This window comes from Schistocerca serialis, chromosome 8 (genome assembly GCF_023864345.2).
Source record: "Schistocerca serialis cubense isolate TAMUIC-IGC-003099 chromosome 8, iqSchSeri2.2, whole genome shotgun sequence".
Taxonomy (NCBI): domain Eukaryota; kingdom Metazoa; phylum Arthropoda; class Insecta; order Orthoptera; family Acrididae; genus Schistocerca; species Schistocerca serialis.
In genome coordinates this window covers 481,811,139-481,955,317 of record NC_064645.1, presented here as the reverse complement: position 1 = coordinate 481,955,317, position 144,179 = coordinate 481,811,139, and the positions used below count along the sequence as shown (strand labels likewise).

The following is a 144,179-nucleotide window of genomic DNA, read 5'->3' as shown; positions in this document are numbered from 1 at the left end:
ATGGTAGTGTGATATTTATCTACACCACAGAACATGTAGAGTGATTCAAACTGTCTACCCTGATCAGTGGTTATGGATGCAGGACACCCGAATCTAGCTTTCCAGGAAGATACGTATGTTTGTGCTACAGAAACCGCCACAATGTCTGCAAGAGGGATTAGCTCCACCCACCATGTAACATAGTTCATAATGGGCAAGATACATCTGAAACCACATACACAACTAATGCCCCAGTGAGTTCTATGCGCACATGTCGGATACGGCCTCTAGAGACGTCAAATCTGGCTAGGAGGGCTGCGAATGTTTGTCAACTTCACTGCGCTGACACGATACACCAATGTGAACCTAGACATGTCAATCTTTTATCACGTCTGGCCACGCAAAGGACTGCATGACAAGCTGTGTAGTAGCCTTAGCGCCCATTTGTGATAGGTTCTGTAAAGCAGATAAAACCTGGCGATGTAAAGCAGCCAGGACAATAGTCTGAGTGATACCCGTAGACGTTTCGCACCATAACAGTCTGACCAAGTTCAGTAGGGTGCAAGAAGCTATCTGTAGGGAAGTGGAAGAGTCCTGACGTAGGGTCTGAATTTCGATATCATTGTCCAGTAAACGAGCCAGTTCGTCGAAATTAATAAGAGACAAAATAGCATTGACATGTGACAGATAATCAGCCACCACATTTTCTGAACCACAGATGTATTGGATGTCTGTTGTGTACTGATAGATGAGATCGGTCTGCCAAAATCTGGGTTGGGGAACATCAGTGGCAGGATTGTGAATAGCATCCATGAGGAAACAATGATGCATGAAGATTGTTATGTTCCTTCCTTCGATGTCTGTGAGGAAATATTCAACCACCTCACACACTGCAAGAAATCCCCTGTCGAAAACCGTCCAGTTACGTTGAGCCATAAATAGTTTTTTTTTTTTAATGGAGTAGCTCAGTTGTGTCACCAAAGTGTTGTCGAAGAACCACACCTATTGCGAAACCACTTGTGTCCACCATAGTAGAGATGCCAGTGTCTGGCATGGGGAGGGCAAGAGTGATGACACGTTCTAGAGCTGTCTTGAGAGCCTCAAAAAATTTCATTATATCGCAAGATCACTGTATCCAGTGATTACCAGAAGTCTGTTTGCCGTCTAATGTGTCAGTAAGAGGGGCTTGGGTAGCTACCACCATTGGCAGATTGCGTCTGTAAAAACTGATGTTCCCCAAAAATCGGCGCAATGCATCGAAAGTCACAGGGAGTGGTGGACCACAAATGAAGTCAATCCAATCTTTTGGAAGATGTATATCCCGACAGGAGATGGTGTCCCCTAGAAAGGTAACGCAGAACGCAGTTGCGTCGAAGTTGTGATTTATCATGATTAATCTTGACTACATTACATGCCAGCAAGTCCTGTACTGTGGTCAGGTGTGGCTCATGTTTTTCATGCGAGATGGAGAAAATGACAATGTTATCTGGGTATGAATAGCAGTAAGAGCAGTTAAAATGAAGTGTGTCGATGAAACGTTGCCAAGTCTGAGCAGCGTTTTTAAGGCCACAAGGTATGTAACAAAATTCGTAAAGGCGAAAAGGGGTGATCAAGGCTGTTTTAGGTATGTTACTCTGTTTCATAGGTATTTGTAAACATGCCTTGCGTCTGTCCAAAACACTATAAAAGCTTGCTCCACTACGTAGTTGGGCGAAGACTTGAATATGTGGGATAGGATAACTGTCTATTATGGTACACACATTAAAACAACGATAGTCACCAAAGTGGCGCACTTTGCTGTACTTTTTGGGGACTAAGTATATGGGGGAAGGCCAGTTACTGTCCGACAGTCGATCATTTCCTGTCCGCAGAAGTTCATCCACTGCAAGGTGTAGTTGAGGGAGGTGGCATGCTTTATGACGTACTGGGGGCCATCTATCGTGACAATTTTATGTCGCCCTATTCGTAATACCGTTCATTTGAACCGACGAGCTAGGCAAGGGCACGTCTCTAGCAGGAGTTGGTAGCACATCAGATTCATTTACCTGAGATGCTGTTGGTGCAGACGCGCCAGAGTCATAAGAGGCGCATCGCTTCTGTCGAGATACAGCGGCGAAGACTGTTGGTGTATAAGGCGCTGTGCATCTGCAAGGGCCTGCTTATCCTTTGAGATGATGCGGTTCAGATCTGTGTTACGAGTGCGGGGGTCGTCGACCACAGAGCACTCGGATTAGAACCGAGCAGCGGAAGTGGCGAGGCAGTTCACCAGAGAAGAGCACTAGGAAGGATACGCGCTGGCGTACTAAGCTCAGTAGCAGACACTGCATTGCGCGAGAGAAGTGGGCGGCGGACTCGAATAATGGTGTATGTCTAATCAGCCAGCTGTAGATTATCCTCACGTGATGACGAGGTAAGAGGAAGAAACCGCAGTTTTAATTCCTGCAGGAGTTTAACTAAGCCCAATGTCCAGAGAAATAAGCCCAGCATGACCACTGTCGTGACCAGAGCTCAGAGATGTCGTCACAGCTGGGGAGGTATTCTGTCACCTAAACTCTCATCGTAAATGATGCTGTGGATTGCATCTCCTGGCATACAGTCCGCAGCTCGTGGTTGTGCGGTAGCGTTCTCGCTTCCCACGCCCAGGTTCCCGGGTTCGATTCCCGGCGGGGTCAGGGATTTTCTCTGCCTCGTGATGACTGGGTGTTGTGTGCTGTCCTTAGGTTAGTTAGGTTTAAGTAGTTCTAAGTTCTAGGGGACTGATGACCATAGATGTTAAGTCCCATAGTGCTCAGAGCCATTTGAACCAATCCTGGCATACAAGACAGACGCTCGATAAGGAGGGCACAAGGAGAAGTGTATTTATTATGCTCGGGTGGGTTTAGCAATAAGTCACTAATAACCGTACAGCACTCATGCAAAGAGTCCACCAAACAAACAAAATGCGTAGTGTGATTCCTTGTATATCCAACAAGTTGTCCACCAAGATAAACAACATCATGGGTTGTCCATTTGTGTCGGCGGCAGCTTCGGAAAATGGCCTGGAAGCAAAGCTTATGGCAGGGTCAGTAGGGTGCGGACCACACAAGGGTTTGGAGAAGTAGCATGCAATGGCATCGATTGTGCAGTGGTGACAGCAGCGATGTTCAGATGGATGTCCTGGTCTATGTGGGAGGAGGCAATACATGACACATGAACCCAAATGAAACCCGACATGGATGCACTGACAACCAACGCGGATGGATTCCTGGAGATTCGAGCGCGAAATCGTGATTGAGTGCCAAGTGGCAGGACGGAACAATAGCTGGTGCGTCGCCCGAGGTCTGTGCAGTGTGGTAGGCCAGGTAGACACAGGAGTATCCTGGCGCTGTTTACTCGAGTGTCCCATTTCCCAGTGCGCAAGTGGGCACATTAAACGGCATAGCGCGATCGATCGGCGTCAAGTGCGTACGACACATGTAATGGCGGGGAGGGGAGCCGTGCATTTGGGCGCCGACACTGTACAGCCGAGTGGTCCGTAGTAGGGTGAGGTAGAAACTCCGGAGAGAGGAAGCCAGAAGTTCGTGCAGAAGAAACTGCACATACTCGTAGAATCCAGTAGTGGGCGTCAGTGTAAGCGTGTGCTGCACCTAGTGCGGCGAGACAAAGGAGGTTCGAGTCATCTGTTCAAGCGGAATAAACACTGGAGAAACGAGCATTCTCGTTGTTATTGGTAGCAGCCGACGTAAAACGTTGCGCTTCACAATCGAAAGTCAGTTCTGCAGTAGTGATGTCCTGCACAGTCGGGAAGGTTTTAGACTGAGTCATTCTTTGAGCTGGCACTCAATCAGTAATAAGTGATGCACAAACTGAAGCGTAATTATGCGACTCAGGGTTACCAATGTGGGAGTTATGTCGACTTTGACTAGTATCCGTGTAGAAGTAACCAGCTATTACGATCAAACACTCTTAACTCGCACACAATAACAAGAAAATTACCCACATCGAGCGTAAAAAATCACTGTCAAAAAATACGTCCAAAGCTCACTGAATCAAAACATAGAGCATAACGTTTTCTGGGGTCATTGTTAGCCGATAGTTGCCCCAAGTCTATAGTTCACTTCGATAAATTCCACCACTGGACTTCAAATCTCTTTCGAATCCTCTTATAAGGTCGCCTTGGCGTTCTTTTAAGTGGGCAACGCTATTCATAACCCAAACGATCGACTCATCTATTGTGATTATTTTTTCTTTACAGATTTTATCTTTCAACCATCCCTATAGGCAAGCATCTAAAGAGGTATGGGCTGGGGACGTTGTTGGCCAAGAAATATGACTGTTTCGATAATTTGTGTTCTGGGGAACGTCACGATTAGATTATCTGTCCTCTGACAACTAGAATTTGCAGACTCACCATCCTGCTGGAAGAATATATCCGTCCTACAGGCCAAAAGAACCTTTTACAACAATCCCAGAAACTCAGTTTTAGGAAAGCATAGGTAACAGGGACCCTTAAGACGATGCAGTAACATAACAGGCCCAAGCAACTTATTTTCATACCACACCACACTTATACAGAGGTGCACTCTCGAAAATGCATATCCACAGAGGCAAGTGGGTTTTCATAGGACCCCACGTGAGTTACTAGAGTTATGGATACTGTCATGTCTGAAAGTGGTTTCTTCAGAAAACAGTATTAATCGGACTGCTCAGCAATTTGAAAGGCCAATGACAGACTTCCAGTCAACAACCTTCATCTCCTTCTCAGAGGTATTGAATCCGCTGTAATTGATAAGGATTGAGGCTGTGAATACTTAATGTCCTCTGTATTTTTTGTGTGGAAAACTATCACTTGTAGAAATGCAGTTTCGAATCCCACACAAGGAGAAAAATCGTATTGCAAATATTCAAATATTTATAATGTACATGATATTTCATAAACGCTGAAAAGATCTTTTCATTCACATTACTTATATGTGAATTAACAGCGCCACAAATCTGAAGAGTTTATTCAGCTTGATTATTACAAATGGTAAGTCTCTCTATCACAAAACTGAAACAAAAGTTTTCGACCACTGCCTGTTTAGGTTGTGTATATTGAAATCTACTCAGACTTCATTTTCTTGTTTATAAACAGAGAGCCCCAAGCAGCAGATTCTCAAATCTACAACACCCATGGATTTACTTATCTTTTTCTTCTTGGTTTGTCCAAGATTGCATGCTCACACTTTATACTATGGTTTGAGGTACAGTGATATTAAAAAATTTATAAATAACAAAAAAACTTTTGTGTTGCTTGTTTAACATTGTGATCAATTATCTGAAGTATTTCTTGACTTCCAAAAGGCATTTGACTCAATACCACACCTACTCTTATTACTGAACGTAAGAATGCACTGTGCATCATGTGAAATTTGTGACCGGATTGAGAATTTCTTGGCAAGGAGCAAGCAGCATGTCATCCTGGATTGTTGGTCGCTGATTTACAACAAACTTCAGGTGTGACTCAGAAAAGGGTGTTGGGATCCTTGTTGTTCAGTTGTGTAATGTCAAAATTGGTTCAAATGGCTCTGAGCACTATGGGACTTAACTTCTGAGGTCATCAGTCCCCTAGAACTTAGAACTACTGAAACCTAACTAACCTAAGGACATCACACACATCCATGCCTGAGGCAGGATTCGAACCTGCGACCGTAGCGGTCGGGCGATGTGTAATGTCCTGGCAGACAATGTCAACACTAAACTCATACTTTTCGCATATGATCGAGTTATTATAATGAAGTACTGTTGAAAAGGCTGGACAAATACTCAGATCTTGAAAAAGTTTGAAAGTAGTGCAAAGATAGATTTTAAACGTTCAAAAAGGTAAAAAATTGTACTTCAGAAAATGAAAAAGTATCAAATGACTATAATATCAATAATTCACAATTACTATCAGTTAGTTCATATGAATACTGAGTGTAACTATTTGAAGGGAAATGAACTGGAACAATCATATAGGCACAGACATAGGCAAAGCAGGTGGCAGACTTTGGTTCATTGTTAAATACTAGGGTACAATCAAAGTAATGTGAAATCTTCTCTTATTAGTCTGTTTCTGAGTAAAATAATATGGAATTGTGGATCCATTTTAACGCAAACACTTTTTATTTACTTTTTTTAAGTTTATTCCCTTAATTAGTTTCTGCCACTGAAGATGGGAGAATTTCGCCAAAACTAGTCTGAGGACAAAAATTAAAAGAAATAATCAAAAACTGTTTGATCCACAATCCCATACTAGGAAAATACAATCAATCTACAAAGGAGACCATGTGAGTCATCCTAGACTACTGCGCAAGTGTGTGGGACTGGGACCCACACTAGTGATGGGAGAATCGACCCGATTGGTCAGTCGATTGTTTTTACATTCAGTCTATTTTTCAGTTGAATGAAAGAACCGAATGAAACTAGTCTCAACGGCCATATGAATGTTTTCACTCACTCACCGTGTTTGAGTGGTTGCATTCAGTGTGAGAAGCGTGAGACAACAGACCGAAACAAGTCTCCATCGATTGAGGCAGTTCTATGAATGTTTTCACTAGGTCACCCTGTTTGAGTGGTTTCACTCACTACGAGACAGCCGACTGAAACAAATCTCCGTCAGTTTCGGCCGATATAAGATGTTTTCACTGACGTATGGGGTTTGAGTGATTTTATTTACATACTTTTTCAGCCTTTTCCGTTACACGTGAAACATGACCAGGGTTGAAAACTTCTTTTTAGAGACAAATGAAGTATCTTATTTCAAGGAGAGGTGTATAAATAGTATATTTCTAAGACTAAAGTACGTTGAAAATGTATGTATTTACTAACTGAAACATGAATTTTCGTGCTTATGGCATTAAATATCAATTTTTGGTTGGTTTCAAAAGTTAAATATTTGGTGCTGCACTCTAAATTTGTATATATAGAAATGAACAGTCACTCTCTAGTTTTTATTAGATCGGTTACTTGTCTGGTTTTTTTTTCAGTTCAAGTTTTGCAATTGGTTTTCAACTGATTTCTCGATAAGCTGCAGACTCGAAACTTTCGACGTAGCTCAGAACTGGATGATACTGTAATATTAACTCACTTTCGAGTCTGGTGTGTGGCGGAGTGTACTTTGTTTTTCGGTCTGCCTACCTCTGCCTGTTCGGTACAAATTTTGAAATTCATTTTAAACTAACTTCACGATAAGCTAAAGACTTGAAACTTTCAATTTAACTCAGAATCGGATGGCAGTACAATATAACCTCGCTTTCTTTTCTGGTGTGTGGCGGAAAGTAGGTACAACTTGTAAGCAGTGGATGACACGGCAATTCGCTTTCCACTCTGGTGCGAAGCAGAGGGTACTTTGCATTTCGGTTGGTCTGACGTTCGGTACAAATTTTGCAACTGATTTTAAACTAATTTCTCCTTAAGCTATAGACTTGAAACTTTCAGCTTAGCTCAGAACTGGATGACAATGCAATATTATCTCGCTTTCTTTTCTGGTGTGTGATAGAGAGTGTGCCACTGTTATTTCCCTGTTCTCTCGTTCCAGTGGCGAATGTTTGGCACTTAAGAACTATTGCTACTAGGCTTCCCAGTCAGCTTGATCCTCTCTAGTTTTTGCATTTCTGTGGTCTTCTCAAGAAATATACCCATAAGGAAGCATTATATTGCTTGACTCATTTGATGAGAAACTGAAGTAAACCTGAAGTTTACCACGTGTCCTGCTTAATCTCATCACAATGTCTGAAATCAGCTGAAAAATTTCACACACACACAAGACTAAAAAGCAGAAAATAACTATTTAAATAGAAAACTTTTTAATATAGCATGGTTTTAAAACGAGCTAATAAATATTAAATAAACTCTCTTGGCTAAATACAGATTACTAACGCCATAGAGATAGTTCTGAAAAATTGTGCTTGTGTCGTTTTAATAGCTATAGCACTATCTGTAAAACTGAAAATGTGGGGTATACGTATGTTGCTGCTGACGTAGTTTCCTGTAAAAAATATTTACCTTCCACACAAATAAAAGGCTGAATATTCAAATGATTTTTCATTTGTGGACATTATAACACATTGCCTGTAAAACGGAATGCTAACTGTCGCTAAAACGAGGCAAGGTTTCCTTCTTCTTCATATTTACTCAAGGGAACCACTGAGGTCACCTTTGAACCCCCATCTATGGCGACAATACGTCCAGATTTCCTCACATTTGTCCTAGTTTGAGGGCTTACTGAGGAATGCTGGAGGGTCCAGGGTAAATTGTTCAGGCTAAACCTGGATCTTTTTTCGTACCTTTGGAAATTCGATTGACTGGAAATAGATTGTAATAAACCTTAGTTAAAATCCATTAAAGGAGGACCTAATTACATATCGTTTCTTTGGTTTAGTCTCTTAAAAACGCACAGGTAAGCATGCTTAGCCACTCTCCTATGTACCTACAGCATGTTCCAAAATTGTCTTTACAACTTTGATCAAGTAAATTTTAGAAATGGAAATACATAGAAAGATCAATTTGTGGCATAGTGTTCCCAAACACCTTTCTTAGTTTCCCATGCTGGTTATTGACTACCCACCCTCCAGCAGTTGGCACAGTGTGTGGAATGCTTTGTGCAGACCAAATGTGACACTCATGTCCTGTGGAACCCCATTACATTTTTTTTTCTTTAGGCAGGACTTGCACAAACTGTGAGCTTTCATTAGAGCAACAATAGCACACTTTAACGAGGACACCCTAGACAGGACGTGAAACTGGAATATCGCTCAGATAACCTGTGTGCTACAGACGACACATGCATTTAAGGTGACAATCTGTGCCTCGTCTCCCTTTTTGTCGTGACAGTCACGATTTTTCTAGGTCCGTCCTGAATCTTTTCAAAAGTAATTCGGGACACCTATTTGTCCATAATTTAACAATTATGAAACGATTTATCGCAAACTGTATGTTCATTTCACCTGTATCAGTGTGCTGTTACTGAAAGGGTACTTTCCCAAATGAGTGCTGTATGGAGCAGTGACAAAATACAATTCTTTGTAGAAAACACGAAACCAGAGTTAGTGACTGGAGTGATTTATTATGAAACTTCAGCTGAATGTTTTCATAAGGCTGCTGAAGAATACAGATATGCCAAAATTTTTTTTAGTATGATAAATACTGTAGTACCTTAGAAGGTACCATTAAAATATAAATTAATGTACTTTAGTAACAATTTAAAGTGATGGTTTGCACATATTATGTTCAATTCAGACTTTTTCGTGATTCCTGAACTTGATTCTAGAAAATGTGGTCACCTTAACACACCGAACCCTGTCAAGCGGCTACTAGAACCTCATGTGTATATGAACAGTATCCCACAAACCACAGTTTTCTATCTATTCCCATTTATGTAATATATGTCATCAAAGTTGTAAAGACAATTTTGGAACACCATGTATCGAGCACTCAAAAGTTGCCGACAATGGGCGATTGCACACACCAGCCGCCTGACAGCTGAATATCTAAAATGTCATTTTCCTTCTACACAATGGGCTGTATAAAGCTGCTTTCATTTACGTTCATTTTCATTACTGTTAATTTGTACTATGTCTAAATATGAACGACCTTTAATGCGCTTTTACTGTGTAATTTATATCTGCTGATCAGTAGAAGGAGTGCACCCACTGTCACTGTTGGCACTGAAATGCAGGCACGGGAATAGTCCCCCTCTCATGTCCCCAATAAAATGAGTAGTTGCATGTACAGCTTCTCCCCGTACAGCTTTTGGAATATGCTTTGCTGACTGAAGCCATGAACGTACCATTTCGCAGATAATCCTGTTTTCACACACAGCAACTCATTTTGCCGTTGGCACAGTCAAAGAATGTTTCAATCCAATTGACTCAGCATATCTTCTCACATCATTATTGTCAAACTCCTTGCCACCATCAGTCTGCAGTTCTTTAATGGTACATTGAGCTTATGTTTTCACCATCTAAATAAATATTGGCAACTTCTCCTTTACCTCATCCTTTTTCCATAAAAGATATGTCACTCTGAAGCTTGAGAAGTCATCTTTAAAAACAAGAAAATATCGATGGCCAGCTAAGATTAATTCACCTGGACAACTTGTGAACCAAAAATTAGCCTATGATGTTTACCTAGCTTACAACCTTCACACAATTCGTTGTCTAACCTTACACTGATATCATGAGTAGTCAAAAATGATTGTACATGTTGTTTGTTCTGGTGCCCAAATTTTTCATACCACAATTGAAGAGTATCAGAAGCTTTCTTTACTACACTGGGCTTGCCTTGCTTAATCACTTGCACTGCCAATCGATAAAGTTCATTCTTGCTTTTAGATAGAGCAATAGCAATTGGAATATTGTCTCTATAAAATGACCATATTTTACCATCATTTTTGATACTTTGATCAATAACTTTTTCTCCGGCCTTTTTAACAGAAAATAAATTACAAGCACCATCTGGATAATACCATACAACTTCAAAATATCGTCTGGTCCACTTTCTTCCATTAAAAGTTTCAACATCAATACGATTACTCCCAAATGCTTTGATATGCACGTTATTTTAGCACTGTCCATTTTCCATGGTACATCAAAAGGAGTTTATAAAACATACCAGTCTTGACGATTTGTAACGTGATGTGTAGCGCCACTATCAATATACCACTCGTCACATTCTGATACATCTACATTTGTAGGTAAATTACATACTTTAGATAAAGTTTCTTCTGGAATTTCTCATGACAACGTTTTCACAGCTGATAACATTGCAGAACCATCAGCACCACTAGGGCGGTCCCTGGAGATATTAACTTTGCTTTTTCATTCAAAACACAAAAATGGTTCAAATGGCTCTGAGAATTATGGGACTTAACTTCTGAGGTTGTCAGTCCCCTAGAACTTAGAAATACTAAAACCTAACTAACCTAAGCACATCACACACATCCTTGCCCGAGGCAGGATTCGAACCTGGGACTATAGATTTAAAACACACTATGTCTGTTTTGCAGCATTTCGAAATGTGTCCAATCTTACCACATGAAAAACATTTCTTCACATCGTGGTTGCTTGAATTTTCCACCTTTTTCACACTACCCAATTTAATTTTTATTCGTTGCTGTGTAGATACATTTCCCTTGGTTCTTGAAAACATTGCAGCAGCTACATATGTTTCTTCTCTGTCTTGAATTCGCAGCTCATAAATCAAACACCTTTTCTGTAGTTTATGCCATGTTTTGTCAGCTTGTGGTAGATCGCGCCAAGTTACGTAATTGTGATCAAATTCTTTTGGCAGTGTCTGAAGCAAACGTGCACACAAATCAGCTTCCTCTACTGGCTTATTTAGCATGGACATCTTTATTTGTATTTCGTCAAATTTTGCTAAATGACATTGCACAGCGCCTGACCATTCCCATTTGATATTGTGAAACTTATGTCGCAACAAGTCGATATTTTCAGCAGGCTGAATATCATAAATCTGGTGTAATTTATCCCAAACATATTTAGCAGTTTCACGTGTAGCTACTCGAAGTAGCGGTTTTGTTTCTACTGACAAAACAAGACATTTCTTCGCTTTTGAATTCGCTTTCGTCCAATCAATTTCGTTACATAATCTTCAATATTTGTATCCGGTTTCACAAAAGATACGCATACAAACAGCGTCACATTCCGAGACACCCTTGTTGAGAATACGCCAGGTAGCCCAACATTCTTTGCCATTTAATTTTTCAACCTGTTGTTTTTCTTCAGTCATGATGTTCTGCCCTTATTTTCTGTTTACTCTTACAAACACGTCGAATAACTTCGTAAACTGTCTGCAAAAATGGTAATCGCGTCGCAAGCCGTCTGCTTGAATTAGTCGATTCTCACCCTATTAAACATGTCTCCGTTATATATCAAATCAATGCTAATCTTAACCAAGCTCCTCTGCTACCATGCTAGGATAAAAAATATATGTATCCAACCACTAAATGATTGCGCAAAGATTTATTAAAGTACCAGAACTTAACATAAGATCAATAACAAATGGTTCAAATAGCTATCAGCACTATAGGATTTAACTGCTGAAGTCATCAGTCCCCTAGAACTTAGAACTACTTAAAACTAACTAACCTAAGGACATTACACACATCCATGCCCGAGGGAGGATTCGAACCTGCGACCGTAGCGGTCGCGCGGTTCCAGACTGTAGCGCCTAGAACCGCTCGGCCACCCCGTCCGGCCATCAGCAACAAAATAACTATATTTTTTTTAAAAAACTTAACAGGTCTCTAATACAAAGAACAAATACATCAAACAATAACTTTGCATCAAAGATACTTGCACACATATAACAGAAACGAATATGAACTTGTAATATTATTTACAATCCTTTAACACGTGCCTATTCAAATACAGAGGTATGTAAACAGGCAAAATATGGCGCTGCGGTCGGCAATGCCTATATCATATAACAAGAGTCTGGTGCAGTTGTTAGATCGGTTACTGCTACTACAATTGCAAGTTATCAAGCTTGAAGTGAATTTGAATGTGGCGTTATAGTTGGCACATGAGCTATGGGACACAGCATCTCCGAGATAGCAGTGAATTGGGGATTTTCCCAGACGACCGTTTCACGAGTGTACTGTGAATATCAGGAATCCGATAAAACATCAAATCTCCGACATCGCTGCCTCCGGAAAAAGATCCTGCAAGAACAGGACCAACAACGATTGAAGAGAGCCGTTCAACGTGACAGAAGTGCAACCCTTCTGGTAACTGCTGCAGATTTGAATGCTGGGCCATCGTCTCATCGTGCGAGCCATTCGACGAAACATCATCGATATGGGCTTTCAGAGCCCAAGGCCCACTCATGTATACTTGATGACTGCATGATTCAAAGCTTTAAGCCTCGCCTGGGCCCATCAACACCGATATTGGACTTTTGATGACTGGAAACACGTTGTCTGCTTGTAACCTCCCCCCTCACTTATCGACCTTAATGACAGTGAAAAATGAAACCGCGTGTACCTAATGGGAATTTTGGAAAAGCAATCGTCACCGAAGTTAACCTGTCGGTAAAGAGGGAGGAAAGGGTTACATCTAAATGGAAGGAAAAATGCAAGTGAAACTGGTGGAAATTAATTTTGAAATAGGGATAAAGTTAATAAAGAAAGTAAATGTGCGGCCGTTACGTTAACAATTAACTAGCGGTAATTAGATATTTGAGATTTGGGGGAAATCACGGTCGCCAGTCCTATGGACAATTACTATAATAACTGAAAAGGAAAGGTAATTACACATATAATTAGCACTAGAAGCGTGGCAACTGAAGGTTGACTCGTGTAGTGTGAAAACTGAAAGTTTGTCAGAAGTAATAAATTTCGCTACACTCTGACTTAATTTAGCAAAAGAATTAATAAAACCGGAAAATCGAAAGATAATTTAGTGACTGAAATTAATAAGAAGCTTTCTTTCTGAAGCACATCGAAATCCAGTAAAATACGGTTAGTCTTGGACTACCTCAACAATCATTTCAAAAGCAACTTGACTCTACGCAATTTAGAAACAAGAGATTTAACTTTGAACTTGAATTAAATGATTCTGAACAATTAACAATAGTAAAATTTAGTACGTACCAAGCTGAGCTGCAGTCACAGGTAAGCTAAAATATGCTAACAAAACTCGCACTCTTAATTTGTGCTCGTGTAACCTAAATATTGTAGCCAGCTACTGAACTTTGAAATTAAAGCAGTGAAATCTAATTATATTATTTTAATGCTGGCGTTTGAATTTCAACGACACTCGGGTTCATTTCGGAAAAGGAAGGGACCCTGCTTGGCAATGCAATCGGGACAATGAGCAACAAAGGTTCATGCTAAGTTGCTGTAATTTTGCGAGGCAAATGGAACAATTTGAAAAGCTGAGGTCTGCCATACAGTTCTGAAACTTTACGTGCTTTTAGTCTTCCTTGTTGGTTGATTGAAGGTTTGAAGCCGTCGATCGAGGAGGTGGCGACAGTCACTCATTGTCGGCCGTCGCTGTTGCAGAAGCTGGATGTTGGCGCGCCTTCTTCTCGACACGGTCACCAGGCGAAACGGGCTCTTGATGTGCGCCAGCTAATGCTTCCCGTCCGCGACACCATGTCAGAAACTATCATCGCGAGTCGAGCGCAATTACATGCTGCCAAACCCCGAAAGCGCGGCAACTCGCGGGAGCGTCACACAACACCTGCTCCACTCGCTACTCCCGCCAGACTCCGACTGCCCGCGCTCCACGCGGCAGAGTTAACACTACCAAAGATCCTACACACTTTGATTCTTCACACGACCCATCGATGTAATCGTTCGATAGCAGTTTTCCCTAGGCAAGACCCAGCGTAAAAATACAAATAATATTTACGAAACAAACCAATTATACATCGACATGAGTGCATAAATATATATATACAAACAGTAAAACAATTACAATATATAAAGAGACAGAAATGTCATATCTTGAGGTAACAAAACAAGGAAAAAAAATAATAGTACAATAGATGGAAATAGGAGGATATGCATTTCCGGCGTTACACTTGCCCCACATTGTCTGAGGATGTTCGTGTAACGTAAACAGACTCAGAAAATGTCCCAAAAAAGAAACAGCGGAAATGCATATGCTCAAAACATCAACAAAATTTAGCATTCGTCTAATTAACCATAAATCAATTTTTTAGACCGTAATAATTGAGTGGAGACACTCCTAATCTTATTCCACTCTGTCATCTTGATCAAAATAAAACAGGTTGACAACATATTAAAATTCATAGAAAATATAGAAAATGGTTTAGCTATTCCAAAATCATTAAAATTCGTAACACTATGAGAAATGGAATACTATTTGCAAAATTAATTAGATTGCATGGTCATAAAACCAGGTAGATCAAAATACGCAAATAAATAATTAAATAGACTACACATTTTATATAAACTTTTCATAATTAATATTCTCGTCACGAGAATCTACTTAACGCTAAACAAGAAAATAATATTCAGTAGATTGAAAAAAACATAAGTATTGACAACAGAATTCTTTCACATCAGCTGTCCGGGAAGAAAAACTATTCCGCCTTTCGTACTCGCAAGTACAAAGAATGCCGACAGCGGCACAAGAGCCGACAGCGGCACCGCCTCGCCAGTATTGTTGCGCCCGCCTGTGCGGCACGCTTGATCTCTCTCGCCCTTGTAACGGCATTTCCAGAACGTCCGTTTCACTGAATTCTTTCGGTAAAACTCACTCCCGAGTAATCTCAAGGAGTCCATAAACACTATCACAGTGGATAACTCAACACTGTCCATCATCACACGCGTGTACTAGCCTGAAACTTAAAACAGCATCTAAGTACATCGGCAATGACTAGTAAATCACATATTTATGAAATCTTACAGCTATTTACAAAATCATATTTACATTTCTTAATCTACTGTGACTCAGCTGAAAACTTAAACTAGCAGCTTGGATTTTTCAGTTGATTAGATCATGATTAAATTGATTAAAATTAAATTGATTAATCAAAATTAATTACTTATTAATTACAACTTCTTTAATGACCTTGGTCAGTCAAAAGCATGGCAATCTAGCAAATCGTTAAATCTTACACTCTATTTTACATACTGTATAAATTACCCATTGTGTGGTATTAATCGATCCTAGGTTGGTACAATTTCAAGTCTACAATATTCCGTAAGCATTTGTGTGAGGTATACCAATGACTTTATATGGTCCATTATAAACAAACTTAAATTTAGAGATTTCATGGTCTACCTCGCTCGATTTCTCATGAGCTTTTACAAGTACTAAGTCTCCGATTGCAAACTTAGCAAAACGCGCTTTAGCGTCATGACGACGTATGCGAGCATCAGCTTTTAGCTTCATTACTTCTCGCAAACGATCTTTTTTCACACCAATACTAATGTCAATCCGTGGAGGGAATTTGATTACCTCTTCCACTAAACTTTTACTTCTGTCATCCAACAGGATTTCCTCTGGAGAAAATCCCGTAGATTCATGTCTCAAGGTATTCATAATTCTCTCAAATACTGCTACATATTTGCCCCATGCCCTATGGTTGTGATGGCAATAGGTACGGCAAAGTCGGCCTAGCTCGCGCATATACCTCTCAGCGGGATTCCCAGCCGGACAATAAGCTGAAATATGGATCACCTCGACCCCACTACTTTCCATGCCTTCATTCCACAACTTAGAAGTAAATTGTGTCCCATTGTCTGATAGAATCGCCTTGGGCTTGCCAATATGAACAAAATAATCGTTCACAAGCTTGCTATAGACCGCTTTGGCTGTAGCTTTCCTAATCGGGTATAGTTTGATGAACTTGGAAAAAGCTTCTAGCACTACTAAAATGGAGGCAAAGTTTCCTGATGACTTGGGCAAAGGTCCGTACAAGTCCACGCACAGTAACTCAAAGGTGTCGTTAGGCCTTATACTTTGCATAGGACCACGACTCGTACAGTTGGTAACCTTCACCTTCTGACATAAATCGCAAGTTTTCACTCTGTCAGTAACTCGTTTTAACATGTTGTTGAAATGCACTACTTCACTCAGCTTTTCCGTACATTTCTTTGGTCCACAGTGACCATACGCCAAATGGTAGTAGTCTATTATTTCCGTGACGTATTTGCTGGGCCAGCATACCCGCCAAATATTACTATCTTCACCCTTACGTATGTACAAGATATGATCGTATATCTTGTAATACTTCCTTAATTTCTCTCCTTCTGGACTGTTTTCATCATATTTAAACAACCATCCTCGTTCTGATGACGACGTAGATTCTTACAAATGTTCATTATTAATTTACGTCCCTCAACTTCTTTAAAATAGTACAATTTGACCACTCCATCTCCCTCATCTTTCAATAGACCTTGATTAGACTCGGGCAACCGCGACAGCGCGTCCGCTACGCAATTGTCGGTCCCTTTTACGTAACAGATGTCATAGTTAAATTGCTGTAAATACAGCGACCACCTAGTCAGTCTTTCGTGAAGTAGTTTACAATCCTTCAGATAAGTGAGCGCCTTATGGTCCGTATGAATAATCACCTTACGGTCCCATAGGTAACCCTTGAACTTCTTGAATCCCCACACGATAGCGAGACACTCTTTCTCAGAAATCGTGTAGTTTCGCTCACTTTTTGATAAAGTTCGACTCGCGAACGCTATCGTCCGGTGTTCCTTATCCTCTCCTTTACCAACTTCTTGGAACAGTTCTACCCCCACCCCGTAATTCGACGAATCCGTTCCCAGATGGAAGGGTAGCGATAAATCAGGATGAAATAGTATGTTAGATCTTAACAACTCGTCTTTTAATCTCTCGAAAGCGGTCTGACACCCGTCAGTCCACACAAACGGAACATTTTTGCGTAAGAGGTTATTCAAATTTTCATCATTAAACACTTGTCCTTTTACAAATTTACGGTAAAATCCTGTGAGCCCTAGAAAACTTTTTAACTGTTTCCTAGACTTGGGTGGAGGACAATTCCTTATTGCCTCTAGTTTCTCTGGGTCTTTCGTAATACCAGCAGTGGAAATTACATGCCCTAAAAATTTCAGTTCCTGCTTCACAAATTCGCATTTCTTTAGCTTTAGAGTCATTCCGCCACGGCGCAATGCTCTAAAAACTTCATCTAACAGGTCACAATGGTCATGCCAAGTGGCATTGGCCAACAATAGGTCGTCAACATATACAGTTAATCTTGAACTCAAAGCCGGTCCTAGCACTTTATCTAGGGCCCTGATGAATACGGACACAGATATATTAAGTCCAAACGGCAGTACTCTATACTGATAACACCTGCCCGCAAACAAGAAGGCGGTGTATGGCCTAGATTCTTCTTCGAGTTCTATTTGCCAGTAACTAGCTGTTAGATCGAGGCTAGTCATGAACTTAATGTCATGAAAACGTTGCAAAATCTCCTCCATACTCTCTGGTCTGTCTGTTTCACGTTGAACGACCCTATTCAACGTGCGTGCGTCAATCACAATACGCACACTACCATCCCGTTTTGCTACAATGACCAAACCGTTATTGTATGGACTTGTACTTCTTTCAATCACTCCCCATTCGATCATCTTATCTATCTCCCGTTGCACTGCTTCCTTTTTGGACATCGGTATAGCATACGGTCTCACGAAGAATGGTTCGTGCGGAATTACATGCAACTTGCATTTATATCCTTCCACAAGACCCGGTTTGTCTGAAAACACACTCTTATTCCTCATTATTACTTCATACAGGCCTCGTCTTTGTTCGTGTGTTACGTTTGACACACCGTCTACAATACTTTCCAATTCACTTTCTACACTATTGTCAATGCCGAGATTCCTCACATTACAGTAGTTCAAATTCATACCTACGTCAATACCATTCGGCCAGTTAACAATGTGTATAGGCTGGTATTGCCTATGCACACCGTCTCCTGCCTCGTCAAAACTAACTACTATTGTTTTATCTTGGGACGTACATGTCAACGTTTTGCTTTCGCAGTTAATCACTGCACGGTACTTTAACAGCCAATCTAACCCGATAATTACTTCCGTAGTTAAGTCTGGCACGACGACAAACTCTTGTTCAAATCGTGCCCCACATATCTCGAAGTTGACAAAAATCTGTTTTGTGACCGGTTTACTGGCCTTCCCAGTAGCACCGATAATTTTCACTCCTGTTACTGGCATAACTACGATGCCAGGTCTGTCTTTCAGTAACTCAAATATTTTCCCAGATACAGCACTCAATTCTGCACCGGTGTCAATCAACACGTTTAGTTGTAGGTCGTGCATATTAACAGACACTACTATCTGTCTACACTTGTCCTCGACTGTTTCTTTATTTTCCCACAGTAAATCCTCGTCTATATCCAGGTCATTCCAGAAAAAACCATCCGGCTTTGATCCTAAATGCAGTTTATCTGGCGGCTTTTTCAGCCTCTGTTCACATACAGTTTTTATTTCAACACGTTTGTCCTGAGGCTTAGTCTGTAGCGTCGCCTCCAATACCGAAACCTTTTCCTGTAACTCGTCAACTAGTGAGTGTAGCTTTGCTATCAATTCACTAATTGTCACCTTCGTTGATTCCTCTTTAATCAGATTGATCTCATCTGCCAATCTACCTGGAGACATGTGCCCAGTAGTATCTGCAATTACTTCCTCTGGATCTGCGCAACCCACACTGCTATCGTCTGACCGTATAACGTCAGCTCTAACCTCATACACACTGTAATCTACGTGGTTTTCTACCAATCGTGTCCGGCTATCACTAAAATTTTCGTAATCTTTCTCCTTAATACTCTCGCAATGTTTAAACTGGATGTTCGCGTCGGATGGGTCGGCTACTTCTACCATTACAACTTTCGGTAAAGTCTGCCGGTTAGGGCCAGAACTTTCCGTTACTACTTCAACATTCAACTCCTGCGGGACGAAACACGACGAATCTTGCTCGTGCTCCCCATTAACATCAACTATTTCTGGTAAAGTCTGCCGGTTAGGGCCAGAACTTTCCAACACTTTACAAATACTATCTTCCTGTGGGACGAGACGCGGCAAATTCTGCCCGCGCTCTCCATAAATACTTCTCCCGTACAGGCCCCTATAATCTCTTAGTTCGTCGTATAAGCGACCGAACTGCCTTAACCAGAACTCATCCCTCTCTGCATCCCCTCGCTCGATGACGGACGTTTTATCCGACATCTGATCTTCTCTCAACAATTGCGAATCATTCTTAAACTCAATCTCCAGTTCCGCTGTGGGTATTACAGCTGGCACCTTATAATCGATTTCCGGAACACTACTTAAATCGTTCTCACAGACAGTGAATGTACCTTCTACTGCCGTGTATACAGCTGATCTACTACTTGTGGGCGCACTCCTTTCTCTTAACACTGGCACACTCTCCCGCCGTTGATTATTCCATACGGAATTTTCATAACGACGACACCTGAGTTTTCTACTGTTATTGGGCCGCCAAAATTTCTCCACGCCCGGTCGGCCCCTCACCGGCGCGGCTAATGGTTTTCCTGTCTCGTCCCAGCAGATACAGTCCCCGGATGCTGCTGAGGCGGCTGATCACACCCTCTGGCGTTATTACTATTCTGTGAAGCCCGTATCACGTTAGTATGATACTGGTTTCCGTCATTCCTGTTATTATTTGCATTGTACCGATTGTTATTACGGTCCGAACCATTATTGTTATTGCTGCCATGGATGCGGTATGCATTATTCCCGTGGTTATCGTTGTTGTGGTTGCTGTGGTACCCGTTGTTGTTACCACGGCCTCTGCCACTGTCGCGATTATTGCGCCAATTGTCCTCGTCCTCCACTCTTTCCAGGAAATCATTGATTGTCCTGTAATTGCTTCCTACGTATCGTTTTGTATCATCTGGAAGCTTCTTGTAGAGTTCCCAGACTATTTCGGATTCCGAGCGGCGGTCACGCAAATATTCCAACTTGCGGATCCAGCCCTCACAAAACTCCTTCATCGAACCGCGCGAATTCGCATCGAAAGGCCTCGATACGACAAATTCGCGCCAGACACTTTGCTGTTTTTGCTCTGACCAGTATTCAGCCAGAAACAAATTTTTAAATTCGTCAAAAGTCAGGTTCGTAATGTTGAGGTTTAAGCCCCAACGCTTGGCATCACCAGCCAACACATCAATAATCGCATTAATTTTTCTCTCATTAGTCCATGATCTGGGTAAAACTCTTCCACAATTCTTAATGAAATCCGTCGCGTGTATACCGCCTTTTTTGAAGGGGTCGAACCGCTCCTCTTTCGTCAACAATTCCGAACTATGTGCATAGATTGGCACATAGCTCTGTTTTTCGTCAAGCTTCTTTTCTAATTCCGACACTCTCGCAATTACTTGGCAAGTGGTTGTCGCAAGCGTTTCTACTTCCCTTTTTTTCTCTTCGCAGGTATTAGCCTGCTTCGTCACTTTGGTATCTACTTCGGATACTAAAGCCTTTAAAGTTTCCACCTTCTTTTGATCCTCTTTTTTCACTAATTGAATTTGTTCCGTCACCTTATTCTCGATGATCGGAGCAACTGATTCTCCTACACTTTTCTCGATTCTGCTAATTTCAGAATTAAAACGAGTATTTATGCTCGCAATTTCCGCCTGAACGCCTATCATTTCCTGTTTAAGATTACCGATTTCGGTATTAATTACAGCAATATCTTCTTTGATTTTATCAACTTTTGTGTTAACAACTCCAACATTGTTGTTAACAACGTTAATAGCTTTGTTCTGATTGTCTAGCATCCGTTCAAATTTTTCAGACTGAGCTTCTTGCTTGACCGATTGACTCTTGATTTCGTTAATCAAAACGTTTAATAAATCAGTTAAATTCCCGGAAACTACCGGTTTTACTTCCGTAGCGGCTTCCTCTTTAATTGTCCCCCCGTATTCGTCATCAAGGGATTCAGATTTGATTTTCACTTCTGATTCCGAAACATTTTCTAAAGTTTGGAATTCCATTTCTGCTCTTTGTTGCGTTTCGCCGGTCGCGTCTTTCATGCTAGCCGCCTGCCCCTGAACAATGGGTACCGCGGTGCGCGTTTCCCACTGTTCGACCGATTGTTCCGTATCCAAGTCTACCAAATTTTGGCAATTGTTGCCTTCACTCATTTTAATAATTTTCAATATAACTGCCAAATCTCAACTCTAATTAGGATTCCTCACACGAATATTCTCGCTGACGTATCGACCATTTCGTAACCAGTACTTTGTTACGAGATTTGCACAATGCAAAATTCGTGTCCAGAACAACCTCAAATTTGAAGATTGTCCTGTCACCAGGTCGCCACGTGTAACCTCCCCCCTCACTTATCGACCTTAATGACAGTGAAAAATGAAACCGCGTGTACCTAATGGGAATTTTGGAAAAGCAATCGTCACCGAAGTTAACCTGTCGGTAAAGAGGGAGGAAAGGGTTACATCTAAATGGAAGGAAAAATGCAAGTGAAACTGGTGGAAATTAATTTTGAAATAGGGATAAAGTTAATAAAGAAAGTAAATGTGCGGCCGTTACATTAACAATTAACTAGCGGTAATTAGATATTTGAGATTTGGGGGAAATCACGGTCGCCAGTCCTATGGACAATTACTATAATAACTGAAAAGGAAAGGTAATTACACATATAATTAGCACTAGAAGCGTGGCAACTGAAGGTTGACTCGTGTAGTGTGAAAACTGAAAGTTTGTCAGAAGTAATAAATTTCGCTACACTCTGACTTAATTTAGCAAAAGAATTAATAAAACCGGAAAATCGAAAGATAATTTAGTGACTGAAATTAATAAGAAGCTTTCTTTCTGAAGCACATCGAAATCCAGTAAAATACGGTTAGTCTTGGACTACCTCAACAATCATTTCAAAAGCAACTTGACTCTACGCAATTTAGAAACAAGAGATTTAACTTTGAACTTGAATTAAATGATTCTGAACAATTAACAATAGTAAAATTTAGTACGTACCAAGCTGAGCTGCAGTCACAGGTAAGCTAAAATATGCTAACAAAACTCGCACTCTTAATTTGTGCTCGTGTAACCTAAATATTGTAGCCAGCTACTGAACTTTGAAATTAAAGCAGTGAAATCTAATTATATTATTTTAATGCTGGCGTTTGAATTTCAACGACACTCGGGTTCATTTCGGAAAAGGAAGGGACCCTGCTTGGCAATGCAATCGAGACAATGAGCAACAAAGGTTCATGCTAAGTTGCTGTAATTTTGCGAGGCAAATGGAACAATTTGAAAAGCTGAGGTCTGCCATACAGTTCTGAAACTTTACGTGCTTTTAGTCTTCCTTGTTGGTTGATTGAAGGTTTGAAGCCGTCGATCGAGGAGGTGGCGACAGTCACTCATTGTCGGCCGTCGCTGTTGCAGAAGCTGGATGTTGGCGCGCCTTCTTCTCGACACGGTCACCAGGCGAAACGGGCTCTTGATGTGCGCCAGCTAATGCTTCCCGTCCGCGACACCATGTCAGAAACTATCATCGCGAGTCGAGCGCAATTACATGCTGCCAAACCCCGAAAGCGCGGCAACTCGCGGGAGCGTCACACAACACCTGCTCCACTCGCTACTCCCGCCAGACTCCGACTGCCCGCGCTCCACGCGGCAGAGTTAACACTACCAAAGATCCTACACACTTTGATTCTTCACACGACCCATCGATGTAATCGTTCGATAGCAGTTTTCCCTAGGCAAGACCCAGCGTAAAAATACAAATAATATTTACGAAACAAACCAATTATACATCGACATGAGTGCATAAATATATATATACAAACAGTAAAACAATTACAATATATAAAGAGACAGAAATGTCATATCTTGAGGTAACAAAACAAGGAAAAAAAATAATAGTACAATAGATGGAAATAGGAGGATATGCATTTCCGGCGTTACATGCTCGGATGAGTCTCGTTTCAAATTGTACGGAGCAGATGGGCGTGTACGGGTATGGATACAACCTTATGAATCCATGGACCCTACATGTCAGCTGGGGCCTGTTCAAGTTGGTGTAGGCACTGTAATGGTTGGGGTGTGTGAAGTAGGAGTGATATGGAGCCCTTGGTATGTCTAGGTATGACTCTGACAGTTGACATGCACGTCTGATCACCTGCTTCCATTCATGTCCATTGTGCATTCCGACAGACTTGGGCAATTCCAGTAGGACAATGCGACACCCCACAAGTCCAAAATTGCTAAAGAGTGGCTCCAGGAACACTCTTCTGATTTTAACACTTCCGCTGGCCACCAAACTTCCCAGACATGAACATTATTTAGCTTGAATGAGATTTTCACTCTGCAGCGGAGTGTGCGCTGATATGAAACTTCCTGGCAGATTAAAACTGTGTACTGGACCAGGACTCGAACTCGGGACCTACGCCTTTCACGGTCAAGTCCTCTACCACTTGCCCGTGAAAGGCATAGGTCTTGAGTTCGAGTCTCGGTCCGGTACACAGTTTTAATCTGCCAGGAATTTTCACATCAGCGCACACTCCGCTGCAGAGTGAGAATATCATTCTGGAAACATCCCCCAGGCTGTGGCTAAGCCATGTCTCCGTAATATCCTTTCTTTCAGGAGTGCTGGTTCTGCAAGGTCTGCAGGAGAGCTTCTGTTAATTTTGGAAGGTAGGAGACGAGGTACTGGCAGAAGTAAAGCTGTGAGAACGGGGCGTGAGTCGTGCTTGGGTAGCTCAGTTGGTAGAGCACTCGCCCACGAAAGGCATAGGTCCCGAGTTCGAGTCTCGATCCGGTACACAGTTTTAATCTGCCAGGAAGTTTCATTATTGAGCTTATCTGAGATGCCTTGCAACATGCTGTTCAAAACTGATCTCCACCCCCTCTTACTCTTACGGATTTATGAACAGCCCTGTGGGATTCATAGTGTCGATTCTCTCCAGCACTACTTCAGATATTAGTCGAGTCCATGCCAAGTCGTGCTGAGGCACTCCTGCATGCTCGTGGGGGGCCTACCCTATATTAGGCATGTGCACCACTTTCTTTGGCTCTTCGGTGTAGGAGGGAGAGACTGATATATGGCTTAGGCCTACTTTAGCGGTGGGTTCCAGAAACATTACACCACGATATTTCGCGGATTACAATGAACACACTGGTGTATCTGAATGGGTTACACTTTAAAACAAGCATGGAAAAATTCACACAAATGCGTCGAAAAAGCCGTAATATCCGGGCTTGATAATGGCCTAAGGCCGAAATTGCAATAGTGTGTAATGGCTCTGAGCACTATGGGACTTAACATCTATGGTCATCAGTCCCCTAATAGTGTGTAATAAAAGCGTATAACAGTCACTAGCGTAAAGACGATGTCCTACAAAACGAGCTGATCTTCTTTGAACTTTTTCAATGTCCTCTTCCTATGTGTCTGATGCAGGTCCTACACTGTACAGCAGTACTCTAGAAGAGAATGGACAAGCATAGTGTAATAGTGTAAGCAGTCTCTTTAGTAGACATGTTAAATTTTCTAGGCATTCTTCCAATAAACCAGTCTCTGGTTTGTTTTCCTCTATGTGATTGTTCCAGTTTAAGTTATTTGTAATTATAATTCCTAAGTATTTAGCTCAGTTTAAAGTCTTCAGATTTGTGTCATTTATCGTGTACTTTTATTTTAGCGGAATTACTTTTAGTACTCTTGTGTATGAATTCACACTTTCCATTATTTACAGTCAACTGCTAGTTTCTGCACGATACAGATAACTTATCTCTCAAATCGAATGGAGATTATGCTGAAAAATAGGGTTTTATAGCCAAAAGCGTGGGGGATCGTATATTGTGTTGGACTCCTGAATAAAACCAACCTGCTTTGAGAAACAAAGTGTTGCAGCGCTTACTGAATGCTCCTCGTATGTGTAATTCATATACAGAAAACTTGCAGATGTAACTGTTACAATTTAACAAACTTAATAACATAAAAGAACAAAATAATTCACTAGTTGTCTACCAGAGTACTTCGCCTTTAAAAGGATCTGATCTGTGTAGATAATTACTGCAAAATTTGGTGATCTACAGTGGAATAGTAGGTGTTGAGCCAAATACTGTTGTTAATAATGGTTAGTGCAGTGGTATTCACATTTTCATGTTTGATAGTGTAGCCAAAAAAAGTGCATTTATTGCATCCAGTAATATAGTGCAATGGTTCATTAAAATGACTTCTCGTTGTTTTGAATAACAGAATGTAGGGTATGTTTCATTTCGTGCAGCTCCTTTTGCAAAATTTGGTAATGTACAGTAGTATGGAAGATAGGGGTAGATTAAGAGTCATCTACCACTAATGGTGATAAAGTAATTAGTGGAATAGGTATCGGTGTTTTAATGTCATTATTGCAGCCAACAATATAGCAGAGTGGCTCATTAAAATGATTTCACACAGGTTCATGGACAGCTGTAGAAATCTTTCCAGGGATTGGCGGAAGGCTCTAAAATTGCCATTTTTCATGGAAATGAGTGACACAGCATGTCTTTTTTAGGTGCCACAAAAAATCTTATTCCAGGCAACTGATGGTTATCCACTCTATATAGAAATAAAAATGCTGTTATACCCATTTCTGGGAGTGTGGGATTCTCCCCTCTTGCAGACGCGTATGCATAGCTTTGCATCCAACATTGTTTATTGCTTTAGAAACTAAGGAGAAGGAGACTTCACAGACATAATAAGCAATAAATAAATTATTGATGATACAAGATTGCAGGGATACATGTGGTTGTAATCGTTGGCAGTAGTTTCGTCAAAATGAACTCACTAGTGCGAGGGTCTCATGCTAGTGGGGCAGCTCAGATGGATGATATTGTCATTTGCAAAAGACTCTGTCTGCCTACCTGCAAACCCTATCAGGTATTCTTGAAAAACAACTACTCTCACGCAGCTCTGTTGAAAAATATGGGGTGGAAACTACCTACATAAAAGGAAATTTCTCCAAATTAGATTAGATTAGTACTTGTTCCATAGATCATGAATACGACACTTCGTAATGATGTGGAACGAGTCAGGTTAATAAAAGGTGTCTATACAAGATATTACATTAGAAAAAATATCACATGACACTCAATAATTTTTTTTTTAAATTTACCCCTTCTGAGCTAAAGTTAGATTTAACCTTGAGTAAGTGAAGATCATCCTTTCTCCTAGTGTTGTAGCCATGTACACTGCTATTACTTTTGAATTCGTTTGGATTGTTAATAACTAATTTCATAAGTGAATATATATGTATTGTGAGGCTACCGTGAAGATTTCTAGCTCTTTAAATAAGTGTCTGCAGGATGATCTCGGATGAGCTCCAGCAATTATTCTGATTACACGCTTTTGTGCAAGGAACACTCTTTTACTCAATGGTGAGTTACCTCAGAATATGAAGGCAGAGAATGAAAATAGGCATGGTAAGCTAATTTACTCAGATGTATATCACCAAAATTTGCAATGTGAAATACATTTTTCATACATTTAAACTGATTACTTCCTGTACAGAAGCATTCAGTTCTCGCTATGTAGTAATACATCAAAGTCTTGCCCTTACCATTTATGGTTCTATCATAATTCACACTTGATGGAAGTTTATATCAATGGAAGAGTCGTATTTACAGTCACATCAGCAAAATTCATTTTAAAAGTTCTTCCGAAGTGGGAGCTTTTTAAATGATAAAGTTCCTGAATATGGAAAAGACTACGAGTTAATACAATATGAAATTATGTGAGAAACAGGTAAATGTTTGAAGTGCTTCAGCCATGGGAGAAAAGTGAGAGCCCCTATTCTAGTAGATTCCGTCAAAGTCTAATACTGTCATCTAGCAAGATGAAGAATCTGTTAGTACACATGTAAAACTTGGTTTCTGTGGTAGAGTGCAGAGTAATGCTGTGATAGCATCCTTGAACCACGAAGAGCCCCGTCAGATTGAATAGCATTATTATAATTAACACATGTACCAGTGCAAGAAAATGGTAACTAGGTTTTGATAGTCTTCTGTATTCTTGGCTGCATATGCGATCTTCTGTCATGTGACTACTTTCTTACAGTAGAATCATTTCTTTTTACATTTGTAGCAGATCAAGCCACTGGGTGCATGCCAACAGGTGCTCCAGGTTTGCAAGGTCGGCAGTTAAGCAGTTTACAAAATGTTTTAGCTTGTCACAGAAGACGTGAAATGACTGGTATAATCTCTCTCTAAGTAGAGGCTAGTCCACAATTACATGTAACTGCACTGGGGGAAGCTCCACAGCAGGGCAAAGGTGACTTTACATGTACAGTTCTGCAATCTCTGGAGACACTTGCTGTGCAGCTTACTACAGTGCTGGTTGCAACAGTGTGAGGTATGAGGGGCCCTCCCCTGAAGCATGAAGTGGTATCTGAGTAGAATGCTGTGATCCTCCATGAGGCAGCAGCTCCAAGCACAAAGATGGGTAGCAGGAGGGCTGGAAGAGCTCGCTTGTGTGTGTGGCGATGACCTGCGATTTGGAGGCATTGAAGGACAGGTGCTGCTCGATAGCCCAGTCGCTTGCTCATCGATTGCAGTTTGGAGCCAGTGCCTGACATACCTCGCACTCTCACTACTTGAGTAGAATACAGTGTTGCCTTTATAAAGAACATTGTCGACTCACTTCACCGATGGTAGGTCACTGGCATACATTGTGTAGAGGAGTAGATCTGGAACATGCCCTTGTGGGGCACTAACCAGGATGAAGCACATTGAAAGTTTGGATCCTATGCAGAAATGTGGAAGGTACATCAATAAAAGTAGGAGCACTGCAGTTGGATGTGTGACACATGTACCCTACATACAAGCAGTTTACACAGGGTGCCCTTGTGCTATATGGAATCAGAGTGTAGGCCTGTGAGACGTCGAGGAACACCAGTCCTAGATGTTTCTACATTCTGTGCCCTCTATAATATCCTCCACAAGATGTGACAATTGGTGGTTGGTCGAACAGCCTCTCCTCAGGCCACTCTGTTCATCAGGGAGCAGTTGTTCAGTTACAAGTGCTGCAACAGTCAACAAAGTTAAAGGTGCTTGAATATTTTGGACACTGCTGGCAACAGACTTATGGGTCCATAGATTGATGGCTGCCTTGCGTCCTTTCCAGATTTTGGCAATGACTGTTGCATGCTTCAAAGCCTATGGGAACTGTCCAGACATCAGCCAGAAAGAGGTACAACTTTCAGTTGGCAGCAAAGATGTGGAGGGAACAGCTGCCATAAATGCACCAGTGGCTGCTCCCATGCAGAGCAAACATGGTCCACTGAATCGATCATAGTGCTCCTATTTGGATCACTGCTATGGCTTAACACATTGATGTCCCCATGCCTGACGCTGTGTTCCCTTTGGCTGGCACAGCAGACCACACTCATGCCCAACATAACTTTTGGGACCATCTTAATAGGTAGTTATATCAAATGATGGCGTGTGGCAAAGGGGCACCCTTATCTGACCACTAGTGTATTGGGTTTTGGGTTGAAGTGGGTGTTTAACAAACGACCTATAGAAATCCAAGAAAAACAGACTGGGACTCACCTAGGAAAGATTTAAACTTCTATCTCAATAAAAAAATTCAGTGCATTTGGAGGAAATGACAGATGAAGTGACGTCTGCCATCATGCTCGCCTGCTTAGGAAACTGTCCAGTCGCCAGGAACTGCACAAACAGGGAAGTACTTGGCAGCACAGTAATCTTGAATTCCAAAGAGAGTTGGTAAGAAGACAGTTCAACTTTGTAAGAGAAAAAAGGACAATGGGCAAAATATCAGGATGCTCTTGCCAAAAAAAAAAAAAAAAAAAAAAAAAAAAAAAAAGAAAAAAAAACCTCTTGCTGTGAACCAAGTGAAACAGTCATCCTGAAGATATTCTGTGAGAAGATGGAAGGTGGAGCTGTCAGCCCAGACTTCACAAAATCCTCACAAGAATGCCATCAAATCCAGGTTGTGACGAAGCAAGCTGGGATCACTTTACTCTTCTCTTGTTTTTTCGTCTGCCTCCTTAAATTCATTTTTTCTATTTTGACTAATTACCACTAACATACATGAGTGTAAAAGAGCAAGGTTGGCCCTCAGTCTTAAGAAATACAGCACCAGGTCTAATTTTGTGCTTAGTTTTCTGTATTTCATCAATTTTCTAATTTATTTTGACTATTTCTAGTTAATATCTTTTGTTATAGGGCGAAACCAGTAATTGTTTCATGACTTAAGATTCTATTGTTGACTTACAAACAAATATAAATTCTTTATTAATTATAAACATTTGGAAGAACTACTACTATGGTTCTTTAAGTATTTGTTTGGCTCTATTCAAAAACATATTAACAAAGCCAGCCCTTAATTAATTCCAGTATAATTACCAGATTTGTCAAAGTAATGTTTGCATAACTATATCTGTTAATTTCATTATTTAAACAAATAATTTGGCCTAAGCTTTGATATGGAAGGAACTGTTAAAGAGGAGGAAATTTGTTGATCTATTCAGTTACCTGAATGAGTTATGTTTTAATTGTAATTTCTGTAAACTTAAATATCGCACAATGTATAGTTTCGGTACCTATTATTGTTAGGATATATAAAGGCCCGATTTTTGATCCTGATACTGTCAGTCCACGGCTGATTTTCAGACAAGAAACCTGTATTGGTTAGGTCAACAACAATGCATCAACTTAACTGTGAAATAAGTGTAACACAAATAGGCCATGTGTTAAAATAATAACAGTGCCTGTTCAATAGTGCCACATGTACCATGTTATTCTGCAAGAACTGTATGATTAGGTTTCTACTGCTCATAGATGTTCAACACTAAACTATTGTAGCAGTATGGTGATGTTTGCCTGCAAACTATTGATGAGCCTTATCAAAAGTTAACCAATAGCGATCTGGCCTTATTAACTGTGTAATATTGGGGGGGCTGAACAGTGAAAGTAAAGAACTGTGAACTGCAACTGCCGGCTACATCATTTACAGTAGTCAGTGCTGAACTTCCACCGCCCATTTGTCAGCCAGTGTAACAACATAGGATGTCGACACCGAGGACTATCAATGAAGAAATAAAGCAGGCGAATGTCACAAGGTGGCAAACTAAGGGAGGAGGATGGTGTGTATACAAGGACTATGCATCATGAGAAGCGGTACGTGTCCATCAAGACTCGCTTCCCTAAATGTGCTCTGACAGGATACAGACCAAAATTCAGTCCCTGTGAGGCACTGGTTTACAGTAACTAATGATACACCTGGGAATCTGCCAGAGAATGTACTGACTTCAAGAAAATCCAGTGGATGGTGAGAACGTGTCAACCATTCAAGTCAGCCCAAGTGGAACTTTTTCAGACTCTTTTGCAACAAGCAGGAGTAGGATTATTCAGCCTCCTATGTAGACTGTTTAGAGTCAATTTTGCAGCAGAAGTCGTTCCTAATGATTGGAGGACAGTGAATGTTGTTTCCATTCTAAAGCCAGCGTGAACCGATCGTAGCAAGGCAAAGGATGCAAGACGAGTATATCCTCATTTCTTTTAAAGACATCAGAAAAACTGGTTAGTGTGCACATTAAGGAAAGGTTATTAAATGAGGTTCCTCTACATGAAAACCAACACCAACACCAACATCAACCAAGGAAATCAAGTGGAACAGCATTTCATCAGCTTGTCGGGAACACAGAATCACATGATGTATACGACCCGGAGCAATCGGAGAGATCCGGGAAAAACCCGGGAATTTTTTCATCCATGAGAAAATCGGAATAACCCGGGAATTTTTTACAATCCTGGGAATTTTCCATTGGTTTAGTTTTCAGTAAAATTTTCGTAATTTTGGCTGGTACGAGCTAATACTCTAACAAGGGATATTACTGTATGCCCGTACTGCAGAATAATACTACAGCAATAAGACATGAACGAGAGAAAAAAGAGAAAATAAAACTTAAGTTACAAAGAAAATGTGACATATACAACAACAAAACACAGTACTCATACAAGCGTCTGCCAACAGCAAAATGTGTCAAAGGCTTTAGGAAGACTATGCAATGCTTCAGAACAAGAAATTGGCTACGATGAGCACGATGACACAACTGTTTACATTAGATTCGTTTGAGCAGTTGCGAGTGGGCTCATGCGCATGCGCAGTTGAGTCACGTATGATTAGTACCTTCTCACGCTTCTGGCTACAGAAGTGTGGTTGTTAGCTGTATAAGCAGCAGCATCAAGCAGCCAGATGATACACGGAAAAATTTTACTGGCGCGCACAAACCACCAGATTCACTCATTCGCAACAGGCCCAGATCTAGGGGGCGGAAGAGGGGAGGGGGAAACCGGAGTGTCTGCCCCGGGCGGCAATTTCAGCGCGGGGGGGGGGGCGCCAAATTCATATTCTTGACGAAAAAAAACTTGTATCACAAAGCGACTAACATCCAGCACACGTTGGTCTATCGATTTTTCATATGATTTTGAAACACATGCCTGTTGGTTTTTGAACATTTTTGGACACATTCTGAATTGATTTCTGAATTAATCGTAAGCTGATTTTTGAAGGCGTGCATAGTGTACATGTCGTGTCTGCCAGGGGAATCCCTGTCGCATCTAGAAGTAAACTTCCCTGCAGACAAAAGTGGACGGGGCCATTTCAGCTCAGCGGAAAAAAGCTGAGCGGGTGAATGCCAGTGTCTGTCTGTCTGGTTTACTGGGTTCGCAAATGATCAGCATTGTTATATTTACTAGTGAAAGCCATAGATTGAGACTAACAGAGTGGACATAAACGACTAACAGGAATAACAGGTAAGAAAGATTACCTGTTATCTTCTTGGTGTATCCAAGAAAATGAAATTTTGATAGAAAGTTTTTGGCCTGATCTGTACACTAGTAAGGGCCAGATGTACAGTCCCCGACCAGCAGGCCTTAAGTTCTATTCTGGGAGTAGCGCGGAAAACGCATTGTGCGAACACGTAATAAAGCTTAACCGGAGAATAAACGCGGGATAACTAAACTGGTGATTGTAGCAGGGTTAGTGAAGTTAACCAGAGAGTAAGTTTTGACATAGGAAGGAATAGTTACAGAATTACTGATGACAAGATTGTTTGTTAGAACGACGAAGGAGAAGATGAGAAGCTGGAGCCTATGAATGAAATGTGAAACTATTTACTAACATAAAGCTTTTTGCTTGTAGTAGGCCTAATAGCCATTTGATAGTGGTTCTTCGTGAATTATATTCTGTTATGGTGTAAAAACGACCTTTTGATCTAAAACAGTCTCGTTTATTTCGGGTGTATTACAATTGCTGCAATCTAGCAGACAGTGACAAAATACACGTAATCAGCTCCAAAAACAACACCAGTCTTGGTTACTATTTGTATTAACAGCTTTTTCAGTATTCGACAACGACATTTCTTTTTTTTATATACCAAACTTCGATGAGGTGATGATTCTTTTCTCAGAAAGGAAAGCACGCCATGTAAAGCCATAGCATGATAAGAGAGAGAAAAAAACGCTAGGACTTAAGGACTGAAGAAATGTGTACTGTGTCTTGTGTCTTGTCTCTTGTCTTTACTGGTTTTATGTATCCTATATTTAATTTTATGTCACACAAAACAGCAAGTTGTTAGCTAATAGGCAATAAAGACTGCAAATTTTCTGAAGAGTTCTTGTTCTCCTGGTTACAAATAATCCCATCCAGAATTAATTGCGAGTTTTATTTAAAAACAAAATGAAAAACAAAAGGGGCAGGATGTCACACCAGCTGACTGGGAGAAGGTGAAATACCACAGGACGTCTTAATGTCCACTGTCCTGAATATAGTTTGATGGCATCCATTACAAAATATACACGCTTGAATTCGACAGAGCGAAACTCAGTGACGTGCGATAGAAGAATGCTATGTGAAATGTCGTGACACTGCTCTTTGGCACACTAAAGACCAAATAACATGTCGCACATTTCCCCGAAGACACATGTTTTATGTCTCAGATTCTGCAGAATGATAAGCGCTACAAAACGAACAATTTTTGAAAAGTCGATTTAATTTTTAGCGTCCTACCTCAAACGCTGGAGGAAGGGGCGAGGGGCGGGGGGTTCCATTATCTAATATTGCCCCAGTTCGGAAATATCGTAGATCCGTGACAGTGGACTCTGTTGTGGGGAGGAGGGTAGTGACAAGTGTTTACGTTTAGTGATTTTGCTGTTTCCTCTTCGTTTATTGCTAACTTCAAATGAAAACAAAACGAATTTATGTGGACGAGAGCTATCGAGTGAATTAAAATACAGAATTTATGTGGACAAGAGCTATCGAGTGAATTAAAATACATTCACATAATTACGGAAGGCTAAAATAAGTTATTAGTTTCAGATTTTGTTTTATTTCCACATTCCCAACAGTCAAGCATTAATCGCATTGCAGAACAATGAAGTTATTTTTGCCGGTTTGCTAAAGAAATTTGGCTTTTATTACTCTTCTCCGCTGAGGCAATCTATTTATTAAAAACGAAGTGTTTAATTCCACATTACTGGCTGCTTTCAACTGTTCGCTGCATTTGAAGTGCACTTTATCTTTTAGCACGTATGGCATTATCCCAAAACAAAGAACAAAAAACGAGATAATATGGTACTGGTACTACTAGAAAATTTACATCCGAATGTGCACTTTAAGCCGAATTATGCGTTTTAGTATGGTTCACGAAATTCCGATGCTCCTGGGGTATCCTCTGATGTCTTTGTTTCTTTTATGAGGTAATGCAAGATCCTTTAATGCTTTACACATACGATCATACGGGCTACCTGCTTCATAGTAGCTGCGCAAGTGCGGTGACGCCTATTGTGTGGCACACTCTGGCAACTGATGAAACGAACTTAGTTCTAACAGGTCGCCGGAAATATTGAGAATGGTGGTTTGAAAAGCGTTACTTTCAAAGTAAATTTCCTTTTACACAAGATGAACTATGTGCGAGAATGTATGATGAATTTCTGAAATCACAGAGCTTTTTACTCTCGTTTAAAAATCAACTCTGTAAGGATGATCATTTGAAGAATTTCTAGCCCAGATGATCAGATATTTACGTCGTTATTAAAAATTTTACTGGCGCATTTGTGTGATGTATCTTAAAGTGTACCGCAAGATAACACGCACAAAAAAGATCAACATTATATATGAAAGCTTAAATTCTCTTGCAGCCGATTAATCTTCGAGACCAATATTACATGTGAAAGCTTTGCTTTTCTTGTAACAACACTATGTATATTAATTTAAACCATTAACTTTTCCTAGTTGAGTGGTCGTGCTAATTAACAGTGATGTTGCTATTGGCTGACTACATCACGTGTCAATGTAGCCTCAGGTTTTTGTAGAACAAATAGTACTCATGGGGGCTCGTGTATACTTGTAAATAACTCTGTAGAGTATAAAGTAAAAGACGATTCCAATTTTCGAAATGATGAAGGAATATTTGAAAATTACACAATTGAATTAGAAACACAAAATATTATTTTTGTTTCTATATATAGAATCCAAGGTGTAGAGATACCAAAACTATTTTTATCAAAATTAAAAATCTTTTACATAAAGTCATCAATGAGAAAAATAAAAAGGTATTACTAGCAGCTGATTTCAATATAAATTTATTACATCAAACAAATGACACAATAAAGTTAAGGACTTGATCCAGAAATTTGGTTTCAAGGTAAACTTCATGGAAATCACAAGAGAAAACGAAAATACAGGAAGTTGTATTGATGACATTTTAACAAATTATTAATTTGATGATGCAAAGAAGTTATGTGTGGAATTAGGACTCTCGGACCACTAAAAATACTTATTAGCAAAAGACATTTTACTGCTGAAAATTTAAAACAGTTCTGCTCTAAATTAGAAGAGGTGGAGTGGCAAGTTGAAGATGATACTCTAATCTCTGTACAATTTAACAGGTTTCTAGAAAGTTTCTTACATGTATTTAATGAGGTATTTCCACTTGGAGTATTCCACACAAAGCTGTCAAATAAGCTAAATTGGATCACCACTGGAATAAAAATATCCAGTTGGAAGAAAAGACAACCGCACAAGGAGTTCAAATACAACAAAGACCCTGTTCTCATAAATTATGTCAAACAGTATAAAGGCTTAATTAAAAGGGTACTGAAAGCTGCAAAAGAAATGGTAAATAATAAATACATCTTGGCTCATGAAAACAAATCAAAGGCAGTCTGGTCTGTCATAAAGTCAGAACTGAGGATGAGAACTGACAACAAAGTTATCTCCAAAATTAAGGTGGGAAATAAAACTATAACAAATCCTGCTCTGATATCAGAATCTTTTAACAATGTTTTATAAATGTATCAAAACCAGTTGCAGATGTAAATGGTTATACCAAGAAAGTACAATTAGGTCAGAAGGTGGAAGAATGCTTTAACCAATTTTAAAAAATTTCAGCCAAAGATGTAGAGAACACTACACTACAGCTCAAAAACAAAAATTCCGTAGGGTGGGATGGCATACCTACTAAAGTAGGCCTAGTTAAATCAGTTGCCAGGATAACAGTTCACCCTCTTTGCTCAATAAGCAATAAATCACTCGAAGAAGGCCCCTTTCCAGATGCCCTGAAGCACGCAGAGGTAAACCCTTTGTCCAAAAAAGGCTCAAGAGAAGATATGGGGAACTACCGCCCAATCTCTAATCTCCCAATTTTCTCAAAAAGATTTCAAAAGTGGCAGTAATGCAAATCAAAAAATTTATAGAAAAATCAAACATATAATCAATACAGCTTTCGTAAATGCAAAAACAAGATAGATGCCATAAATGGATTTGTGAAAAAAATTTGTTCTGCCTTAGACAAGTCTAGCAAAGTTGCAGGATTTGATTGTGTAAACCATCAATTGCTCCTGTATAAAATGGAAAAATGTGGAATTGGAGGCCGTGTTTTAGAGTGGTTCAGGTCATACCTCACAAAGAGAAAACAAAGAGTAGTTATATCATCAAGCAAGGGAAATTTCTTCTCTGAATGGATGATTATTTTACAAGGCATTCCACAAGGCTCAATTCTGGTTCCAATTTTATTCTTTCTTTACATAAATGACTTGCCACTAAACATATATTCATACTCCGTTTTATTTGCTCATGATACGCCTGCCCTCATCGAAAGCAATCACTCATAAAAAATTCCCTCAACTGCCACAAATCTACTATACAGTTTAGAAAACTGGTACCAACTAAATGGGTTATAACTGAATATTAGGAAAACACATTTGCTACAGTTTAAAACTAAAAACTCTAAGATAAATGAAATTCATATTACCTGCAAAAACCAGGAACTGATAGAATCAGATTGTGTTAAAATTTTAGGAATACATTTGGACCAAAATTTATCCTTGTCTTCACATACAGAATACTTAGCAAATAAGTTAAACAGCCTGACCTTTGCTATGAAGATTTTGTCATATTCAACTAGTATGGAGATAATAAAAGTAGTTTATCACAGCTGTTTTGAAGCTGTGATAAGGTATGGCATTATCTTTTGGGGTAATACAAGCAAAATCATTAGAATATTAAAATTACAAAAATCAATTTTTAGAAATGTGTGAACATCTACATTTATACTCCGCAAGCCACCCAACAGTGTGAAATGGAGGGCACTTTACATGCCAATGTCATTACCTCCCTTTCCTGTTTCACTCACGTATGGTTCGCGGGAAGAACGACTACCGGAAAGCCTCCTTGCGCGCTCGAATCTCTCTAATTTTACATCCGTGATCTCCTCGGGAGGTATAAGCAGGGGGAAGCAATATATTCAATACCTCATCGAGAAATATACCCTCTCGAAACCTGTACAGCAAGCTACACCGCGATGAAGAGCGCCTCTCTTGCAGAGTCTGCCACTTGAGTTTGCTAAACATCTCCATAACACTATCATGCTTACCAATTAACCCTGTGACGAAACGCCCCGCTCTTCTTTGGATCTTCTCTATCTCCTCTGTCAACCCGACCTGGTACGGATCCCACACTGATGAGCAATACTCAAGTATAGGTCGAACGAGTGTTTTGTAAGCCACCTCCTTTGTTGATGGACTACATTTTTTAAGGACTCTCTCAATGAATCTCAACCTGGCACCTGCCTTACCAACAATTAATTTTATATGATGATTCCCCTTCAAATCGTTCCATACGCATACTCTCAGATATTTTACAGAAGTAACTGCTACCAGTGTTTTTTCCGCTATCATATAATCATACAATAAAGGATCCTTCTTTCTATGTATTCGCAATACATTACATTTGTCAATGTTAAGGGTCAGTTGCCACTCCCTGCACCAAGTGCCTATCCGCTGCAGATCTTCCTGCATTTCGCTGTAATTTTCTAATGCTGCAACTTCTCTGTATACTACAGCATCATCCGCAAAAAGCCGCATGGAACTTCCGACACTATCTACTAGGTAATTTATATATATTGTGAAAAGCAATGGTCCCATAACACTCCCCTGTGGCACACCAGAGGTTACTTTAACGTCTGTAGACGTCTTTCCATTGAGAACAACATGCTGTGTTCTGTTTGCTCAAAACTCTTCAATCCAGCCAGACAGCGGGTCTGATATTCCATAGGCTCTTACTTTGTTTATCAGGCGACAGTGCGGAACTGTATCAAACGCCTTCCGGAAGTCAGGGAAAATGGCATCTACCTGGGAGCCTGTATCTAATATTTTCCGAGTCTCATGAACAAATAAAGCGAGTTGGGTCTCACACGACCGCTGTTTCCGGAATCCATGTTGATTCCTACAGAGTAGATTCTGGGTTTCTAAAAATGACACGATATGCGAGCGAAAAACATCTTCTAAAATTCTACAACAGATCGATGTCAGAGATATAAGCCTATAGTTTTGCGCATTTGCTCGACGACCCTTCTTGAAAACTGGGACTGCCTGTGCTCTTTTCCAATCATTTGGAAACTTCCGTTCCTCTAGAGATTTGCCGTACACGGCTGTTAGTAGGGGGGCAAGTTCTTTCGCGTTATCTGGATAGAATCGAATTGGTATTCCGTCAGGCCCAGTGGACTGTCCTCTGTTGAGTGATTTCGGTTGCTTTTCTATTCCATGGACACTTATTTCGATGTCAGCCATTTTTTCGTTCGTGCGAGGATTTAGAGAAGGAACTGCAGTGCGGTCTTCCCCTGTGAAACAGCTTTGGAAAAAGGTGTTTAGTATTTCAGCTTTACGCATGTCATCCTCTGTTTCAATGCCATCATCCCAGAGCATCTGGATATGCTGTTTCGATCCACTTACTGATTTAACGTAAGACCAGAACTTCCTATGATTTTCTGTCAAGTTGGTACATAGAATTTTACTTTCGAATGCACTGAGCGCTTCACGCATAGCCCTCCTTACGCTACCTTTGACATTGTTTAGCTTCTGTTTGAGAGGTTTTGGCTGCGTTTAAACTTGCAGTGAAGCTCTCTTTGCTTTCGTCGCAATTCGCAGTAGTTTCCTAACTTTGTTGTCGAACGACAATGGGTTTTTCCCGGCCGTCACAGTTTTACTCGGCACGTACCTGTCTAAAGACCAAAAGAATCTTGTCGCCCACTGTTAAGAAATCTAAAAATATTAAGTGCCCCCTGTTTGTACATCTATGAACTGATCATTTTTGTATACAGTAACCCTTCATTATCCACAGACGACAATTTTAAGCATCAATACAGCACTAGGAATAAGACAAACTTCATGCTTCCTACTCACAGGTTAAAGTTATATGTACAAACCCCAGGATATATGGGCACGGAAATCTACAGCATGCTAAAAAAGGAATAAATAAACAGCATGGAGCTAGGGCAACTGAAACCAAAGCTGCAGAAGTTATTAGTGGAGAAATGTTATTACTCCGTAGAAGAATTTATGAATGCTGATGTGGAAGTCTGAGCAAGGAAACATCACCTGTAAATTAAGCATAAGTGTTAAGTTTGGTGTCACGTAAATGATTGTAAAAATATATTCACTACGTAAACGCTGTTGTTATATATTACCTTGTAATACATGTAAACTGTTGTGTTGATATATTGTTTTTGTAATACTGTATATACAAATTGTAATTAAAATGTAATGTTGACGAGTCCCCAGTACATCAGATCTGTGATTTGACTTTGTATGTTATGGGATAATAAAAATTCTGATTCTGATTCTCTGAATATCCGCCGTCATCGGCTGGCGAGATCACGTGACATGAGTGAGCTATGACTGGCTTACAAAAGTGCACGGCAATCTCGATTTCAATGCTTCGCAAAGTAATACCCAGTGTTTGGGGGAATTTGAATTTATACTTTCGTAATACGAAAATATGCAACGTATTTTTATTCCTTGTTTGATCTGCCAGATACATTTTACAAAGAACAGATAAGATTGATATTAATCACAATAAACGTTTGGAACTTAAAATGTGGAAACAAATTATATCAGTTATTACATTACACCTAGCGATGGCCGAGCGCCTCTGTGCCTCCCGGCCTAGCCAGATATGCAAGAAGAAGAAGAAGCGTATGCAGCGTACATGTTGCTGTACATCACAGATCTTTCCAAAACCTGTTTTTTTCCCCCATTTATGAGACCGTAACGATTCAATGGATTGATAAGTTTTACAGTTCCAAGGAAAAGTATACTGTCACTTAACACGGGAAAAGTGTAATTTAACCCGAGAGAAAGTATTTTTAACCGGGAAATCCGGGAATTTTTTTCCTCTTCCGCGTATACAACCTGTTTTCAGGAAATTAACCTCTACATATTCCGGTATATTGAGGGGGTTTCTGTTAGTACGACCTTCAAATTCACAGTTAAAGGTGCTGAAGTACATGACATATGTAGGTGGATTAAACATACATACTGAAAGGAATACCCGAACAAATTAAAATATATTGAGATTTTTAAAATGCTGGTACAATTGATTGAGAGCCAAATTTGCAGTCTTAGCTGTTTCAATGTAGTTGCTGGTTTTGTATCATGCAGGTATGTCCTCAGCTTTATTTCTGCATAAAAAAATAATACAATACTGTATAAGAGCCATATTACTGACTTACAAAGTTCCAAATTCATAATACTAAGAATTCTTTTAAAAATTATTTAAAATCTTGGCTTGCGAATTAATACCTAGGACATTGCCACTATCATAAAAATGCTGACAAAGTCTAATGTCCCATGTTATCTTCATGGCCTAACACATATTCAAAGACGCAATGAGGAGCAGTAACTGAATAATCAGGTCTTAATACTATGTAGAATGAATGCTCATTCCAACGCACTTGTATAGCATCACTTTCCAGTAAGTGCTGTGTTTAGATCCTGTTTGCTTTGTGTTATTTAGGATAGGAAGAGATTTGACCTCATGTAGACTTTCATTTTAGGAACACACCTACCATTCTGGCGATATGTATGTGTTGTCAAAATGGAAGCAGGAGACAGATGTATTCCGCTGTCATCTCAAAATTCAGTTTCTGAACAGCCTAGATGGTTTCACATTTCCATATGTAAGTGAGGCACTATTGTTTTAATTATTCTTTCATTTGGGTCTACTTGTAACCCCTGTTGGAGCTTCTGCACTATACTTTTGTAGCACCTTTATTTTAGGGACATCAAGAACTCTCCAAACAAAAATATCAGTAACAACATGATTTATTAAATTTAACTGATGCAATGACAAATTGTAGTCAGTGCTCCTCATTGCACCTTGGAGTATGCATTAGGCCATTTAGATAACTGAATTGACGAAAGTAATGGGATACTTCCTAATATCATGACAGACCTCCTTTTTCCTGGCATAGAGCAGCAGCTCAACATGGTATGAACTCAACAAGTCATTGGAAGTCCCCTACAGAAATGTTGAGCCATGGTGTCTCTATAGCTGTCCATAATTCAGAAGTGGTGTTGGTGCAGGATTTTGCACATGAACTGACCTCACAATTATGTCCTGTAAATTTTCAATGGGATTCATGTCGGTAGATCTGGGTGGCAAAGTCATTCACTCAAATTGTCCAAAGTGTTCTTTGGATCAATCGCAAACAATTATGGCTCGATGACATGGCACATCATTCCAGACTTGGAATCATCACAGACTGGCATTCTGCCCTGTTGAAAACATTTAAACCACTCATATCGCGCGCGCGCACACGCACGCACGCACACACACACACACACACACACACACACACACACACACACACAGTGATCTTCAAGCTCCTCCATTGCACTAATCCGACAAGCAGACTGTACATGTGCTTACTTTAGTGGCTATGGTTTGCTTGCTATTTGTCCAAGTGACACAATGCAAATGGCAGTTTGTTGTCTAAACCTGTCACTACGTGCACTCAGTAGCCACAGCATGCTCTCTCTGCTGGTTGGTTATTTCAAAAGTTAAGTTTCTTTTTTAACACGCCTCATACTGTCGTCCACACTCCTGGTCTTTAAAATAGCAACACCAAGAAGGAAAGGAGAAGAGCTCATTAGAAAATTGCACTAATTGTGCATATACAGTCCTGTAGGAGGAGCGGATGATTGAATTTGTAGATGATTTGGAGAGGAAGGGCGTGGTGGTGTAGACTGCGTGTGAAACTAACCTAGCTGGGCCTCACACTGAAATGAGCTCAAATGGTGGATACTTGCAAAACATTCCACTCTGCTTCACCTCTGTGTCAGACTTCATCAATCATAGTGGCTGCAAATTGTTAAATGCCAGTTCTTTTTGACAATCTCTGACTGTGTTTGCAATGGGTGAGATCTGGAGAATGTGCTGGTACTCCTGCATGTTTGACATGTCACCGCCAAGGACGCTTGTGTGTTACCTCTACCATGCATCTATTGCTGCCACCAGTACCCTTTGCCCACTTACGTGGGCCTGGGTAGACCAAATGACAACTTTACGGGTAAATGCCATGTAGTTTGAACCGGCCATCATCATGGCCCCGAAGAACCTCGGACACTAGTTATTCCCACGGTGCGCATGGCCTGACACCTCAAACGACTTGCCCTGCCGTTTACCCGCGTGGTATTGTGGTAGGTCAGGACAGCACAGGCAACATACCGTGAAGGTGGTTACGTATATAGAACACATCAGAAGTGTAATGGCAGCTGTTCCTATTATCAGGTACACAAACCAGTGTGTTCAAATTCTGTACGCAATACTATTACTCCAGGTGCTGGCCCCATATGACAATGACTATTACTGCACTTTGTCAATGTTTGTTCTCCTCTGAGCCTCCACATCTACAGCCACACACTGCAAACCACCGTGAAGTGTACGCCCCATTGTGCAATTTATTAGGGGTTCTTCCTGTTTATTTAAATACACGTCTAGTTCCATACGACCAAAATGAGGGACAAATCTCCAAGATCATGGAAGGCATCAGTACATGAGATTAAAACATACAGGTAATATAAGATAAAATAAAATGTTTATGAACCCAAAAGAGTTAAGCCATAAGTTTAAGTAAACACAATCAACAATATAACATAAGAATCAGCTTCCTTGAAAAGGAACTCATCATTTTTGAATTCTTGTGGTAGCTTATTGCCAGCCGCAGTACGTGATCGCTATGGTCGCAGGTTTGAATCCTGCCTCGGGCATGGATGTGATTGATGTCCTTAGGTTAGTTAGGTTTAAGTAGTTCTAAGTTCTAGGGGACTGATGACCTCCGATATTAAGTCCCATAGTGCTCAGAGCCATTTGAACCATTTTGTAGCTTATTGAAAATGGATGCAGCAGTATACTGCACATATTTCTGCATACGAGTTAACAAAGTCTTGAGAGAGAGAGAGAGAGAGAGAGAGAGAGAGAGAGAGAGAGAGAGAAATGTCAAAATACCCAGACTGTTCCATTCACGTATGGAGACCGGGAAGAATGATTGCTTGAATGCCTCTGTGCATGCAGTAATTATTCTAATCTTATCCTCATGATTCCTACATGAGCGATATTTAGAGGGTCACAGCACATTCCTAGAGTCACCATTTAATTTTTGAAGTTGTGTTAGTGGACTTTCTCGGGATAGTTTACGTCTGTCTTTAACAGTCCTCCAGTTCAGTTCCTTCAGTATCTCTCTGACACTCTTCAATGCATCAAACAGACCTGTGACCATTTATGCTACCTTGCTCTGTATATGTTCAATATCTCCTGTTAGTCCTATTTGATATGGGTCCCACGCACTTGATCAGTATTCTAGAACCAGTCGCATGAGTGATCTGTAAGCAATCGTCTTTGTAGACTGATTGCACTTCCCCAGTATTCTACCAATAAACAGAAGTCTACCACCTAATTTACCCACAAATGATAATGATGTATACGAAGATGATATTTGGTTTGTGGGGCACTCAACTGTGTGGTTATCTTTACTCAGTCCAATCCTGCAACTTTCATGAATGATGAAGGAATGAGGAGGACAACACAAACACGCAGTCCCGAAGCAGAGAAAATCGCCAACCTGGCCGGGAATCGAATCCGGGGTCCCATGATCCAGAGGCAGCAATGGTGACCACTAGACCACAAGCTGCAGACACCCACGTGTGAGCCTATGTTGTCATTGCATTTCATATCCCTACAAAGGGTTACATCCCAGTCTTTGTATGTTGGCCAATTCCAACAGTGACTCATTGATACTATAGTCACAGGATACTACTTTTTTTTTTTTGTTTTGTGAAGTGCAAAATTTTACAGTTCTGACCATTTAGAGCAAGTTGCCAACCTCTGCATCATGTTGAAATTTTATCAAGATCTGACTAAATATTTATGCAGCTTCTTTCAGACTTCTTTATAGATAACTGCTTCATCTGTGAAAATTCTGAGGCTATTATTAATGTTGTCTGCAAGGTGGTTAATATACAACATGAACAGTAAGGGCCCTAACACACTTCCCTAGGGCACACCTAAAGTTACTGCTACATGTGACAATGACACTTCATCTAAGAAAACATAGGGATATATACATTGTGACATTGTATGAAGATCCCGGAGGCATGTATGAAGAACCCAGAGCCATCTGAAAAGGCTACATGCTACCACACCTGCATCCAGTGTTGTGACTGGGCATGCACCTTTCTCTACTGCTGCATCGAGAGAAGCCACAACAGTGGTTGCCACACTGGCAATCTGTGGTGCTCCGGATGCCGCCACACTGCTCATGATGATGCATTTTTTTTACTGCTTACGCATCCATTTCCTGATTCAAATTATATGGCGAGACTGAATGATACTGCACAGCTGAATAAACGTGTTTCCTAATTTGAAACTAATTCAATGAATGTGAATTCCTTGACGTCAGCTGAACCAAGTACGGATCAACCACCCAATAGTAACATGAAAATTCGTGTCGGACCAGGACTCAAAACCAGACTTCCCACTTATCATGAGCAGTCACCTTAACCAGTTGCACTTTCCGTGCACACTCTCCAGACTGACCCAGACTTCCACATGTCACACTGTCTACATCCTTATATCATAGTCAACAGAATTCATTACCTAGTGCTCACAACATTACCTCGATTCCCATAACGGGGAGAATGAGACAACAAGGAATTGAGACCTAGGCTTATACTACTTTCATATGTGCCGGTACAGCTGTGGATCATCAATAGTGTGTGTTCTTTCAGGTACACATGTAAAAATGTGTCTTCTCAAATTCTAGTTGCATGAGGCCACTGAGATCCTACAGGGTGGTGATTAAGGTCCTCTTCAACTTATCACTTCCATATCCTTATTACAATCACAGTGACCTGACCAACAAAAGTAGCAATATTGTGGAATGGTTAACTGCACTGTCAATAGGCCATGATCCTGCCGCTGGCAGATAATATGTGCTGGTGGACTTGTCACATAAGGTCTAGCACATCTTTTCACAACAAATATACAGATGCATTACTTTGTGTGGTTGCACTGAAAAACTGATCATTTGCATAACAAAGCATGTAGTAAACTCCATGCCAGTTTGTTATTTGTTACATATAGTTTTCATAGCATTGCAGTTATGTTTGTCAGTAGTGTCTGAAATCAACACACACTGCAACAAAACAGAATTTACAGAACTGTTAAGGATGTCAGCTTGGTATAGCAGTTCAATCACAATTTCCAGTGGTAAGATTGTTTTCAGTGGTAAAATGTAGAAGTCTTTATGTCCACCCAACAACTCATAAGTACTGGTTTCCTACCAAAGCAAAACAAAGCCACAGTTGCTTTAAATGTTAACTGCAATTCATTTATGATGAAAACTACTCTCCACTGAGCAACATCCAACGTGAACATTGTCATAGCTACAGCAAGCGCTTCTCTCGAGGTCAGTGACAAGCAGTACACATCCTCATAGACCCTGCTGTATAGTATTGGTTCAAAAAAAAATGTTGGTTGGGGGGGGGGGGGCTGCAGATGGCTTACAGTCACATTCCTATTTACTGAAATGTGTAGAAGTGACTAGCAGACATTGGATTGTGTTGTTGACGTGGTTATCCTCAGCTGATCCTTCTGGATGTCGAACAGCTCGTGACAAATTATTGTATTAGTCTGTGAGCAATACAAGGATGAATATTTAAGCACCTATAATTCTGCCCTGCCTCTAATCTGTCAAAAGCTCATCAGAATAGTTTGTCCAATAAATGTCTCAACATCATTCACCCAAACAGGCTACTGTAGCTGCCTTCTTTCCTCATCACACCAACTACTGTCCCACTGTCAAAAATGCAGGTGTGTCCTACGTACAGATGACCCAGTTTGATTCTAACACCTCAAGTCTGCGACTGGTGGTTTCATAGTGCACTAATGTAACTTACTCGGCATTAATGTAAATTGCTTTTTATAGATATTTATGTTTTTTCAGTTTCCTCTCATTTACAGACATCAGTTTCCTTTGGCTACACTAATTTCAAAGAAGACAAGAGGAATAAATATTTAAATAAGTTGCAGTATAATGTTGTGAGTACTCATACTCAGCCTTGTACATTTTCCACTGACTGGTAGTAGGATCAGTTGAAAAAATGTTATTTGGGTACTCAACTGAAACATCATAAAACAGAAGATTGCCAAACATGATTTGCTGTATTTCATCAATGTAAAGAGAGTCTAGCCTTCATAGCTAGCTAGTGTTACTTCTGGCTACAACAACACATTAAAATATTTATATTTATTTGGTTTTATAATGTGAATGACATTTAACAATTTTTTTCCTCTCGTATTCTGCAGTATAATTCTTTCAAGCATATTCAATCAACATACATAGCTTATTACTGCCTTGAACATTAAGATGATAGAACATTAATAAACCATTTTCACAATATTAAATGAACAATGCATCTCCTGCTTGCTTTTCAATCATCTGTACATGATACAATTTTAATCTCTCATTATCATTTAATTCATAAACTTTCAATACTATGCAAACAGGCAACATCTTGAAGTCAACTACTGTTTCAAGCATGTTCTGTAGATCATCAGCTCCTTCATCTGCAAACTAAACCACCTTCTGAACTTTGCCTTGTTACTCAAACATAACAATTTGCACTTATAAAGTCCACTGCAAAATCCACTGCAGTTGGTTCACAAACTGTGTTGTAATAATCAAACTTAACTTCAAAAAATTAAATATGTACAAAGATTAGTAACTGTGCTACACATGCTACACAATTACATCAGTTTGTATTGATCAATTATTTACAAATATACATAGAAATTGCACTAACAGTGATCAGGTTAATATAATTATCAAAGGCAATAAAACCAAAACCAATACTGATACTTATTTCACACCTGAGTAATTTAATTTCTTCCTCATTGCTGAAGAGATATGAAGCAATAGGAACCAAAAAATATTTTAAAATGTGAATAACTATAAATAATTTACCCTGAGCTGTCCGCTACAAACAAACATTATAATGTAAACTCGTGTCATAACATGCATTCACAATGTATGTGGGTAATGACACAGCAAGCAGGTTGCAAATGTAAATAGGAGTGAAGCAATATAAATTTAAATGGAATGGAATACAGTACGGTGGAACATCCACAGAAATTAATCCAACAGGGGGCAAAATTCTAAAATTGCTACTGTCTGAAATTCAACAATCGAAATTATAACATCGTATGATTACATCGAAAGTAACTGATCATTTATTAAGTATAGACAGAAAATATTAACAAAAAATTATTATAGGCCAGTGGTGTTATGTTGATACTGAAATTATAAAATCTGAAATATAAAAATTCAGAATAATTGAGAAGATACCGCTGGATATCAACAAAAATAACCAACAAAAAGTGTTAATTTTCCATGAAGTGAAGAAACATGGAATTTTTAAAAAACACTTATTCAACTTTAATGACATCTACAGCACTATTTGCTTATGAAACTTGAGATCTGTTCATGTTTAAGGATTTGCTGCATTACTCCATGCTTTCTATTTCTAATGTTAATTTGCACAACCCCTTCACCTTGCAGACGCCTACACAGTACTGATAACCACAGTTAAGTACATGTTGCATGAATAGTAAAATTGTAGGAAATTCTGTAACATGTAGCAGAAAAATGCAAGAAACCACACAATTTGTCCAACTAATGTTTCACCTGTCATCACACGTTACACACGATAATGCACAGAAGTTTCAACACTACAGAAAAGTAATTACAGTCCATACAAGAAGAAATAAAATTATAAAAATAAATGCAAAATAGTGAAAAACGGCAGAGAAATAAGATTTTTTAACAGATATGTGCACCCTATACACATTTCTAGATCAGGAGTAGCAGTGCCTAAGAATGCTTTTTGCACCTTTTACCCATATGTATACAATATGAAAAAATATTCCTATCATCCCATTTACGTTCCATCATGGAGCAAAGGTTCCCCTGACACTTCCTTAACAAGGTTAGGATGTGACAAGGTTACCTGTTTCCATCCAGCAGTTCCAATTACATGTTTCAGATGTGCGTCTATAAATCTGAGAGTACGCTCCTTGAGGGAAGCTGCGCCGTGGCGATCAGCGAGAATGAGCAGTCCTGCAGCATTTTCTGTGGTAAGCCCCGCACCGAGTTCATTTTCGCACATGGCTTTCAAACCAGGGAGCTGGTACTTATCAGCAGCAGCTAACAGACAGTCTGCTGCTCCTTCTAAGTTCGGCGTGTGCCCAGTATACATGTAGCGCACTACTTCCCGCAAGACGTCATAGTCGACATCTGTTATGTCTACACGATTGCAGTTGGTCTCTTCCATATTGTGATTGAACATAGCTGAGAAAACTGGACTACGTGCAGCTAATATAGCTTTGTGGGCCAGAAGGTGACGACCATCTAATGTCCAGAGCCAGACGTCGCCAAATCTGGCAGAATCTAGTAGAGCCCCAAGATCCTCACGTAGACTGCACTCCGGCACAGGTACTGTCCAGTCTGCTACGACTCCTCCGCTACAACGGATTGTCAGCGTATCGTCTGACAGCAGATCGAAAGGAGAATCTAACAAGCTGCTCCGATCGACATATTCGTCGTAGCCTTGCCAGTAACCGGGTCTGAACAAGACAGCCCAACTTGTTGACTTCACAAAATGTTCTTTCTCACTGCTATCCAGTAAACTAAATCTGTATTTGGCATATACTGATGACTGGTGACATGACACGAGGGTGAGATGAAGGGAGAGGCTTTTTCTGAACTCCTTGTATGACCCATAAGGATACAAAAGCAACTGCCATTTAACTGAACAATCGTCACCAGCACAGAATATGGATGACTCTAGAGCCTCTCCTGGTTGCTTTCCACAGTGTGTTATATTGCGTATCTTCCATGTGTACTCAAATTTCCTCACATTAACAACAGTTTCGTGGAATATTTTTGTAAATGGTTCAGATGTCTTTGTGAGTGGCATGTAGACCAGTACACTATACAAGTTGTGGAACCCTTAACAAAACAAAAACAGAAAAATTAATTATTATTACTATTAAAATCAACATATTTAATTATGTTCTAAGAAAATTACAAAATAAGAAGTCAAATATCATTATAAAAACATTAATTTCTTTGAGAATGAGAGGGAGAACAGATTTTGCTGAATTTAGCAGTGCACATACTCACACTGCATAATACTAACAAAGTAACACTGTTGCGATCTGTTTGCTTTTAACACAGTCTAATACTCATTTAGCAGACAAAATTGTAAGTAACAATTATCTAGAGGAAAGAATTGAACAACGTTTAAAGAAACAAATTCATTCTCAAGGAGAGCATGGGAACATCTTGCACATTCACTGCCAGATCTTGTAATAAACAACAAGACTGACAACACAGCAGTAACAGGCCTGTAATTATGGTATAATGCACATGAAATTCATACCATTTGAAGTATCTGACAAATCACCAGATTACGCAAATTTGTCCTTGTATCCAATGCTCAAAGATATTTCATCAAAATATGAAGCAGGGAATCAGGAAGATACACGCATGATGTACACATTTCTTTTATCTGTGGGATGCAAATCCTTACACAAGCCTGGTGAACTCAAGTTGTCTTTGTTTTTGTATATACAGCTTTAGTCCACTAAGAAATGGCAAGAAAATGGAATCATAGTTAATAAAGGCATAGGTAAGTCACTCCCACCAAACCAATGCCTGTTTCTCACAATTCCCAACTCTTATCTCTAGTAACTTGATTTCCAGCAAAATATCAAATTACTTTTTTAATAAGATTTTGCTGACTACCGTTGTGCCCTTATCATATTGATGTCAGGCTGCTTGCAGTCTGTGGTCGGTGCATCCCTCGGCCGAGGTAACCTAATTATACGAGAAACTTTCCCTTATGGTCAAATTCAGTTTTCTCTACTACCTTTGGGTCAGTACAGAGCTCTGTCTTAAACAGAAATTTCACTGGGGATTCTAAACTATGGCAAAGATGAAGAATGGTTGAGGTTAAATTACTGAAGGATAACAATACTACACAGCTGTGTAATATAGCTCAGATTTTTAGTGCATCTGAAATTAAGGGGAACCTGCAAAGAAATAAACTGACTTTACTTACAAACCTGTCTAGTCAATAAATCTGGATTAAAGATAACTTAAAAAGACTGGGTACCCAGTTAGGCACTAATGACCAATCAAAAATCATTCCACAGTATACTCTGGAACAGAATGCTGGCAATAATGAAAAAGAAAATATCCTGAATACATTGTGTATCACAGGGTTATGTTCCCAAATGAGTTTAGTGCTGTAACAACGTGGTTCAACAGAAATAAAGTGATCATATATGAACAGACTTTTCAAGTATTATATAAAAGTTTCTGAACAGATGCTGCAGTTCCTTTCAAAAATGTTGATGTTGTGAACTAAAACTCTCATAAGCAAGTAGATCTACCGTCATATCAGCGTAAGTGTCTCCAGATTTTTAAATAATAGAACTGCACCAGCTTCTCAAATTAATTCTGTGAATGACTCACATATTGGCTAAAATTATTGTTTTTTGCCTCAACTGGGCTGCACTGCCAATAGATATTACCTTATTTGGCATTCATGATTGAAAGTAGCCAAACAAATTTCATTGTATCATTAGCGGTGATGGAACAATATTATAATTGCAAATGTAACTGCATTTCCCATCTGTAGTTTATTATCAATACGTGCATTCTAAAAAACCTTAGCAACTAACTTCAGTCACGGAAATTCAGAGTCGTCTGGTTTACTGAAGGTGCCACTAGGCAACAAAGTTTAACAACAGTCTGAACTGCAATATGTACAAGAAACTGAATGGTGGCTCATACATGGCAGATATATAGCAAACAGATTCCTATACTTCTTTTGAAATTGTGCAGTGCAGATCCAGAAAGTATCATAACAGGAATTAGCTGCATTACTTTCAGATTCAAATTAAAGGGGGCACACACACACACACACACACACACACACACACACACACACACACACACACACACACACACACAAAATGAGATGCTGCACCTTCCTAATTCTCTACTGCAAACATGACCAAAGTTTCATGTTATATACTAAGTGTTACCACATTTGAAATTACTTCTTTCTGTTGTCTCTGGTGGTTTACACCATGAACCACAAAATGTTCTCACATGGAATACTCAGTACAAAAAATAAATCAATGCAATTCACAACAATGCTGTGGCAGCTGAATTACAGTATTTGTTTGTGTGCACAGTCACAAACTCACTCTCAAGTTTTCTGATCATGCCTTAGGGAGGCAAGAAGCAAAGAAAAATGGGACAGATGACATGCTTTGTAAAAGTATCAGTTTTTAAATCTGTGCTTGTATCAACCTGTAAGCAGTAGGGGAATAAATCAGCAGTCGGCTGCTATGTAGAAATTATAGTAGAAGACACATGTTGGAGTAAAAGATGCATGAAGTCTCTAAAACATGGGCCTTGGATACATATATATACACACACACACAGAGGGATTAAATAAAAACAACATACTGCTTCTGTATACATTCCATTTCAGCATGGAAATCACTATCTACACGGTTTGATGACATCGTATTTTCTATCATGCCTGGCAGTTACCAATAATTGTAGTGACTTGTTGGATCACTATGCTGAAGAACCTGTTTGTTGTTATCTCTGCAGTCCGGAACCGCGGGGCTGCTATGGTCGCAGGTTCGAATCCTGCCTTGGGCATGGATGTGTGTGATGTCCTTAGCTTAGTTAGGTTTAAGTAGTTCTAAGTTCTAGGGGACTGATGACCTAAGATGTTAAGTCCCATAGTGCTCAGAGCCATTTGAACCATTTTGTTATCTCTTATTTAAGTGTAGGAATGTGGAGCTACATCAATATTACTTTGGAAGTCTTTTTATGGAGTGTGACAGGGTAGTTTTGTTGTCATTATCATTCCTCCAAGTCCATGCTTTCCTGTTCCATTCAGGAATGGGGTACAGGATAGAGGACTGTTGGTGAGACACTGCATGTGATAAAATTTCGGATTTTTCCATCAGGGTTATTCTTTGAGATGGATGCACCAAGAAGCAATACGTTTCTTAACTCTGCTTGAAATTTAGGTTCTCAGAATTTAAAAGTATAACTCTTTCTGATTCACAACACCTCTTGTAGTGCAGCCACTTAAGTTTGAAGAGCAACTAAACAATGTCATGTTTACCAAACAAACCTCCTTGGTCTCCCTCTACAATTTTTACCCTCCACACTGCCCTTCAGTACTAAATTGGTGATCCCTTGATGCCTCAGAACATGTTCTACCAACCAATCCCTTCTTCTAGTCAAGTTGTGCCATAAACTTCTCTTCTCCCCAATCCTATTCAATACCTCCTCATTAGTTACGTGATCTACCCACCTGATCTTCAACATTCTTCTGTAGCACCACATTTCAAAAGCTTCTATTCTCTTCTTATCCAAACTATTTATTGTCCATGTTTCACTTCCATACATGGCTACACTCCATACAAATACTTTCAGAAACGACTTCCTGACACTTAAATCTATAGTCGATGTTAACAAATTTCTCTTCTTCAGAAACGCTTTCCTTGCCATTGCCAGTCTACATTTTATATCCTCTCTATTTTGACCATCTTCAGGTATTTTGCTCCCCAAATAGCAAAACTCCTTTACTACTTTAAGTGTCTCATTTCCTAATCTAATTCCCACAGCATCACCTGATTTAATTCGACTACATTCCATTATCGTCGTTTTGCTTTTGTTGATGTTCATCTTATATCCTCCTTTCAAGACACTGTCCATTCCGTTCAACTGCTCTTCCAGTTTCTTTGCTGTCTCTGACAGAATTACAATTCATTGGTGAACCTCAAAGTTTTTATTTCTTCTCCATGGATTTTAATTCCTACTCTGAATTTTTCTTTTGTTTCCTTTACTGCTTGCTCAATATACAGATTAAATAACATCGGGGATATGCTACAACCCTGTCTCACTCCCTTCCCAACCATTGCTACCCTTTCATGCCTCTGGGCTATTAATCCCAATGGCTGAAACACTGGCAAACAATATTCATGAACTGGTCGAACGAGGGTTTTGTACACTACCTCTTTTGTGATTGAATTATGTTTCCTTAGGGTTATTCCATAAAATCTCAGCCTATATCTACATTTCCAATAAAAAGTTCTAATTACTCGAGACAAATACTCTTACACATTTTACTGTTGTTATGGTTTCCAGTGAATTAAAAAAGAAATTGCTCTTCCTAGCTATTTATGTTCAATAAGACATACATATTTATGTTATGGGTTAACTGCCACTCACTACAGGTTTCAGTCCTCTGTAGGTCTTCCTAATTTCACTACAATTTTCTGGTGTTTCAGCTTTTTAATAAACAGCACTAAAATTCCATTACGGAGGGCATAATGAATTTCATCTGCCAGGAATCAAGGTTCAAAGCAGTTCCAATATTCTGTTAGCTTGTACAAGTGTGCCAAAAAGGAGTTCACAGCTTTGGAATGAAACAGAAATTTACTGAAATAACTTACAAAATCAGTAGATGTGCCATCTTGTAGCAAACAACTTCAAGTTTCACATTAAAGTGTCAAGTGTAATTTTGGTTCAATGTGACTACCATTTGTGATGCAGCAAACATCCCACCAGTAATAAATTTCAACCTACACTTGGTGCGGCAAATCAAGTGTAACGTGCACTGGCACTGTAGATTCAATTTTTCAGGTCAGCTAAACTGTTAGGTAGCGGAGGAACACACATACAATCTTTAATGAAACCCCAGAGAAAGAAATCCACTGGTGTCAAGTCCGAGGAGCGAAGTGGCCATGCGATTGGCCCTTCACAGCCAGCAATTATCCAAAAAACCTCAAACTTCCATGAGGAAATGAGGTGGTGCGCTGTCCTGCTTGTCGTAAATTATCCTATGTCTGTTATCTTCACTGATCTGTGGGAACAAGAAGTTTTCAAGAATATCCAGATACAATACCAGTAACAGTTTTCTCCAAGAAGAAGAAGAAAGGTTCATACACTTTCAAGTTGCTAAGAGCACAAAACACATTGACTCTGAAGCTGTCAAGAAGATGTTCTGAGGTTGCAAGTGGTTTTTTGTTGTCCCATGTACCAGTCATGGCTGTTCACCATGCTACCAACAGTAATTTATCAGAGGAGGCAAGAGAGGCCAGGCCTCCTCAATTTTCTGTTGTGGTGGTGTTGGTGTTGGTGGTAGCATCAGCAATAATTATTTATACAATACACCTTCATGGACCTTTGTCAGTGAGTGTGAAAGACATTGGCTCGTGTTATTCCTTCTAAACCACCAGCACTACAGAACAAGTCAAAGTGCGAAAGCTTAGACCTAACCCAAGCAGAGGCATGAGGCATATAGCAAGGCAGCCAGGTATATGCCTGGCCTCTGGCAACACCCAGTTGCCATGGTAACCATGTTGTCACTACTAGGAAGAGAAGAGGGGTAACAAGCTGTCATGGCAGTGTTGCCATGCACTTCCACAGCACGAGAGGCCAGTGGTTGTGGTGCCATCTCCCTAGGTTGCTCTTATGTTACAGTTGGAGTCACGGACATTTGTGGTCGAGTTTATGCTAGTTCTATGCACCTATGTCACGCGTTCTCCAACAATCAATGAGTGTTCAGTAGTGTTCCAAGCACTCTTGTGAATGCTGTATGTAATGCGAGCATTATCTGCAGTCATAGCAAGTTATTTAGTGAATTTTTATTCCACTGTATTAGAGTTGTCATGCCTGATGGTGGTGGTGAGTGACAAATTCTACACAATAAAGCAATAGACATAATTTGCAGGGTACATGCTTTCATCAGGCACAAGCATGTGTATGTCTGCCCCGCAACTGTCACTTGGAACTGGCAACAATGCAATCCCTGTCCTCGTCTCAAGCTGCATGAACTGCCATCGTTCATGAATCGGACTACAATTGTCCCGATTGTAGTGAACATGGTTGGAGTCTAGTCTTGTACAGGTACTGATGTAACAATTTCAAGTGAAGACTTCATTACTTACTTTCAGTAGCTTTTGTTTTCAAGGAGGTGCAAAACTGAAAGACATTAAATTTTGAAGAAAGGATATCCAGCACTGACATTACATTCAGAAAGATAAGTTCAAAACATGTGCATTCTGAAGTTCTTGGTATGAGCAGCACAAGTGGTTATGTGTGAGCCCTACGATAGGGAAAGTATTCTACTCGCCATGTTAGCTGTTAAGCACAAGAAAAACTGTATGGACTGCTGAGGATTTTGACAATCTGTTTACAGATTTAGCACATTACACTTCTTCTAAAGATTATTTACATACCTTTATTTCACATAAAGAACTATTTAGTACTTTGGAGCTACTTAATTAACACGACAAACTGAAGAAACACAACAATGAAGTGAAAGCGGAGACATCTTGAAAATTCTTACTGATATCACAAGTCTTTTGCGGGAGCTGGAACTAGCTTTCAGGTGTCATGATTATTAGAAGATTCCCTGGATCTCGGAAATTTCAGAGCCATTTTTAAACTTGTGCTAAGCAGAGACAAATATTTGAAAGCAAACTGGAAGAAAATGTGCTATTTTTGAAGACTTTCAAAGGCTATACAGAACGAAGCGATTAAATTTATAAGTGAGCAGATTTGCGAGTATATACATTCAACTTTGAACAGAACCTCATTTTACACCTGCACTGTGTACAAAACAACAGACGCTTCAGACAAGTCACATTGCTTTATTGTTGTGATCCAAATGGACTCTTGTTAGAGACATTCAAGAATATTTTTTTGTTTTCGTGATGTTGGCCAAGCTAGAACTGCTGCTGCTTCATTCAATGTTCTGTGAGGCAAGCTTCGGAATTATGATACGGCGGCCAAAACCTATGCTCATGCTTCTGTTCTGGCAAGAGAATTAAATCGCCTGCAAACTAAGATCCGCGATATTGTTTCCCCCCCCCTCCCCACACACACACACACACACACACACACACACACACACACACACACACACACAAGCTCTCCTCAACTCACTGTTTTGCATATCATTTAAATTTAGCTTTCCAGCACAGCTGTTCTTGTATAAAACCATTAAGGATTTTTTTTTGTCCACACTTCAGGTTATTCCTGCTTCCTTCCAACAGTACTTTAATGGACAGGAATTCTTCACAATACTGTTGGTAAACATATTCACTCCAGCAGTCAAACAAGATAGAACTGTAATGCCACAATAATATCTGTAATTCATGAAACTGTCCAGGTCTAATCAAGATTTTAAATCCAACAACCAGCAGTCCAGATTCTACTGCAATGACTAAAGAGAAGCCTGTGGTTTTAACCCTCTGTTTTTTAAAGACTGAACTGCCTTTCAACATTCTTCAGAAAAAAAAACTATGTGTACTATTGCAACAATGCTGTCTCAGAACACATAGCTTACATAAAAAAAGTTAAGAAATGAAAATAAATTTATCAACTTTTTAAATTCCATGAAAGGAGGAGGAGGAGGATGTTAGTGTTTAACATCCCGTCGACAACAAGGTCATTAGAGACGGAGCGCAAGCTCGGGTTAGGGAAGGAAATCGGCCGTGCCCTTTCAAAGGAACCATTCCGGCATTTGCCTGAAACGATATAGGGAAATCATGGAAAACCTAAATCAGGATGATTGGAGACGGGATTGAACCGTCGTCTTCCCGAATGCGAGCCCAGTGTGCTAACCACTGCGCCACCTCGCTCGGTTTAAATTTCATGAAACTCTCTACTAATTTGCAAGGTGAAGCTTAAATGAACAGTACTGAAATGATGGATGAATACAATGGCAATCCATTGATGTCAAAATACAAACAGTAGTACTTCAAGGTATTGGATAATACAATGCAACTGGAAACAAGATTCTCACATTGTAATAAACTGCTCTTCCTTATATTACGTGATACCACTCAGTTCGCCAGTTGTGGTCGACGTTTACCTGTAGACAGTGTGGATTCATTATTACATAACGTATGATGTATCCTTCCGTCACTCACAGTTGCGTGTAGAATTAGAGACTGTGTTTTCTTCCCAGCATAAAGTAACATTTCACTCTGTCAGTTTTGGAGACATTATCAGATGAATGATTGAGAATGAAATGGACCAGATTATTCTAGAAATTTTCAAACTATTTTGTTTAAGTGCTACCATTCCTGCAGCAAGTGCCTAAATTGGAATACTTGAAAGCCAAGACATATGGTATGACAATGTCGTCAAAAGATTCGAGAAGCAGAAGGATCATCGAGTTAACTTCATCTTACAAGTAATGAAACTCAAAAACCCAATCTAACAGTTCATTTGTAAATATAAGCGAGTGGTGGTGATATTATTGATATTAGTATTAGTAGTAATAGTAGTAGTAGTAGTAGTAGTAGTAGTAGTAACAGTAGCAATAGCAATAGCAGTAGTAGTAGCAGTCGTCTGTGTCATCTTGGTGGTGGTGGTGGTGGTGGTCGTCGTCGTCGTCGTCGTCGTCGTCTTTAGGAATGCTCCCCAAAATTTAGTCCCATTATCTGCCACTCTGTGCCACTAATATGAAATGCAGACTCATCATTCAAAATTACTGCGTTCAGGAATGTCTCCTCGTCCTCTATCCAATGCAACATTTCCACACACAATTCCCCCACAAGCCATCTTATCTGCATCACTAATGTGATGTGCCATTGAGAATCGCTATGATTTCAAGTGTAAAACAACTACATAGTAGTTTCCAAACAGTCTTTTATGGAATGCCAGCCTCGTGACACACACATTGCGTTGATTTTTGTGTGCATGCAAGGCTCTCCCTAACCTGTTTGACAACCATAAACACACAGATGAGCTGGTATTTATCATGTCACAGTGAACAACAGTCTCAGGAAAGGTCTCGAGCTAAGAGTAAATTTTAGACCTGCTTGGGGTCTCGTTAGTGCATTCAGTGCAAAATTTACACCAAACAGTTGTTGCAGAGTCCATTTCATGAAACTAAAACACAGAGTGAGCACACACTGCACCAGTGAAAGTACCCATTTTAACTGTGCAGTACACTGGCACTCTCTGTGGTGGAATGGGGTAATGATACTCTGCGCGAATCAAACTTGAGGTTGTTTGCTAGCATATCTATAGATTCTCAAGTTGCCTCAATAAACTTCTATATCAGTCCAAATTCCTTTTTGACTTATACTGTATTTTGTTCACTACTGAATGTTATGGACATATAGGAACGTAGTATCGACTTAGATGTCTTCATATACAGCATTCTGGACCTTGTGTATGAACAGAACAAGCTGATTTTTGTGAGACTGCTGTCTGTGGAATTCGTGTTGATCCCTACAGCAGATATTTTCAATCTCTAAAAAGGTCCTTATGGACCAACATGAGAGATGTCAATTTCACAACAGGCTGTGCAGCAACCTGATGACCCTTTCTTAAAATTGAAATGATCAACATGGGACGCTTCATTGCTCCAGTGGCCTCTAATAAACCGTTTGCTAGATGAGGAACAAGTTGTTCTGCACAATCTATACCATGTCATAAGGTCCTGCCTTTTCTCTTGTTGGGCAATTTTGAATTTCAAAATCATCTATCTCACTGTCACTTGTGACGACTAAAAGAAGAAACTGTGCTATGATCTACAGTAGTGAAACAGTCTTCTCTCTGTCACATTCTATTTTGATGCCAATACGATCATAGAGTTTTGTGAAGATGATTTCGAGTTGTTTACAGACTTTATCGAAGAGCAAAAATTCTTAGAATTTTTTGTCACATTGTTCAGCAAAATTTTAGTTTTGAATTTCTTGCACACCCCTCACATTTCTCTCCTTATACTCATTTCAGCTTCATTCAGCTTGGGTTTGTCAAAAATCTTTCACTCCACTTGAATCTCTCATTACTTTTGTAGCAATTGTATAACATCTGTTTAACCCCAGTGGGATCTTCCCATTTCTCATAATCTTGCTCGGCACATGAACATCCAAAGCAAAGTACACAGTGTGCGAAAGATCATTGAGCTGTGTGATGGCATGTATGAATTTTATCCATTGATACTCAACATTATGGTCCTGAAAGATTAATTTCTGGTGTTGATTTCTCTAATAATTTGCCTTCTGTTTCCTGTAACATCTGTTAAGCAAAAATACTTCCTACCATTCTTTATATCATCTCCAGTAACTGATGCTATAACAGCCCTATGGTCATTTATTTCCTTCTCTACAGAAACTGGATTGTAAAGTTAAGGTTTGTTAGCTACTCAGGTATCTAGTACTTCATCCACATAACTCTACTGTAATTGCTCAAAGTAATACTCGTAAAAGATATTGAGAATAGTCTCAGACAAATCCCTATCACTGACAGATGTTTTAATCATGCGACTCTTCAATTCTATCACAGCTAGATTGAAAGCACCCTGCACTAACATAGAATGATCAGGAAATTACTCAATATTATCCAGGTTTTCTCTGAAGTGTTCTGCCATTACAGCTCCTCAAATGTGGTCTTTAAAAGCATCTGATTGCTTTATTTGATGTTTAATTACAAGTAAACTATTTTGCATTCTGTCATTCTGTATCTGCAACAACATGACTAGATAATACCAGTGCCCCCCCTCCCCTCCCCCCCGCTTCTTTAAAGAAATGAAATCCCATGTATAAAACAGATTCAAACATCCGATTACTTTAAAAATGAGTTAATGTGTTAAATATATGACTTCAAGCATTTAAAAACTTTATGGTTGAAGACACAAAACCCTAATAATGCTGGTTTTATTAGTTGTGTATTATTTATCCACAAACTACTGAAAAATCACAACCAAACAAATGATAACCTATTTAATTTTGCAAGCACATTCAGTAATAAATGTGGATACTCTCTGCCAAATGCACTGTAAATAGTGTTAGCAGTAAAGAAGTAATAAATTGAAATGTCATGCCTGATGCTGATGTTTTGCTACAAGGGAAAGTAAAGATGTATTAAGTGACAAATGTTTTTCCTTTATTTTGTAGGTGGTGTCAGTAAGGAAGTTGCCAATTGCTTTCATTCTCAAATACTTGATGAAAATGGGAAATTTTTGCACTATGAGTTACATTGTCTCAGGGCTTAAACACAGTTTCTAACTTCAATACTTGCCTTATTATGTTAAACCTTTAATTCATTATTATACCTCTTCATGAGTAGATTATCACCACATTTTAAATGGCCAATAATGATATGAAATACTGAAAATCAAGTTTTTGTTGAACCTGGAAGCATTCAGACAGGCAACATGCAACTGGGACTGGGAGGCTTACGTAGCAGTCTACTAATACAGATTAATTTCTTTAAAGCAATAAATACACCGCCATCAATGGAATCCAGCCTACACTTGCAATATATATTCCAATAAAAACCTGTGTTTTTTTTTCTGTTCATTTCTTGTTCTGGCCAGCTTTCTTTTTATGGTGATGGAATGACAACTCTTTTGTACCTAATATCCGAGTACGTGAAAGGGGTTGAGTGATATCCACAACATGTTCTGGCATGGCTCTGAAAGTCTTCAAACTTTCCAGGAGGCTTCACACTTGAACTTTCCAAGTGACTCAGTGTTATGGCTTACACAGCAAATGTATAGGAATGATTAAAAGTACCAACAGCACATGCAGTTGTCATTACTATCAACAACACCACAGCACATTGTTAAACACAAAAACAAAATGAGACAGAAGAAAAACAATATTTTAAACAAATAATTAGTGTTTATTAGTAAGACAATTTACAAATACAATTACAAATATTATGTAAAGTTAATACATTTGAATAGCATGTAGAATTCAGAAAGCAAATGTTTGTTTAACATTTGTTAGGACAATTTCAAGCTGTTATACAGGTAGTAAAAAATTAGAATTTCATCCATAAAATGATTATTCATGGAAAGAATTTAGATAGTATGACAAGTTCAAGATTTCATACAAAGAAACCTTCCTCATTCATTCATACTCATACATTAAACAGAATGCTCAGATGACAAAATTTCGTTGGACAGAGGAGGCTAAATAGCAAGATCCTGTTACTAACTTCATGAAAAGGGGAAGGCCTCACCTTTATCCTTCAGTTAGCCAAGCAACTTATCCACTTCACTAAGTTTGGCTCCAGGCTAACCTGCCAATCCCAAAGATTTACTTTTTTAGAAAAGAAGAAGAGTTGAAGACAGGAAACTGCAGCACTGAGGACACTACAGCCTTTTATTCAGCCGACACTATCCGATTCATTATTTGAATGTCACAAATACTGGATTTTCAACTAATAGCTATTCCATATGTCACTTTTGCTAGTCCAGTTTAATCAGACTGGTGGAGAACCATAATGACAACTGTACAGTGTTATGCAACATTGTTTATGAAGGTCCTTGCATAATGTCCAATCAAGTAAAAGTACAACTGTTATTAATCCAAAGGTTGGTTTGAAAATCAGCATTGTACACACAGTCCCCATTGGAGATGGTGTAACCTTGCCTCTCTCTCACATGTGAACTGATTTCTCCAGGCTGTTATGGGGCAACTTACAATTTACACTTTTATTAGGCACTATTTTAAAATTTTGAGACAAATTATTCTAGTATTTTTCCTTCAAGTAAATACAGTTTCCCAATCGTGATAGTAAGTATTTATATAATGTCATAGGATACTGCTCATAAGCCATTACATCCTTCCTATCTAAAACATTCCTTTATTGTTGTTTATTTAATGTAAACATATCTGTATATATTTTATGAATCTAACTGATAGATACTACATACAAGTTTTCCCTCATTATTGATGACACTAGCAAAAAGCATGCCATCGCATAGCTCCGATCTCTTGCTCTGTGACACCTGGTGATACAGTACCAAGATAAAAAGATAGGAGCTGCTAACTGTCCACAGATGGATGACAGATCAGTACATGCAGATCAAATGTGTTATCACAACTCAGTGTTCGTGCAATGGCTGTAGGAAATCAGTGTTCTTGAGAGTTACATTTTCAAAGGGTTGATGCGAAAATTGGCATTTCTAGAGGTAAATTGAGTTAAGTGGCAGAGAAAGCTTAGGACTGTTTAGAAAACAAGCTCAAGAAAAACATACCTATTCAGCCACTGATCATTTCCATTTTAAATACCAGAATAAATCAATTGTTTCTCCCAATCTACAGTTTTGCAGGCATCCCCCTGCTTAACACTAAGATTCTCTTATACAAGACAGAAGCCAGACGAGGAATATTTTAGGGAATTGGTTTAAAAACTTTATTCCAAAGGCCGAATCGGTTCTTTACAAGTTTTCACCCAGAGTAACTTCGGCTGTGCCCTTGGCACCCGAGTTACCACCTCTCAGAGCCGAGGCAGTTCTGTCCACGTAAATCTGCTTACAAGCGACACCTTCAGCCTCTGCTGAATTTGATGGCGAATTCATGCCATGGGTTTAGCCAACAGCGAGCTTGGGAGACAGCAGAGCCTCTGGCTCTGTGCACATGACCAACCACTAAATCTCTAATTACTTGTGGGTTGAATTAATGTGATAAGGAAAATGACATGCGCAGCTAGCTGCTGCTGTGTCACTTAAAAAACAAAAGGTGGTAGTTTGTACATGAGAAATGCATAAACTATTGCTTTTGTTAGGTGGAAACATTTGCAGTCCAGTACAGCAGAAAGATTGTGAGGCTGTTTTTACCAGATCTCATAACCCCTGCTATTATAAGCTACAGCTTTGCATACAGATTTCCATGACAATGCATGCCTAATAAGACCTGAAAGTACCACAAATCCAAAACAAATAAATATCCACAATTTTTGTGCAACAGATCATAATTAGTACACTGAATGTTGCAATGTGGTCTCCTACATAAGACGACCCCTGCTGAAAGATTGCAGCTCTGTTGTGAATGCATATGGCTCTGAATTGGTGAAATGACAAATGTCAGTTTCTTTAAACTAGATTATGATTTCTCCAGTAACTTTATTATCATGGTTTACATGCAGAATTTTTTAGTGTCAACATGTTTTGTAAACAGTTTTTGAACGTTTTTGATCAGTATGTGGATTTGTTAGATTATATCACGTTCAGTTTTCATTCTACAGACAAAAAATGAGAGGATTCCCCAATTGTGGAACATGTCGCACAAAAAAAAAAAGAACATTTGCGTATAATAACCACTTCCATGATCATTTCTCAAGAGATTATCAAGAATTTGGAATACATTACAAGTACACTGAAACTGCTAATATTTACAGAATTAACATACTGTCAGAATGAAACATAGTTATGCACTTTTAATAAATTTATCATATACATAATACCTAATCTTGACCGTTGTGACCACATGCTGTTAAAACTGAAATCTTAGACATTTTTACTGAAGCTGGTCTAACAGTCTCTGTTAAGATATTCGTCTACAGAGTAGAAGGAGTTGCTTACTAAAAGTCTTTCAAACTCTGTTGAAACTGTGGTTTATCTGAAACCAAGTATTTAATGGTTGCTGGTAATTTATTGAAAATGTGTGTTACTGAATATTGGACCCTTTTTAGACCAAGGTAAGTGATTTTAGATCTTTGTGTAAGTTGTTCTTACTCTAGTAATGAAACAATGTATTGAACTATTGGTTGGAAACAGAGACATTATTTACAACAAATTTCATTGTGGAATAAATATACGTAGAAGCTGTGGTTAGAATACGCAGTTCCTTGAAGAGGTTTCTACAAGATGTTCTTGAATTTACACCTCAAATGGGTCTTATTACACACTTCTGCACTCTTAAAAACTTTTACTTGGTTTGATAAGTTACTCCAGAATATGATCCCATGTGACATAACAGAATGAAAGTAAGCAAACTAAGCAAGTTTTTTATATTTATATCTTCCACATCTGATACCATTTGCATTGCAAATACAGACTTGTTTAGGCAGTTCAGCAATTCTGTGGTATGCCCTTCCCAATTGGATTATCGAGTTGTAATCCCAGAAATTTAACACTGTCAACTATCTGTTGTTGTTGTTGTCTTCAGTCCTGAGACTGGTTTGATGCAGCTCTCCATGCTACTCTATCCTGTGCAAGCTGCTTCATCTCCCAGTACGTACTGCAGCCTACATCCTTGTGAATCTGTTTAGTGTATTCATCTCTTGGTTTCCCTCTATGATTTTTCCCCTCCACGCTGCCCTCCAATACTAAATTGGTGATCCCTTGATGCCTCAGAACATGTCCTACCAACAGATCCCTTCTTCTAGCCAAGGTGTGCCACAAACTTCTCTTCTCCCCAATCCTATTCAATACCCCCTCATTAGTTATGTGATCTACCCATCTAATCTTCAGCATTCTTCTGTAGCACCACATTTCAAAAGCTTCTATTCTCTTCTTGTCCAAACTACTTATTGTCCATGTTTCACTTCCATACATGGCTACACTCCATACAAATACTCTCAGAAACGACTTCCTGACACTTTAATCTATACTCAATGTTAACAAATTTCTCTTCTTCAGAAATGCTTTCCTTGCCATTGCGTCTACATTTTATATCCTCTCTACTTTGACCATCATCAGTTATTTTGCTCCCCAAATAACAAAACTCCTTTACCACTTTAAGTGTCTCATTTCCTAATCTAATTCCCTCAGCATCACCCGACTTAATTCGACTACATTCCATTATCCTCGTTTTGCTTTTGTTGATGTTCATCTTATATCCTCCTTTCAAGACACTGTCCATTCCGTTCAACTGCTCTTCCAAGTCCTTTGCTGTCTCTGACAGAATTACAATGTCATCGGCGAACCTCAAAATTTTTATTTCTTCTCCATGGATTTTAATACTTACTCCAAAGTTTTCTTTTGTTTCCTTTACTGCATGCTCAATATACAGATTGAATAACATCGGGGCGAGGCTACAACCCTGTCTCACTCCCTTCCCAACCACTGCTTCCCTTCTATCTGTATGTTTTCATATGTTATACACATGGTGTAAGAAAGTCTCTTACACATTCTGAACTGTATATAATGGGTCTTTTCAAAGTGAATTAGTTTTAAACCATGTATTAATGTCAGTAAAGGTACGATTAGTAGCCATTTTTAAATCTGTACTTAACTTGCTGTTCATTGCAACGTTTATATCACCCGCAAACAAAACAAACTTAAAATCTGGCGGTGTAACGGACAAGAGGTCATTAATGTATGCACCAAAAAGCATCTAACCCTAGGAACACCACATGTAATTGATTCCCAATCAGATGAAGACTGACTGTTTACTCCACAGGTATTTCGCAATGACACCAGTTTTCTCTAGTTAGGTGAGACTAACCATTTTGCAGCACTGCCAGTGACACCATAATATTCTAATTTACTTAAGGACATGCTGTGATTCACACAGTCAAAGGCTTTTGACAGGTCACAGAAAATGCTAGTGGCCTCTAATTTTTTTTATCTAATGGAAGTATATACTCACTGTACATTTAAATAGCCTTCTCTACATAAGAACCTTTACATAAGCCACACTACAACTTGGGCAATACATTATTTGCTGTCAGATGCTTAAGAAGACCTATGACCACAACCTCTTAAAATATTTTTCAAAATGACAGCAAAAGTGAAAATGGTGGATAGTTTTGCAGTATTTCTTTATCCCCCTTCTTGTAAAGATGCTTAACTTCAGCATATTTGAGCTAGTATGGAAATGATCAACTGATACAACATAGATTACACAAATAACTTAAGACAGAAATCAACTCTCATTAATACATTGATTCACATCACTAGAATACTTTGATTTTAAGGATTTTTATGATGGATGCTACTTCTTTGGGAGAAGTGTGTCATTTCCATTTTACTGAAGTTATTTGCATATTCCATTGCACTGTTTGCTGAACCTGATAACCCCAAGCTAGCTATCTGTTCCTCTTCCTTTCTGGCCCCACATGTCTATGTCTTAACTATATCCCATGTAGTTTTTATTATCGTGTCTGATTTAATTAACTTTTTCTCATGATAAAGCTGCTTAGATTCCTGAATTACTTGCTTCAATGTTTTGCAATATTCTTTGTAGTGCATTACAATGCTCAATATCAGAACTGTTCTTAGACAGATAATTTCCTTTTTGTCCCACATGATACCATTATTTCTTGTGTAATATGTGGTTTATTTTTTTTTTACTTTTGTTTGATTTGAGTTACATTTAGGGGAAACCAATTTTCCAATGAGGAAGTAACTTTATTAACGAATGCTTTGCATTTTCCATTTGAGTCATAAGTATTGTGAACATCTATCCAATTCATGTCTTTGAGCAATCTCCTAAAATTCACAATTTTTGACCCTCCTGTTCTCAGATTTAATAGATTTTATAGCATGACAAGTTTCAACATTTAACACACAATGTTGCATGTCATAATCAGGTAGCCCACTTATTATTGGTTTTGTTATATGACCTTTTTCCTTAGTATTATCTACAAAGATATTATCAAAAGTAGTCAGAGCATTTACATATGCTATTTGCAAAGATCACAGTAGGAATTAAACTGAATGACTGTGTTACTGATTGCAATAATTGTTCACTGATAGATCTTTTCAATAAATCCACATTAAAACCACCAACCATCACTATTTCCTTGTCTGTTACTGTGACATGGGACAACAGAGCTTCCAGATTTTTTATGAAGAGGTTAGTTTCCTGAAGGTGCTCTGTATAGACTTATTACAAAGGACTTATTGTGAAATACTACTACTGTTGCACACACTTCTAAGTGCTCCTCTGAGCAACAATTTTTATTATCAATGTTCTTGAAATCAAAACGATTTATGAGAAATGCAGCAACTCCTCCTTTCTCCATATTGGTTTACTCTTTCTGCAGCACTGTACAACTTGGTCGTTTTCACTTGTGCACCTTGCATTACGCTTCAACCCAGGATATTCATGAGCTTTCAAATTTGTGTTATAGACTGGTAAACTATTATATAAAATGAACCAAAAGACCCTTGCACTTTGCTACTTTGGTGGATCAGATCATCACTGTTCTATTATGGCAAAAGTCAACTGCAACCAGTTAAGGAAATGTCACCAAAGGACAAGGAGCTTCTATGAAATAGGTCTGGAATGATTTTACTGAAGATCATATCATAATGCCCCGTTGATGACAAAATTTCAATTCCTGCAGAAGACTTGCTGCAACCCATTTGGTAAAGAAAAATGTGTACTCAAGAAGACTTTGATACCAGTAACCATTGCAACATCTGATAGGTTGAAGTTACCGCCTAATGAAGTTTTTAAATCAGGTCAGAAAATCTGTACCGCATATAGACATGAAGCGGCCCAAAGAGAATCACCCCATCAGGAGGGGCAAGAATCACCATCCACTGAAGACACTTGCTTTATTACTAATACTTCATTATCATCACTTGGAGAGTCACAATTAAGGCTTCAACAGATCAGCAAAAGGGATTCACTGAGATACACAAACCGCAAAGTTCTGAAAGCCCAAGGCAACGTTACTAAGGTAATTGTCACAGCTGCCGGTGACAGCCAAGAAGATATTGCTCAAATACAAATGGAAGAGTGCCAAAAAAATGTAAAGATATGAACATATTAATTGAAGAACTTAAGAGTAAGCTTCAGACTTCAAGCAATTGCAGCAAAGTTCAAATTTTGACCACAGTCCCAAACAGATGGACTATTGAAAAAACAGCTAAAGAATTTGCTTTTTCAACTAAAATGGTGAAGGAAGCTAGGAAACTAAAAATGGAAGGTGTGATTTTGACAACATCTGCAAACCAAAATGGGATAAAGCTCAATGATGATGTAAAAAAAGTCCTCACTTTTTTTTTAAGATGATGGGTTTTTTCGTTTATGCCCAGGCAAAAAGGATTGTATTGCAGTAAGAAAAAAATGAGGAAAAGAATGTTCATTGCTTTTTGTAAGCAATGTTGGGAATCAACTGAGCATCTCAAAATTTTGTGAGCTCAGGCCAAAATGCTGTACTACAGTCGACACTTCTGATCACATTCAGTAAGTATACGTACATTTCATTAAAATGTCAAATTAATGTTAGCTTCGGCAATATCTATCCAAGATTACTACAAGAATTTGAAGAAAAAAACTGTATGCAGTTTGGAATCAAAAGACTGTATGCTGTAACGTTGTGAGGAATGTCCAGGAAAAATGCAATCAGAGGCTTTTCTTGAAGACATTTATCAGATACATGTTAGAGAACTGTTTAAGATTTCATGGAGGCACTAATTTTGAAAATTACTGATTTGAGCAGCCACCACTGTGTCAAAATAAAGAATTTTATAGTTTGAGCAGCTAAAAGAAAATCTTGCAGAAAATGGATTAATTGTGCTGATTGATTCTGCTGAGAGTTATTGAGTAGTAGTAGTAGTAGTAGTAGTAGTAGTAGTAGTAGTAGTTGTTGTTGTTGTTGTTCAAGATACTGTGCAAGGACTTCATTGGGAGAATAGTCAAGCCACACCACATCCATTTGTTGTCTATTTGCTGTGGCAAAGAATGTCAGAGTATTAGCATTTGTATGATCAGCGACTGTCTCCATCATGATACTATTGCTGTCCATGCCTTTCAACTAAAGTTAATAGCATATTTGAAGACAAAGATGAAAAATGTTAAGAACATTTATTACTTTAGTGATCGTTTAGCTGCTCAATATAAGAATTTCAAAAATTTCATGAATTTATGTCTGCATGAACAGGATTTTGGCATCCCTGCCGAATGGAATTTTTTTTGGAACAAGACATAGTAAAACACCTTGTGATGGCAGTGGGAGAACAGCAGAACGACTAGCAGCCCATGCCAGTCTACAGAGGTCCTTAGATAATCAGATATTGACTCCATATGATTTGTTCAAATTATGTGATGATAATATTCCAGGCATAAAGTTTTTTACGCACCAAAGGAAGAAATTGAAACATTTCCCTCCCAGGGGACACCACCTTATTGTAGGCATTTTCAGTGCCGGGCGGGAGGGTTTGCGTGCTTTGATGAGGTCAAGAGCTATGCCAGCAGTGGGAAGTATGGAGTTGGGTTTAGGGTCCCCAAGGATACGTGTAGATCTGTTATTGCTTTTATCCCACATCATGAAAAAATATGTACTCTGCGACCTTTGTGAACGTATATGCGCCAGTGGAAGAATTAGATGAAGATACTGTGCAAATCTTCTATGATCAACTACAGGTGGTTTGTGACAATACCCAGATAGACTTCAAAATAGTTCTTGGCAACTATAATGCAAAACTGGGAAAGGAAAAGGCATTCAGAAATGTGTGTGGTAAAGAAAGCCTGCATGACAAAATTAATAATAATGGTACGAGGGTTGCCCAGTTTGCTTCTGCAAACAAGTTGAAGGCAGTAAGTACCTGTTTTCCAAGGTAAAATATCTGCAAAGGGATGTGGAAAATACCATGAACAAATGCAGCAAACCAAATATACCATATATTGATGTCAAAGGGGTGGGCATCAGATATGGAAAATGCGTGCACTTTCCGAGAAGCTAATTCTGACTCTGACCATTATTTAGTAGAAGCCAAAATGTGACAAGTTTGCCATGGCTGCCAAAGGAAGTAGTACCAGTGTAAAGAAATGGAATATAGAACAACTGAAAGATAGGTCTACTGTTCAGAAGTACCAGAACACACTGAGACAGGAATTACAAACAAAAGATGGTGGAGATGATATACACAAAGAATGGAACTCTATTAAAGATGGCATTAGGACAACAGCACATGAAATACTGGGGGAAACAAGGAGTTTTAGGAATGAAGGCATATGATGATGAATGTATGCAGGCAGTGGAACAGAAAAAGGAAGAAAGGCTTGCAATGGAATACTAGATCAAATCGGGCATTATATAATGAAAAGAGAACACAGGTAGCATGCAGGAGAAAAAAAAAGGTGAAGCCATGAAGAGAAAGATAGAGATGGAAGAGCACCAACAAAAGAATGAAAGCAGAAAATTCTACAGCAAAATTAAAGAAGGAACTCAAGAATACAGATCGAAAGTAACAACTTGCAAGGACAAAGAGGGAAACTTGCTGGCAGATAAATAGGATGTTCTGGATAGATGGAGAGAATACTTCAGGGGAATTTTGGAGGGCAATCCACCAGGGATTAACAGCCACTCTATTATACTGCAGATCCAGAGATAGAGGAACCAACATTAGAGGAAGTACAGAAGATAGTGCATTGCCTAAAAAATTGCAAAGCACCAGCAACTGATGAAATAACTGCACAACTGCTAAAAAAAATGGGAGAACTGATCTTCATAAGTGGCTCCACAAACTTATTATGTTGATATGGAATCAGGAAAGAATCCCAGAAGAATGGAGCTTAGGTTTAATTCAACCAGTACACACGAAAGGAGACAAGACCTTCTGTTCAAATTGCCGAGGATTAACATTGCTGAATGTAACCTATTAAGATCTTCTCAACTATTATCTATAACAGATTAGCACTATATGCAGAAAAGATTCTGTGGGGAGTATCAATGTAGATTTTGGTTTAACAGGCCAACAACAGAAGAGATATTTGTGTTGAGGCATATACATGGAAAGGCATATGAGTATAACACTGAGCTTCATAACATCTACGCAGACTTCAAGCACGCCTTTGATAGTCTCAATAGAGCACAAATGCTAAATGATTTGCTGCTGCTTAGTATATCATCGAAGTATGTCTCACTTATTCAAGCAACAATGGCTGGTTCCAAGGAGTGGATGGAGAACTGAGCAACTCGTTTAGCATTAGTAAATGAGTCAGACAAGGGGACGCACACTCTACAATGCTTTTCAATCTGACTCTAAGCAGCCATGCAGAAGCTTCAGATATCTGCTTACATAGGCATAAAGTCAATTCAGACATGCGCATATGCTGATGTAGCAATTTTTAGTAGAAGAAGGGTGTTACTAGAAGGAACAATATGTGAGCTTAAAGAAGCCACAGAACCTAGAGGCCTTTCTATAAATGAAACAAAGGCTAAGTACATGAATTTCACCAGGAAGAAAATAATAACTTGGATAGATTGTCAGCAGACAATTCGGAACATGTGCAGAACTTTGACTATTTGGGCTCTAATATTAACAACATAAATTCCATGTCAACTAAAAATAAAACTGCACATCCTAAGTGGTAATAGATGCTTCCACACATTTAAGAAATTGTTGGCCTCTACGTTATTAAAGAGACAGCTGAAGCTGGAACGATATAAGGTCATGTTCAGGGCAACTGTAACCAATGGATGTGAAACATGAATGCTAACAAGTGTTCATGAGCAGCAGCTCAGGATATTTGAACATAGAGTTCTGCGCATGATCTATCAAGCAGTTCAGGATGATAATGGTTTCCGGAGATCTCTGACGAATACTGAGTCAGGCCGCCAAATACAAGGAGCTGACATAGTAAGAATTATAAAAGTAGAAGAATAGCCTGGCTTGGACATGTCCATAGGATGAATATTGGAAGAACAACTAAAAAGAATTTGAATGGAGGCCAATCGGAAGAGGACAGAGAGGAATGCCGTGAAAACAGTCTTAAATTAATGATTTTCGCTCTTTCCAGCAACTGGCAAACCTTGTTTGTTGATCAGATTGAAATTTTTGAATTTCTTCATTTGCCACATAAAAAATTTAATGCCTAGAATACTACTGCTTCTCATGGTGTTACAACCCTGTGGGAGTTTTAGCCTCATCAAAACGTTTCCTCCAGTCTGCCCTCTCCATCATGTTTCTCCACCGTCCTCTGACACTCCGAAATTTTATATCTTCTTCCACATAATCTACCCACTCACAGAAGAGAGAGGGTCCACTAACAGTGGACAGAACCAGTCAGAGGAGACAAACTATAAAACGAGGAAGTTAAAACACACACAGTAGAAGGCTTAGTAGGATAGACCAAATCTAAAAAATGGAAAAACAGAAGGGTAAAAGAGTGGTCTTCCCAAGGGGTAGTGGTCATGTGTCCTGAACTGAGAAAGCGTGATGGGATCCAGGAATAAAGCAAAACTTTACATCTGAAAATAAAAATCACTTTCACAGAGGAAACTGAGGACAAGTTCAACCACCCATGAATTGTCTGCTACTATTAAAATTAAGGAATTTGGAATATTACACTTAGTGATAAGGGCCAAAAGAAGGGGACATTCCACCAATATATGGGATAGTCAGTCAGTCTGGCTCCACAACCAGACTGTGCGGATAGCTCATTATGCAAAAGGAAACAATAGGTGAACCTAGTATGTCCAATGCGTAGATGGCATAAGACAGTGAACACCTTCCAAGAGGACTGGAAGCAAGAGCACCAAACTGCAGTAGTCTCCTCGACTGCATGGAGTTTATCACTGAGAGCAGTAGTGCACCAGATGTCATTTCACTTTTGGGCAAAGAGAGATTTGGTGTAAATCCGCGTATCCGCAGCTGGAATCATGAAAAGGGGGGGTTAAGTATCTGTTTCTCCAGCCTAATGGTTAGACAATTCATTCCCTGGGATGCCCATGACTGGGTACCCAAAGAAAGATACCTCAGCAGGCAGCACAGCCAAGATTAGGCAGGAGGTCATGGATAGCAGAGGCCACGGGGTGACGAGAGTAGCATTGGCTGACGGCCTGCAGGCTGCTCAATGAGTCGGTACACATTAAGAAACTGTGGAGGAAGGCCTGAATAACAAAATGGAGGGCTCTTAACGGTTAGCAGCTCTGGCATGAACACACTACATGATTCCACCAATAAATGGTGTGAAAGTGTATCTTGCCTTATCTATGGTCTTAGAACCATCAGAGTAGAAGATGGTAGCATCCTGAAACTCTTCAAGGATGGAATGTACAAGACACCAGAAGACCATAGGGGTGGTACAGATCTTAGGACCCTGCAATAGGTTGGTCCTAATCCGTAGTCTAGGCACCATCCAGGAGGGGGCGGGGGGGGGGGCGGCGAGGGGGGTAAGTGGGGGTAGGGGAGGGGGAGGAAATACACAGGGTGCATTTCAGAGAGTGAAGATGGAGATCCTGACGAGGGGGATGTGAGATGCATTCCAACTGGCAACCCCAAAAGTGCCCAGTTATACGAGGGAGACGTTCCTAGTTTGCAAAGAGGACAGGATACATGGGATGGTCACAGAAACAGCAAATGGTAATTGTGTAAGAAACCAGGAATTGGCTCCAACATATTTGTAGAGAGGAAATCCCTGCTTCTGTGAGGAGACTCAATGGGACTACTGCGAAAGCCACCAACAGCCCGACGCACCCCACAATGGTGAACAGGGTAATGTATTTTCAGAATGAAAGGAGCCACTGAACCATAAACCTCACTACCATAATCTAGTTTGGACAAGACCAGAACATGGTAAAGATGAAAAGTAGTGTGGTATGCGCCCCAAGGTGTGTGGGCCCAGAGGTAGAGAGCATTAAGCTTCTGTGTGCACGTAGTCTTCAGGCGGCAAATATGGGGCAGCTGTATCAGCTTTTTATCAAAACTAAGGCCCAAGAAACAGGTCTATTCTACAGCATCTAGGAGCTGGTCACCTATATAAAGCTCTGGATTGGGGTGTACTGGCGGCCCATGTTGAGGCCCGTCGAATAGCACCTTGGAGCCGGTGCTCAGAAGATGCTACCAAAGGGAGCTGCACCAGATGCAAAAATCGTCAACATACAACGCTGGGGTAACCAGAGACCCAACAGAGGTTACAAGCCCATTGATGGCTATGAGGAAGAGTGTGACACTTAATAAAGAACCCTGTGGTATACTGTTCTCCTGAATCTGAGGGCTGCTGAGTGAAGTGCCAAAATCCAGAAGAACCAGTGGGTTGAACCTCATGGATAAAAATCTGAAGGGGGGCTGTGAATGTCCCAATCATTGAAGATAACTGAAATGTGATGGCACCAAGTCATGTTGTATGCGTTATGTAGGTCAAAGAATACTGCGACAAGGTGTCGGTGGTCAGTAAAATCCTGTCAGGTTGCTATTTCCAATCTGAGTAATTGGTCAGTTGGAGATCATCCTTCCCAGAAGCTGCACTGATACAGGGATAAAAGGCCCCGAGATTTAAGTACCCAACATATTCGGAAGCTAACCATCTCTTCAAGCACTTTATAAAGCTGTCGATAGACGTTGGGTTCTTCCCAGGCTTAAGGACAGGGATAATTATACTGCCTTGCCGCTGCGAGAGGAAGGCACTTATGAGCCAAATGCGGTTGAAGACCCTGAGTAGATGTTGCCTCTGGATAACGTCCAAGTGTTAGATCATTTGGCTGTGGATGGAATCAGGGCCTCAATCCGTGGCATGTGAAGAGACAACAGCCTGCAAGAATTTGCAATCAGTGAAGGATTCACTATAGGGTTCAGCTCTGTGGGGAATAAAGAAGGGGGCTCTGTTCAACTCGGCATTTATGCTGGAGAAAGGCAGCAGGATAGGAAGAAGACGCCAATGCTGTCACAACGTGTGTTGGGAGGTGTTCTGCAAGGACCAGTGGATCCGTAGACAGAGCACCTTTGAGGATAAGACCCTGGACAGTTGACTGTTGCTGGCAGCCCAGAGGGCTATGGAGCCTGGACCAAACCTGTGAAGAAGAGGCATAAATCCCCAGGGACGAAAAACAGCACTCCCAGCATTCATTTTTACTCTGCTTAATAACAGTAACTGGCCTTAGCACGGAGACACTTAAAAGCGAGGAGGTTGGTCTTTGATGGTTGATATTTAAATAGCTGCAGCGCCTGTCAGCAATCCTGGATAGCGATTGCTAAGCCCTTGGTCCACCATGGTATCGGTCGACAAGGTGAACCGGTGGATACGGGGACAGCAGTGCCAGCAGCATCAAGAATAGTGACACAGATGCCCTGCATGACCACAACAATGCAATTAGAGAGACGTATCGAGTGCACAGCAAACGTATATAAATGCCAACTGGCCCTGCAGAATGCCCAACATGGGGGCACGTTTGACTGGTGGCAGCAGGGGAACAATAGAATCACAGGAAAGTGATCACTGTCACGAAGTTCATCGTAATGTGACCAATGTAGGGAAGCTACGAGAGCAGGGGAGAAGATCGTAAGATTGACAGTGGTACAGGTACCATGAGCAGCACTGAAGTCTGTAGTAAGTTAGTCAAATAAAAAACCCCTACCTGTCGAAGGGGCATTCCCCCACAGGGGGTGGTGTGCATTGAAGTCCCCAAGGAGGAGATATGGGGACAGGAGTTGCTGTACTAAGATATACAGTTCGACATAAGGAAGTGGCACACCTGCAGGGAGGTAGAAATTGCAAACGGTAATTACCAGAGTTGTTTCCACTCTAACCACTATTGCTTCCAGGTTCGTATGAGGGGGAATCCAGTAACTAATGACAATGGAGCGAACCAAAGTGCAGACCCCCTCAAGACGCTATCCCACGGCCAGTATGGCTCTGGCAGAATGTCCGATAACCACGAAGTGTTGGAAAGTAGTCATCATGGAAGTGCGTTCTTGAAGAGCAAGAGAGAATGCAGAATAGGAGGAAACAAGGCATTGTATCTCCGTTAGGTGACGATAATATCCATTGCATTCCACTGGATTATCGCGTGGCAAGAGTCCAGGTTAGACATAAAGAAGCCAAGGGGAGTCGTGTCACTTGGTCAGTGGTTGTCACCAACAAGGATGGGGTGACATCCATATACAAGATGTCAGACTTGGGTTGCGAAGGGAGAGATGGCACCTCTGGGGGCACCAGGGGGCATTGTCCTGGGACTTATGTTTCTTCTTTTTCTTCTTCTTCTTCTTCTTCTTCTCCTCTTTTGGTGGGGGAGAAGGGCAGGGCACAGAGAGAGTACAGTATTTTGCACAATCCAGAACCATAAGAGAGCAGGTGACCTTGGGGTGCACAGATGATGCATCTCATAGCCAAGTTGTGATGGTAGGCTTCAGACATGAAAGACACCAGGAAGTAGGGTCCCATGGCGGAGCCCCATCATCGGCAGGTGCCAAAGAAGGGCAGCACTTCTTCGGCTGAGCAGCTCCTGGAGGGGAGAGTGTGGGATCTGCAGGGGAGGGGGAGGGGAGAAGGGGACGGGAGGCAAAAGTTGGCTTGGCAGCCTCAGCATAAGATAGGTGATCCAAAGACTTGTAATCTTGGATCTTCTTTTCTCTCTTGTAAGCCGGGCAATCTGGCGAGCAAATAGAATGGTGGTCATGAGAATTGACATACACAGGTGGCGGAACACAGAGGCTTCCCTCATGGAGTGGGTGTCCACAGTCACCACAAAGAGGGTCCATCATACGGCAGGAAGAGACATAAGTCCAAAACGCAAGCACTGTAAGCACCTTTTGGGCCATGGGACATAATGGTTCGCTTCACATCACACCTGTAGTGCACAGCCTTGACCTTCTCTGGGAGGGTATCCCCCTCGAAAGCTCTATTTACACCGTGTCATTCCAGATTAGCCTGGAGTTCCTCATCAGTTTCCAGGATGAGTTCCCTATGAAAAATCACTCCCTGGACCATATTCAGATGCTGGTGAGGGGTAACAGGCACTGAGTCATTGCCAAGGCTACCACAAGCACGAAAAGCTGCAGACTAGCGGCAGAAGGAGCTTTGATCAACAGGGAGAACAACTGCATCTTACTGAGAGACTCCACTTCACCAAACGTGTCCTCAATATTCTCCACCATAAACAATGGCTTTGTGGCGACGAATGTGTCTCCATCTGTCCTAGTACAGATGAGGTAGCAGGGAAAGTGTTTCATCCCAAGACGGCAAGCCTGGCCCTTCTCACAAGATGTAGCCACAGAAGGGAAGGCTGTCAGGTCATATGAAGCAGCATTCAATGATCATTCACCATTCAAACAGAGGGCCATTTGAGAGTGGCCAGATTTTTGCAGCTTGATATCATTCATGCGCCAAGCATCTGCCCTGATACCACCCACTCTGATCAGGGGCTCTCCCCATTGGTGCCACCCAGCCATAGCAAGGGCTGCCTGGCATGGTGGTCGTTGCCGGGAGTTCAGATGCTCCACGAACACAAGCAATCACTCCTTGGCATACATGAGGAGGGAACAGCTCAGGTATCAGTAGTGTGACCCCTGTGTTGTCAGAGGACTCAGGCAGATGGGTGCAAATGGGTACATTACAGCCCCACCACACGGACTGGCTACATGTGCCGGTGACCTAGTGTGGTGCAGGGGGGCTAAGGAGGGGAAGGAAGGGGAAGAGGAATCCATGCAGTAGACACCAGGGAGTGAGTTCTTCCCCAAATGGCTCACACTGGCCCTAAACACCAAAAAGAAGAATAGGCATGAGGAACAAAATTAGAAGCAATACTGGGTTCTAGATGGATAGCCAGGTCAACATAATTCGAAACATCGAGAGAGGGGAAGAGGAAAGGGGGGAGGGGAGGCAATGGGGAACATGACAATTCTTGGTGGGTTAGAAATGTGCGTTAAGTTTTTAAGCAACAAGATGTCCTCGTCAGCTTTATTGAACCACATGGTTCTGCCCGTTTCTTCCACTGGCCAACTGCTGCAGACACCTGCTGGATTCCTGAGCAACATACAACCTCTGACAAAATTCGGTGGATAGTCCTGTAAAATTAACTACAGTTACCTTATGGTTCTTTGAAATAATCACCTCCCGTAACTATGCACTGCTGAGGTCTGCGATACGTGTCCTCTAAACTTTGCACAAAGTGTTCCTTTGGGATGGTGTTCAAAAGCTGCTTCATGTTTCATTGGATGTCAGGAATATCATCAAATCTCTTTTTCAAAGCGAATTTGAGTCAAGGGAATAGGAAGAAGTCTGAAGGACAGATCTGGCAAGTAGTGAGTATGGTGGATGTACAAGTTACACCACCCACTTTTTTTCCAGGAACTGTTTGACGATATTGGCTGTGTATGGATGAGCTTTGTCGCGAACAAAAAACCAGGAACCTTGTTGTGTGTCCTGGGGTCATACACTGCATAGACATTGTATTAGCGTTGTTCTGATGCGTGATTTTTTGAGTTGGTTGGGTTGATTGGCAGAGGAGACCAGACAGTGAGGTCATCGGTCTCATCGGATTTGGGAAGGATGGGGAAGGAGATCGGCTATGCCCTTTCAAAGGAACCATCCCAGCATTTGCCTGGAGCGATTTAGGGAAATCACAGAAAACCTAAACCAGAATGGCCGCACGCGTGATTGAACCGTTGTCCTCCCAAATGCGTGCTTTTTTTGCTCTGACCTTTTTCCCACGAGGTGTTATTGGATAATGCCATTCCATGCTTCGCAGTTTCGTTTCAGGGTCATACTGGAAACACCAGGTTTCACTCTCAGTGACAATACAGTTCAAGAAATTGGGTGTTGCATCCACCATTTCGACAAAATCCTGGGAAGCCTCTATATATGTCTGCTTCTGATCATCAGTCAAGTGATGTAGCACAAGATGACAACAATTTCCCTCTTCCCTAACTCCTGGGCAAGGATTTGTCACATGGATTCATAGTTCATCCGCTATCATGCGCACAGTTAATCAAGGGTCATTCGTGATTAATGTCCTCACTTTCTCAATGTTTTCATCACTGACAGCAGTCACTGGTTGTCCACTATGCGGACTGTCAGAATCACTTTCCTGGCCTCCTCAAAAACAGGCAAACCACTCGTACACACACTTCATGGACAGTGCTTGATCCCCGTAAACACGTACCAGCATTGCATACATTTCTTTTGGTGGCTTGCCAAGCTTAAAACAAAACCTTAATTTGGTCCTTTGCTCATTCATTGTCCTGTTCTCAGTTCAGAACCAATGCACTAACCAAGCAATTGGCCCAACAGGTCTAACACAAAACACACACGATGCTCAACTAAACTATGTTGGGGGCAAGTTGTCACCACCGGCCTCTATGCAGGTGCAGCATTGTAGGTCACCAGTGTTGCCCAATCGACTCTTCGGACTTCATTCACTGAACTCTATTGTCAGAGGTTGTATTTTCAAGACTTTAGAAGCACCATCAACATCATCAATCTGGCCTTGACAAACTTTTAGAACTGTTCAATCAAAAATGGAATTTACTTCTTAGTATTCTTGCTTTGCAAATTTGCTGTGTAGTGTACTATACTTGTTTTTATGGCATGTGTTAAATTAATGTTTGAAACTGATTTACTTACTTGAATAAAAAAATAATTATCAGTAGTATTATGAAACTTAATGAGAAAATATTTTACTTTCCAATCTTCTATAGGTGCTAAAATAATAATGCAAGATCCAGAAATTAAACAATATAGCTTTGAAAGCTTAAAGCAAGCTCTTGCCAGCTGTTGCAAGGAAAAAAAAGGACTGAGCAAGAGACAGTCGAGATACTTTATACTTAAACACCCCCCCCCCCCCCCCCCCCGAAAAATACCCAAAAATTGACATGTAGAAAATTTTGGCAAACTTTGCGGATGCATATCTTTTCATCTAGAGATCCAATGTTATTAAATTTGATCCATATATAGATATCATAGGTTGGAATAACACACTGAAGTTTTGATGCGATTGATTCACATGAAAAGTAGCAATGGCCGGTCACAATTGTGTGACAAATTTTTTAGCCACTTTAGAGGCTTGTATTTATATGTAGGTGTGGCTAAACCCCTAATTTTTGCCACAGTGAGATTCAGCACAGAAAGCTGTTTATGTATATTAAAGCAGATAACCAGACATTTGCAATAACTTTCAAAAAAGCTTGGCAAATTTGCATGTTTGTAAATGATGTGAAGGTGGGTAGCCTCTCTTTAAAAGCCCCTAAAAATTCAGCCACTGAAGATAATGAACTGGAATATGGTACACAACCATCAAAGACTATATAGAAACTTCACACAAAATTTCCTTAGATGTGGAAATGGATGACTGGAACGACTCTAATCTGAAAGACAACAATTCTTTAGTGCTAAGTGTTATAGCCTTCACAAAAAGGGTAACTGCAGTGAGGAGAGATAATAGGTGGTGGGGCTACACATGTCAATTACAAATACCACTTCTCACCTCTCTCCTCCTCAACACCTACTTGTAAGCAGATGCTGCAGTACTGCGCATGCTGTAAGAGACAACTAAATGTTCCCCAGCCTGCTCTCTGCTGAACTTAACACAGGGCTCTCAATAACTTCACCATACAGATCACTCAAACATTTAGCCTTTGTGAGGGCTTCAATGCATACAATGTCCTACAGTGTTACACCACCACTTTCTGACCCCCCCCCCCCCAGGTATAGTTGTTAAAGAACACATGGAGAGAACTGTTGTGTCTTCCTAACACTGGTCAAAGCAATTTTTTCAGCACTGCAATGTGACATTCTCTTTCATTGATCTCTATGCACGGTCTGTCACCACTCGCACCACTCCATGGGGAGTGTTCGACAAAACACACACTAGCACAAAAGGGAGTGTGCTCTGGATTCAATTTTTAACAACAACACCTGATGGATCTAGGCAGAGGGGCAATATCAGCTGCTCTGTGATTTGCCTATCTGTGTACTCTATCTTCATTTGCTAAACTAACAGTGTTTAAGACGCACAGGTACACGCAATTTTGAGAACAATGGAGCAGTCGAGATGTAATGAAGCTAAAAAATTCCTTATCTGCTCCAATTCCCTCATTCCACTTCATGCTAGTAAGTACCTACACCCATGAAGAGAAATCCATATAGATCATCCTTGACCCACAACATATAGCAAATGAGGCAAAAGAACATACTGGCACAGCAGACAAGGGATACGAGGAAAGCAACCTTTACTTTCACATAACATGTTGTAATTGGTGGGCAGCAGAGTCAATATACTGAATCATGCAACAAGTTAGTGTGCTAAGAACTGTGACATTGATGAAGCTACATTACTTTTCCCTCATCTATAACAATTCAGAATGAGCTTCGCAACTGCAAATCTCAAAAAATGTAAACTCTGTTCTCTAATACAGTTCTTAGTAGTGTAAAATCTTTAACCTATTGGCATTCATTACAATATGTTTGTGGTATATGAACTGAATGAGACTAACAAATGTGTTGTGCATCAATGGTGTCATTTACATCAGTGTGAAATGCACAGATTTTTGTGAGAGATCATGGTCAAAGAGTAACTGCACCATAAGTTCTGCATGCTTCAGTTTTCAAAATTCCTTTTTAAATATCACAAAACTAAACACGTGCCTTTTCCAGTGTTTCTTAGGCTGATGTGTAGACAAAACAGTGGTCTTTGGTGAGCATCATAATCACATGAAACACACCAAATACAGCATGGCAAGCTCTGTTTACTAGTGTGACTACCAGTTTTGTAGGCACTAAACAGTTCTTGTTTGTGAATTTCATGGAACGTATAATGACAAATTCTAACATCTAGTGAGACACAAATTAAACTGAGAATAGTCATTCAAAATACATTACATACTCTCTTGGCCAGCACCATCATGTTTTTGTACTACAATGCTCAGACATGCACAAGCATTGTTGCATCAGGTCAAATGCGACATTTCTGAACACCCAGCCTACAAGCCATACTTGCCTCTAAGTGATTTCCACCTCCAATTTCAGGCATCAGAATTTTATACAGAAGGAATTTTGTCAACTTGTTAAAAGATATGGCAGACACGTAAATCTGAACAGCGATTATGTAGAGAACAAATACAAAGTTGTAATTTCACAAGTTTTCTACTAAACTTTCTTTAACTATGCCAGTATTTTATTTATAGCATAAAGCAAGTTACCTTCTGGACAGCCTGTGTGTGATGGGCACTATGGCATGTGGAAATTAGGAGCAACAAATTAGCATATGCAGTTGTCTAGGAGGCCTGCACATAACTGCTCTGGCACAATGAGAAGTCCCCATACATTCTGTAACCTCTACGTGGAAGACCAGGACTGCACATTATTTGGAGGAGTGGACGGAAGAAAGGGACAAACAAACTATACAACCATGGCATAGCTTCCTTCCAAGGTGAAACGAAATCATCCTCACTTGTCTCCAGTTTAGTCACTGGTATTTGACACCCAGATTTTTCTTCCAACGAGAGGATTCAGCAATGGATGGCATTTGGTACTGCTATCTGAATAGTACATTTTATGTGTGAACAAACAGTTCACATATTAGAGGGCACTTCACAGTTCAACTACAGACATGCCCTGTACTTTAAATTATGACACACCTAGTCTGATGTATTTACTAAATTTATTAATTTTCCCAGATTTCTCACAAAATATTGGAACAAAGTTCATAGACTCAATCTCAAGTTTACATAACCAACCAAGCCTTTCTGTTTATAATTCCTTTACAATTATCTCGTTTTATTTACCTCAACACTTTCCCCACATCAAAAATAGTAATTTTGGTTGTGTACCTGATCTCACATGCACGATTACAAAATATGGCCGAACATCTAGCAGCATGTTCTAGTTAAGTGGCCAATAAAATAATGGTACTTGTCTACACTACAGTTAAACATCAATTTTAAAACAATTAGGAGTCTTCTTGGCCTCCATTAATTTTCAATCTTGGCCCTAATTAATTAGTGAGGAGTAAAATTCGACCCGCTTTGCAATGTCACATTTAAACTTGCCACACTGACTTCGGAGTCAATTACATGGTTGACATAGGTGTCTTCTCTGACTCTAGAGCTATACAATCATAATTCATGTGCCAAGGTTGCATAAAACTGAAGTGCAGGCCTTGTCTCAGCCGCCTGTCCTACTATTGACAGACATTTCAGGCTCTGAATATCCCAACTACCAGATTTTTTATGCATTACAATCACACACATTTCTGATCTAAGAAGAGATTCAAGGTCCTCACAAACCTTATAAAACAAATACAAATGTCCCCAGGTGCAAAATTTGACAAGAATAAATCCAATGTGCGCAAATTGTCTTTCGCAATGAAAAGCCGAAAACGACACTTTTCTCCCACTGTTCCTACAATTTCTGGGAAATAAAGAGTGTCAACTGGCATGACTGGAGGGGAAAAAAAAGATGTCATCCACAATGAGGGAGTAATGGATTGGACTGTTTATTGAAATAGCAAACAGAATTACAACAAAAATACTTGGCTGAGAAACAATATTTCTCTGCAGTAATATGTCTGAAACCCAATTCCCAATTCTGTACCTACAAAAGAACTAAGATGTGAATGATTAACAGAAAATGCCACCAGTCCTGTCAAAAATCCAACAGTGAAGCTATCACAGACATTGTATGTTCAAGTTGTAACATAAGCTGTTGCAATGTTGAAATACACCCATTCAACATGTCTCTTCTGTAGAAGTGACTGGTATTGCAGTCTCCAGGTGGGTCAGATTATCAAGAACTGAACAGTGCCAACTCTGAAGGCAGCTAGTAAGTCTGCCACTTTCAAGAACTCCAACAAGACAATTGTTAATCGTTCACTCGACAGCCTTGTCTAAGCAGCTTGCAAAGTATAACTACGGTAACTAAAATTAGAAAGAAATATGTCATGCTTGAAGGTGCAACATCACAATGGTTTCTCACCAGGCATCGAGGTAACTTTCCAGTAACCTTACACAAATCAAATTTTATTAAAAAGACTGGGAATGATCTCTTTCTATTCTACACTACACATATGGGGATTCTAAATCTCTTATGAAGGAGAGAGCCAGCCACCCACCCACCCACCCTCCCCCCCCCCCTTACCCCTCCTCACGTTCTCTTTGTAATGCTGGAAATGTGGGATCTATTGTATCATGGGCCACCACAAAAATAATATCCCATTTAGGGGTAAAATCACCAGGAGTTAAATGTTCTTCCTATCAGTATAAGAAATCCCACTCCCTTAGAAACATCTGGGTCATTCCATGTCAAGTGTCCCAGTTTAGAAGACGATCCCAGCTCGACCATCTTCAATTTTGAAGAAATTTGTACAGGATGTACCTGAGGACCCTACATGAATGCAAAGTTTCAGGCTCACCTGTAACTTGGTTGAGGTGCTAGAGCCATTTTCGTGAAGACCACTTTTACAGAGACCAAAAAGTCGTGAAGAAATCGTCAAGTTTGGCATTCCATTGTTCCTAATGTAAAAGAGCTAGAATCTGGCTTCTGGTTATAGTGGTACAATGTTGTGTGCTCTACACACAAATGTCGCAAGTAGCATTCAGAAAGCAATGCATTTGGCATAGTCTCAGTTCAAAGTGGGCAACAAATCATGTCACGAGAAATTTTTCCCTACAGTTTAATGAGGCATATGTAGTGGAGAAAGTGTGCTATGGACCTGGTCTTTTGCCAAACTACTGTCTGTCTGGGTGTTTAACATATCACAAATTTTGGCCTGGCTTGTTTAATTACTGTGCTACCATCCTGTAAATTTGCTAAAAAACATGAATGTATCAAAATATACCCATGTTCAAAGTCATGTATCTCAAAATGGACACCTACCACATTACATTCATTAACACCATTCAACAGAGCACATTTCATTCTATTAGAAAAACTTATTTTCATTTTGGTGTCTCTTTGGGTAAGGTGCAAAAAATTCGGCTAAACTATTGACTTTTTTTAGTAATTCAGAAAATCCTTGTATTGGTCCATGGTGGCTATGCCACTACCAATATCAAGACTGGTAACCCGATCGCCAAGGCACTACGGCCAATAGCCATGCAAGGTCAGCCATGGGTGGGTTTCTTTACCGCAGGTTCCCAAACCTGAAAGTGGGTGTCTAGCAGGTTCCCAAGCCAGAATGTGAATATCCAGCAGGTTCCCAAGCCTTTTTTTGGTCTCTGTGGTTTCCAAGCCGTAATACAGAATTCTTCAGTTGTTAAATACTGTAAATTTTTTGCCGATGTCCATAACTATTGCTTCTGGCAAACTGTATTGCCGCCCCATCACTGAAGCAGCTGGGACTGGTATGACTGCAATTATCTGTTGTTCTGGGATCCAGCATACGTCTCTTCTAGTAGGACAATGAAATGATTGAGCAGCTCCATGAGGATGCATGAAATTAATCAAGGCATCTTTTTCTTCACATGAAACTTCACAGATATTTCCTATACACCATTTTCCATCATAAACGCAAGCAACACACTGGCCAGGCTGTAGTTCATTAATGGCAACATGTTTAGTAGCAACTTAAGCATGTCGGTTAACATTTGCTATAAAGGACAATGTATCATTTGATACTATGTGATTCTTAAGTTGCTTCTCATCTATTGGCACAAAATGTTGATGGTCTCTTGTATCAGACACTGAACATCCATCCTCAAAACGTTTCTCTTGATCAATTTTTGCATCTTCAATAATTTCTTTTTTAATATAAATAAATTCAGTGCCATGAACATTTTTTTTGCAATATTCAAACAGATCAGTTGGTGTTAAGATTTGGCTGTCAACTGGACATTGAAGGCTAGCTCTTGCTGCTAAACGTTTAACTGTGCCGCCAATTCCATCACATGGTGATTTCCCATGGCTTATTCCGAAAAAATTCCATTGTGCAGCAATGCCAAAATCTTTTTGATGATGGCAAAGATTTAGAAAGCTATTAAAATTTTTGTACTGTGCTGCAGAACCATCGCTAAAATAATGAATATGCTTAATTTCTTTAAAAATGCACTTAAGGGATTTGATCAAGTACGTGGTTCCCATGAACCATGGACCTTGCCGTTTGTGGGGAGGCTTGCGTGCCTCAGCGATACAGATGGCCGTACCGTAGGTGCAGCCACAACGGAGGGGTATCTGTTGAGAGGCCAGACAAACGTGTGGTTCCTGAAGATGGGCAGCAGCCTTTTCAGTAGTTGCAGGGGCAACAGTCTGGATGATTGACTGATCTGGCCTTGAAACATTAACCAAAACGGCCATGCTGTGCTGGTACTGCGAACGGCTGAAAGCAAGGGGAAACTACGGCCGTAATTTTTCCCGAGGGCATGCAGCTTTACTGTATGGATAAATGATGATGGCGTCCTCTTGGGTAAAATATTCCGGAGGTAAAATAGTCCCCTATTCGGATCTCCGGGCAGGGACTACTCAAGAGGACGTCGTTATCAGGAAAAAGAAAACTGGCATTCTACAGATCGGAGCGTGGAACGTCAGATCCCTTAACCGGGCATGTAGATTAGAAAATTTAAAAAGGGAAATGGATAGGTTAAAGTTAGATATAGTGGGAATTAGCGAAGTTCGGTGGCAGGAAGACTTTTGGTCAGGTGAATACAGGGTTATAAACACAAAATCAAATAGGGGTAATGCAGGAGTAGGTTTAATAATGAATAAAAAAATAGGTTTGCGGGTAAGCTACTACAAACAGCATAGTGAACGCATTATTGTGGCCAAGATAGACACGAAGCCCACACCTACTACAGAAGTAGAAGCTTATATGCCAACTAGCTCTGCAGATGAAGAAATTGAAGAAATGTATGATGAGAGAAAAGAAATTATTAAGGTAGTGAAGGGAGACGAAAATTTAATAGTCATGGATGATTGGAATTCGAGAGAAGGAAAAGGGAGAGAAGGAAACATAGTAGGTGAATATGGATTGGGGCTAAGAAATGAAAGAGGAAGCCGCCTGGTAGAGTTCTGCACAGAGCATAACTTAATAATAGCTAACACTTGGTTCAAGAATCATGAAAGAAGGTTGTATACATGGAAGAATCCTGGAGATACTAGAAGGTATCAGATAGATTATATAATGGTAAGACAGAGATTTAGGAACCAGGTTTTAAATTGTAATACATTTCCAGGGGCAGATGTGGACTCTGACCACAATCTATTGGTTATGAACTGTAGATTAAAACTGAGGAAACTGCAAAAAGGTGGGAATTTAAGGAGATGGGACCTGGATAAACTGAAAGAACCAGAGGTTGTACAGGGTTTCAGGGAGAGCATAAGGGAACAACTGACAGGAATGGGGGAAATAAATACAGTAGAAGAAGAATGGGTAGCTCTGAGGAATGAAATAGTGAAGGAAGCAGAGGATCAAATAGATAAAAAGACGAGGGCTGGAATAAATCCTTGGATAACAGAAGAGATACTGAAATTAATTGATGAAAGGAGAAAATATAAAAATGCAGTAAATGAAGCAGGCAAAAAGGAATACAAACGTCTCAAAAATGAGATCGACAGGAAGTGCAAAATGGCTAAGCAGGGATGGCTAGAGGACAAATGTAAGGATGGAGAGGCTTATCTCACTAGGGGTAACATAGATACTGCCTACAGGAAAATTAAAGAGACCTTTGGAGAAAAGAGAACCACTTGTATGAATATCAAGAGCTCAAATGGAAACCCAGTTCTAAGTAAAGATGGGAAAGTAGAAAGGTGGAAGGAGTATATAGAGGGTCTATACAAGGGCGATGTACTTGAGGACAATATTATGGAAATGGAAGAGGATGTAGATAAAGATGAAATGGGAGATACGATACGGCGTGAAGAGTTTGACAGAGCACTGAAAGACCTGAGTCAAATAAGGCCCCGGGAGTAGACAACATTCCATTAGAACTACTGACGGCCTTGGGAGAGCCAGTGCTGACAAAACTCTACCATCTGGTGAGCAAGATGTATGAGACAGGCAAAATACCCTCAGACTTCAAGAAGAATATAATAATTCCAATTCCAAACAAAGCAGGTGTTGACAGATGTGAAAATTGCCGAACTATCCGTTTAATAAGTCACAGCTGCAAAATACTAACGTGAATTCTTTACAGACGAATGGAAAAACTGGTAGAAGCCGACCTTGGGGAAGATCAGTTTGAATTCCGTAGAAATGTTGGAACACGTGAGGCAATTTTTTTTTTTTTTTTTTGTGGGGTTTAAGGGCGCTCAACTGCTGAGGTCATTAGCGCCCAGTCACTGTTGTTAGAGCACATGGAATCTAGTATAACTCAAGGGGAAGGGGGGGACACCAGAAGGATCTTACAAGGATGCAGATAAAATAAGTAAAAAGGTTAAATGTCTTTGGACAAGCCAGTTAAAGTTATAAAACGCAGAATATGAGCAGCTGCTCGAGCGTCATCAGCTAAAACATCTGGTAAAGTAGATGGCAGGGACAGGACAACACGAAATTGACTAAAACGGGGACACGACAATAAAACATGGCACACTGTTAATGCCTGACCACAAGGGCACTGCGGGGCTGGGTCACCGGAGAGCAGGTAGCGGTGGCTAAACCGGCAATGCCCAATCCGCAACCTGGTCAGAAGGACCTCCTCTCGCCGAGATGGTCGGGAGGAGGTTGTCCAACCAGTTGGGAGCGGTTTGACTGCCCGGAGCTTGTTTCCTTGGAGGGATGACCAAGCATCCCACCACAACGACACAAGCCTCTTACACACATCCCCACGAACGTCAGATGACGGGACACAATGGGAGGCTGGCCGAGGCAGGAGGACTGCAGCCTTGGCTGCAGCATCCGCAGCCTAATTCCCAGGCACTCCTACATGTCCGGGAACCCACAGAAAGCCGACAGGAGAACCATTATCAGCGAAAGAATGGAGGGACTGCTGTATCCGTTGAATCAAGGGATGGACCGGATAGGGAGCTCCAAGGCTCTGAAGAGCACTGAGTGAATCAGAGCAGAGTACGTACGATGAATGGCGGTGGCGGCGGGCATACTGAACGGCCTGATGGAGAGCAAAAAGCTCGGCCGTAAAGCTCGAACATTGGTCGAGGAGCCGGTATTTAAAGGTGGCGGCCCCGACGACAAAGGCACAGCCGACACCATCGTCAGTTTTGGAGCCATCGGTGTAAATAAAGGTGTGACTGGCAAGTCGAGCACGAAGTTCGACGAACCGTGAGCAATACACTGCAGCCGGAGTACCCTCCTTCGGGAGTGAGATGAGGTCAAGATAAATATGAACCGGAGCCTGGAGCCAAGGTGGTGTCGGGCTCCCACCCTCTCTGAAGGTGGTAGGGAGGGCAAAATCCAATTGTCGAAGCAGGCGACGGAAGCGGACTCCGGGGGGCAGCAGGGCAGAGACATACAACCCGTACTGACGGTCGAGAGAATCGGCGAAGAAGGACTGGTAAGCGGGGTGGTCGGGCATAGACAACAACCGGCAGGCATACCGACACAGCAGTACGTCGCGCCGGTAGGTCAATGGTAACTCGGCAGCTTCAGCATAAAGACTCTCGACAGAACTAGTGTAGAAGGCTCCAGTCGCAAGACGTATGCCCCGATGGTGGATGGAGTTGAGCCGGCTTAAGAGGGATGGCCGAGCGGACGAGTAGACGAAGCTCCCATAATCCAGCTTCGATCGGACTATGGACCAATACAAGCGAAGCAGGACAGTGCGATCCGCTCCCCAAGATGAACCGCTAAGAACTCTGAGGACATTAAGGGAACGTGTACAACGGGCCGCCAAATAAGAGAGATGTGGAGACCAACACAGTTTCCTGTCCAACGTGAGCCCTAGAAACTTAGTTGTTTCCATGAATGGGAGAACAACGGGACTGAGATGTAAGGATGGCGGAAGGAACGCTTTATATCGCCAAAAGTTGATACAAACCGTCTTCTCTTCAGAGAACCGGAAGCCATTTGCCACGCTCCATGAGTAGAGGCTGTCTAGACAACGCTGAAGGCAGCGCTCCAGGAGGCATGTGCTCTGGGCACTGCAGTAGATCGCGAAGTCATCGACAAAGAGAGAGCCTGAGACATTAGGTGGAATGCAATCCATAATTGGATTGATTGCGATGGCAAAAAGGGCTACGCTCAAGACGGAGCCCTGATGCACTCCGTTCTCCTGGAGGAAGACGTCGGACAATACGGAACCCACACGTACCCTAAACTTTCGATCCGTTAAAAAGGAATCAATAAAAAGGGCAGGCGACCGCGTAGGCCCCTCCCGTGCATAGTGTGGAGGATACCTCCTCTCCAACAGGTATCATAAGCCTTCTCCAAGTCTAAGAACACGGCTACCGTTTGGCGCCTTCGCAAAAAGTTGTTCATGATGAATGTCGACAAGGTCACAAGGTGGTCAACAGCGGAGCGGCGGCGACGAAAGCCGCATTGGACATTAGTAAGTAGCCGTCGAGATTCAAGAATCCAGACTAACCGAGCATTAACCATGCGCTCCATCACCTTACAGACACAGCTTGTAAGAGAAATGGGGCGGTAACTAGAAGGAAGGTGTCTATCCTTCCCGGGTTTGGGTATAGGAACAACGACGGCATCACGCCAACACATGGGGACCTGACCTTCGGTCCAGGCGCGATTGTAGGTATGAAGAAGGAAGCTTTTGCCCGCCGGAGAAAGGTGTGCCAGCATCTGAACGTGAATGGCATCTGGCCCCGGAGCAGAGGACAGGGACAGTGCAAGCGCACGTTCGAGTTCCCGCATAGTAAAGGGGGCATTGTAAGTTTCCAGATTCAGCGAGTGGAAGGAAGGTCGCCGAGCCTCTTCTGCCTCTTTCCTGGGAAGGAAGGCAGGGTAGTAATGGGCGGAGCTTGAAACCTCCGCGAAAAAGCGGCCAAAGGCGTTGGAGACAGCCATAGGATCAACAAGGACCTCATTACCTGAGGTCAGGCCAGATACCGAGGAGTGTGCCTTAATGCCCGACAGCCGGCGCAGGCCACCTCAAACGACGGAAGACGGAGTAAAACTGTTAAAGGAGCTGGTGAAAGAGGCCCAACAAGCTTTCTTGCGTTCTTTGATGACTCTACGGCATTGCGCTCGGAGTCTTTTGTATTCAATACAATTCGCCAACGTAGGATGGCGGCGAAAGGTGAGTAAAGCACGTCGTCGAGCACGGATAGCGTCCCTACAAGCCTCGTTCCACCAGGGGACGGAAGAAGAGGTAGTACGAGGAATGGAACGTTCGGCAGCATTGATGATAACAGCCGTGAGGTATTCGACCTGACTGTCACAACTGGGAAAATCGTGGTCCGGAAAGGTCGCCAGGGAGGAGTAAAGTCCCCAGTCAGCTTTCGGTATGTTCCAGCTCGAAGGACGTGGGGATGGGGTGTGGTGCAGGAGACGAACGACACAGGGGAAGTGGTCGCTCGAATAGGTGTCAGAAAGGACATACCACTCGAACCGACGGGCAAGAGTGGTAGAACAGATCGAGAGGTCCAAGTGGGAGTAGGTATGAGTAGAGTCCGAGAGGAAAGTCGGGGCGCCGGTATTGAGGCAGACAAGATGGAGATGGTTTAAGACATCTGCCAAGAGTGAGCCTCTTTGACAGGATGCAGGAGAGCCCCAAAGGGGATGATGGGCATTGAAGTCGCCAAACAATAAAAACGGCGGGGGAAGCTGAACGATCAGGTGCATCATGTCAGCCCAACTAACAGCAGATGACGGTGGAGTGTAGATGGTACAAACTGAAAAAGTAAAAGCAGAAAGAGTAATGCGGACAGCTATTGCTTGGAGTGGGGTGGTCAATGGGATGGGATGGTAATAGACATCGTCCCGAACGAGCAACATGACCCCACGAGCTGGGATACCGTGAACAGGGGTGAGGTCCTACCGCTCCGAGGTATAGTGGGTAAAGGCAATACGGTCAGTCGGGCGCAACTTGGTTTCCTGGAGACCAAGGACGAGTGGACAGTGCAGGCGGAGGAGCAGTTGTAATTCCTCCCGATTAGATCAAATACCTCTTATGTTCCAATGAAACAACGCCATCGCTAGTCAAAAAGTTGGGGGAACGAGACGGGGAAGAGCTGGCCACCTCGACGGCCGCGGAGGGCCAGGTTGCGACGGAACAACGCTACAACCGACGGGAGGCGGATCCGGTTCCATCGACTCGTTGCCAGCTGCGGCCGCTGTCCCTGGTTGTGTAGGAGGGGCAGCATCATTTGCCGACAAGAGGCCAGCTGAGCGCCTGGCAGCAGAGCGTCCCGGCGAAACTGAGGACGGCCGGGAGCAGCAACTCACGGATGGAGCGTCAGACGAAACGCGCCGGGGTGGAGAGGGGGATAGAGACTTCTTCTTTGAGGCCTTCTTGAAAGGCCGAGGAGGCACAGGCATGGTGGGCTGGACCCGAAGAAGGTCCTCACGCGCGGGGTCCGTTTTGGAACGCCGGACCTCGGAAGCTGGGGTCCGGAACGTTTCCCCGATGGACGCCTGAGAAGAGGATCGCTTCTGAGGTGGCGGGGGGAGAGGAGGAGGAGGAGGAAGGGTGGCCCCTGGGGCAGAGGGGGCGGGGGCCACGGGGGAGGAGGATTTGGAAGGGAGGGATTTGGGAGGCGGAGGCAGAGCCCCCTGATGGGCGGAGGAGGCGGAGGGGGGACAGGATAGCGGTGAGGATACCGCGGAAGGAGTGGACACAACTGAGGCAAACGAAGTGGTCAACGGCACGGGATGGAGGCAGTCATACTTCTTCCTGGCCTCAGAATAAGAGAGCCGATCCAAAGTTTTGAGTTCCTGTATCTTCTTCTCCTTCTGATATGCGGGGCAGTCTGAGGATCTAGGCGAGTGGAGGCCAGGGCAATTAATGCACCGAGGTGGTGGGGTGCATGTATGTTCCTCACGAAGAGGACATCCGCAATCGCCACAAAGGGGCTCAGCCTCACACCGTGACGACATGTGCCCAAAGCGCAGACACCGAAAACAGCGCATAGGAGGCGGGACGTAAGGTCGCACGTCGCACCGGTAGCACATCACCTTTACCTTCTCCGGGAGAACGTCCCCCTCGAAGGCGAGGATAAAGGCCCCGGTGTCGATGCGACAGTCTTTGGGGCCGCGCTGGACTCGCCGGACGAAATGCACGCCGCGGCGCTCCAGGTTGGCCCTGAGCTCCTCATCAGATTGTAGCAGGAGGTCACGATGAAAAATAACCCCCTGTGTCCGATTTAGTGCCAGATGCGGGACAATGGAGACTGGGATGTCCCCTAGGCGGTCGCACGCCTGGAGCGCTGCCGACTGTGTGGCAGAGGTGGTCTTGATAAGAACGGACCCTGAACGCATCTTGCTGAGAGCCTCAATTTCCCCGAAGATGTCCTCAATGTGCTGAACAAAGAACATGGGCTTGGAGGTGGCGGAGGTCCCCCCCATCGGTTCGAGAACAGACCAAGTAGCGGGGGAAGTACTTCGCCCCAAGCCGGCGGGCCTGTCCCTCCTCCCAGGGAGTGGCCAAGGGGGAAAGGGCAGGAGAACCAGAACTAGAAACGGTACCTTTTCTTTTGAAATACTCGGCCGCAGAGCGACCTGATACGTGTTGACGTTTCATCTGCGAAACGTCCGCCCCAATACCACCCACTCCGACCAGGGGCTCTCCCCACGGGCGCCACCCAGCCTCAGCAAGGACCACCTGGAAGGATGACCGTTGCCGGGAGTCCTGATGCCCCAAGGAGACGGGCATCTACTCCTTGGCCGACGTGGGGAGGGTGCAGCTCAGGTATCGGCAGTACGATCCCTGTGTTGTCAGGGGGCTACAACCTAGAGGGTACATGACGACCCCACCACAACGGGCTGGCTACCGTGCTGGATTTCTGGTGCCATGGAAAGTCCATCATGATCGCTGGTGCAGATGGGGACGCACTATGGGCGTAACTTGTACAACCCATCAGGCGTTTAGGCCCAATTTGAGGAATAGCAGGCATGGTTACAACGCCGGTACAATGCTGAGTGCCAAGGTCTTAGTGCACTTAGGACCAGTGGTACACCACGTAAGGTGTCCTTCCCCAAAAGGCTCGTACTTCTGTAGAATTTTGAAAAATGGAGGTCAAACCCCAAGGGGGACCATCACATGGAAGGCCGAAACGGTTGAAACTTCTTTTAGTCGCCTCTTACGACAGGCAGGAATACCTCGGGCCTATTCTTACCCCGGACCCGCAGGGGGTACGTGAGGCAATACAGACCTTACGACTTATCTCAGAAGAAAGATTAAGGAAAAGCAAACCTACGTTTCTAGCATTTGTAGACTTAGAGAAAGCTTTTGACAATGTTGACTGGAATACTCTCTTTCAAATTCTGAAGGTGGCAGGGGTAAAATACAGGAGGCGAAAGGCTATTTACAATTTGTACAGAAACCAGATGACAGTTATAAGAGTCGAGGGGCATGAAAGGTAGGCAGTGGTTGGGAAGGGAATGACACAGGGTTGTAGCCTCTCCCTGATGTTATTCAATCTGTATATTGAGCAAGCAGTAAAGGAAACAAAAGAAAAATTCGGAGTAGGTATTAAAATTCATGGAGAAGAAGTAAAAACTTTGAGGTTCGCCAATGACATTGTAATTCTGTCAGAGACAGCAAAGGACTTGGAAGAGCAGTTGAACGGAATGGACAGTGTCTTGAAAGGAGGATATAAGATGATCATCAACAAAAGCAAAACGAGGATAACGGAATGTAGTCAAATTAAATCGGGTGATGCTGAGAGAATTAGATTAGGAAATGAGACACAAAGTGGTAAAGGAGTTTTGCTATTTAGGGAGCAAAATAACTGATGATGGTCGAAGTAGAGAGAATATAAAATGTAGACTGGCAATGGCAAAGAAAGCGTTTCTGAAGAAGAGAAATTTGTTAACATCGAGTATTGATTTAAGTGTCAGGAAGTCGTTTCTGAAAGTATTTGTATGGAGTGTAGCACTGTATGGAAGTGAAACGTGGACAATAAATAGTTTGGACAAGAAGAGAATAGAAGCTTTCGAAATGTGGTGCTACAGAAGAATGCTGAAGATTAGATGGGTAGATTACATAACTAATGATGAAGTATTGAATAGAATTGGGGAGAAGAGGAGTTCGTGGCACAACTTGACGAAAAGAAGGGACCGGTTAGTAGGACATGTTCCGAGGCATCAAGGGATCACAAATTTAGCATTGGAGGGCAGCGTGGACGGTAAAAATCGTAGAGGGAGACCAAGAGATGAATACACTAAGCAGATTCAGAAGGATGTGGGTTGCAGTAAGTACTGGGTGATGAAGCTTGCATAGGATAGGGTAGAATGGACAGCTGCTCAAACCAGTCTCAGGACTGAAGACCACAACAACAACATGTGAAAAACACATGCACTGCGTCCTGTCGGTGGCAATCACTGATTATGCAGTAGCTGACACTCTTTAGGTCTTCATTACCTTTGTATTAAATGACAAACGGACTTTGTAATCTCCTTTTATAGGGCTATGTGGCAACATTAGTTTCACATTGTGATGTATTGTGCAGACACAAACTGAATGTGAACCAGCTGTGCCTACAGTCACACACCACTTTGGCCTTAATCCACAAAATTTGGAAAATCCAATTTCCAGTCCATTTTTATTGCAGTACATAAAAAATATTTAAGTTGCTCAGTAAAATAAGTATTTCTGTTTTTTAACCTCTTCTCCATCTATCCGAACAGTAATAGTCCTTTTTCCTGGACAAATCCGACTAAACTCTTCATCATAAAAATGTTCTATGACTCTTGCCTTCACATCCTCCGAAAGCTTCTTCCCACATTTACCTTTGGGCTGTGCCAATATTCCCTGTTCAGCTTTTAACTTTCTAGCCTTCCTTACCAATCTTTCTGAAACACAAAATTCTTCCATAGGCTTTTTGATAGACCACCTTTAGGGAACTCAGATCAAAATTTGAATTTTCTTGTTATTATTTGATATATGTAATTTTTCTTTCAATTCTTGGATCAGCTCATTGTAATGTGAACAAGTCAAGCATTGCTTGCTTGTGGATCATTGCTCCAATTCACTGGGATGAAGTCCTCCAAATTCTGCAATTTTCTTAATAATTGCACCTTCAACTTTATGTATTTTGCACTTTGCATATCCTTTTGTATCCCTTGCACCAATTTGTTGAAATTTTAATGGTGATATTCCAACAGATGTTAAGCTTGTATTCAAATTGTGACCAACATTAGTGTCACCATCTTCATCTGACTGATATGTTACGTCCATTTGTGAATATTTCAGTGTATCAAATTATTTTCTACAGGAAGGGCACATTTTTTGTGTCTGGTTTAATATCAGACATGGTTATCCTTTTTAGTAGGTCAGCTGTTTCTATGTTGATTGAGAGCAAGCTTTTCCGTGGAATGTGGTTTTTCTTACCAAATGGGTTGCAGCATGATCTTTGCAAAAATTCAAATCTTTTTACTAGTAAAGCTTCATGATGGAAGCATAGTTGAGTATTTTCAGTGCAGTGTAAACCAGACTGTCTAGTAAGTAATTCTTGTTGTTCTAAGGAAAGTTGTCTTACAGCTTTCAGTCCTTTTAAGGCACTGTATGTCATTAAATGGCATGGGGAATCAACATTTCCAAAACTGCATACATTAACTTGATCTTGTTCTTTCATTTTAGCAAACAACTTGATATGCTTCAGACACTAAAATCAAATTGTCAAGCCCTAAATAAAGAAAAGAAATAAAATTAATACGCATTCAGTTTCCCAGAAATTATGTAGCAGGCTCTAGTACTGTTAAATGGTTAAATTTAGCAATGAACCTGTCACAAACGAGTTTATAATCACCAAATAAGCAGCAAAATGAATATTTAAACAATGAAGACATAATCAACAAAAATCCAAATTTTAGGCGACATTTTTGTACATTACCCAAAGAGACACCAAAATGACAATAAGATTTCTAACAGAATGAAATGTGCTCTGTTGAATGGTGTTAATAAATGTAACGTGGGACATGTCATGGGTATATTTTGATACATTCATGTTTTTTAGCAAATTTACAGGATGGTAGCACAGTAATTAAACAAGCCAGGCCAAAATTTGCGATATGTTAAACACCCAGACAGACAGTAGTTTGGCAAAAGACCAGGTCCATAGCACACTTTCTCCACTACATATGCCTCAAACTGTGGGGAAAAATTTCTCGCGACATGATTTGTTGCCCACTTTGAACTGAGACTATGCCAAATGCATTGCTTTCTGAATGCTACTTGCAACATTTGTGTGTAGAGCACACAACATTGTACCACTATAACCAGAAGCCAGATTCTAGCTCTTTTACATTAGGAACAATGGAATGCCAAACTTGACGATTTCTTCACGACTTTTTGGTCTCTGTAAAAGTGGTCTTCACGAAAATGGCTCTAGCACCTCAACCAAGTTACAGGTGAGCCTGAAACTTTGCATTCATGTAGGGTCCTCAGGTACATCCTGTACAAATTTCTTCAAAATTGAAGATGGTCGAGCTGGGAGCCCTAGGACACTCCATGTGGAATGACCCATCTTTCCAATTCACTCCCTTGTATTATTGTTACAGTAGAATGATTCATTGAATTCAAGAACTTCTTGTCCTATGGATTTTTTCTCATGATACATAGAATTATGCAAGGTTTCCTGTTCATGGTCTAAATTGAGATTCACAGAGCTGTCTGCCTATCACTGATTACAGAGTGGTGTTCCTCCTAAGGTGATCATATAATTTTGATATGAATGCTTCTTCATTGGACTGGCAGGTGTCACATCCTGGGTAATGTTGTACAAACTCATTAAGCAATATGAAAAAAAGGTGGTGGGCAGGACATCATTACATTTTTGTATTGTATCTTAAAGACTTTATTGTTCATCCAGAGCTGGTGTAATGTAATGCACTTAAACAGACAAAATATCCAATCTAATAAGACTATGGGATTGGTGATCAGTTACTGGAACCATGTACAGTCTTCAAGTTTTTATAATTACCTTTCCAGAACACTAAGATAAAATGACCGGATAAATGTAGCTGTGAGGAACACAGATGGCAGGCTGTTTTATTGATAGAATTCAGAGGAAGTAAAATTCACCCACAAAAGAGGTTGTGTTTGGGAAACTAGCACTGTTCTTTTGCCCAGAATCCTTAACAAGATGAATTAATAAAGGAGATAAAGGAATAGATTCAAAGGATAGCTGCACAGTTAGTCACAACTGTGTTCAGTCAGTGCAAGAGCAGCACAGGTCTGCTCACCAAACTACAGTGTGAGCCACTAAACAATAGTTTAGTAACATCCCAGAGAACACTAATTGTACAACTTTTGAGCCCATGTTCCAAAATGTGCCAATAAAAAACACTTTTCCCAACATTGATCTCAGATCTCTCAGTGATTAGGTTAGTACTTGTTCCATAGATCATGAATACGACACTTCATAATGATGTGGAACATGTCAGGTTAATAAAAGGTGTCTATACAAGATATTAAATTACACAAAATATTACATGACACTTAATATTTTAATTTTTTTAATTTAATTTTATTTTTTTTTTGGAGGGGGGGGGGGGGGGGTATTACCCACTTACTATATCCAAAAATTCATCTAATGAGTAGAAGGAGTTGCCATTCAGAAATTCTTTTAATTTCCTTTTAAATGCTATATGGCTATCAGACGTTTGATGCTATTAGGTGTGTGACCAGAGACTTTTGTGGCAGCATAATTGATCCCCTTCCGAGTCAGAGTTAGATTTAACAACACTGAGTAGTGAAGATCATCCTTTCTCCTAGTGTTGTAGCCATGTACACTGCTATTACTTTTGAATTCATTCGGATTGTTAACAACAAATTTCATAGGTGAATATATATTTACTGTGAGGCTACAGTGAAAATCCCTAGCTCTTTAAAGAAGTGTCTGCAGGATGATCTTGGATGAGCTCCAGCAATTATTCTGATTACACGCTTTTGTGCAATGAACACTCTTTTACTCAATGATGAGTTACCCCACAATATGATGCCATACGAAAGCAGAGAATGAAAATAGGCGTGGTACGCTAATTTACTGAGATTTATATCGCCAAAATTTGTAATGACCCTAATAGCATAAGTAGCTGAACGCAAACGTTTCAGCAGATCTTCAGTGTGTTTTTTCCAGTTCAACCCCTCATCAATGCATACACACAGAAATCTTGAATATTCTACCTCAGCTACAGATTTTTGATCGAAGTGTATATTTATTAATGGTGTCATTCAATTTACTGTGTGGAACTGTATATACTGTGTTTTGTCAAAGTTTAATGAAAGCCCATTTGCAGAGAATCACTTAATGATTTTCTGAAAAATATCGTTTACAATTTCATCAGTTAATTCTTGTCTGTTGGGTGTGATAGCTATACTTGTATCATCGACAAAAAGTACCAGCTTTGCATCTTCGTGAATATAGATTGGCAAGTCATTAATATATATTAAGAACAGCAGAGGACCCAAGACCGAACCCTGCGGCACCCCATTCTTGATTGTTCCCCAGTATGAGAAATCACCAGTTTCTTGCATATTATGTGAACTGCTTATTTCAACTTTCTGCACTCTTCCAGTTAGGTATGATTCAAACCATTTGAGTGCTGTCCCATTCATACCACAGTACTTGAACTTATCTACAAGTATTCCATGATTTACACAATCAAAAGCCTTTGAGAGATCACAAAAAAATCCCAACAGGTGACTTCCAGTTACTAAGAGCATAAATATATTTCATTAGTGAAAGTATATATGGCATTTTCCGTTGAAAAACCCTTCTGGAAACCAAACTGACATTTTGTTAAAACTTTATTTTTACAAAGGTGTGGAGCTACTCTACAATACATTACTTTTTCAAGAATTTTGGATAAGGCAGTCAGAAGAGAGATTGGGTGGAAGTTGTTGACATCAGACGTATCCCCTTTTTTATGCAGTGGTTTAACAATGGTATACTTCTGTCTATCTGGGAAAATATCCTGCTTCAGAGAGTATTACATGTGACTAAAAATCCCACTTATCTCTTGGGAACAAGCTTTTATTATCCTGCTGGAAATGCCATCAATTCCATGTGAGCTTTAATTCTTTAGTGTTTATTATCTTCCTAATTTCAGAAGGAAAGGTGGGTGGAATTTCAATTGTATCAAATTGTGTGGGCGAGGCCTCTTCCATTAACTGCCTTGCTTTTTCTAATCAACATTTAGAGACTATTTTCTCTACAACAATTAAAAAATGATTATTCAAAATGTTTTCGACTTCCGACTTGTTGTTTGTCAAGTTTCCATTCGCTTTGATGGTAATGCCATCATGCTGTACTCTTGGCTGCCCTGTCTTCCTTGTAATAATATTCCAAATTGTTTTGATTTTGTTATCAGAGGTATTAATCTCAGACATGATGCACATGCTTCTGGACTTTTTAATAACCTTTCTTAATGTAGCACAGTAGTTTTTATAATATTTGGCTGTTTCTGGGTCATTACTCTTTCTTGTTGTTAGATACAGTTCCCTTTTGTGGTTACAAGATATTTTTATTCCTTTAGTAAGCCAAGGTTTTTTTGCATGGTTTCTTATAATCAGATTTAGCTACTTTCTTGGGCAAACAGTTTTCAAATTCTCTTACAAGTGTATCATGAAATAAGTTATATTTTAAATTAGCATTGGGTTCCTTGTACTCCTCATCCCAGTCTAACTGCTGAAGATTGTCCCTGAAATTTCTAATTGTTGAGTCATTAATTGAACACACAACTTTGAAGGGTAGTTTTGAATTACTGAATGGAGCTATGTCATATACTGTAACTAGCTGAGCACCATGATCAGAAAGGCCATTCTCAACAGGACAAGCATTTATGTTTTTAAACTTATCTTGGTCTATAAAAGTGTTATCTATCGATGTGCTGCTGTCCTTTACTACCAGAGTAGGAAAATCAATGACAGATGTGAAATTGAAAGAACCGAGCAAGACTTCCGGGTCATTCTTCCTATTACACTCTTTCAGTGAATCAACACTGAAGTCCCCACAAATAATAATTTCCTTTCCTCTATCTGACAGATAGCACAACAAGGCATCCAAGTTTTCCAGGAATAAATGAAAGTTTCCTGTAGGGGACCTATATAATATTACAATTATAAAAGATCCCTCCTTCAGTTTAAGTTGTCAGGCACATGCTTCTATATATTGCTCTAGACAAAACTTTTTTGTGTCTAAGCTTTTTACACAGTGATAACTTGACATATATGGCAACTCCTCCTATCACCTTATTCTTTCTACTCATATGTGCAGCTAGTTTATAACCACTGATATTTACCTTTTCCATATCAGACAATGTAATGCTCAGACAGGCATAGTATATCTATCACATTATCAGATTCAATGTCATCTAAACAAACCAGGAGCTCATCTACTTTATTCTTCAATCCCGGAATATTTTGGTCAAAAATGGTAACATTATTTTTACTTTACTTTTGTGAGAATCTACTTTTTTCTTTAATCCACCAATATTTTGGTTAAATATGGTAACATTATTATTTACTTTACTGTTGTAAGAATCTTGTGAGTTTTGGACCTCTTTAGCACCTACCTTCCTACCTGAACTTCTCATTGGACACTGATATTAGTCTAAAAAAGAGGGACATCCATGAGTACTAGTGTCGCCCGCCCCCCGCCCCCTTATGGATTTCGCTAACAACCCTGCCAGTTTACCCTTCCCTTTCCTATTGAGGTGTAGGCCATCCCTTGTGAATTACCCCTCTCAACAGCCTCGACAGGAACCAATCCAATGGATGGCAGAGTGGCCGCCCTACGCAGCTGATCCAACTCCATACTTACCCTCCTGACAGAGCAGTTCAACTGGGGCTGATCATGCTGCACAAAAGCAGGCACCAGGTCAACATTGGTATGGGTTGTTGTAGAGGCTATTTTCACCAGGTCACACTCAATACTGTAGCCTTGATCCCTATCAATACTGTTTCCCACTCAACCCACTATCATCACATAATCCTGCTTTGAGAAACCCTTGCACAAGGAACCTATATCCTTTACCACATGGCTAAGACATGCACTTAGCTTAAAAAAGGTTGTGACCTTTGATGTTAAAATCTCAGAATTCATCCTGACAAACTGAAAATCTTTCTCCCCGTGTACTATCTGTGAATGAAAGCAGATATTGGGAAAATTATACTGCAGTGATCATAAAGCGGTTACTGCATCGATGATTTCGGCCGTAAATAGAAATATTAAAAAAGGTAGGAAGATTTATCTGTTTAGCAAAAGTGACAAAAAGCAGATTACAGAGTACCTGATGGCTCAACACAAAAGTTTTGTCTCAAGTACAGATAGTGTTGAGGATCAGCGGACAAAGTTCAAAACCATCGTACAATATGCGTTAGATGAGTATGTGCCAAGCAAGATCGTAAGAGATGGAAAAGAGCCACCGTGGTACAACAACCAAGTTAGAAAACTGCTGCGGAAGCAAAGGGAACTTCACAGCAAACATAAATACAGCCAAAGCCTTGCAGGCAAACAAAAATTACGCGAAGCGAAATGTAGTGTGAGGAGGGCTATGGGAGAGGCGTTCAATGAATTCGAAACTAATGTTCTATGTACTGACTTGGCAGAAAATCCTAAGAAATTTTGGTCTTATGTCAAAGCGGTAGGTGGATCAAAACAAAATGTCCAGGCACTCTGACCAAAATGGTACTGAAACAGAGGATGACAAACTAAAGGCCGAAATACTAAATGTCTTTTTCCAAAGCTGTTTCACAGAGGAAGACTGCCCTGTAGTTCCTTCTCTAGATTGTCGCACAGATGACAAAATGGTAGATATCGAAATAGACGACAGAAGGATAGAGAAACAATTAAAATCGCTCAAAAGAGGAAAGGCCGCTGGACCTGATGGGATACCAGTTCGATTTCACACAGAGTATGCGAAGGAACTTGGCCCCCTTCTTGCAGCGGTGTACCGTAGGTCTCTAGAAGAGCGTAGCGTTCCAAAGGATTGGAAAAGGGCACAGGTCATCCCCCTTTTCAAGAAGGGACGCCGAACAGATGTGCAGAACTATAGACCTATATCTCTAACGTCGATCAGTTGTAGAATTTTGGAACACATTATGTTCGAGTATAATGACTTTTCTGGAGACTACAAATCTACTCTGTAGGAATCAGCATGGGTTTCGAAAAAGACGGTCATGTGAAACCCAGCTTGCGCTATTAGTCCACGAGACTCAGAGGGCCATAGACACGGGTTCACAGGTAGATGCCGTGTTTCTTGACTTCCGCAAGGCGTTCGATCCCATTCCCCGCAGTCGTTTAATGAACAAAGTAAGAGCATAAGGACTATCAGACCAATTGTGTGATTGGATTGAAGAGTTCCTAGATAACAGAACGCAGCATGTCCTTCTCAATGGAGAGAAGTCTTCCGAAGTAAGAGTGACTTCAGGTGTGCCGCAGGGGAGTGTCATAGGACCGTTGCTATTCACAATATACATAAATGACCTTGTGGATGACATCGGAAGTTCACTGAGGCTTTTTGCAGATGATGCTGTGGTGTATCAAGAGGTTGTGACAAAGGAAAATTGTACTGAAATGCAGGAGGACCTGCAGTAAATTGATGCATGGTGCAGGGAATGGCAATTGAATCTCAATGTAGACAAGTGTAATGTGCTGCGAATACACAGAAAGAAAGATCCCTTATCATTTAGCTACAAAATAGCAGGTCAGCAACTGGAAGCAGTTAATTCCATAATTATCTGGGAGTACGCATTAGGAGTGATTTAAAATGGAATGATCATATAAAGTTGATCGTCGGTAAATCAGATGCCAGACAGATTCATTGGAAGAATCCTAAGGAAATGCAATCCAAAAACGAAGGAAGTAGGTTACAGTACACTTGTTCGCCCACTGCTTGAATACTGCTCATCAGTGTGGGATCCGTACCAGATAGGGTTGATAGAAGAGATAGAGAAGATCCAACGGAGAGCAGCGCGCTTCGTTACAGGATCATTTAGTAATCGCGAAAGCGTTACGGAGATGATAGATAAACTCCAGTGGAAGACTCTGCAGGAGAGACGCTCAGTAGCTCAGTACAGGCTTTTGTTAAAGTTTCAAGAACATACCTTCACCGAAGAGTCAAGCAGTATATATTTCTCCCTCCTACGTATATCCCGCGAAGAGACCATGAGGATAAAAGCAGAGAGATTAGAGCCCACACAGAAGCATACCGACAATCCTCCTTTCCACGAATACGAAACTGGAATAGAAGGGAGAACCGATAGAGGTACTCAGGGTACCCTCCGCCACACACCGTCAGGTGGCTTGCAGAGTATGGATGTAGATGTACTCTACACACACCCCACTACAGTGACCAGCAAAGTACATATATCAATTATTCAGATGAGCAACATTGTGTACATACTGTTTCTAAAGATTGAACCTCCAACTGTTCCATCTTGTTTTTTCAGTCTCAATTTCGACGAGCAGCTCGGCCACAAAATTTTAGCACTGGTAGCCTTTGTCTTGTGAGCAACACACTCAACCTGAGGTTCTCATCCACGAGAAATGGAGCATTTCAGAAGTGAGGAGTTATGAGATATGGGCATAATTGGCGAATTAATCAGTTAGTTATGGCACAATAATGGCAATCTTACAGTATTTTGAAGATTGCTCTTAATTATCACATCCAGTATACAATCTACATCTACATTTATACTCCTCCTCCCTCAGTCTTTCCCCTCATGTCTGCATATACACATTAAAAAAACAAAACAGCAGAAGTGAGCTATCAGAACACACAAGCATATCCTGATCAAATGTTTAACACTCACTGTGGCAAACTTATAGAAACAGAAGTAATCAAAGCCTACATGTGTACTACAGTGCCACCGGTGTTGGTTTCATACTGTAAAGTTTCCTAATAAATGTACTTCCAGAAAAGTGGAGTTGTGAGTGAACTGTCATATAAGCCTATGCTTTGCAGCAGTTGCTGGAAGAAAAAAATCACATACTGGCAAATTCAATCCATTTCCATCAGTGCTATAAAGGTGTTTACAATTTTCCCCTGCTCATGACAATTTGATTACGCTGTAGCTGCAGAGCTAATCACTGTCACTAGCAGTAATATCTATTATGCTGAAAAGGATGATGCTCTGGTAAAATTACAAGAGACGTTAAAAAATGAATTATTCAGACTGTTGTATATTTGGTGTTACATCAGAAATGCCATAAGTTATAAATTAGGTAAACGCATTAATCAAGTCTCAAAACTATGTTATCCAATGATTACTGGATGGGCTGTTTAGGATAGACTGGTGGTATTCAATACCATACCTATAGAAATAGTTACAAATCATAAATAATTCTCCTCGCGAGTCAACATCAAGCTAATACAAGGCGTAAACGTAACTACTACTCTGAATTGAAGAGAACTTCGTAAGATAGGACGACATGGAGGGCGAGATAAGTTTTCAGCCAGTATGAGGATGACAACTAGATAATATTACTTGTAAAATATATATATATATATATATATATATATATATATATAATTAATTGCAACTACGACGTAGCATCATTAGATACACCATAAGAATATTTTCGGTGGTCAGTAATAAGTATTTCGCTAGGAGGTTTTATGCATTTCTATTTCCCACTGAAACGCGAACACTTAACAAGAGCAATAATTACTAGACATTGAAAAAGTTTCTTTCCTTTCCAGCTCGTATCAAGCAACTTGTCATTTCTTAACATGACTACAACGCGTTCCATCAACTTGACTTCATCAGAAAACATGTCATTACGCGTCACATAGAGCTAGACAACCATTTCAGTAAACCTGCACATAAATTTCCTCCTATTCACGAAAGCGCAACTTAATACATGCAAAACAATAACGATCCCATCTTGGTAACTTCCTCATTAAATTCACGGCGAAACAATTACTACAATGGAAAAGACAAAAGCCGTATTACATTGTTTAACAATTAGCAACTAGGGAAGCATCGTACAACAGACATTACCAATAACGTTCAAAAGTTGAATGAACGTGGGTCTATCTGAAGTAGTGACATGTGCTACATGACAACCCATCAACAAGAAACAACACTTCGCGGCGAACTGTCACCCATATGACATAAGAAAACAACTGAAGATAAACCACTTCTGAACACTGACGGTCCTATATTGTAATAATCTGCACATAATCTCAGCTTTATTTTTAGTTTTCCTCCGAGAAACATAAAGTTTCAGTTTCTCGCACTTACCTAACTTTCACAAAATGTTAAAACTATTACTTGATTTTTTCAAACTGAAAAAAAAACAACTGAGCAACGAGAAAACGGCAAGTACAGTGCTTTTAAAGCTTTGAAGTTACTTAACGTAAGTCACAGATTTAATTATTAAATTGCAGTTTCAACACACCTCCCATAATCTAAAACATAGCCGCAACACTAGTGCTCAATTTTGTTACACTATGCGACAGCAGCGCTCCAAGCGGCCAGCAAGCTACGCTTCTGAATATGATATCGGATGTGTGTGTTCATAGTATCGTTTATATTGATCCATAATATAGTTTTTACAATTGGGGTAGTATGTAGTGCCATAAAAATCTGCAGTAACTATAAAATGATACCGCTTTCTTTAGTTTCCTAAGGATCCTGGGAAGTGCGAAACAGTACAGTGCAGAAAAGTTTATTTACGATTCTCTTGTAAGCTACGTATTTAATGAAGAACCACGTTTTTTTAAGAACAAAAAATAACTAGCAAACAGTAGAAGACCTGATCTTTTGCAGAAACACGTCGTATATTTACTTAACAACATGAAATTTTTTTCACTGGACTTACAATTAAATCTGTGAATATGGAGCATAGAAAATTGTATGGAATGCAAGACCTATGTTTTTTATCGTGTCAAATAAACCATCACAGCTCTAGCGGTATAGAAAACCACATAGATGTAGTAATAAAACGTCAAAGTAATAAAACTGTTTTCCAACACGGAAGTAACCAATTCCAATATTGATGCTGCATCTGAGTCATAAATAGCCAAAATCTTCAACACATTCGCTTTTGAAGCAAAAGCACTTACATTTAAAAAAATATTCAAGCACTGAGAAAATCGAATGAAACATAAGAATGTACGAATCGGTAAGACTACATACAAAATGGTTACCGCAACAAGAAAAATGCCTGTCGAAATAAGAATAGACAAGAAGAAATACATGTTCCTTATGCATGAAGTATGTTTTTATTCAATTGACTTCAACTGCATAAGCTGCAGTTATACACATATTCGAAAGTATTTCCTTATGAATAAGTTTTAGCTTATGGCACTGACTTAGTAAGATTCGGCTGATTATACATTTATTTCACTATCAATTATGTCTATCGATAATTTACTAGTGCTTCGAGTGCAAAATTGTAATAACTACTATTTTAATTAAGTAGAAACATAATCAGAAACAAATGTTAATTTTACAGATGCTTTCTCGCCATTGCGATTTTCAAATTGAAGTGAGCTATAGCCATGGTGTGAAACATCTCAGATAGAGAGTTCCCTACGATTTCCACTCCAGTGCATACGCCACTGTGAAATGTGTTACGTCGTCGACGAATGTGAGCTCATACTTCTGAGCTATAGTCATGATGTGAATCATCTCAGATAGCGAGTTCCCTCCGATTTCGACTCCAGTGCATATGCCACTGTGAAATGTGTTAAGTCGTCGACGAATGTGAGCACATACTTCTTTTCATCGAACGATTTCTGTGAAACTGACCCCCCACAGGTCACTGTGGATCAACTCAAGGGGTCTGTTGTCATGTTTCCTAGTGTGACTGTATGTGACAGCTGTGATTATTTTGCTTTGGCACAATAGCGCATCGTTTCGTGGACATTGTTGAAGTGAGCAGTTCCATACCATCAACTTGTGGCTGAAGGTGTTTAATGCTACCATAACTCAAATGCCCTAATCTGCTGTGCCACAGTTTCACTTTACAGCTGACAAGACTTTATGCTGCAAAAAATTTAAAACATATGGCTGAGGATCATTCCTATTCGCAATTTCATTTTTTAATTAAAACTTGAGCTTTTCCAAACGTGATACTAAAACCATTCATTTCCAATTTTTTAACAGCAGATCATATTTAAGATCATGTGCAGAAAAAACATCTTTAATCGTTATCTGAAATTGCTTTCCTATGTGTTATGGATGTGTCGAAAGTGCGTTCGTGGGTGTGACAGTTTAATGAAGGCAGAACATCGTGTGACAACAAACCGAAACAACCTCGGGCTCACACAAGTCGGTCTGACGACATGATCGAAAAAGTGGAGATAATTGTTTTGGGGGATCGCCGAATGACTGTTGAACAGATCGCCTCCAGAGTTGGCATTTCTGTGGGTTCTGTGCACACAGTCCTGCATGACGACCTGAAAATGCGAAAAGTGTCATCCAGGTGGGTGCCACGAATGCTGACGGACGACCACATGGCTACCCGTGTGGCATGTTGCCAAGCAATGTTGACAGGCAATAACAGCATGAATGGGACTTTCTTTTCGTCGGTTGTGACAATGGATGAGACGTGGATGCCATTTTTCAATCCAGAAACAAAGAGTCAGTCAGCTCAATGGAAGCACACAGATTCACCGCCACCAAAAAAATTCCGAGTAACCGCCCGTGCTGAAAAAATGATGGTGTCCATGTTCTGGGACAGTGAGGGCGTAATCCTTACCCATTGCGTTCCAAAGGGCACTACGGTAACAGGTGCATCCTACGAAAATGTTTTGTAGAACGAATTCCTTCCTGCACTGCAACAAAAACTCCCGGGAAGGGCTGCACGTGTGCTGTTTCACCAAGACAACGCACCCGCACATCGAGCTAACGTTACGCAACAGTTTCTTCGTGATAACAACTTTGAAGTGATTCCTCATGCTCCCTACTCACCTGACCTGGCTCCTAGTGTCTTTCGGCTTTTTCCAACAATGAAAGACACTCTCCATGGCCGCACATTCACCAGACGTGCTGCTATTGTCTCAGCGATTTTCCAGTGGTCAAAACAGACTCCTAAAGAAGCCTTCGCTGCTGCCATGGAATCATGGCGTCACCGTTGTGAAAAATGTGTACGTCTGCAGGGCGATTACGTCGAGAAGTACAGCCAGTTTCATCGATTTCGGGTGAGTAGTTAACTAGAAAAAAAATCGGAGGCCTTAGAACTTGAATGTACCTCGTACTTCTTTGGTAACTTAACTCTGCAGTTAGCCCTTTCGTGACCAGGCGTTCCACAGTGATGACTAGTAAAGTTGAATAAGTTCCCCAAAGTGCCTTGCTGATCTCTTGTTGCAATGGCGTCTGATGAACGTTTTTTGTGATACTGTTGAATCTGAAAAGCTGTAGGAGGCGTTTACCATCATTTTTATTTTTCCTGACGATTCTCTTCCGCTCGACTATTCATCTAGTAGCCTATTTTTCACTAAGCTCAACGTCAAGTCTTTCATTGAGACTTGAGAGCGTTTCGATTGCATTGAAAGTAGATGGCACATGGTTTCAATCTGTTCGATAGTAGCTCCAGTCAAATGTAAATCTCGAATCAGTTTAACAAACTTTAAAAAGTGATTAACCAGTATATCACCAGTTTCATTAAATTTTATGGTTAACAATTGTTTTGCCAGAAAAGTTGACTACCAGTTCTTTTTCTCTCTGCACAGAGATATTCGTAAATAAAAAGAGGTTACCTTATCTTTAGCACGTTCACAGTAAAATATGAGACTTACATTTCCGATCTTGTTTAGTCAACTCAGCCAATCGCGTTTCCTTTGCGACACGCTGCGTATCCCCCATTCCACCCACAAATTCCACATTTGTGAGATAATTCACTCGCACAAATGTTAAAAGTTCCAGTTCCTCGAGAAAAGTTTCCATCTTGAATGTGCAGTTGTTGAAATTCGTTCCATCACTTTAAGGAACACCATGTTTTTCGATTTCAGTTGCCATCTTGAAAAAAGTTTAGGTGAGAGTCCACTCATAAGAAGATATTTTATTACAGTTCCATTTTAAAACAAACATAGGACCATAACCTGATAAATTTTCAGTTTCCCACAATTAAATAACAATAATAAAATGTTAAAACTGTTAGTTGATTTTATTAAACAAAAAAATAATTGAAAGAACTGAGCAGCGAAAACACAGCAACTAGCATGCTCTTAAATCTCAGTAGTTGCTTAACGTAAGCCACATATACAATCATTAAATTACAATTTTAATAAAGGGGACTCTCAGAAAGATATAGGATTTGTACAGTCATTAGTACAATGAAAAGAAATAGCTCAACATGTACCTGAAACTTTTATGTGGCAGGCAGTTGGTTGTGGTCTTGATGAAGGAAACACCCTGGAGTTTACCTGAAATAATTTAGCAAAACAATGGAAAAACTAAATCAGGATGACTAGATAGAGCAAACTGCATCCTCTCAAATATGAAGTCAGTGCCTTATCAACAGCAGTGCCCAGCAACAGCAACATGCAGATCACTACTTTGCTTCCTATTGAATAATGTTCTTTGATTTACTGGCGTTTTAATCCAGAAAACTTTTAGTTTTGCAATTCATCGCTATCCACACTAAAGACAGCTCCACATGCAACAATCTGTCAGTACAAATAATGCCTGCACACACGACATCTGCGCAGAACGATCGTCATCTGAGGGAGGACAGACGGTTTGTGCAGATATGAGATGTGCCTCAGTCTGCTCGGTATGTACGAGGCAGTAAATGAGTGAAAACATGGAAGTTGTAATTGGGGGTCTGAGAAAATTTGTGCAAATCTGTGGGAACGTATGGTTTCTCCCCAGTCAAATCACAGCATGTGGACAGGAGAGCGCCACAAATTTGGAGCGCAATATATGTCTCAGTAAGCTATTTGTTCAGTTTATCTCTTTGCTTGTATAGCAAATAAAATAGTTGATATGTGCCAGTGATTTAGGGAGTTCATTGCTGAATTTGTTGAAATACTAGCGAACCCTGCAATGTTTCAAAATTGGTAAATATGTATCAGCATCCTATGTACATCCTAATCACTTTGAAGTAAAATGATTTTTCGAGATTTTTGCTAACAATTGATTCCTACATGCATTAAGCAAATATCTACATGTAACACTTATTTAAATAATGCCAGTGACTGTGCAAATGTTTATTAGAGCACTGTGTAAAAATTTCAACTAAATTGGTCAAGAGATTTTCGAGATTTTCTGTCCAAAAGTTTATTAGACTATCTTTAAAAATAGGAAATAAATCGGCCAAGGACTTTCTGAGAGTTTTGCTATCAATGCTTTCCCTTTATGTCTACATTTAAATATTATATATATTACAGAAATATGTAGCCTATGTCCATCTAAATGTATACTGCAGTATACATTTAGTATGTTTAGAGAATTTTGCTGACCACATTTCCCCTTTATGTATTATATATACACATATTTGTATATTATGGATATTTTTAAAACATGCAACATCAGTCTGTCCATATTTTTATTAGAGCTTCATGTAAAAATTTTAAATAAACTGGTAAAGAAACTTTTCGATATTTTTGCTAACATATCCCTTTTATGTATTAGATATATATTTATGTATCATATATACTGAAGAAATATATCAGCTATGTCCACCCAAAAGTACATTACAGTATCATACAGATAATTTAACTAAACTGGTCAGCAGTTTTAGAGATTTATAGTAACATCATTTCCTCTTTATGTACTATACATGTTTATATGCCTTATATTGAAAAATATGTGGCCTATGTCCATCCAAAAGTACATTGCAGCCTTACATAAAAGATTGAACTAAATGACTCAGCACTCTTTGAGATTTATGTTAACATCATTTGTAGCCTATGTCCATCTTGATGTATATCAGAGTATTATGTAAACATTTGAATTAAATTGGTCAAAAACGTTTCCATGCTTTTGCTAACCAACATTTCCTCTTTATGTGTTATGCATATATTTATATATTATACACATTTTAAAAATATGCAGCCTCAGTCTCTCCAAATTTTTATTAGAACATATTTATATATTATGGATATTTTGAAAACATGCTGCATTAGTCCGTCCTTATTTTTATTATAGCTTCATGTAAAAATTTCAAATATGCTAGTCAAGAAATTTTAGAGATTTTTATCAACTGTATTTCCCCTTTCTGTATTACATATATACTTATTGAAGAAATATGTAGCCCCAAAAGTGTATTACAGCATCATGTAAAATAATGAGCTAAATTGGTCAGATTTATATTAAGATCATTTCCTCTTTATGTATTATATCAATATTTTTCATACCTTATGTATTGAAAAACTGGTAGCCTATGTTGTCAGAGCATTTCATCATAGTATTGTGCAAAAAACTGAAGCAAATAAGTCAGGAACTTTTGTATATTTTGCTAATTACCTTTCCCCTTATGCTGTATATATTTATATACCAAATATATAGAGAAATGTAGCCTATGTATGTGTGAATATTTATTACAGTATTGTATGAAAATCTGAAGTAAATAAGTCAAGAACTTTTGTTGATATCTGTATGTTTATTTGAATATCATGTGAACTGTTGAAGTAATTTTCTTCGAACTTAACGAGATTTTTGTTACAGTTTATCCGTTTCATGTAGTGATATATACTGATGTACCATATATATTTAAAAATATGTAACCTATATCAGTCTGAACGTTTATGAGAGGAGGCTGCACTGCAGCTGCATGAGGAAGGTGTAGAGTAGAAGTTAAGGATCACAAGGAGTCGATGCATGTTGTGGAAACTTTCTGGAAACGGAAAGTTTTTCACCATCTCCATGCATTACAGTGTTGGCTTAATGCAAGATGCATTTAGTGTATGCCCTAAGAATGTCATCTCCATTTGTCAAAGCTGCAACTATGTTTTGTTAATGATGGCACTGCCTTGTCATAGCACACATACAACTTATTATAAGTGGCTTGAATATTAACTGTGGATGTTGGAAGAGATGAGTATGTCATTGAGATCATATAGCAGTATGGAAATTGAAGGAGTAACCCATCGATAAAACGCTGTCACATTTGTGTCGCACTCTTGAGCCATATGACGTAAAGACATAGTCGGATTTGATTGGTTGGTTTAATGATTAAAGGGACTAAATGTAAAGGTGTCATAAGTCCCTCCGACCTGGAATAGACAGGTCAACAAAACTACACACCAACGAAGATCATAGTGCACTAAACCCAAAGAAAAGAAACCCCAAGTTCTATTGAAGGACAACAAAGCCTAAAGAAAGGAATAAGGAAGGGGATAATGAAGAAAGACAGGCGAGGTTCCTGGCACAGGGAGCAGCCAGATGCCTCCAAAAGCAGAAAGTGCGATGGGGGGCATACCACCTGCCACTTACCAGATGCACCCCACCCAAGAATACCCAAGAAAGTCTAGTGACACAGACAGCATGAGAGATGCATGGGAAAACAGAGTGAGGACAATGAGTCAAACAGAAAACTCTAGAAGGGGGAAGAAGCTCAAAAGAGCGGATAGGATGAAGGGTGGGTAGCAGACCACCAAACCCAGACAGCCGCTGCCTGTTCAGGGCAGAGGAGGCAACAGAGTGTCCTGTCAACCCTCCAATGGGCCAACAAGGCTGAGGCACCCACCCTTAAAGACAGTGGTAAAAAGCCACCTTCACAAATTAACAACAAAACCAGCTCAGTCACTGAGGCATCGGCCGCTAACATCAGGGGTAACGAGTCAAGAAGATTAGGAGTCCACAGCAGGACAGCTATGTTAGGTCAGTCCAGCAAAATATGGAACATCATCAAATAGGCACCACAGCGACAGTGGGGCAGATCCTTGCGATTGAGGTGATGACCATGAATCAATCAAGTATGGTTGATGCAGAGCTGGCAAAGAAGAAAGGAGTCCTTGCACGATGACCACGTGGAGGACCCAAATAAATTCGTGGTCATCTTTATTGCCCGTATTTGTTTAGCAAAGTCTGAATATACCACTTCAAATTCTAGATCCTTAGCCGGCCGTGGTGGTCTCGCGGTTAAGGCGCTCAGTCTGGAACCGCACGACTGTTACGGTCACAGGTTCGAATCCTGCCTCGGGCATGGATGTGTGTGATGTCCTTAGGTTAGTTAGGCTTAAGTAGTTCTAAGTTCTAGGGGACTAATGACCACAGATGTTAAGTCCCACAGTGCTCAGAGCCATTTTTTTCTAGATCCTTAGAAGCTGACAACATAACATCAATAGAAGGTCCAATTCGGGAATACAGATCTCGAGAGATGGCTTGCTGGTAGCCAGTTTGGCCTTGCTGTCTGATAATTCCTTCACTAGGACCCCAACATGACCCAGTATCCAGACAGAGACCACAGAGTTTCCCTGTTCTTCAAGGCCAAAAAAGGTATCCTGGTTGGTCAGGACCAAGGGATGGCGAGAGTAACATTGCACAAGAGTTTGTAAACTGCTCAAAGAATCGCTACATATGAGGAAGACTCATTGTTCCAGGAACAGAAATGCTCGCCGGCCGAAGTGGCCATGCGGTTCTAGGCGCTGCAGTCTGGAACCGCGAGACCGCTACAGTTGCAGGTTAGAATCCTGCCTCGGGCATGGATGTGTGTGATGTCCTTAGGTTGGTTAGGTTTAACTAGTTCTAAGTTCTAGGGGACTAATGACCTCAGAAGTTGAGTCCCATAGTGCTCAGAGCAATTTGAACCATTTGAACAGAAGTGCTCAAGAACATAAGAGATGGCTACCAATTCCGCAAACATTCTGCAAGAAGCAGAGTTTATTACATCCCACATGATCGTTATCAAAGAGAGTGTGACCAGCAACCATTGCACCACCAGTATGGACTGCTTCTGAACCCCAAAAGGCGCCAAGAATGGAGAAGAATCGGCAGTGGAAGTCTCAAGATAAGTTGAGTCATTCAGACCTTGTGATAGGTTAAGACAGAACTGTGGACGATAGGTTTACCATGGAGGTGTATGTGAGCTGGCAAGGGGAAGATATGGTGGAGGAGAAAGCTGGAAGTTAGAAAAAAAAGGAACAGGCTACAGATGGCGATCATGACCCCAGACCTGAGCCATTATTGTGGGAGGTAGATCTTTGTATCTGGAAAAAGGAGATGGTAGTTCGTGTGCTCTACGCAATGGTGGCTGTTCAAAGCATAAGGGATCAACTGTTGTTCATGCAGAGCTCATAGTGGTGGAACCATTGCTTCTGTTAGGGGGCTGATCATAGAGATAGTCCAAAGGGCACCAGCTGGCAGTCAATGGTGTATACAGTCCAGCACCTGTAATGCCGAAGGCAGTGTCAATCTGTATGTGAGATTCCTGTAATATAGATGGGGCTCAACCAATTTTGTGCAGAGCCATATCAGTAGAGGGGCAAAAGTGGTTCTGTGCCATTTGGCTAGAGTGGGTTGCCTACATTCAGGTACAAATGTGACTGATTTATGACCATCTCACCCTCCCCTTAACCTACTGTTCTGTCAATTGATTTATGACCCACTGAGGTTTGATTTATGACCCCTGGGGATAATGTATCCTTCTGAGAAACCCCCCTCCACAACTCCCCCCCCCTTTTCCTCTTCCCACAAACATCTGGGAAATCTCCTCGCCGATACAAGCACACTTTTCATATAAAATTCATTGACAAATTAATTAAATTAATAAAATAATTAAACCCTCCCCTCCACTACATCCCCCAGCTCCCCCTTTCCTCCCTCAACCTAGAAATAGGTAGGAAAAAGACTCACTGTGTCCTGAAGAGAACCTCCAGACAGGAAACTCAAATCAATCCCAAATACATAGCAAAGGAAATACTGTTTATTTATAAAATTCAATTTACAGGGGGTGGATTTCTCTTTTATTTGTTGGAAGAGCTCATCATTCTCTGCTCTTGTGGAAGATGCTAGTCTTGTGAAATACATCAACAAGAAGTGATTAAAAACATCACTTTTATCCCAGTCATGCAAGGAATACTGTCACAAAATCTACGTCAACATAACTCACCACTGATCTTGCCATTGCACCAAATGTAGGGCAGACGGGCTAGTCAGCAAATTGTGTGCCCTTGCACCAACCACTTCGCTGGGCTGCACCACACGCCAGTATTCAAGAGGCCACAATATGCCCACTCGGACCCTGTGACCACTGTTGGCCACCACACCAATAGTGGTCTCACTTGTTATCATACCCAAAGTGGCTGCCTCCTGTTACATGCCACTACTTGGGAAAATTCCGACCAACCTGTTCAAACCAGCAGACCATAGTGTCTCAGAATACTGGACTCATTTTTTTGGGAGCATGCAGCAGCCAGTTCAGCCCCACAACTGCGTCCCCTATGTTCATGGCAGTGTCCTTTGCCATCTCAATTGGCTACTTCTGGTTGAGCACCCGCCCAATCTGCACCCAAACATAAACCTTAAATACCAATTCAAAGGAAGCAGGTACTCTTTGTGCTCGCTCTGCAATGCACTTTTTGACCAAATTAGTTCACAATATCACTGGCAGAGCATGCTGGGAGAAGCAACCTTCCCATCCCTCCTCCCTCCAATTCCCTCGTCCCTTTCCCCTTACCTCTCCAGTTACTGCCAGTTGGACTAAGCATCAGGTGGCGGCAACTCTTTGATACAGGTGCCAGCATATCTTTGATATTAATACCTGAGAAATTCCTCTCGAAACATATGCTCTCTCTCTCTCCCTGTCTCTCTCTCTCTCTCTCTCTCTCTCGCTCAGGTGGCTACTAACTGCCCAGCGAGTGACTCTTATGTGTCTCACTAAACACTCCTTTGTCCTCAACAAAATAATAGATTCCCGGTAAATCCGTAGATGTGGGTTTCTTGGAAGTATTCCCTTATTCTATCACACTGATTGGCTGATTAATTGATTAAATCGATACCCTCTGTCTGGGACAGTTTCTCCTTGCATCCTGTTGGTGGATATTAGAAGAGGTATATATAGAAGGATTTGATTCCACAACTGCTCAGTTTCCAAACTCTTCTGGACTTTTTTCCCCCTTGATTCCTGTTGATGGATAATGCCACAGTTTGTAACCTCCCCCTCACTTATCGACCTTAATGACAGTGAAAAATTAAACTGCGTGTACCTAATGGAAATTTGGGAAAAGCAATTGTCACCGAAGTTAATCTGTTGGTAAAGAGGGAGGAAAGGGTTACATCTAAATGAAAGAAAAACTGCAAATGGAACTGGTGGAAATTAATTTTGAAAAGGGGTAAAGTTAATAAAGAAAGTAAATGTGCGGCCATTACGTTAACAATTAACTAGCGGTAATTAGATATTTGAGATTTGGGGAAAATTATGGTCGCCAGTCCTAAGGACAATTACTATAGTAACTGAAAAAGAAAGGTTATTACACATATAATTAGCACTAGAAGCGTGGCAACTGAAGGTTGACACATGTAGTGTGAAAACTGAAAGTTTGTCAGAAGTAATAAATTTCGCTACACTCTGACTTAATTTAGCAAAAGAATTAATAAAACCGCAAAATTGAAAGTTAATTTAGTGACTGAAGTTAATAGTGAGCTTTCTTTCTGAAGCACATCGAAATTCAGTAAAATACGGTTAGTCGTGGACTACCTCAACAATCCTTTCAAAAGCTACTTGAATCTACGCAATTTAGAAATAAGAGATTTAACTTTGAACTTGAATAAAAAGATTCTGAACAATTAACAATAGTAAAATTTAGTACGTACCAAGCTGAGCTGGAGTCACAGGTAAGCTAAAATATGCAAACAAAACTCGCACTCTTAATTTGTGCTTGTGTAATCTAAATATTGTAGGCAGCTATGAATACCTTAACTGAACTTTGAAATTAAAGCAGTGAAATCGAATGCTTTTACTTTAATGCTGGCGTCAGAATTTCAACGACACTCGAGTTCATTCCGGAAAAGGAAGGGACCCTGCTTGGTAATGCAATTGGGACAATGAGCAACAAACGTTCATGCTAAGTTGCTGTAATTATAGTTACGAAAATGGAACAGTTTGAAAAGCTGAGGTCTGCCATACAGTTCTAAAACTTTACGTGCATCCAGTCTTCCTTGTTGGTTGATTGAAGGTTTGAAGCCGTCGATCGAGGAGGTGGCGACAGTCACTCATTGTCGGCCGTCGCTGTTGCAGAAGCTGGGTGTTGGCGCGCCTTCTTCTCGACATGGTCTCCAGCCAAAACGGGCTCTTGATGTGTGCCAGCTAAAGCTTCCCGTCCGCGACACCGTGTCAGAGTCTCACATAGCAAGTCGAGCGCAATTATGTGCTGCCAAACCCCGAAAGCGCGGCAACTCGCGGGAGCGTCACACAACACACCTGCTCCACTGCACTACTCCAGCCAGACTCCTTTCTGTTCAGCCCGCGCTCCACGCGGCAGAGTTAACACTACCAAAGATCATAAACACTTTCGTTCTCCACACGACCTATCGATGTATTCGTTCGATAGCATAGTTTTCCCTAGGCCAGACCCAGTGTATGAATACAAATAATATTCACAAAACAAACCAATTATACACTGACATAAATGCATATATATACAAATAGTAAAACAGTTACAATATACAAAGACACAGAAATGTTATATCTTCAGGTAATTCGTGTAACCTAAACAGACTCAGAAAATGTCCCAAAAAAGAAACAGTGGAAATGCATGCGCTCAAAACATCAACAAAATTTAGTATTCGTCTAATTAAGCATAAATCAATTTTTAGACCATAATAATTGAGTGGAGACACTCCTAATCTTATTCCACTCTGTCATCTTGCACAAAATAAAACAGGTTGACAATATATTAAAATTCATAGAAAACATAGAAAGCGGTTTAGCTGTTCTAAAATCAGAAAAATTCATATTTGTATCAAGAAATGGAATACTATTTACAAAATTAATCATTGTACATGGTCACAAAAACAGGTAGATCAAAATACGCAAATTAATAATTAATTACACAGATACACATTTTATATAACCTTTTCATAATTAATACTCTCGCCATGAGAGTCCACTTAACGCTAAACAAGCAAATAATATACAGCAGATCGGCAAAAACATAAATATTGACAACAGAATTCTTTCACATAACCTGTCTAGGAAATAAAACAACTCCGCCTTCCGTACCCGCAAGTGCAAAGAATGCCGACAGCGGCACAAGAGCCGACAGCGGCTCCGCCTTGCCAGTATTGTTGCGCCCGCCTGTGCGGCACGCTTGATCTCACTCGCCCTTGTAACGGCCTTTCCAGAACGTCCGTTTCACTGAATTCTTTCGGAAAAACTCACTCCCGAGTAATCTCAAGGAGTCCATTAACACTATCACAGTGGATAATTCAACACTGTCCATCATGACACGCATGTACTAGCCTGGAACTTAAAACAGCGTCTAAGTACGACGGCAATGACTAGTAAATCACATATTTATGAAATCTTACAGCTAGTTACAAAATCATATTTACATTGCTTAACCTACTGTGACTCAGCTGAAAACTTAAACTAGCAGCTTGGATTTTTTCAATTGATAAATAATCACTCTCTCTTAAATCATTTAGTAAAAATTAATTACTTATTAATTACAACTTCTTTAATGTCCTCTTGGTCAGGCAAAAGCATGGCAATCTAGCAAATCGTTTAAATCTTACACTCTATATTTACATACTGTACAAATTACCCATTGTGTGGTATTAATCGATCCTAGCTTGGTACAATTTCAAGTCTACAATATTCCGTATACCTAATAGTTTTCCAGAGCTTGGACACTCTAAGCAATAAGCATTTGTGTGAGGTATACCAATGACTTTATATGGTCCATTATATACAAACTTAAATTTAGAGATTTCATTGTCTATCTTGCTCGATTTCTCATGATCTTTTACAAGTACTAAGTCTCCAATTGCAAACTTAGCAAAACACGCTTTAGCGTCATGACGACGTATGCGAGCACCGGCTTTTAGCTTCATTATTTCTCGCAAACGATCTTTTTTCACATCAACACTAATGCGAACCCGTGGAGGGAATTTGATTATCTCTTCCACAAGTCCCTGTTTGTCTGAAAACACACTCTCCTTCCTCATTATTACTTCATGCAGGCTCGTCTTTGTTCGTGTCTTACGTTTGACACACCGTCTACAATACTTTCTACACTATTGTCAATGCCGAGATTCCTCACATTACAGTAGTTCAAATTCATACCTACGTCAATACCATCCGGCCAGTTAACAATGTGTATAGGCTGGTATTGCCTATGCACACCGTCTCCTGCCTCGTCAAAACTAACTACTATTGTTTTATCTTGTGACGTACATGTCAAAGTTTTGTTTTCGCAATTAATCACTGCACGGTACTTTAATAGCCAATCTAACCCGATAATTACTTCCGTAGTTACGTCTGGCACGACGACAAACTTTTGTTCAAATCGTGCCCCACATATCTCGAAGTTGACAAAAATCTGTTTTGTGAGCGGTCTACTGGCCTTCCCAGTAGCACCGATAATTTTCACTCCTGTTACTGGCATAACTACGATGTCAGGTCTGTCTTTCAGTAACTCAAATATTTTCCCAGATACAGCACTCAATTCTGCACCTGTGTCAATCAACACGTTTAGTTGTAGATCGTGCATATTAACAGACACTACTATCTGTCTACACTTGTCCTCGACTGTTTCTTTATTTTCCCACAGTAAATCCTCGTCTATATCCAGGTCATTCCAGAAAAAACCATCCGGCTTTGATCCTAAATCCGGCTTATCTGGCGGCCTTTTCAGCCTTTGTTCACATACAGTTTTAATTTCAACACGTTTGTCCTGAGGCTTAGTCTGTAGCTTCGCCTCCAATACCGAAACCTTTTCCTGTAACTCGTCAACTAGTGAGTGTTGCTTTGCTATCAATTCATTAATTGTCACCTTCGTTGATTCCTCTTTGGTCAGATTGATCACATCTGCCAATCTACCTGGAGGAATGTGCCCAGTAGTATCTGAAATTACTTCCTCTGGATCTGCGCAACCCACACTGCTACCGTCTGACTGCATAACGTCAGCTCTAACCTCACACACGCTGTAATCTACATGCTTTTCTACCAATCGTGTCCGGCTATCACTAAAATTCTCGTAATCTTTCTCCTCAATACTTTTGCAATGTTTAAACTGGAGTTTTGCGTCGGATGGGTCGGCTACTTCTACCACTATAACTTTCGGTAAAGTCTGCCGGTTAGGGCCAAAACTTTCCGTTACTGCTTCAACATCCAACTCCTGCGGGACGAAACACGACGAATCTTGCTCGTGCTCCCCATTAACATCAACTATTTCTAGTAAAGTCTGCCGGTTAGGGCCAGAACTTTCTATCACTTCACAAATACTATCTTCCTGTGGGACGAGACGCGGCAAATCCTGCCCGCGCTCCCCATAAACACTTCTCCCGTACAGGCCCCTATAATCTTTTAGTTCGTCGTATAAGCGACCGAACTGCCTTAACCAGACTTCATCCCTCTCTGCATCCCCTCGCTCAATGACGGACGTGTTATCCGACATCTGATCTTCTCTCAACAATTGCGAATCATTCTTAAGCTCAATCTCCATTTCCGCTGTGGGTGCTACAGCTGCCACTTTATAATCGTTCTCCGGAACACTACTTAAATTGTTCTCACTGACAGTGAATGTATTTTCTACTGCCGTGTCTACAGCTGATCTACTACTTGTGGGCGCACTCCTTTCTCTTAACATTGGCACACTCTCCCACCGCTGAATATTCCATGCGGAATTTTCGTAACTACGACACCTGGGTTTTCTCCTTTTATTGGGCCTCCAAAATTTCTCCACGCCCGGTCGGCCCCTCACCGGCGCGGCTAATGGTTTCCCTGTCTCGTCCCAGCAGATACGCTCCCCGGATGCTGCTGAGGCGGCTGATCACACCCTCTGGCGTTATTACTATTCTGTGAAGCCCGTATCACGCTAGTATGATACTGGTTTCCGTCATTCCTGTTATTATTTGCATTGTAACGATTGTTATTACGGTCCGAACCATTATTGTTATTGCTGCCATGGTTGCGGTATGCATTATTCCCATGGTTATCGTTGTTGTGGTTGCTGTGGTACCCGTTGTTGTTACCACGGCCTCTACCACTGCCGCGATTATTGCACCAATTGTCCTCGTCCTCCACTCTTTCCAGGAAATCATTGATTGTCCTGTAATTGCCTCCTACGTAGCGTTTTGTATCATCTGGAAGCTTCTTGTAGAGTTCCCAGACTATTTCGGATTCCGTGCGGCGATCACGCAAATATTCCAACTTGCGGATCCAGCCCTCACAAAACTCCTTCATCGAACCGCGCGAATTCGCATCGCAAGGCCTCGATACGACAAATTCGCGCCAGACACTTTGCTGTTTTTGCTCTGACCAGTATTCAGCCAGAAACAAATTTTTAAACTCGTCAAAAGTCAGGTTCGTAATGTTGAGGTTTAAGCCCCAACGCTTGGCATCACCAGCCAACACATCAATAACCGCATTAATTTTTCTCTCATTAGTCCATGATCTGGGTAAAACTCTTTCACAATTTTTAATGAATCCGTCGGGCGTATACCGCCTTTTTTCAAGGCGTCGAACCGCTCCTCTTTCGTCAACAATTCCGAACTATGTGCACAGATTGGCACATAGCTCTGTTTTTCGTCAAGTTTCTTTTCTAATTCCGAAACTCTCGTAATTACTTGGCAAGGGGTTGTCGCAAGCGTTTCTACTTCCCTTTTTTTCTCTTCGCAGGCATTAGCCTGCTTCGTCACTTTAGCATCAACCTCGGACACTAAAGCCTTTAAAGTTTCCACCTTCTGTTGATCCTCTTTTTTCACTAATTGAATTTGTTCCGTCACCTTATTCTCGATGATCGGAGCAACTGCTTCTGCTACACTTTTCTCGATTCTGCTAATTTCGGAATTAAAACGAGTATTTATGCTCGCAATTTCCGCCTGAACGCTTACCATTTCCTGTTTAAGATTACCGATTTCGGTATTAATTACAACAATATCTTGTTTCATTTTATCAACTTTTGTGTTAACAACTCCAACATTGTTGTTAACAACATTAATAGCTTTGTTCTGATTGTCTCGCTTCCGTTCAATTTTTTCAGCCTGAGCTTCTTGCTTGGCAGCCTGAGCTTTAATTTCTGCCGATTGACTCTTGATTTCATTAATCAAAACATTCAATAAATCAGTTAAATTCCAGGAAACTACCAGTTTTACTTCCATAGCGGCTTCCTCTTTAATTGTCCCCCCGTATTCGTCATCAAGGGGTTCAGATTTGATTTTCACTTCCGATTCCGAAACATTTTCAAAAGTTTGGAATTCCATTTCTGCTCTTTGTTGCGTTTCGGCGGTCGCGTCTTTCATGCTAGCCGCCTGCCCCTGAACAATGGGTACCGCGGTGCGCGTTTCCCACTGTTCGACCGATTGTTCCGTATCCAAGTCTACCAAATTTTGGTAATTGTTGCCTTCACTCATTTTAATAATTTTCAATATAAATGCCAAATCTCAAATCTAATTAGGATTCCTCCCACTACTTAATCTCGTTGACGTAACTACCTGTTCGTAACCAATACTTTTTTACGACATTTGCACCATGCAAAATTCGTGTCCAGAACAACCTCAAAGCTGAAGATTGTCCTGTCACCAGGTCGCCACGTGTAACCTCCCCCTCACTTATCGACCTTAATGACAGTGAAAAATTAAACCGCATGTACCTAATGGAAATTTGGGAAAAGCAATCGTCACCGAAGTTAATCTGTTGGTAAAGAGGGAGGAAAGGGTTACATCTAAATGAAAGGAAAAATGGAAATGGAACTGGTGGAAATTAATTTTGAAAAGGGGTAAAGTTAATAAAGAAAGTAAATGTGCAGCCGTTACGTTAACAATTAACTAGCGGTAATTAGATATTTGAGATTTGGGGAAAATTACGGTCGCCACTCCTAAGGACAATTACTATAGTAACTGAAAAAGAAAGGTTATTACACATATAATTAGCACTAGAAGCGTGGCAACTGCAGGTTGACACGTGTAGTGTGAAAACTGAAAGTTTGCCAGAAGTAATAAATTTCGCTACACTCTGACTTAATTTTGAAAAGGGGTAAAGTTAATAAAGAAAGTAAATGTGCGGCCGTTACGTTAACAATTAACTAGCGGTAATTAGATATTTGAGATTTGGGGAAAATTACGGTCGCCAGTCCTAAGAACAATTACTATAGTAACTGAAAAAGAAAGGTTATTACACATATAATTAGCACTAGAAGCGTGGCAACTGCAGGTTGACACGTGTAGTGTGAAAACTGAAAGTTTGTCAGAAGTAATAAATTTCGCTACACTCTGACTTAATTTAGCAAAAGAATTAATAAAACCGCAAAATTGAAAGTTAATTTAGTGACTGAAGTTAATAGTGAGCTTTCTTTCTGAAGCACATCGAAATTCAGTAAAATACGGTTAGTCTTGGACTACCTCAACAATCCTTTCAAAAGCTACTTGAATCTACGCAATTTAGAAATAAGAGATTTAACTTTGAACTTGAATTAAATGATTCTGAACAATTAACAATAGTAAAATTTAGTATGTACCTAGCTGAGCTGGAGTCACAGGTAAGCTAAAATATGCAAACAAAACTCGCACTCTTAATTTGTGCTTGTGTAATCTAAATATTGTAGGCAGCTATGAATACCTTAACTGAACTTTGAAATTAAAGCAGTGAAATCGAATGCTTTTACTTTAATGCTGGCGTTTGAATTTCAACGACACTCGAGTTCATTCCAGAAAAGGAAGGGACCCTGCTTGGTAATGCAGTTGGGACAATGAGCAACAAATGTTCATGCTAAGTTGCTGTAATTATAGTTACGAAAATGGAACAGTTTGAAAAGCTGAGGTCCGCCATACAGTTGTAAAACTTTACGTGCTTCCAGTCCTCCTTGTTAGTTGATTGAAGGTTTGAAGCCGTCGATCGAGGAGGTGGCGACAGTCACTCATTGTCGGCCGTCGCTGTTGCAGAAGCTGGGTGTTGGCGCGCCTTCTTCTCGACACGGTCTCCAGCCGAAACGGGCTCTTGATGTGTGCCAGCTAACGCTTCCCGTCCGCAACACCGTGTCAGAGTCTCACATAGCAAGTCGAGCGCAATTACGTGCTGCCAAACCCCGAAAGCGCGGCAACTCGCGGGAGCGTCACACAACACACCTGCTCCACTGCACTACTCCAGCCAGACTCCTTTCTGCTCAGCCCGCGCTCCTACCAAAGATCATAAACACTTTCGTTCTCCACACGACCTATCGATGTATTCGTTCGATAGCATAGTTTTCCCTAGGCCAGACCCATCGTATAAATACTAATAATATTCACAAAACAAACCAATTATACATCGACATATATGCATATATATATACAAATAGTAAAACAATTACAATATACAAAGACACAGAAACGTTATATCTTCAGGTAACAAAATAAGGAAAAGAAGTTGCAGTGCAATAGATGGAAATAGGAGGATATGCATTTCCAGCGTTACAAGTTATGTCATTTGGCAGGAGGACCATTATGTTGGAGGTAGCTGAAAATTTCAGGTTTCTGCTCAATTACATGCTATGTCTGAGTGCACTCAGTACTACTACTGGAAACAATAATTTGACCAATTGGGGATTTGACATTTAAATTGGAAGCGGTGCTGTATAAAATCATAGTTGGAATTACAAATTTCGGTGGGGGTTTAAAGCGCACATCTGTGGAAGTCCTGACCACTACATGTCTATTAAATGCATTTTATAAAGCGGTATACAATTCCTAAGTTTGTTGTCTCAGCTACACCTGGATGAAGAAGCAGGAGGAAAGGGTCTACACTGGGATAAAATAGAACCACATACCACTACAAGACAGAGTGCACTGCAGTGTACTAAGAAGCGCTAAACCACAATCGTAGTAGTTGTCATGGATAGATGCCTAAGATCTCTGAAAACACTCTTACATACAGCCCACTCACACCTCAGATGTCCACACAAAGCATACCCATGCCGCCGTCCAGAGGCAGCGCCAATGCTCAGAGGTCGGAGAAAACTGCCGGCATGACTGCAGCCGCAGTCGTGAACATGAGTGTATAACAGAATGCACCACCTTCAGCATGGAGGGCATCCAGGGATGATCAGATTGATAGGAATTCGAACGTTATCGATGCGTCCAGCGCCAACATTTGGCAATCATTGATACTGAATCGCTCAATATTCCACAAGGAATACAAGCAACACTCGCGATCAGGGAGACAGACCAGCACATACTGAATATTAGTTCACTATTCAGCTCTCCGGAGAGCACCATGGGGGCTGCCACTGGGACTTGTCCACACAGCTTCGGGGAAAAAAAAACAAATATCTGGCCAACCCCAATTTCTTTTGTACCCACCGCTCGTGACATCCGTAAGTCGGATATGTTAATTCGTTCTGGCCACCATCTATCTCCAGTATGCGCCCCACACGCCAAACAGTGCCGTCTTCGGAAACATGCCACATATTTATCACTGTAATTACCATGGGGGCTGCCACTGGGACTTGTCCACACAGCTTCGGGGAAAAAAAAAACAAATATCTGGCCAACCCCAATTTCTTTTGTACCCACCGCTCGTGACATCCGTAAGTCGGATATGTTAATTCGTTCTGGCCACCATCTATCTCCAGTATGCGCCCCACACGCCAAACAGTGCCGTCTTCGGAAACATGCCACATATTTATCACTGTAATTACAATTAAACAATACGATTGCAGCCCCAGTCCGGTGACATTCGACGATGAGCAAAGTATCGGAAATACCTCCTCCGGATAGCTGTGGCTCTGGGGCGAATCTCACGTTGAAATATCAATATCTATATCCCATTTATAACTGAACATAATTATCCATTTAAAATCTTTCATCCTCCATAAGGCTAATGATGCGCTGAAATCACAGTTTTACACATCAAATCCATACCTCCCCTACGACCAGATATTGTTATTTTCTTTGCACATGTCAACACACTGGCCACAATAACTTTACACCTCGGCACGTACTTTATAAGCCTGCCTATCACAGCAGATCTATCACACATCCCCTACTGAGTATAATACTTCGCCAATAACTGAATGCTGGTGACATAAAACAATATTGAGAGAAAATCCGTGATGGATGGACATGACTCATTTGTTTTCCTTACAAGTGGTACCAGTGTGTCTTGGGAAAAGAGATGTATTCGTCTTATAAGCGACCAGCTATTAAAAACACGATCGCAACGACTATGTTCCCACCACCATGCATAAAAAGCGGTCTTGGTTCTAAAGGCACATACAAATTCGTTATCGATATCCGTGTTAAAAACTACACACGCTCTGTAAATCGGCAAATGACATTATTTCCGAACGAAGTGGTCTTCCACACAAACACCACGACAGTGAATGTAGGTGGTGATCGCCGAAAGTGTGGGTGCACTTCATCAGAGGTGTAAGCTCATAATAAACTCACCCTTCACACCGAATTTAGAAAGTGATTCAGCTAAGAAAGTGATTCAGCTGATATTTGCAACTCCATTAAGCCACTGCTAGATATTTCTCACGCTAACAAACCGTATTTGTAACATATTCGATCTCGATGCCATATAGACAGTATAACAGAGGTTCTGTGATATTGCCACGGGGTTATAGGCGATGGGGGACGATGGCTAATTGAGAATGATCACATACAGTAGATGGTGTGCGATGTGAGGAATCACTTAAAAAATGCAACGTTAGACTGAAGTAATTGGAAATGTACAAAATCTATGACCAGTTCACTAGCTTTTCAGATCTACTGTTACAGTCTTTGTGACAGAAATGCTGTCTGCGATTTGGAGTCTCTCCATTCATCCATGCACTTCCGTTGCATCCTATCCAGATGTCTTTTAATGATTACACCCACTGGTGAACCATATTCGTGGCACTCTCATATCTCGAAACGAGTCACCTATTTCGAACGTACCTGCTAAGGACCCCACACAGCAAAACTCCAGCGTAGTTTTAGACAGTCTCTCTGCCTTGGCATTCCAATTTAAACCAGAACTGAGCAGGCAGTCCGAGATCACTATATCTGTCACCTTGTGTATCCTGTGGAGAAACAGGGTGAGCTGAGTTAATGCGCCAGGACCATGTTTTGACCACTCGGTGGAAATGGAAACGTTGTTGTAGCTCCACCAACTATGTATAATGTGTAAGGCCAGCACCAAACAAAGCTGCCTCCTGCAACAAGAGGTAGTAGAAAGACTTTAACAGCAGTTACAGTGGTGTATCTTATCGAGAAAATTAGGAATATTCACATCTACATCTACATCCATACTCCGCAAGCCACCTGACGGTATGTGGCGGAGGGTACCTTGAGTACCTCTATCGGTTCTCCCTGCTATTCCAGTCTTGTATTGTTCGTGGTATGCCTCTGTGTGGGCTCTAATATCTCTGATTTTATCCTCATGGTCTCTTCGCGAGATATACTTAGGAGGGAGCAATATACTGCTTTACTCCTCCATGAAGGTATGTTCTCGAAACTTCAACAAAAGCCGGTACCGAGCTACTGAGCGTCTGTCTTGCAGAATCTTCCACTGGAGTTTATCTATCATCTCTGTAACGCTTTCGCGATTACTAAATGATCCTGTAATGAAGTGCGCTGCTCTCTGTTGGATCTTCTCTATCTCTTCTATCAACCCTATCTGGTATGGATCCCACACTGATGAGCAGTATTCAAGCAGTGGGCGAACAAGTGTACTGTAATTACTTCCTTTGTTTTCGGACTGCATTTCCTTAGGATTCTTCCAACGAATCTCAGTCTGGCACCTGCTTTACCGACGATTAACTTTATATGGTCATTCCATTTTAAATCACTCCTAATGCCTACTCCCAGATAATTTATGGAATTAACTGCTTCCAGTTGCTGACCTGCTATTTTGTAGCTAAATGATAAAGGATCTTTCTTCCTATGTATCCGCAGCACATAACACTTGTGTACATTGAGATTCAATTGCCATTCCCTGCACCATGCGTCAATTCATTGCAGATCCTCTTGCATTTCAGTAAAATTTTCCATTGTCACAACCTCTAGATATACAACAGCATCATCCGCAAAAAGCCTCAGTGAACTTCCGATGTTATCCACAAAGACATTTATATATATTGTGAATAGCAACGGTCCTATGACATTCCCCTGTGGCACACCTGAAACCACTCTTACTTCGGAAGACTTCTATCCATTGCGAATGACATGCTGCATTCTGTGATCTAGGAACTCTTCAATGCAATCACAAAATTGGTCTGATAGTCCATATGCTCTTACTTTGTTCATTAAATGACTGTGGGGAACTGTATCAAACGCCTTGTGGAAGTCAAGCAACACGGCATCTACCTGGGAACCTGTGTCTATGGCCCTCTGAGTCTCGTGGAGGAATAGTGGGTTTCACACGATCCTCTTTTTCGAAACCCATGCTGATTCCTACAGAGTAGATTTCTAGTCTCCAGGAAAGTCATTATACCCGAACATAATACGTGTTCCAAAATTCTACAACTGATCGACGTTAGAGACATAGGTCTATAGTTCTGCACATCTGTTCGACGTCCCTTCTTGAATACGGGGATAACTTGTGCCCTTTTCCAATCTTTTGGAACGCTACGCTCTTCTAGAGACCTATAGTACACCGCTGCAAGAAGGGGGCCAAGTCCCTTCGCGTACTCTGTGTAAAATCGAACTGGTATCCCATCAGGTCCAGCGGCCTTTCCTCTTTTGAGCGACTTTAATTGTTTTTCTATCCCTCTGTCATCTATTTCGATATCTACCATTTTGTCATCCGTGCAACAATCTAGAGAAGGAACTACAGTGCAGTCTTCCTCTGTGAAATAGCTTTGGAAAAAGACATATAGTATTTCGGCCTTTAGTCTGTCATCCTCTGTTTGAGTAACATTTTTGTCACAGAGTGTCTGGACATTTTGTTTTGATCCACCTACCGCTTTGACATAAGACCAAAAATTTCTTAGGATTTTCTGCCAAGTCAGTACATAGAACTTTACTTTCTAATTCATTGAACATCTCTCGCATAACCCATCTCACACTACATTTCGCTTCGTGTAATTTTTGTTTGTCTGAAAGGCTTTGGCTATGTTTATTTTTGCTGTGAAGTTCCCTTTGCTTCGGTAGCAGTTTTATAACTCAGTTGTTGTACCACGGTGGCTCTTTTCCATATCTTACGATCTTGCTTGGCATATACTCATCTAATGCATATTGTACGATGGTTTTGAACTTTGTCCACTGATCCTCAACACTATCTGTACTTGAGATAAAACTTGTGTGTTGAGCTGTCAAGTGCTCTGAAATCTGCTTTTCGTCACTTTTGCTAAAACAGAAAAATCTTCCTACCCTTTTTAATATTTATATTTACGCCTGAAATAATCGATGCTGTAACTGCTTTATGATCGCTGACTCCCTGATTTGCGTTAACTGTTTCAAATAGTTTGGGTCTGTTTGTCATCAGAAGGTCTAATATATTATCGCCACGAGTCGGTTCTCTGTTTAACTGCTCAAGGTAGTTTTCAGATAATGCACTTAAAAAAAATTCACTGGATTCTATGTCCCTGCCACCTGTTATAAACGTTTGAGTTTCCCTGTCTATATCTGGTTAATTAAAATCTCCACCCAGAATTATGACATGGTCGGGAAACCTACTCGAAATATTTTCCAAATTTTCCCTCAGGTATTCTGCCACAACAGCTGCTGAGCCAGGGGGTCTATTGGAACATACATTTACCATGTTTGAGCCAACTTTAACCGTGACCTTCTCCCAAAGTATTTCTCAAAAAATGGTTCAAATGGCTCTGAGCACTATGGGACTCAACTGCTGAGGTCATTAGTCCCCTAGAACTTAGAACTAGTTAAACCTAACTAACCTAAGGACATCACAAACATCCATGCCCGAGGCAGGATTCGAACCTGCGACCGTAGCGGTCTTGCGGTTCCAGACTGCAGCGCCTTTAACCGCACGGCCACTTCGGCCGGCAAAGTATTTCTCGGATCTCAGTTAATTTCCTTCGATACTGTTGCACTTTTTATTGCTGTAAACACGCCTCCCTCTTCACTGTCCAACCTGTCTCTGCAGTATACATACCAATCTGAGTTTAGAATTTCATTACTGTTTACATCTGGTTTCAGGCAATTTTCTGTCCCTAGCACTATGTTGGCATTGTGGCCTTTTATTATTGAGAGCAGTTCTGGGAACTTTCTATAGACGCTCCTGCACTTTACTATTACCACATTAATGTTGTTATTCCCTGTTGCGTTTTGCCTACTGCTTCCTTGCCGCATCTCAGGAGACGTCTTGTCAGGCCTAGGGAGGGAATTCTCTAACCTAAAAAACCCACATGTGCATTCCACACGTACTCCGCTACCCTTGTAGCCGCTTCCTGCGTGTAGTGCACGCCTGACCTATTCAGGGGAACGCTACACTTCACCACCCGATAGCGGAACTGGAAGAAGGTGAGGATTTTGTTAATGCATTGTGGTGTGTTTCCAAACTCCATACAGGCACTGCAGTCAGAAGGAGATCTGTGTCTGTCACCCAGACATTCTCATCATCCTCCTCGTTATTTTGTACCATCCAACAGAGAAAAACGTACGAACTATAAAAACTTCGTTAACGTCATCGGTAAAGAAATCGATATTACCATGTCCCTCTCTTCCGATATATCGAATGCAAATACTTTCTCCATGCTAACATCGAGATTACGTAGCGATCCTATTAAATATCCAGGTATTGGTTCACTGGAGCAGGTGGCCAGTGATCGAAGTCGCTTGCACAGACAAGTGTAAAGTTTCATCGACCTTACTGTAGGATGACCATATCCCACAGACTATCAAACACAAAAGAGAGTCCCTGTGTTGTTCTTTAATAAGCAGTTTGATGCATTGTTTTTTTTTCTGCTGTAGCACATACAAGTAATATATGCCTACAGCTCTGTACACCACGATACATTTTGTTTCTCCACCATGAGGTCTGTGTCAGGTGCCAAACCGACATTAATACATTTCGATCCACTAGCTCTTACAGAAAGCTGGTCATCACCTGATATAAACTATGCTGCAGTGCTCTGACATGTGCAAAGAAAATGACTACGTCCGGTCATAAAGGAGGTGTTGATTTGATGTCGAAAACTGCGATTTCAACGCATCGATAGCCTTGGGGGATGAAAGATTTTACATGGAAAACTATGTCCAGGCTATTGATAGGATATAGATACTGATATTTCTCCGCAAGATTCACGAGGAGGTATTTCTAATACTTCGCTCATGGTCGAATGTCATCAGAATGGGGCTGCAATCATAATAGTTCATTGTTGTTACAGTAATAAATATGTGGCAGTTTTCCTAGGAAGACATTATTTGGGGTGCAGGGCTCATAATGGAGACAGGCGGTGGCCAGAACGAATTAACATTTCCGACTTAAGCCAGTCGCGAGCGGTGGGTACAAAGAAAAGTTCTGGTCAGCCAGCTATTCGGTTTTTTTCCCGCAGCTGTGGGGGCAAATCCCAGCGGCAGCCCTCATAGCGCACTATGGATAGATGAATAGTGAACTTATACTCAGTGTGTTTTGGGCTATCTCTGTGATCGCATGTGATGCTTGTATTCTCCATGGAAAATTGAGCCATTCAATATCGATCACTGCCAAATGTGGACGCTGGACATATTGATAACATTCGAATTCCTATCACTCTGATCATCCCTGGATGTCCTCCATGGTGGAGGTGGTGCACTCTGTTATACACTGACGTCCATGACTGTCGCTGCAGTCATGACGGCAGTTTTCTCCGACCTCTGAGCATTGGCGCTGGCACTGGACGAGGGGATGGGCATGCTGTGTGTGGACAACTGGGGAGTGAGTGGGCTGTACATAACAATGTTTTCAGAGATCTTATGCATCTAGCCATGACAACTACTAGGATTGTGGTTTAGCACTTCTCAGTACATTGCAGTGCACTCTGTCGTGTAGTGGTATGTGTTGTAGTATTATCCTATCCCAGTGTAGACCCTTTCCTCCTCCATTGTTCTGATGTAGCTAAGAGAACGAAGTTAAGAACTGTACGGTGCTTTATAAAATACACTTAGTAGACCTGTAGTGGTTGGTATTACACACCCTGAGGTATAAATTCACGCCAAAATTTAAAATTCTATCTCTCATTTTATGCAGCACCGCTTGCAGTCGAGATGTCAGATCACCAATTGTTTCCAGTAGTGGTACGGAGAGCACTCACATCAGTCCAACACCACTGTACACTGTTTAAGGACATAGGACGCAATTGAGCTGAAATCTGAAATTCTCAGCTACCTGCAACATAATGGACCTCCTGCCGATTGACCTACCAGATAAACTAATCATAGTATCTACAAATATATAATGCAAGGAAAAACTGTCCCACACAGAGGGTATCGATTTAATTAATTAATCGGTCAATCAATAGTGTGTGGGAATATTTCCAAATCATCCACGGCTGGGGATTACCATGTGTCCAGTATTTTGTTCACAATGAAGGAATGTTTAGTGTGGCACATGCCAGACTCTCACTGGTCAGGAAGTAGCAACCGGAGAGAGAGAGAGAGAGAGAGAGAGAGCGAGAGAGCATATGTTTCGAAAGGAATTTCCCAGGTATCTGTATCAAAGAGTTTCCACCACCTACGAGGGTCACTCCAAAAGAAATGCACACTATTTTTTTTAATCCATCTTTTATTCTACATGTTTGAAAGTTTTACAGTGTGTAGATACATCCTTTAGGAACAATATTTTCATTTCTCCACATCATTTCCATCCCTCTCAACTGCCTTACGCCATCTTGGAACCAGCGCCTGTATACCCGGACGGTAAAATTCTGGACCAACCTGTTGGAGCCACTGTTTGGCAGTGTGCACAAGGGGTCATCGTCTTCAAACCTTGTTCCAGGAAGAGAGTCTTTCAGTTTCCCAAAGAGATGACAGTCACATGCAGCCAGGTCAGGACTATAAGGCGGGTGTTTCAGTGTTGTCCATCCGAGTTTTGTGGTTTTTTGACTGACATGTGGCCGTGCATTGTCGTGGAACTGCACAACATCCTGCTTTTGCCAATGTGATCGAACATGACTCACTCGAGCTTGAAGTTTCTTCAGTGTCGTCACATTTGCATCTGAATTTATGGTGGTTCCACTTGGCATTATGTCCACAAGCAAGAGTCCTTCGGAATCGAGAAACACCATAGCCATAACTTTTCCAGCAGAAGGTGTGGTTTTGAATTCTTTTTTTTCCTTGCGTGATTGCCTCTTCGTCTCTGGTGAAAAATGATGGAGCCATGTTTCATCACCTGTCGCAATTCTTCCAAGAACTTTATCTCCACCATTCTCGCACTGTTCCAAAATTTCGCTACCGTTTTTCTAGTTTCTTTGTGAGCCACTGTTAACATCCTGGGAACCCACTTGGCACAAACCTTTTTTAACGCCAGCACTTTCATTATTCTGCAAACACTTCCTTCCCTTATCCCAATGTAGCGTGATATTTCGTTCACTGTGATGCGTCTGTCAGCAGTCACCAATTCGTTAACTCTCTGCACATTGTCTGGAGTGTGTGCAGTACGAGGCCTGCCGCTGCGAGAACAATCCTCAATATTGCCGTGCCTCTTTCATCACGTAGCCTGCTTGCCCACCAACTAACTGTACTGCGATCGACAGCAGCATCTCCATACAACTTTTTCAACCTCTTGTGGATGTTTCCCACTGTCTCGTTTTCACAGCACAGGAATTCTATGACAGCATGTTACTTCTGACGAACGTCAAGTGTAGCAACCATCTTGAAGACATGCTGTGATGGCGCCACTCAAGGGAACAAGTTGAACTAAGTTTGAAAACAAGCGGGAAGGATGTACCTACACACTGTAAAACTTTCACACATGCAGAATGAAAACTGTATTTTTACAAAAATAGTGTGCATTTCTTTTGGAGTGACCCTCGTATATCAAAGAGTTGCCGCCACTGGCAACTGGAGAAGTGAGGGAAAGCAGAAGAGGGAACTGGAGGGAGGAGGGTGGGAGTATTGCTTCTCCCAGCGTTCTCTGCAGGTGGTATAGTGAACTAACTGAGTCAGTATCTGCACAGCAGGGCGAGCACATAGAGTAGATGCTTCCACTGACCTAGTGGGGAAGGTGTGTGTTTGGGAGCAGATTGTGCGGGTGCTGCAGCCAGGAGTAGCCACTTGAGATGGCAAAGGAGACCACCGCGAACAAAGGGGACCACAGTTGTGGGTGTAAGTTGGCTGCTGGACGGTCACAAAAAATGAGTGCAGTTTTCTGAGACATTATGAACTGCTTATTTGGATAGGATGGTCGTCATTCCCCTGAGCAGTGGTACGCGACAGGAAGTAGCCACTTGGGGTGTGATAACACCATGAGACAGTACTGATGCAGTGGCCAAAAGTGGTCACAGGGTCCGAATGGGCATAGTGCGGCCTCTTGGAAACTGGCGCATAGTGCAGCTTGGTGAAGCGATTGGCATGTGAACGCGCAATTTCCTGGCATGCACATCTGCCCTACAGTCGGTGCAAAGGTGGGATCGGGAGAGATTTAACAGTGTAATTACGCGTGGTGAGTTATGGTGTCGCCGATTTCGTGATGGTATTCCTCGTGCAATCAGGAAAAAGCGATCTATTTAATTATTTCTTTTCGATGTGTTTTACAAGTTCTGCATCTTCCAAAACAGCAGAGAATGATGAACTTCAGCCGCCAAAGAAAAGAGATCCAACCCCTGCAAATGAGTTTTATAAATAAACAATATATCCTTTGCTATGTAATCAATATTGATATGAATTTCCTGTCCTGGGATCCTTCCTCTCCAGCACACACTGAGTCTTTTTCCCGTCAGTTTCCCAGTGGAGGAGGGGAGGTGGCCTGTGGATTTACTAGAATGGAGGGGTTGGTTAATTTATTGATTTAATTAATTAGTTAATGTATTTGACAGCAAATAAAAGCTTGTATCGCCGAGGGGTGTTCCCAGAAGGGTGGGGAAGAGGAGGGGTAGGGGGTAGGGGTGGGGAGGTTTCTCAGACAGAGAAGCCATGTCGCGGCAGAGAGCAAAGGTACTGGCAAATATCTAGTCACTAAATGGGATTTTATAAAGCTCCAGTTGGTGGGGAACGAAAGATGAAGGGACTCATTCCAAACAGTGTTTGAGAAGACAGGGCACAAGTGGACAGTAGACCATTGCTGAGGAGTGGGCAAAATGCTTGGCAAAATGCTCAGCGATAGAATTCGGTTTGTTGAGGATAACCCCATTCAGAGAAATTCCATGGCCACCTTCATGAGAACGGCGGCCGAAAATGAGTGTTATCTTTGCCAATACCTGTGAGGAGGGAGTATGTGGCCCAATGGAAGCGAATTATCGTTCCCAACAAATAGGTTTCTCGCATTTTAGAGGATAATGGGCCCGGACATCAAGCTGTTTAAAGGCCAGGAAGTGGTCGAGAGATGGATGCCATATGTAGCTTTGGAGGGCATTATGGTGGTCTTTAATGGCCCCACCAATGTTGGAGTCCATCAGGGGACAGTCGTCCATCAGGAAGAACCCAAGGAAGAAGGAATCACTGAAGCAGCTGCTGAAAGGATGGCATTAATCAGACTTCATATGGGCACATCCATGCCATCATGTGGAGTGGTTGGGATGGCAGCTGAGGAAAAGGCATCCCAGTCTGTATTAGTAGAGATCGAGCTGCAAAGGCACCCAGGTGAGTGATGCTGGAGAAAAGATAAGATGATCGGAAAATGATCGGTGTCACACAAATCGACATGAACTCCCCACTGAACAGACTGAAGGAATCTAGGACTACAAATGGAAAAATCAATGGCCAAGGAAGTGTGTGGGTGCTCCAGTGCTGAGGAAGCAGAAATCAAGCCCTGCCAGCAGGTCTACATCTACATCTACATGGATACTCTGTAAATCACATTTAAGTGCCTGGTAGAGGGTTCATTGAACCATCTTCATAATTCTCTGTTATTGCAATCTTGTATAGCACGCAGAAAGAACAAACACCTATATCTTTCCGTATGAACTCTGATTTCCCTCATTTTATCATGATGATCGTTTCTCCATATGTAAGTTGGCGTTAACAAAATATATTCGCATTCGGAGGAGAAAGTTGGTGATTGGAATTTCCTGAGAAGATTCCTGCACAAAGAAAAACCCCTTTGTTTTAATGATGTCCATCCCAAAACCTGTATAATTTCAGTGATACTCCCTCACCTATTTTGCAATAATGCGAAATGTGCTGCCCTTCTCTGAAGTTTTTTGATGTACTCTGTCAGTCCTGTCTGGTAAGGATCCCACACTATGCAGCAGTATTCTAAAAGAGGATGTAAAGCGTAGTGTAGGCAGTCTCCTTAGTAGATCTGTTACATTTTCTAAGTGTCCTGCCAATAAAACGCAGTCTTTGGTTAGCCTTTCCCACAACATTTTCTATGTGCTCCTTTCAATTTAAGTTGTTCGTAATTGTAATTCCTAGGTATTTTGGTGTCAGTGGCCGCAGTACTATCCCACAGAGGGTTATGGGCGTTAAAGTTCCCAAGGAGAAGGAAGAGAGGAGGGACCTGTCAAAGGACGGCAAGAAGAGCAGGGAGTTTAGAAGGCCAGTCGGGGGGGGGGGGGGGGGGGAGGGAGGAATAAAGATTGCAATCATTACTGTAGAGTCTAAATGAATCTGAACAGCCACCACTTTCATCACAGTATGAAGAGGAACCCACATAACTAACAATGTCCATGCAGACCAGCGTATAGATACCGCTGGAGACTAGCAGTTGGCCGACTTAGTGCAAGTAGAAGGCCTGGAAACCATGAAGAGTTGGTGAAAGAGTATCCAACAAGATTCTTGCAATATAACAAGAGCAACAGAGTAGAGAAAAAGAAGAGACCGCAATACAGGAAGGTGATGATAGTAAGCATTACAGTTCTGTTGGAGAAGAGTAGTACAAGAGGCCAGATGGACATCAAATGGGCTACAATCGTTCATTGTGCCAAGTCAGTGTCCATCACCGGTAAGTGCAGAGTGACATCCATGAATGTAAGATCTGGCCATGATTGAGATGGAGAGGGCAAGACACCCTGGGATGTCGAGGGGCCTCGTCCCAAGACTTAAGCACCTTCTTCTTCTCCTTTGGAGTACAAGAGGAGGTGTTGTTGAGAATAGAGCAAGTTACAGCCATATCAGGATCTGAAAGAGAACACATGGCCTGAACCTGCAGAGAGTGGATCCCATATCTGACTTGAAGTAACAGGCTTCTTATTCTGGAGACACTGGGTAGGGCATTCCTAGAGGGAGTTGCATCCCTGGTGGGTGCCAGAGAAGAGAGTTTCTTCTCCAGCTGTGGAGAAGAAGCAGTTCCATGAGGGGAGGAACAAGAACTATCAGGAAGAAGGAAAGGGGAAGGGGGCAGGATGGAGGAGCAGGAAGAGGAGGAGGAAAGATTGCAACAGAAGCAAAGGAAGACGTTAAAATACTGGGTGGGGGTAGTCTAATTTCTGTTGGGTCTCAGAGAGGGATGGGAAGTCGAGGGTTTTGAATTCCTGAATCTTCCATTTCCTTTTATGGATACAACATCTGGTGAACGAGGAGAATGTGGGCCAGAATAGTTCACATACTTGGAGAGTGGGGTTAAAGCACTCCTCATATCAAGAGGGTGGCCACAGTCATTGCAAATTGGGTTCGCCTCACATCTCAAAGACATGTGACCAAAATGGAGACACCAGAAACAGCACATGGAAAGTGGGCTGTAGGGCTTCAAGTCACAATGATAGACCATAAGTTTGACTTTTCTTACAAGGGTATTTCCCTCAAAAGCCAGGATGAAAACACCAGTATCAACGCAATTGTCCTTAGGACCTCTCTGGACTCAGCAGACAAAATGAATGCCTTGCTGTGCCAGATTAGTCCCGAGTTCCTCGTCAGTTTGAAGAAGGCTGGATCTCTCTTAACTACTCGAAAGCACAAAGGGAAGCTGATTGACTAGCAGAAAAAAATTAATAAGAATGGAGCCACATCACATCTTACTAAGTGAGTCAGTATCACCAAACTTATCTTTGATATGTTCTACAAAAAAAAATGCAGTTTGGTAGCAGTGAAAGTCTCCCCGTCTGTCCTGTAACAAACCAAATAATGGGGAAAGGGATTCGACTCAAGCCAATGAGCCTGCCCCTCCTCCAGGGTGTGCTCTGGAAAGGAAAGACCAAGGAAGCACAAGTAGAGGAGAGAGGGAACTGCTCCTATCTGAAGAAATAGCTGCAGAACAGCGGCCAGAAGTATGGAGATCAGCACACTTTACATGCAGAATGTCCGCTCTGATACCACCCACTCCAATCAGGGGCTCACACTGTGAGTGCCACCCAGCTGCAGCATGGTGGTCATCGCCAGGAGTTCTGGTGCCCAAAAAAGACAAGCAACCATTCCTAGGTGTACACGAGGCAGTTACAGCTCAGGTATCAGGAGTGTGATCCCTAAGTTGTCAGGGGGTTCAACCAGATAGGAACATGACAGCCCAACCACACAGACTGTCTACCTGTGCTGGTTACCTATCTGGGCAGGGGGACATGGTAGGCGAGGAAGGGGGAAAGGAGAGGAGGGGAGCAGAGGAAACCACAGCAGAGATGCTACGGAGGGAGTCCTTCACCAAACAGCTTACTCTATGGATACAGAGTTTAGAAAGGGAGACCAGACCCCAAGGAGGACCAGAAAATGCCAAACGAAATGGAGAATGGAAACAAGACACACAGGACCAAAAAGGAATAGCAGAACTAAGGTCACCATAAAGAAAAACACAGAGGGAGAAAGGGGGGGGGCAGGAGGGGGAGCAGTTAGGATGGGAAGGAATGGATACAAGGATGGGGATGCAGCCTGGGAGAGAAGAAAGGCTGCAGTAGCTCACTACTCCATGCCTACCACACACATACCTACAAAAGAGCTGTGGGTCACCTGAGGGGGGGGGGGGCAAACAGGGTGATGACGACTATTTTCTGGATGTCGCCACAGTGCACAGGGCTTTTTAAATACACCCTATTACAGCTGATTATCCTGAATACCCTTGTGCCAGTGAGCAAGTGCGTGTAGTCTTGGATGTTGGGTATAGGGTAGCTATCATGTATAGTTCTGGAGTTAAGTACCCTTTAGTCTCCACAAAGTCTGATCAAATCATCTTCCTTAGGTATAAAATTAGTGCTGTCTGAGGGTTGGACAATACCTGCTTCCAAAAGTTAACAAATTGTGCCTTTAACAGTCTGTAGGTGTACAGGGCACAAATGTCAGGATTTCTGACAAACAGAAGGAACATTGTTGGCCACAATTCAGTGCATAGTTCCATATCATACTGCATGTGCTTGTGCCTGTGTGTTGGTGTTGAGGGGTTTGTTTCACTGTTTACAAACACTGCACATAGTGACTTACTAAACTTGTTGTGATTGCTGCTGGTCAATGTCGGCATGCACTGCAGTGAGATGACTGCTGGCTGTGGGATGTGACTCAGTGGTGGAGGCATGGTCAAAGGTGGCATCCTGTTTGCTGCAGCCAGCTGTTGACACCTTATGACATGTAAGTGATCATGTAGCAATGTGAGTGCTGTCTCCGTCTCCCTAATGTGATGCTGGACGTCTGTGTTTTCAGTGTGCAGTACCTGTGATTGGACATTGCAGTCAGTGTATCATTGATGGGTGGTTAAAATATTGTCTATCAGTACAGTGAGTAGTGAAGTGTTTTGGCCCAGTAGGCATGGTTGTAGCAAAATGACCCTCCATACTGTTCACAGTAGCATGGTGCATTAGCACTGCTTGTACTTCGTCAGGTGACAACTTACATAACTGTAGAAAATCCCTGCTGATTATGGGCTCACTGACATCTATTACATAGAAGGTCAAGGTGGTCTGAAGGTTTTTCAACAGGTGAACAATGTGAATAGTAGTCCTGTACACTAGTACCTCCAGGTTGTTCATGGAGTGAAGTAGGAGAGCTGATGTTGGTTTAAAGGCTGATGTGCTGCTGTATGGAGAGGAGCTGAAGTCAGCTCCCATGTCCACTAAAAAGTAATGTTGTGTAGTGAGGTCAGGCACAAAGAGGCATTCTTGCATAGGCTTCATATTGATGGCATATATGTGAATGGGGTGGATGGCTTTGCCCTATGTGGCTGGCCAAAGTGTATGTTTGTGCAACATTTGTGAACAGTGTGTATTGTTTTGAAACCAGCAGACCAACAACCACAGGCCGGTGTGACATCAGTTACATCACTGCTGTGCAGTGCAGATGAGGTGGTCGTGCTATTGTGTGCTGCCAGCTGTCAAAGCAATGTGACGTCAAACTCATGTTGTGTCAGGCTAACTCGGCTGGGATCAGGCAGTGCGGTGCAATGGCCCAGTCCCGCACATGGTGGTGTTTCTTTGTCTGTCTGTTTAATATCTACCAATGAGAACATGTGATCTACTAATGTGAATCATTTTGCTAGAGGTTCGGATTCGTGTACAGTCACCGCCAGTTGCAATTCAGGTGGTAACTTAATGATCCGTAGGCTCCAAAAGGTCATATCCTTCAAGAGAGTATTGTCAATAGTTGTGCAGAGGCTACAGTAAAGTTGTGAGGATGTGCTGTCATGCAGTTGCTGTTCATAGATAGCAGCTTGCAGCTGCTGTTCCAGGGTTTGAGAGAATCTCTGCAAGACAACAGTGTTTGCTGTGCTGTACTTGTTTGTGTGCACTAGTAAAAGGACAATGTCACTGATTCCTTCAGCCTGTCCTGCCAGGTTGTAGAGCAGGTTGACATATTTTGAAACATCGTCTAAAGTACCGCTTGCTTGAAAAATTAAATCCACTGTCACAAACCCCAAAAATGGATGAGTAGGGTCGAACAGTGGTAGTTTGAGGTGCAAGCTGAACCTTGGAGGTGAGGCTGAAGAAATAAATGTAGCATTGATCAACAAGATAGGCAACATGGTTGCCAGTTGTTCATGACACGCCACTGGTTGCAGCAATGTGGTGAGCGGTTGCTTGTATCCGTTTCATGGCACAGAACATGTGAAAGTGGTGTTACAATTATGTTGCAATCTTTGCTGGTTAAGAGCACTGTCTGTGGCAGCATTGTTTTCGAAACTTAAGACCAGATTTGTTGGGAGCCACCTTTGTTGAGATACAGTTAGGCTCATGTTGTCCTTATGTACGAGACGCAAATTGTCGATGCAGTCAGTTTTTGCCACTGTATTTACAGAATGGCAACATTGCACATGCTGCAGTGCAATCCTGTTGGCATCTTGATGGGCAATGTGTTGTGTGATGACCACATTGTTGTGATGAAATACTCTGGATTGGGTTAATGTGGAGTGATGAATTTAAGACCCATTTCGCAACAGATGTGAGGTCGCCAGTGTAGGAAGCAATGACAAAAGAGCGGTAAGATCAGCTCCCAGTGATAAGTGATGCAGTTAAGGTAACACACTTTATCAGAAGAGTAACTATACAACAAGTCTGCAATAAACACTGGTTGAGAATGCACTGCCTTTCTCCTTTCTTGCTGGTCAGAGACGTTCTTGTGTCATGTAGATACTGATATCCACACAAGTCTTTATTTTATTATTTTGCTTTGTTTTCATTACACATTGCAGATGTTGTATGACAGCTTACAAAATAAAAACTTAGAAAGAAAAAAATACTCATTGGCTCATGGTGTGGGTTCCTGTAGTCATGTCCTAGTCCATGAACCACGGGCAACGTATGAGTGGCCAAGTAAGTGGTCCGGACAGTTGGGATACCATTTACTTTGGAATAAGGCTGGGCATCTCGGACATATTCTGAGTCGTGGTCACTTTTGTGCTCATACAGCAAAGACTACTAAATCCACCGGTTAGTCCCTCAACCGTTAGGGGTAAAACCCAATGGGACTCGGGGCAAGTAAGGCTAGCAACCTGCTTCCCTGGTACTTTAAATATGATGCTGGCAACAATCAGAGCAAAATGCCTCGGACCTTTGGAGGTGACAGAGTCCCACCTCTAACTGACAAACCAGGGACTCCTAAGATACGACTTGGCAAACAAATGGTAATGAGATGGGGAGCTATTAATATCAATGGGGGCTGCTTTGGGAAGAAGGTAGAGCTAGCAGAGGCTGCAAGTAAGATGGGGCTGGACGTTTTAGCTGTTAGTGACAGTCGGGTAAGGGGTGAGAAAGAAGAGGAAGTCAGAGAATACAAGGTCTACCTGTCAGGAGTCAAAGCAGGAATAGCACAATGGGGTGTAGGGCTTTACATCAAGAAAGAAATGGAACCCAGTGTAGTTGCAATAAGGTATGTAAACAAACAACTGATGTGGATAGATTTGACAGTGTCTAGCAAGAAAATTAGGATTGTGTCAGTATATTTGCATTGTGAAGGGACAGATCAAGATAAGATGGATAGTTTTTATGAGGCACTCAGTGATGTAGTTGTTAGAGTAAAGGACAAGGACAGTATTCTTCTGCTCATGGGTGATTTTAACGCCAGGATTGGAAATCGAACAGAAGGGTATGAAAAGGTTATGGGTGAATTTGGAGAGGATATGGAGGCCAACAGGAACGGGAAACAACTCTTGGATTTCTGTGCCAGTATGGGCTTAGTAATCGCAAACTCCTGTTTTAAACATAAGAACATTCACCGGTATACTTGGGAAGGCAGGGGAACCAGATCTGTCATTGACTATATAATAACAGATCAGGAAATCAGGAAGGCTGTGAGGGACACACGTGTATTCAGGGGATTCTTTGATGACACTGATCATTATTTAATCTGCAGTGAAACTGGGATTGTGAGACCGAAAGTGCAGGAGGTCAGGTCCATATGTAGGAGGATAAAAGTGGAGAAACTTCAGGATAAGGAAATCAGGCATAAGTACATAACAGCGATCTCAGAAAGATACCAGTTAGTTGAATGTAGTCAATTACAGTCATTGGATAAGGAATGGACAAGGTACAGGGACACAGTACTAGAAGTGGCTAAAGAATGTCTTGGAACAGTAGTGTGTTAAAGTCGGATGAAGCAAACAGCTTGGTGGAATGACACAGTCAAGGCAGCCTGTAAAAGGAAAAAGAAGGTGTATCAAAAATGGCTACATACTAGAACTCAGGTAGACAGAGAAAGTTATGTTGAAGAAAGAAACAAAGCCAAACAGATAACTGCAGCATCCCAGAAGAAATCTTGGGAAGACTTTGGAAACAGGTTGGAGACTATGGGTCAAGCTGCTGGAAAACCATTCTGGAGTGTAATTAGCAGTCTTCGAAAGGGAGTTAAGAATGAAATGACAAGTATTTTGGGCAGGTCAGGAAAACTGCTG

General features: G+C 41.1%; 1 protein-coding gene across 3 annotated transcripts; it reads right to left on the bottom strand.

Annotated features, from left to right (window-relative positions):
- Positions 1-46,575: 46,575 nt before the first annotated feature.
- LOC126416413 (speckle-type POZ protein-like) lies at positions 46,576-106,275 on the bottom strand. Of its 3 annotated transcripts, none has more exons than XM_050084130.1 (2): positions 106,227-106,275; positions 46,576-49,350 (listed from the first exon to the last, which is right to left on the bottom strand). In XM_050084130.1, the coding sequence occupies exons 1-2, from the start codon at positions 106,231-106,233 to the stop codon at positions 48,281-48,283; spliced, it is 1,077 nt and encodes a 358-aa protein (XP_049940087.1). In that variant the 5' UTR covers positions 106,234-106,275; the 3' UTR covers positions 46,576-48,280. The 3 variants fall into 3 exon arrangements, with proteins under 3 accessions (XP_049940087.1, XP_049940088.1, XP_049940086.1); XM_050084131.1 differs by lacking the exon at positions 106,227-106,275 and adding an exon at positions 106,070-106,124; XM_050084129.1 differs by lacking the exon at positions 106,227-106,275 and adding an exon at positions 105,827-105,933.
- Positions 106,276-144,179: the final 37,904 nt, after the last annotated feature.

What these genes read in the sequence shown, in the direction of transcription:
- LOC126416413 (XM_050084129.1), bottom strand. Translation starts at nt 105,896, where the DNA reads ATGGGTTGTCATGTAGCACATGTCACTACTTCAGATAGACCCACGTTC. An exon ending in TCAACTTTTGAACGTTATTG is followed by an intron (nt 49,351 to 105,826) that starts GTAATGTCTGTT and finishes TGTTTTGTTAAG; the next exon opens with GGTTCCACAACTTGTATAGT.